This window comes from Oryza sativa, chromosome 7, assembly GCF_034140825.1.
Source record: "Oryza sativa Japonica Group chromosome 7, ASM3414082v1".
In the NCBI taxonomy this organism is placed as follows: domain Eukaryota; kingdom Viridiplantae; phylum Streptophyta; class Magnoliopsida; order Poales; family Poaceae; genus Oryza; species Oryza sativa.
In genome coordinates this window covers 5,823,401-5,949,828 of record NC_089041.1, presented here as the reverse complement: position 1 = coordinate 5,949,828, position 126,428 = coordinate 5,823,401, and the positions used below count along the sequence as shown (strand labels likewise).

Here is a 126,428-nt window from a genome sequence, read left to right as displayed (position 1 = left end):
CATCTAACTGCAGGTGTGCGACATGTACGAGGGACCAGCTGCGCTGTCGGCCCGTCGCTCGCCGCCGTCGTCGAGGAGATGGTCGTGGCCGCTGCTGTTGTGGTGAGCTGGCTGGCCTCACGCTGCGCCTGCACCGACGTGACAGCAGCTGAGAACGGCGCCGGTGTCCTGTCCTCCGCCGCCGCCACGACGCCACAGCTACAGCCATGCAGCACATACTTTGTCCGGCTGCGTCGCCGCCAGCAAGGACGGCATGGCTAATGAAGGATCGAAGTGGATTTAAAGTGGGTTTAAATGGTTTGGAAGGTGGATTGACACCATAAAAAGAGGAATGGGTTGGTTCGGTTTGGACTGACGAGGAAAATGGATTGGTCTGGTTTGGATTTTATGGGATGGATAGTGGATTGGGATGGTTTGGATAGAATTGTTAGCTGTTGTGGATTGGATTCGATATGGGGTGGATCTTGCCCTACATTGGACTCTAGACCCTAGGCCATCACTCTGTTTATTGACCTTATGAACGAAACCTCCCCATGTTGCCAACCAAAAATTGGATCAAGCTACAGCAACATCAGAACAGAGTAAACTGCAAGAGAAGAATTACCACACGAGCTAACAGCAACGGAGCAACCCCATCCCCATGCCAAAATCCTTGTACATGCCCTTTCCCAAGACGAAAAAGAAAAATAAACCGTGCTGATGTGAAAACATCTGCACAACCCGGATTAGGATCCTCTGACGTGAAGTCAGAGGGACGTGGTGACTGACATGTGGGTCCCACCGCTCGTGGACCCACATGTCAGTGACCACGTCATGGGGCAGTTCACGTAAGAGGAACGGCTTCCGCACAACCCATATCCGCAGCACAGCAGAGCCGAGCAAGCCGGATTAGCCGTCCGTTCCAAGGATACACTGGGCATTTGATCGCATGGCTGGTTTACGAGATCCAGTGACATGCCGGCGGCGTCTACAGCAACCCCGCATACACACACGGGGATCAAATCATGGGAAGCGCAAGAGATATTGTGAACTGGGGGGAGGAGCGTCGGGAGAAGGGGGAACCAATCACCACGGAGGTCGGGAGAAGGGGGGAACCAATCACCGCACACACGCACCGTTTAGCAGCTTAATTGAGAAGCGTGCGCACCAGAAACAACAGAGTGGAGCCATGGAGGTTGGGAACCGGCCACCACAGACGAACTTAGCCTATGTGTGGTTAATGCTATTTCTATTTTCTCTCGTTAAGCTATGTCACTTCAATTGTTTCTAGCTCCTAGATGATTGATCTATGGTCCAAATTACTTCCTCCCTCCCTCCTATTCTTCTCTTATGAATTCATATCACTTTGATTTTATCTTTAGATAATTAATCTATGTTACCTTTCTTCTTTTCCTTCTCTCAATGAGTAATATCACATTAGTTTTGCATTCGAATGATCAATCTATATATGATTTAAATGTTATAAGCCACATTATCTTAGTTGTTTATAGATTTTTCTCAATAGTTAACAAATATGAAAATTATATAAAGTATATAAAATTATATCGTCTAGCTATCTTACATATTATTTTTATTATTATGTAACCCATGAGGTTTTAGCTACTTTTAATACTGAAGGAGTGCAAATCATCATAAGTTCATAACCACGCCACATGGACACTTGACAAGTTGGGTGGTTTAATTTAGGGCACGTTCTAATTAGCACATTGGGATTATAGCTAGGATTGTTGTACCACGCTTCCAAAGGTAAAGGCAAATTTTGCTACAGAACACCTAAATTTTGTGTAATTTGCTGATAGATATCGAAAAAACATATCACGGCTGAAAGACATATTAAAAAACTGGTAATTTGCTAGATGATACTTTCGGCTTAATTGGATTGATAAATTCTTAATAAAGACGAGAATGTCCCTAACACCACATGCTTCAAACATGATGTTAGAGTAAAATTTTAGAAAGTATGCAACTCTAAATTTGCCATCTCCCCAAGTATATCACTAGCATACATTATATTTCACCTTCGCTCCAGTCTCAGCCCAAAGGCTTTTGACACTAGGGGCATTCTTGTCTTTTTGAAAAAAAATTCCCTCCAATTGAGCCAAAAGTGTCCTCCAGCAAATTATCAGTTTTTTAGAGTGTCTTTCAGCCATGACACGTTTTTACAATGTCTACCAGTAAATTACACAATTTTTGAGTGTCCCGTAGCAAAATTTGCCGGTAAACCAAGCAAATCTCTCTGCATCAGCATTACCTACGTAACTTTTTCTAAGCTATTTTCAACTTTATAATGTATAAGTCATCTTATAAGTAATTTTGGCTAATCTATCATTTTAGCATGTGTTTGGTTGGGAGCATATCCCGGGATGCGATGGGATCATCCCATTTTTGCATATGTATGGTTGAGAAACTAGGAGGGATAGGATGGTTCCAAAAGAGAATATTCCTTCAATATTCGGGATAGCCTCATCCGAAAAAAAGTGGCGGACGAAGCCATCCCACCTCCGCACCCATGACTCGCGCCTCATGTGCGGTAACCCTTTCACCGCATCTCAATTTTCCCCTTCGTTCTTTTCTCCTCACGAGTCTGTTCCTAGGGTTAGCAGCGGGAGCAGTGCGCGAGGCGGCTGCGCGAGCGGGGGTGAGCCGGCGAGACAAGGCGGCGGGTGTAACGCCCCGATTTTCGTTCGGGAATAAAAATCAATTAATAATACATTTTCTAGAAATTAAATAAAAGTTAAATCAATTTAATCAAGTGAAATAATGGGAGAATTTGAAATTTTCCTTTAAAAATCATTGGCCGGGAATATTTTGTAATATTCTTTGTGCCCTAATGTACTCTCCGGAATTTTCCGTGAATTTTCGGAGCTCGAGAAATAGTTTTAATAGCACAAAGATCATTGCATCAATTAAAATAAAAAGAAAAAAAATAAAATCCTCCCTGCTCTCTTTGGGCCCCTTTCGGCCCAATTCCCCCCCCCCTCTCTCCCTCTCGGGCCGGCCTTCTCCCTCGGCCCGCTCGGCTCTCTCTCTCTCCCTCAAGTCTGTTTTGCCTCCCCAGCCGGCCTCTCCCTCCCTCTCTCTCCGACAGATGGGACCCGTGGACCCCACCTGTCATCCCCAACCTCAGGCCGGCAGCTGCCGTTGCTGCCATGGCCGCCCGAGCCGCCCCACGACGCGGCCGTTTCCGCCCACCTCCTCCACCCCGCGCGCGCGCGCTCGTCCGTGGGACCTCGCCGCCCACGTCCGCGCCGTTTCCCCCCACCTCTCCCCTCCAAAACCGCCACCCACACCCCACGGTGCCGCCCACGCCACCGGCGGTTGCCGCCCCGACTCCGCCTCTCCCGGGCTCGATCCCGCCTCCCCTCCCCTATAAAAACAATCCCCCGGCCATCCTCTCCCTTTTCCCCAACTTTCCCGCACTCCCCGCGCTCTCTCCCGCTCTCCCCACACGAGCCCAAGCGCCGCCGATCGCCGGCGACCCTCCAGCCGGCCGCTGCCGCCACTGTCGACGTCCCCGCGCCGCGCCGCTTGCACCACCGGCTTCGCCGTGCCTTGCCGCACCTCGGCCCCACTCCGTTTTCCCATTTCATCGCCGGAACCACCTCCCCACCGCGCTCCCTCTCTCCACCACTCACCGACGAGCTCCGGCCGCCGCTCCTCGCCGCTCCAGCCACTGCCAAGCCGCGCCCTACCACCGTCGGCTTCGCTGCATCGCGTGGTACCCCGGCCGCTCTTCCACCTTCGTTGGAGACCGCCGAATCACCGCCGTCGTCTTCGCCCCGTGGAGTGCTGCCGCCTCCCTCTGCTCGAGCCCCATCAGCCGCCTCCTTCGCCGCCATGCCCCTCGGTGAGCTCCGCCGCCTCCCTTTTCGCCTCCTCCGCTCGTTTTCGCCGCTCCCCGGCCGCCCCCTCGCTCGTCGGGCCGACGCCGCCATCACCGTTGTCGTCGTCGTCCTTCCCGCGTCGGTGAGCATCTCCCTCCTCCTCCCCTCCCTTTCTTTTTCTCTCTTTGCCCGCCGGCCGCCGCATGCGTGTCGCCGTCGCGCCGCGCCGCGCCGCCGCCGGTGTCGCCGCCGGTGGCCGTCCGGCCGCGCGCCGCCGTCTGGTCGGGTTGGTCGGCGAGCCAACCCACCCCTCCGCCTTGCACCTCTACCGTGGACTCGGTCCACGGTGGGCTAGATCCTTTTGCCCGCTGACGCGTGGGGCCCGCTCATTTGGTGGACCCGGTCCAAGCCCGCACCTCCTTGACCCGCTAACGTGTTGGGCCCACCTGTCGGCGTCGGCGCCCCTTGCTGACGTCAGCGAATGCCATTTCCTTTGAGAAAATATTTAATAATTGCGCAATAAATCGAGTTTAATTCTAGAAATTCATTTAAATGGCCCAAAACTTCTAAAATTCATGTCTAATTCATTCGAACTACGAATTGAGCCATTCAACTTGCAAAATTCATCTAAAATTGAGCTCTACATGTTTGTTAAGTTTTTATGTACTGTTTCCTTGGTTTTTATTAGAGTTTTTCCTCGTTTTGCGTGCCAGCGTGTAGTTTCCGTCGTTTCGGAAGTCTGCGGTCGCAAGGAAAAGAGTTCGGAAGATCAAAGTGAAGAAGCAAGGCAAGTCACACATTCCCCTTGAGCATTTTGATCCTAATTTACAAATATTTTACTGTTTGCAAACAAATATGCATGTTTTGCTAATTACATGGGGTCAGGGTTTTACCTATCTGCTCGCTTGTGCCATGTTTACTTGATATCTGTTCTTTGTCAACCTTGGGTAATAAATCGACTAGCTCATGTTACTTATGTGACCTAGCTAGAACTATATGCTTAGCCATGCTTAATTACTACTAGCTCAGTTGATGGGATAATTACAGTATTAGACCTTTTTAGTATCAGAATGAGCTATGTGCTCAAGACATCTGGCCATGCTTCATGGTCATAATTATCCAACTAAAATGCGACTGAATGGTGGGCTGTGGGTGCATGGTTTTGCTAGTCGCACCCATGGCAGTTAAGGACCGGTTCGCGGGATGCCCTGGAAGAACTTATCGTACTTACCACAAGCCAGCGTGGGCAACGGCTGGACTTGTAGTGTATCTTTCCTCTAGTCGACGCATCCAGGCAAGGGTGGGCGTGATGGAGCGGGGCGGGCCCTGCGACGGCCTCTGTCGCTTCCGGATTCACCTAGGCACGAGAGGGGACTGCCCGTTGCCCGCTGGGAACGGGGGTGAAACCTGAGGTGTGGTGTGCTTGGCTAGAGGGGGTTATGCGAAGGGTCCTGTCACGGCCTCTTTCCGGTATGTCGTGGTGGCATGTCGGCGCACGGAAACGTGTCGTGGGGCTGTGTCTTGTGGGTACAGTTGTACACCTCTGATCAGAGTAAAACTATTCGAATAGCCGTGCCCGCGGTTATGGGCGGTCGACCAGATTCACCGTGATTAGTCCCATCTTAATAAATCGACCCAATGCACTGTAGTTCAGGTGGGTTGGTTGGGCCTGTTCAACGTGGTGTAGCGTTGATCAGTGGAGATTCAATATTACTTTAATTACTCAACCGTTTACGGTTTTCTCAATAAAATGTTTTACAACCGCCTTTATGCAAATAGCCACAAACCCCTCCTTGTATCCCCTTTGCACGTCTGCATCGTTGGTGTGGCTTGCTGAGTACGGTGGTTGTACTCAGTCTTGCTATTATTCCCCCTTTTCAGAAGTGTAGTGCTTCTGAGCTGAAGACGAAGTTAGAGGACCAAGGCTCAGACCCCAGTTGAGTTTTGCCTGTGGAGTGGAGCTGAAGCCCCGCTAGGATCGTCTTTTCCGCTGCCGCCGCTTTTGTTTCGGTGTGAGGACTAAGTGCCTCTCCTGTAAGTATTTTACGCTTTATTTACGTTTGGAACTGTATATTACTTGTCGTTTTGTGTACCCTGGCTGGTCCTGGACAGGGATTTAATACGCAAAATAGTCTGGAAATTTGGGTTAAATTTCTGGGCGTGACAGCGGGCAAGCAGGGGCGAGGTAGCAGCGCGAGCAGGGCGCGAGACGGCGTGCGAGCAGGAAGATGGTGGTGCCTCCTCTCTTGCCGGTCTCTTCTCACTCTTATATCCTTTGTTCGTAGCCAACAACCACAGATCTTGCCGCTGCTATACTAAAGGTCGGTGAGCCGGACAATAAGCCACCAGAAGGTTTACTTGACACATTGAAAATCCTTCTCGGTTTTCAGGAGATCCACAAATCTTTTTACTATGCTCATTTGGTTTCCAATCTTCACATTGCTAGAACTTTCGATGGACTTCCATTTGAAAACAAGCTGCATTGGGTTGCTATGTTCATTAGTGAGAAGTCCCCTAGATCAATGTAGGGTTATTGGAAGAGTTGAATAGTTCTTTTGGTATTATGTGTTGTTGGTTGACCTATGTTGTTATTATGTAAGGCTTAAACTGCCAAAATGAGAACTTACTATTAGGTGCAAGACTTAAATTTGCTATTTATGCGTAAGACCTTAAACTGCTATAATGTGTAAGACTTTAATTTGCTATTATGTTTAAGACTTGAAGTTACTATGTGTGGCTTGAATTTTCTATGTACAGATTGATACAAGAATTGGTGTATGCTAATTATTTATGATTTTTTTGAATGGACTATGTGATATGAATTGCATTTTATTTCCAAATATAGTGATATGAACAGTATTCTATATTCCAATATAAAATATAGTGTGATACTTATGTCTAAATGTTATTTTTGCAATGTGTATACTCTGATGGGTAACATCACCAAACTAATGGAGTAGGTAACTCTATACAGGAATCCCACCTTCATCCCTCCATCCAAACAAGGGTTAGGATCATTCCATTCCAACCCATAATATCCCTCAAACCAAACAAAAAAACATGGTTCGTTCTATCCCTTGAACCAAACGAAAAATAGGATCATCCCATCCCATTCCAAAAACAGAGATGGAACTAATCCATCCCACCTCGTGCCCAAACTAAACAGGATCATTACTTTGAGCTTTGAGGACGGTTTAAATAGATATATGGGATTATTTCCCCTCATTTCTCTTCAACTTGCTTGAAGCATCCATGGTGGCATGGCTACATTGCCATGAGCATAAGCACAGATCAAGAAGCGTATTACTCCTATATATCCAATCAGCCGATATAAAGTGCAAGTGCAACATCAACACCCAAAAAGAGGTTAATTAAACTAATCCCCTATGTCAAAATCGAAACATGTCATAATTGTAATTTGTAAATAGTAATTTGGTTGCATTGTCACATCCAATGCTCACGACCACCCATTTGCCACCACAACCTTGCTCACCCAGTCACTATCTGCTTAATTTGTTATTAGGTAAATGCAAATCATATATAATGTGTCTGCATCAGGATTAGATTGTCACTGCTTGTAAGCCTGTTATTAGTTGGCCTGCAGCTGAGGGCAGATCTCTGACGAAACTGAAATTCCCTTCCACACCGGTCATCACACAGCAATTTTAAACAAAAAGTTCAGTATGAAATGGAGCAGGATATTAAGGTCTGTAATGGCTAACATTTCAGATTTAACTGCACAAACATACAGTAGGACAGTCTAAGTAATTAAGCATTAGCATTATGTTCTATAAGGTCAGTACAAATCACTACTTTGCGAACACTCCTCTGAACTCTGAATGTTTACAATACAAAACTAAGCACACATTTCTACAGAATTAAGTAACACATATATATACAACATATATCATGATTATATAGAAGCAATAGAGCTACTTGATCAACCATATGCAAAGAAGAAGATGATGTGAAATTGATTGATCAATTAAGTAGAAAACAAGTAATAATCATAATTAGCTAGCTAGAGATGATATAATTGAGCAAGGCTAGCTAGCTTTGGTTAGAACTTTAGAAGGAGAAGAAGGAGCGCTTGGATGGCACCCTGCCGGCGGCCTTGCAGAAGTTGGCACGGTCGAGCACCTCTGCCGTCTTCCTCCCGCGCCGCGCCTCCGCCGACGCCCGCCGCTCCTCCGCCTTCCGCCGCGCCGCCGCCGCCTCGTTGCGAGCCTTCTCCGTCGCCTTCGCCCGCTCCTCCTCCAGCTTCCTCTGTCAATGGATTGATCGATGTTATAGCTGATGATTTCTGCATGATCGAGTTCTTGGTCGGATCAATGGCGAATTAGTTGGTTTTTTTTACCTCGATCTTGGCGAGCCAGGCGGTGGCCTTGTCGACTTGCTGGCTCTCCCAGCCATTGATGACGACCTCCTCGCGCTTGAACTTGTTGTTGATCTTGGCCACCTCCTCCGCCTGCCACGCCGCCACCTTCGCCTCCACCTCCTCCTTCTTCACCTGCTCCACCGGCGCCGGCGGGCCGCTGCCCGCCGCCGCCGGCACGATGGCGAGCGCGTTCGCCTCGGCCGCCGGCTCGTTCTCGCCGATGCGCGCCAGCTGCAGCAGGTTCAGGTCGGCGGCGGCGGGGGCGTCGCCGGGAACGTCGGGGCTGGGCGCGGACGACGACCCGGCCGCCACCATGGCGGTGAACTCGCGGCTCATGGTGGCGAACAGCTCGACGTCGCCGCCGCCGCCCGCGCCGGAGGACGACAGCGAGCGGTGGCTCGCGGCGTCCCACGACGGCTGCCTGAGCGGCGGCGGCGGTAGATGCGGAGGCGACGGCTCCGGGTGGATGTCCCGGAACGCCTCCACCTCCACGTCGTCGGCGACATCGTCCGGCTCGGCGCGGGGAGCCGACGGCGCCGGGCGGTGCTCGAGCTGGTCCGAACCCAGCATAGCTACTGGCTGATCAGTATCGATCGGATCAGAGGGCGGTGGTGGCCATGGATGGATGCGGGGTTCTTGGAGGTGGAGGAGAAGAGTGGAAGCAGAGGAGGGGAAGGGGATTGGGTGGGAGGAGGTGGGAAAAGGAGGCGCGTGCACGGCTCGTGATCGGCATGCAGGGGGACACGTCGCTCTCGGATTAACATGAGGTTTTACCGTTTTCCCTCCGTCACCAAATAGGTTAATTTAGTCTCGTAGTACTAAATTAACTTAACTATTAATTTTCATCAGTAGCAATAGTGTACCGATGGTAGATGAGTCATGGCTTCTTCAACAGTGTACTTCGTTTGGCTTATTAGGCTGTTTGAATTTAATGAAGGTAAAGATGTTGTTAGCGTACATAAAACGAGAAAATTATTAACGTGTGATTAATTGAATTTTAATTATTATAAATTTTCCTATTTATTTGATATTTTAAAGCAAATTCTATATAAAAAGTTTTTACACGAAACCCTCCATTTAACAGTTTAAAAAGCGTGGTAACGGAAAACGAGAAAAAAAATATGTATCTTAATGAAAAAAAAACCATTTCCAAAAAAAATACTGACTAGATACATAACTAAAATATCTATATTTTAAAATAGAGGATGCACTAGGGGACTCGATCTAGTTTTAAATGCAAGCCCATGAAATATCTTTTTTTTATATTGAGAATACACTATAAAAGTCACATTGGTTGCCCAAATAATCCAAAATTTAAAATTTCAAACTTAATTTAGAATTTGATTTTCAGATAATTTTAACGTATTTTTTTATAATGGCTTTTAAGTCACTAAGAACACATACATAAAAATTATATCTATAAATTAATTTTATTCCCTAATAAGCCATTTTATCTTATTAGAAAATATGGGCAATCGATGAGGAGCTAAATTTGTATCCTTTAAGTGGCGGGCAATTACTTTACTGATATCAATCGTTGGATATAATTTTAGAAACTAGTTCGCTCTTTTCCTGTAACAAGACAACCATATATATGTAGACGATTCTCACTGTAACAAGACACAAGACAATCATATGGAGACGCTTTATATATGCAATAGAGACATTCTAGCTTGTCTCCACAGGATTGTAAAGATGTACTCCCTCCGTTTCGAAATGTTTGACACCGTTGACTTTTTAGCATATGTTTGACCGTTCGTCTTATTCAAAAACTTTTGTGAAATATGTAAAATTATATGCCTACATAAAAATATATTTAACAATGAATCAAATGATAGAAAAAGAATTAACAATTACTTAAATTTTTTAAATAAGACGAACGGTCAAACATTTGCTAAAAAGTCAACGGTGTCAAATATTTCGAAACGGAGGGAGTATTTGGAAAGTGCCATAGGAACGTCTGTGTTACAAAGAGAAGAGATAGAAATGAGATGAACTCATTGGTCCTCTTCTCTGATAATATGCCAAGTGACTTTACCAGATGATGCCAAGCGACTGGCCTAAAGACTTGGGTAAAAAGGTGTGGTTGTGTGAGGTGGGAAAAGAAAAATAGTTCACCAATGTAGGGGTTTAGATGAAGATCGATCATGGCATCAGATGCCTACCGACAAGAGGACATAATTAATTTGGTTACATGAACAATTGGAGAAACATAAGATAAAGATGAAAGAGTGTAACTTGCTAGATGTAACGACAAATCTAAAGGGCAGCAACAAAGACGGACGACAAAGGATTATGATTTTTTTAAGTTGCTAGAAGATATTGAATTCGAGAGAATGAAAATCTAGAAACATAGGACATGAGAGATGATTCATGCCAATTGCAATGTGTACTTATTGAGTGATATCATTATTGTTTTTCATGATATAATTCAATGATATCCTAAAATAATCGAATGAACCGGCTAGAAATTTAACCCATGATGATGAACCTCTCAACTAGTAGCTATACTCTACTATCTACTGTTCATATTATGTTGATTGCAATCCTCAACAAAGACAAAAAAGCAACCCCCAGAAATATAATACTAATATAATACAATTACCAAAAAGCCATGTCCAATTAATTATTTGCACTGGTTTAATTAGTGGAGAAAATGATAGATCACCGGGGTCCCTTTCATGTGGATGAGTTGGAATGGAACAGGCATGGTTACAAGGTGAGGCATCACCCTCACATTGACATGGACCGTCTACCTCTAAGCTTGTGACAGCCCAGGGCCAATACACACTGATTACCTGTCTCCTTGCTGTGCTTTTCTCCAGGGCCGTCGGATCAGGAAAGTACGTCCTAAATTAATTTGGATTTCTTCTTTAAAATTTCTACACTCTCACATGTGGAATACCTTTCTGAACTCATCGCTACCTTGTACATATACTTTCTCTATTTCACATTATAAAATATTTTAAGTTTTGAATAGATTTATACATAGATCCGTTTACGTGCTTTATATATGTTTAAATTCATATAAATGTTAATGAATCTAGATGAAAGATTGGACAGATATAGACATATTATAATATGAAATGAAGAGAGCATATATCTAGAATTATGATATGCTGATCTTACCCTAGGAGCAATGGAGAAGAATAATATAAAAGAAACAGTATACCTCTGTAATTAAGCATGGTGATCTTGATTAATTAAGTTCCAAAGTAATCACTCCTACTAATGAGTACTGTATATAAGAAGCTGGAGTTCGACCTATGTGTTGTCCAAAAACATTGATGGTTTAATTTTCTCTCAGTTACTCCAGACAATGCCAGGGCATGGAATCTGCTGAAGAACAAGTTCAGTCACATGAGGTGGTTAGCAAACCAACCTTCCTCTGACTAATTTAATAGCATGTTGCATTGTTTGGTTGAGATTTTTTTTCCCTTCTCTTTGATATGAGAACAAAATAACAAGAAGCAAGTCAATTATATGCACATGAGTGATAGATCAGGTGCAGCCGGTGAGCTGTACCCTACTGTTCATATTGCAATATCAATTACTAATTAGTTATTTGCACTTGGAAGTTGCCACACTGTTCAGGCATGGCCATCAATTGGCTAACTAGCTAGGCATGCCATTTCAGAGGCATTAGTCTATTTCTAGGTTGTATTAAGAATGGCTTATTCCATAAAGATTAGGGTTTTTTAATTTATTCAAAAAGTAATGGAGGAGATACTAAAACCGACACATCTTTGACCACTAAATGCAAAACTCACTATCTCAACACTAGTAGGCGACATTATAGTTGAGCCTTGAGATAAAATTTTCTAATTAAGATGTTTTAAGAGAGCACTTGTATTATATTTTTGTATTATATGTTTTAAGCTGGAGTATGTGGTTTGTACTCTTGTATCTGCATCTGTATAGTATTATACGACTACATGTATTTACCTCTTCTAGTAATATTAAAAGCATATTTAAACTTCTTAGGTGCGTTTGATTTAGATTATTGAGCAAACTATCGACTTGATTATATAAATAAATTAAATATTTTAAGAGATAAACTTAATAAATAGATTAAAATAAGTGGTCTTGAGAACACACATTTTTCAAGGTGTGGATGAAATAATTTATCTTAATAATTTAACTGATAATCTCAAAATAAATTGTGTATAAAATCCAGACGATCTTCATAATTTCATTGAAGAGGCAACGTACTTTAGCCCTGTTTAGGTTCCACCTTAAAATTTTTCACCCTGTCACATCGAACGATTAAACACCTGCATGGAGTATTAAATATAAGCTAAAAAATAACTAACTGCACAGATTGCGACTAATTTGCGAAACGAATCTTTTAAGCCTAATTGCTTCATGGTTTAACAATGTGGTGCTACAATAAACATTTGGTAACGACGAATTAATTAGGCTTAATAAATTTATCTCTTGGTTTACTGACGGATTATATAATTAGTTTTTCTATTATTGTCTGAACACCCCATACGATATCCTTTACAATACTCGATGTGACACGCTAAAACTTTACAACCCTAAATCTAAACACCCTTTAAAAATCGGAACGTGAACGTAAAAGAGACCTCAAATGATAAGATGAAATCGTGAAACCTAAGATTAATAACCGGTTTTCCATTTCTCCCAATGTCGCTGCTGTCCGGACAGGCAGTGAGACAGGCACATCCCTTCTACCTCGGCTCTGATTAACTGAAACTGACACAAAGTTTCAGAAGCCCAAGGCAACACGTAACGGTTTCGCCAGAATTACGTAAATGGCCCTGGGTGGAGAGCCCAACAACCGCGCGGCCGGGCTGTCGGTGGCATCGAAGAAAAAAAAAGAAATGAGATCCACACGCGTACACCTAACATGCAAAACGGAAAAAAAATGAAAGAAAAGGAAGCATACGTCACTTACCGGTGGGCCCGGCTCACTGTTGTGTCGGTCGTGGATGTTCTGCTGCTGCTAGCAGGGCTCACAGCTCGCAACAGTTGTTGGGTGTCAGCTCGGTGGCTTCCTCCATTTTCACATGATTTAATTTCTCTCTTGTTTTTTTTCCTGTTGAGAATGAATTTCACGTGGCAAAAGGAATTAAATCATGTATTGTTGAGGATGCATAAGGCGTTGTTTTAACCACTTCGAATAATGAATTGTTAGCGTATACTTCGTCTGTCCCAAAAAAAAATTAATCTAGGAGGGAATGTGACTCCTCCTAAATTGATGTATGTGGACTAGGTTAATTTCTTTGGACGGAGGGAGTATATATGTAATTATTTTCAACTTATTCCATGGTGTGATATTCGTCATAGATAGTTAGAAGACTGAGTTTACATATACATGATATGTTCTATACATTATTTTAATTACCAAACGATATGTACATGTCATGGTGACTACATATATTAGTAACAATTAATGTGATTATAGTTGAACAATATGTGAAGGAGCCATGATGGTAGTACAGTGCATCATATCTCGTTATCTCCCACTAAATATCTGCTAGTGACAACCACTGTACAGGAAACTTGTTTGCTATTCCATTGTTCCACTTTAGTTGGTGTGGCTCAAGCCACAATTAAAGTTGGCATATACACTTAATTAAAAGGCATACGTAATCATTTATAAATTTTATTGGCTTGCCATAACACTTGAACAAGCTTGCTTTGTTACAAATATATCCCTTCTTGAAAAATCTATGGTTATTTTAGCAAGAAAAGAAAGCATATCTATCACTCATTACAACATTGTTTGTACCTAAACAACTAAACATAATGTTTTTATTTTTGTTTTCATAGCATTCCTCTCTCAAATACACACGACATAAGTCCCCTATTACTATTACTATTATCGGTGCCTGGTTCCTTATACAAGTTAATTTCTTAGGGAAAACACGTTCATTCAGAGAACCAATAGATTTATGTTGTCGTGTATCATTTGTTTTTCTTATGTTATTTTCTTTCCCATTGGCATGCGAGCACTTCTAGTGTTTAGCGTACTCATATTCATGAGGGTCAAGCAATAATAGCTTCCTCTCATTTCTCATCGTCGAATTGACCGTGACAGACAGAGTATTCGAGATAATCACAAACGATGAGATGAGAATATTGGGGATTTGCAAATTAATCAGGATACAATTAATAATATACCAGTCACATTTAGCCATACGTGATATAGAGGTGGATTTGTTATCGAAGAGAGGTAAAACCATTACTTATTATTTGAAACGTAATTGCTAAAAAACTGTCACGAGTTTTTTTGGAAAAAAAAACTTTTAGATATAACTATAGTATAGATTGCAATGCAATAGTTATAGTGAAAAAATTATAGTTACATTATAACTGCATTATAACTACAGTGTAAGCACGGTAACTCCAATGTAATTTCTATATAAGTTAGATATAAAGTTACATATACTATTTTAATACTTATATATAAGTTACATTATATTTTATTTATAGTAGAATTATATTACAATTATACTATAAGTTATGGTTACCGTTATACTTGTGACAGTTTTTTTTAAAGATATAGTCCCATTTTGAAATTCTTAGAAGAGACTGTGTGGGCCTAGCAATTTCCCCGCAACAGCCGCGATCCATGCCCGCGCGGTGATTTCCTCTGTCGGTGCCCGACCGCCAACGCCCGCTGACACGTGGGCCCCGCTTGCCCTCCAGCTCACCTTTCGTCTACCTCCCGCCTCACACTCCTCCCCTCACCTCCTCTCCTCGATTAAATTAACCCCCGAAATCCACCACCAAACGCTCGCGAGATTAATCCGATTTTAATCCTCGAGATTTGTTTAATGGCAGGGCTAATCTCGCCCCAGGCCTTGTAGAAAGCGACACCCAAACCAACTCACCTCCATTGGTGAGGTGCCCTGTCCTTTTCTCTCTCCTCCTCCTCCTCCATAGTTAAGCTCCCCACCACCACTACTACTAGTAGTAGTAGCGCTGCCACCTCCCGCTCCACTCCCGCGTCCTCTGCTGGAAGCCTTCTTCTCCTCGCCGGGAGGATTCCAGGTAATGCCCGCTCCGCCGCCGCCGCCGGTGACTCTGCTCTGGTGTGTTTCTTGGGTATCAGTTCTTGATCTGGATGTTGTTCGATTCGTTTCTTGGCAGCGCGGGATGCGGCGGTGCTGATCCCGGTGTGCACGGATCTTGGGTGTGATTCGGTGAGCTGAGAGCTGGTTTGCTGCTGCTGCAGCGTGCGCCATGGACGGCGACGCGGATGCCGTGGTGAGTGCCCCCCGCCCGAAATGCCGATGGGTTTTCGGCCGCATCTCGTGTGGATCTTGTGGAGGAGACTCCAGATTTTGATTTGATTTGGTTTTGATTTGGTTTTGTGGGTGATCTATCTGTTGCGCAGAAGTCGGGGAGGCACGGGAGCGGGCAGGCGTGCCAGATCTGCGGCGACGGCGTGGGCACGACGGCGGAGGGCGACGTGTTCGCCGCCTGCGACGTCTGCGGCTTCCCGGTGTGCCGCCCCTGCTACGAGTACGAGCGCAAGGATGGCACCCAGGCTTGCCCCCAGTGCAAGACCAAGTACAAGCGCCACAAGGGTAAATGCTACCATCTCTCTCTTCTCCTCTCCCTCCTCTCCATTTCCGCCGATCTCGCCGCCATCGACTGTAAATAAGTTCAGAAACATCTCAGAAAAAAAAAGTCTGGATCTCTAGTTCAGAACAGTCAAAACGAGCATTCTTATAGATGGATCCTGTTGCTTTCTTGTTAGGAAGGTCATACAAGATCCAATGTTTGTTGATTTTTTGGAAATTCAGAAAAAAATAATGTCGATTAGTAAACGATGTTACAGTCATGCTAAGGCTTTGCTGAACTGTGTATGGAATTATTCAGGGAGCCCGGCGATCCGTGGGGAGGAAGGCGAGGATACTGATGCTGATGATGTCAGTGACTACAACTACCCTGCATCTGGCAGTGCCGACCAGAAGCAGAAGATTGCTGATAGGATGCGCAGTTGGCGCATGAATGCTGGGGGTGGTGGAGACGTCGGCCGTCCCAAGTATGACAGTGGCGAGATCGGGCTCACCAAGTATGACAGTGGCGAGATCCCTCGGGGATACATCCCTTCAGTCACTAATAGCCAGGTGGGTGCGAGTTTTTAACAGATCGTGGTATCAGTTGTCCGGGTATGCTCAAATGATTAATCTTGAATTGGATTTTGCAGATCTCGGGAGAAATCCCTGGAGCTTCCCCTGATCATCATATGATGTCTCCTACCGGAAACATTGGCAAGCGTGCTCCATTCCCCTATGTGAACCATTCACGTATGTTTATTTCTTGATATGATGTCACTTCTCATTAGGTACATCCGCTTGAGATCTAAGATCGTAATTATCTTTTCTTGCTTCTTTCTAGCAAATCCATCAAGGGAGTTCTCTGGCAGCATTGGAAATGTTGCCTGGAAAGAAAGAGTTGATGGCTGGAAACTGAAGCAGGACAAGGGAGCAATTCCCATGACCAACGGGACAAGCATTGCCCCTTCTGAAGGTCGGGGAGTTGGTGATATCGATGCATCCACTGATTACAATATGGAAGATGCCTTACTGTGAGTTCTGACATCTTCCCCTCAGGGAACATAATCTTATACGGGATCATATGCGCTGACATTTACAAATGTAGTATGTGTGGATTCTATCTAAAACACTGACTAACCGAAAATTATTATATCGATGTTTATTGTTTTTCAACATAGACATCAACATATAGCCAAGCAAGTGGGTGACCTAAATGTATTAAGAGCTGCACTTTTTTCCACTAACACTTCCAGCTATAATTTTTGGTACATCGAATTGGTACTAAACAAAAAGAGGTGTCTGTCCTAAGTTCCTAGTCAACTCATTAGTGCAGTTGCCCTGAGGTGAATGAGGGTTTTCTGTCCCTGATAGAAGGAAGCAAAAATATATCTGAAAGTTACAAATTGAAATAATTTAGAGATTAAATTATGTGAGCATTTTTGATGGTGCATAAACAAGTCTTGTGGCATTAACTTTATGCATTTGAATTGCAGGAATGATGAAACTCGCCAGCCTCTCTCTAGAAAAGTTCCCCTTCCTTCATCCAGAATAAATCCCTACAGAATGGTCATTGTTCTGCGTTTGGTTGTTCTAAGCATTTTCCTTCACTACCGTATTACGAATCCTGTGCGCAATGCGTATCCGCTCTGGCTTTTATCTGTTATATGTGAGATTTGGTTTGCTTTGTCCTGGATATTGGATCAGTTCCCGAAGTGGTTTCCAATCAACCGTGAAACCTACCTTGATAGGCTGGCATTGAGGTGATCTCCTTTTTAGTTCTGTTGTACTTAATCCAAACAAACATCCTTATTCATATTGCTGATGCCGTTACCATCTCATTTCCATTAACAGGTATGACAGAGAAGGTGAGCCATCTCAGTTGGCTGCTGTTGACATTTTTGTCAGTACAGTCGACCCCATGAAGGAACCTCCTCTTGTTACTGCCAATACCGTGCTGTCCATTCTTGCTGTTGATTACCCAGTGGACAAGGTCTCTTGCTATGTATCTGACGATGGTGCTGCAATGCTGACTTTTGATGCATTGGCTGAGACTTCAGAGTTTGCTAGAAAGTGGGTTCCATTCGTTAAGAAGTATAACATTGAGCCAAGAGCTCCTGAGTGGTACTTCTCCCAGAAAATCGATTACTTGAAAGACAAAGTCCACCCTTCATTTGTTAAAGACCGTCGTGCCATGAAGGTTTGTTTGCTTTATAAACACATTAATATTAATTTTGCTATCTTCTGCTCCAATGCTAACAGTCTTCCCAAAAAAAAAACCTGTTACAGAGAGAATATGAAGAATTCAAAGTTAGGATAAATGGCCTTGTTGCTAAGGCACAGAAAGTCCCGGAGGAGGGATGGATCATGCAAGATGGCACACCATGGCCAGGAAACAATACTAGGGACCATCCTGGAATGATTCAGGTTAGTGTATTTCAAATAAAATCTACTATGACTATGGTTGATGTAGCTTCTTTTACTTGATGATTATGATTATTGCTTTGCTGATTGCTCTTTCTGATTTTTCTTAGGTTTTCCTTGGTCACAGTGGTGGCCTTGATACCGAGGGTAATGAGCTTCCCCGCCTGGTCTACGTATCTCGTGAGAAGCGTCCTGGGTTTCAGCACCACAAGAAGGCTGGTGCCATGAATGCTCTTGTGAGTAGTTGAATATTTACAAAACTTACACTATCTAGTTCATTTTCACTTCTCTTCTAAAGTTCTAATGGAGGATTAATCTTTTTCTGCAGGTTCGTGTCTCAGCTGTGCTTACCAATGGACAGTACATGTTGAATCTTGATTGTGATCACTACATCAACAACAGCAAGGCTCTGCGGGAAGCTATGTGCTTCCTTATGGATCCAAACCTAGGAAGGAGTGTCTGTTATGTTCAGTTCCCACAAAGGTTCGATGGTATTGATAGGAATGATCGATATGCGAACAGGAACACTGTGTTTTTCGATGTAAGTTGGCAATTCTCCTTTAAGATTCTCGCTCATCTGCAACTACTAGTGATAGTGTAATCATATTTGATTAACAAATGATGCTAATATTTTTTGATGCACTAATTTTAAATTTCTAACAAATTCAATATTTTTTTTGGGGATATTTCTGTCTTCTACAGATTAACTTGAGGGGTCTTGATGGCATCCAAGGACCAGTTTATGTGGGAACTGGTTGTGTATTCAACAGAACTGCTCTATATGGTTATGAACCCCCAATTAAGCAGAAGAAGAAGGGAAGTTTCTTGTCATCACTATGTGGGGGCAGGAAGAAGGCAAGCAAGTCAAAGAAGAAGAGTTCGGACAAGAAGAAGTCAAACAAGCACGTGGACAGTGCTGTGCCAGTTTTCAATCTTGAAGATATAGAGGAGGGTGTTGAAGGTACCATCCATATGTTCCAGTTATTGCATAATTTAGGATTATAAGTTGTAATCAACATATATGCATCCTGACATATCATCTATATGGCAGGTGCTGGATTCGATGATGAGAAATCACTTCTTATGTCTCAAATGAGCTTGGAGAAGAGATTTGGCCAGTCTGCAGCGTTTGTTGCCTCCACTCTCATGGAATATGGTGGTGTTCCTCAATCTGCAACCCCAGAATCTCTTTTGAAAGAAGCTATCCATGTGATAAGTTGTGGCTATGAGGACAAGACCGAATGGGGAACTGAGGTAACATGGGCTTTCTCACAGCAACATTGGTTACATTCTTTTTTAGTAACTTGTGTAAATTTACACCAGGCTATGCAACTTGCAATGGTATGTTAATGCTGACATATGTTGCAGATTGGGTGGATCTACGGTTCCGTGACAGAAGATATTCTCACTGGATTCAAGATGCATGCGCGAGGCTGGAGATCAATCTACTGCATGCCCAAGCGCCCAGCTTTCAAGGGGTCTGCTCCTATCAATCTTTCAGATCGTCTTAACCAAGTGCTTCGGTGGGCACTTGGTTCTGTTGAAATTCTTTTCAGTCGCCATTGTCCCATATGGTACGGCTATGGAGGACGCCTTAAGTTCTTGGAGAGATTTGCCTACATCAACACCACTATTTATCCATTGACATCGATCCCGCTTCTCATATACTGTGTTTTGCCTGCTATCTGTTTGCTCACTGGGAAGTTCATCATCCCAGAGGTAAGCAATGACTGCTTATACATACCCTTCTATAGAAAATGTTTGAGACAACCAAACTAACTAAATTAATTTTGGAATGCAGATTAGCAACTTTGCTAGTATTTGGTTCATCTCTCTCTTCATTTCAATTTTTGCCACTGGTATCCTTGAGATGAGGTGGAGTGGTGTTGGCATCGATGAGTGGTGGAGGAATGAACAGTTCTGGGTTATTGGAGGTATATCTGCGCATCTTTTTGCCGTCTTCCAGGGTCTCCTCAAGGTGCTTGCTGGTATCGACACCAATTTCACTGTCACCTCAAAGGCTTCTGATGAAGATGGCGACTTTGCTGAGCTCTACATGTTCAAGTGGACAACGCTTCTCATCCCACCGACGACCATCTTGATCATTAACCTGGTCGGTGTTGTTGCTGGTATCTCATACGCGATCAACAGCGGCTACCAATCATGGGGACCGCTCTTTGGCAAGCTCTTCTTTGCCTTCTGGGTGATTGTCCACTTGTACCCCTTCCTCAAGGGTCTTATGGGTCGGCAAAACCGCACTCCGACCATCGTTGTTGTTTGGGCAATCCTTCTGGCTTCGATCTTCTCATTGCTGTGGGTTCGCATCGATCCATTCACCACCCGTGTCACCGGCCCAGATACCCAAACATGTGGCATCAACTGCTAAGAAAGCAGGGGATTGTAGAGACAGAAATACTGCCAGTTGTGTTTTTTCAGAATACAAAGTGCCACTGCCACCAATTGTGTTTTAAGTTATTAGGAGGTGGCTTTATTTACAGCTACGTACAGACCAGAAAATATTGCTCATCAGAAAGTTACTTGTGTCGATATGTATTCTTTTGTTGATAAGTTATATACTATTTTGATGAGAGTGGCTGACACTGTCAACGAGTTTTGTATCTTATGAAGGACACAATAAACTATTAGTTTGCATTCTTTAAATTTCCGTTCAGTTTTCTGTCTTTCAGCCTTATGCATGTTGGCAGCTTAAACTAAATATTCTTTATCTGCATAATACTGTTAATTGGCTGGTTGATTGCTGTAGAAGCATAGCTTAAATAATGTTTGTGCTAATGCATTGTTTCGGGCTGCCGAAAAGAAGATGCCTGACAATAGTAAATGCAATTTAAAGAAAATCTATCCTTTTTCTGGGCTGCCGAAAAGAAGATGCCTCACGATAGTAACTGCAATTTTAAGAAAATCTACCCATTTTTTCTTTGTTCTTTACATCACATCAAACAACTTTAGGTATGTTGGAAACTTTTTGATGAAATATGCTTGAAATTATATCATATTGAGAAGAATAAATTGTGACTTTTGTAACGAGTTGTATATCTATTTCTAATTTTTCATTACTCACAATATAGAATTTTAAAAATATCATTTGTGTATACCGAAGATGATGACAAAATTAGAAGATTGTTTCCCTCGCTTACATGTGAAGGAACAATTCTGATATAGATGAAATCATCATCGGCAAGATGATATGGATCGAACAATTCTGATTTAGATGGGATAACACTACCATTTGCTTGTCTGTCTTCTCACTATTATAAAAGAGATAATGTATGTATTCTCAATGTTATGAAAGGGATGAGTGATGAACTTCAAATATGTCATGAGTGATGAACTTGAAATATGTCATGTAACCTAAGTGAATTTAACACAAGAAGTGTTGATAATTATTTACTCCTTTGCAAGTTTTGATAATATGTACCCTGAAAACTCACTCAATCCCTTTCATTCCCCTGAAATTTACCCGATCCGTTCTATACCCCTGAAATTTCAACGTGTCCACTACCGTTACATTTTCCTTCATTTCACTAAAACATTTGGTTGCAAATGTTGATGCTTAGTTTGAATATAAGCTCAATTGAAAATTTTGTTTGAGTACATAGTATGTGCATTATTTTATGAAACTAATGAAATAATTAGTGCATGAAAATTTGACATAAATTTTGAAAATAAAACAAATATAATAAATTAAAATTTCTATTTGAAATTTTAATATGACAATATATATTTTTTATCGGGAGCATTCATTAAAAAGTTACTGTGAGCATCGGTAGTCCAATCTTTGTATGAATGCTCCTCATTTTTATGACTTTTTTTTTAAAAAAATACATATTTTTTTATTTCATTATCTAAAAACAAATTTTGTGATAAATAATGCATCGCATAACAAACTCATAATGATAGTCTCATGTGACAGACTTTTATATTTTTAATAATGTAGCTCATAAATTTCTATGTTCATCGAAAAGATAAAATGGTCATTTTTATAGAAATTAGACGGTTACTAATGGTCAATTGATGGGAGGAGTATGGAAGGGATCTAAATCAAATTTCGAGGGTATACCAGAAGTAACCAAAATTTAAGGGCATAAAAGTGATTAGCTAAAATAAATTTGAGGGGTATGCAAGAGATTTTCTCTTCTAGTAACTCAACAAAATTGGTTTCCTTCAAAGTCCCAACTATTTGGTCTCTCCACCTCAGTCTAACACCGTAGTTTTATAGCTCTTAATTCTTCCTATAAGGTACAAAGGAACCGATATATGTTGGCTTTATAGCTCTTAATTCTTCCCCATAAGGTAGAACCAATATATGTTGAGACACCAAGCGTGTGAAATGTTTCGGATGTAAGTTGCATCATTTGTTGTCATGCAAGAAGTTCTTTAAACATCAATTTAGGTGGACTCACGCTACAAGTGTTTGGAGATGAGTACTGAAGGGTGGTATGGATATTCACAGTGAACATATTATTGTGCAGTTACTAAGGTGGATAAGTTTATATGATAATAAAATGTATCCTTTTTCTGAATTCCTTTTTTTTTTCCTTTTTGAAATGATACTTTTCTGAATTCTGAATGAAAAATTTCGAACATTTTGCATGATGTATGCACAATTTCCATTCATGTAATCATGCTGTCTCTGTGGACTTTGGCTCAATATGATTTGGCAAACTATGGCTACATAGCAAAAAAAAAAATCATTTTGCTTAATTCGATTCGAATTAGAATTGCCAAAAGATGCTACCAGTGAAGGACTTTGGAAGAAGGTATTCAGATTTCTGATTTACGGATCACACCATTTGATTAATCGATTTATGCTTTTTATTAACTCCACCCACATACCAGATTAAAAGACTAAATTAGTTCTCAGTTTCTCATCTTTTTTTTGGTGTTGGGGGGGGGGGGTGGGGAATTGAAATTTCCATCGAGTATCACCTATACTAGATAACTCCGCCTGATCCACATCTAGATTGTGGTTAAGAAAAAAAAAGTCCAATCTGCATGAACATTTTCAAATTAAATCTCGCAAACAACATTGTTGAATACGCATGATCTACTACCTCATATTCAGCTAGCATTTAGGTGGCTTTTATTGTTAAAAAAAGTCCAATGTTGTTTGGCTGATCAATCAATTGACCAATAATTCTTTTTTTTTTCCTTAGTACTCCCTCATCCGTGAATACAAGAGATTATGATCCTCTAGTTTGTCCAAAAATATAAGGTATTTTTGTTGTCCCAATGCAAGCAAGGACAGAAGTTTTGTTATCCGGAGGCAAGGACAACAAGGACACTATCAACAACAACTTTTCATTTACCCACATTCAAAAAATAGAGAAAAAGTACTACTAGCACTACTCCCTACCATCAGCAGCAGTGTGTACTTTTACAGTTATTTAATGTGCCAATCCATCATTTAGCAACAGATCCTTAATTAGTGCTAAATGGGGAATAATCCCTTATAATCCTAGACGGAGGGAGTAAGAGAGAACCAACTCACTTGTTTTAAAATTTGGATCTGACAAAGCATGGTAGTGGTAATAAGTTGCAACAATCCAATTTCCTTTGAAGAATAAAGTTCAATAATCCTTTGACTTAGCATTAACGAACGCTAAGTACTCACAACAGATCACAAATTCAAGACCCAATACAGGGATCTTTGCATATCGATCCAACAATCATGCATATGCTGCTCAGGTGAAGAACATGGATGTGCTGTGCAAAGCTGCAGCTGTTGTACCAACAATATTACGCTATTTTCAGCGTTATGATTGTGGATATAGAGGGTGTGACTCCATGTCTCGTTCAAATATGAATTGAAAATACTTTTTTTCTTTGCCATGATGACCGAATGTAAAAAAGTTACAAGAAAGTTTTTCGTCCACAATTAGTTATCAATAAAGATGTGCACAAGAGCGCATGTTCTAAAACCACGGACCAACCGCACAAACACAAGCTATAAAAGGAAAGCCGACCAACAAACTGACTATTGCTATGTGAGGCTAGTGGTCACGGAGCCAATAACAACACCATACACCATAGAACGGAGACTCTAAAAACAATGTTTCCATGAAGGTTGCGACGTCAAAAGACACCACTATCATCGTCCATCCAAACAAACTGTACAGACACCTAACTTTATGCGAAGACATAACAACTACTTAGACATGGCCGGTACATCAGAACATGTTGAGTATAACAATTACTCATATGATGATGTGAAGGTTTAGGTGCTACAGATTGTATTTCCAAATCAAATATACTATCTCCGTCCTAAAATATAAAGTTTTAGCTATAAATCTGAACAATTGTCTGTTTAGATTTATACCTAAAAATGTTCTATTTTGGGATGGAGGGAGTGCTTAATAGCTTAAAGCTCACGTATGACTCAAATATATATACAAACTATACACATATTTTTTTAAAAAATAAGTAACATAAATAGGAAGCAAATATTTACGGATTCTTTGAAATGCAAATCAACTAAAAAATTAAATCCCTAGGAAAACAACAACTATATGGGTTGAATATGAAGGTGACAAATTGCTAAGTAAACATTATCTAGGAAGGTAAAACAATGAGTACAGTAACAAAAATAGAGTGAAACTTCTGCTCTCGAAAATTTATGAAACTCTAGATATAATATGCGCACAATACTGTGCAATGCATTGTGCCTGCAACCCACTAACTTCAGTTGCAGAATTGCAGCCTATAATAATAATTCAACTATAGTAATACAATAAATTTGGTTTCTTCCAAAATCTCACTACTATCTCAATCATCCCAAATTAAAGTTTTTCTTATATAGTTGAGATGTCACATATATACATGCAAGACATGCAACATGCAATATTTTCCCATTCAAATAGATTTCTAAATACCATACGAATTTTTGAAAGAGAAAAAGTTCATGTGAGAGAGGATATTTGCATTTTTCACCTCATGCAACCAGCATTGATGAAAATGCCATATGCCTTGCGAGAACACCAACTCTGTGACTCCCAGATAAATTACGCAAGGTTCACCGCAACAGATTGTGGTTCCTAATCTTTTTGTTCCATCTTGTCTTATCTCTGCTTTGCTCTCTTGTGTTTGACTATATCAATTTGCTCTTGATTTCAGCCATCATTAATGGAATAGCATTAATTGTACTAACCAATTTGGAGAAGTGTTTGCCAGCGTTGTTTTGTTATCCAATTTAGTCACTAACTACTTTTATAATTTGAGGTGAATTTTTTAAATTTTGGTAGAGATCTTTAATTTTTAGTAGAAAGTTGAAAAATTTGAGTTGAAAGTTTCAAAACCTGATTGAAGCTTTTTAAATGTTTAGTGCAAATTTTAAAATTTGAATTGAAAGTTTCAATTTCTCATTAGAAAGTTTACTTCAAAGTTCAAACTTGAAACATAACTATTTACTAAAAAAAAATCTGTATTATAAAATTTTACAAGAAATTTTAAAAGTATTCAGAGATGACTACAAATTGATATACAAAATTTAAAGCTGCACGGCCACACGGCCACACGGGCAAAGACTTGCAGTCTGTCTTGGTCTTGTTCGGTAGCGTGGACATGTATTAGCTTGTTTGGCCTATGATTATTTGGAACTAATTGATAAAATTCTAGCAGTGTTCCATTGTGGTTCAATCTAACAATATATTTTCCAATATGTGTTGACATTATTAACATAATCCAAGAAACACATTTAACAATCAATACATTCTTCCCCGCAAAAAAAAACAATCAATACATTCGGGGTGGAGACAGACCTGGAGCAATTAGGGCTTAAGCCCAAGGCCTAGCTCCATAATTCTATTGAGACCACATCAAACCACATCAAATTAACATGGAAAATATTTTAAGAAGTCAAAGAACAGCTAACTCAACCCTAGGCGTCATCTATTCACCGCTAGAATACTAATATTTGCTTAATGTCCAAGCAAAAATCCTACTAATAAATTAATAAAATGCTTGGCTAGTTAACCTGTGGCCAATGGGATATTTATGTAATGATATATACCACTCAGAAATAGTTGTAAATAGCCAACAGGGCACATTTGTAAACAAGTTTTTAAATATACTTCTCAGAAATGCTTATAAGTGATTTGACAGTGTATATTAGTAATCGAGGGTTTTGATATAACACTAAAAAATGATTGCAAATCGTTGATGTGCGTACTTTTTCCGAAGTCTAAGATCGGGACACTCGGTAACATGCAAAAATTACCGAGAGGATACAAAGTCTGATTGGGCTAATTGTTGTGCAGTTTTTGGATGCATTTGCATCTAGTTCAACATCATCGATCACAGCTCTTCATTTCCCATCCTTGCTAGCTGCTATTTAGTTTTGGAAACACATACAAAGCAATCGTACATGTTATCCTTGTCAAGCTTCACTGTGATTTCGAGGATATCATAGTGTTCTTTGATTCAAGGATTACTTTTAGATATGGGCTTTCCCTATTCAAGGGAGAAATGCTTGTAGTAAGGTGTAATTAGCCTGCATTTGCTTCACGGGACATGAGTTTGGAAATTTACTGATAAGTGCATAGTGCAGTATGGGCATTTATCTGCCTTCCTTTTATTGTTCATGATCTTTGTTTGGATGATCAATCCATTGACCTATTATTTTTTTCCTGGTAGGAGAACCATACTGTTCTGATGTGTCTTGCTGTTTGATGCTTGATTTAATATTTTTGGATTTGAAAACAAAAAACATGTCATGGGTCTGATGTGTCTTGCTGTTTGATGCTTGATTTAATATTTTTGGATTTGAAAACAAAAAGCATGTCATGGGTCAGCTACATTCTATTCAGCTTGTTGGCTGAGCTTATGACGTACATGCAAAACGATGCAAATCATTAGTGCGTGATTAATTAAGTAGGAGTATAAATTATTATGAACTTAAAAAATGAATTCATTTGCTTTTTGAAACAAACTTCTAAAAGTTTTTGCACGAAACATACTATTTAAATTTCGGAAAGCACGCTCAAGTAAAACAATGATGTAGCCCAGTCAAAAAGCTCTTACGAACATAGCATTAAATCCAAGATGCATCCATGTGTTTTTACAGAGCTTACGGACACCAAACGATCCGGCACAAGCTGCTTTGTTGTTTCCTCTACGCGACTCTATATCTTTCATTGGAATCTGAAAATATTATATCTAACTCCCTATGAAAAGTAACAAGTCGAGCAAGTTGATACAATCATGATGATTAAGGTTTATGCGGACCATGTTGTGAAATCAAACATAAATTAAAAACTAATAGTCAATGTTCAGCTAATACACTTAGAACTCAAATAGATATAGTGCTGTCAAAGCCAAATCCTTGTGATGCATTGTCTCCATGACTCATCAACTTCAGTTGCAGAATTGCAATCTATCCTAGTAATGTCTTGTTCAAATCAATCCCGTCCACAAGGGTATTGAGCTGGATTTGGCCAATCCCTCCTTTTTAGGGATTAAACGATAATTCAATTACACTATATAAATAAATCTAGTTTCCTCCAGAATCTCAATGCTATACTCTATATGCAAGGTTCCAACATTAAACAATGGTTGGTGATGTGTCCCATTATCCAAAATCATGGTTGGTCTCAATCATACTAAAGTAGAACTGCACTGCTGGTTTACTTATGAGATGGCATATGTATGCATGATCATGCAATATTTTCCTATCGAAATAAATTTCTAAAGACCGTACCACATTTTGAAAAGAGACAAAAAGGCATGTGAGAGGAAATTTACAGTTTTCATCTCTTGCATTGGTGACCGCCTTTCGGTCAGACATTGCAAGAGCACCCACACAATCACACAAACTCGATTCCATATCAAATGAACGGATTATACACCTCCATATGTTCCATATATATAGAGACACCAACAAGATTTGCATGGGGGAAACACATGGATGATCTGCCCATAATCGATATGGGCAGATGGAGCATATATGCATGATATGTAATATTTCCCATTCAAACAAACTTTAAAGACCTATAAATGTCTGAGATAGAAAAGACATGTGTGACAGGAAAAAATCGCATTTCTCAATCTCATGCAACAAGCATTGGTAAATGATATTCAGGTATTGATCAACATTGGAAGAGCATCATTAACTAGATTGAGGGGAAAAAAGTTGCGAACAACAAAATGCAGTTTTTTACCATATGCAATAACTGCTATGTGGTGGTGTATGCTGATGGAAATGATCTCATGCAAAAAGTATTAGAGTACGTGTAGTAATTAACCAAACCTTCTTACTACCTCAATTCTCCGATTTTTTTTCATAAGCCCAAAGCAGAAATAAATCAAATACATAATCCTTCTCTAGCCATATTTAGAACTGTACTCTGTCCCACATCTCACAATAAGTTGTCTCTAGGAATCCCAATAAAATTTAGTGAGGTTTTACAGTGTTTGCGAGGTACTTAGAGGTATTGAGAGGTAATGTGAACCGTTGATCAAGAGAGGGGCAAGTGGGTGAGTAGGTAAGGGGCCTTGAGGGATGAAATTTCTCAATTTGTTAACTGAGGGTAGGGTAAGAGAGTAAAAATTATTTGAACTATAGAAATCAACTTTCTATAGGACGCATAGTAGTTTTGATCGTTGTGTTGATGACATGGTTCTTCACACCACCTTGCCATGTCTTGATATGAGAGCTCCATTGGTGGTGAGTGTGCCCTGCGGATGGTGGCTCTATAAAATTCCAACGACTTAGGGCTTGTTTGATTCACACCAAATTCAGGTTTAAAATTTGTTTGAAAATTTAATTTTGCTTTTTAAATTTAGCATCAATTTTTTCCCATTTGATTATTATAAATTATTTTTTCACATTGATATTTATACTTTTTTAAGTAGGTAACACATAATTATGAGAAAGGGACTTTATAATCTTTTTAGAAAAATCTAAACGGTCAACTAACGGAATAGGTATAGAGATGGTCAAAACGAGAACTAATGGGCATATAGGGGATGAGGAAAATTCAGGGGCACAAAATAGATGGAGAAAAAACTTAGGGGGCGTGTGGAGATTATGGGTACCACATACCCACATGGCTGGTCTATCCAACTGGTTACAGGGGATAGATCATCTATGAATATGTATAAGATTAGAACTCGGGTATTACGTTTGCTTGTGTATCAAGGGATGGCCTGTAGTCCTGGTCTATTAAGATTATAGATTAGATATAGGAAACTTAAACCGTATGGGGATAAGTTTCTATCTTGTAACCCTGCTCCCTAACCTATATAAGGCGGGCAGAGAACCCCCTCTAGGGGCATGAACACAAAGATTCACAACCAGATCATCAGTTCAATACTACACCCAGCAGGTTCAAATCCCCAAATAGGAGTAGGGTATTACCTCTCATTGGGAGGGCCTGAACCTGTCTAAATCCTTTATCTCCGCATCCATCCACTTTTAGGTCTCGTGTGCTACCCCTTTATATTGCCAAAATCTTGTTTAAACAGGGCGCTTTCTGGACCTCATCCCATTCAAATTTCTGTTACTCAAAATTAATGATTTGATTTCAACTTAAAAAATATTACATGAGTACTTGGACAGCCAGTAGGGATGGAGATGAGGTGAAGGAAAAGGTGGCTTAGGAGGAAGTGCTTAGGGAAACCGATGGATGATGGAGATGACAAAGGAAAAGGTGACTGCGAAGGAGTGCTTAAGATGACAAGTGCAACACTCCTGTAGATATGCACATACCAACTTCTCAACAAGTTCAACACGATGAATCAATGATGCAATGACCAATACCTCACAAACATGCACATCAACTTAACAATTAGGTGAATGTGTTTCTAAGCTTACAAATGTAATCGGATACTATCCTTACTCCTTAGGAACAAATCAAGGAGAAAATAATGGAGAACAGCATATAAAGCCAAGTAAAGAATTATTATAGGAGTCATCAAGTACAAATCAATTCATGTTCACAGGTTCGGACCTCCCCACAATATCAACTTCAAATGGACCTAAACGCTAATATAAAAAGTTACTCGAGGCCTATGATACTTGTTGGAAAGTTTATGGTGTCTAATTTCAAATGGTATTGGTCAGATATCAAAATTCAATCTGACATGCTTGTAATAACCAAAACAAGTCATATATATCTTTTAGTCCGAGTAAGTTTTGCTCTTTAATTGGGCCTTGAAATTATGTCGTGATCCAAGGGTAGGAGTGCACCCCTCTTTGGAAACACCCAACCCTAGGATGTCCTGACTGGTAGTCGTACATATTATGTAGCCGATGTTATTTAGAGTTGTGTTTTGCATAGATTATTCTGCCACTTATAGTTTCACTAGCTAGCTCGGTTTGTGGAACCTGACTTATGAGATTCATCTATATTTGTAGTATATTCAGATTTTTTTTTTAAATTCACTTGCTTGTTTTCTCGATTCTCTTGTAGGAGATAGCCATATTGGTGAGATCAACCACGTTTCAGCATGCATGGTTGATAACCAACAAAATTGTAGTGTAGTGATTGCGAGGTGTTCGATCGGTTCTAGTTGAAACCTTCGGATCACGTCGCTATAATTGACCTATTAATACTTTTTGGATGATCAGGGCTGTAGCTCATCACAAGGAAAAGGGAAACCAATGGATGAGGCATAGAATATCTTAAGTCCCTATACACTACACAACCAAAACTAATGATCCACCCGTGGAAAAAACTGAATAATCCATCAATCGAGTTAAGGGTTTCATATATATATTTGTAGGATTGAATCCCATGAATCAAGGCTACCAGGGGAGGGGGGAGGGGTGGTGAATGGTAGGAACACCAAAAAACCAAAACTTTTAGCGGAATTAAAAGTTACCCTCAAAACCTAAGAGAGACGGTCTGTCCAGTGTTGCTTGACCGGTCTGACCGCATTGATGCCAACATTCTAACTCGGCGAGGGCAGGCCTGATCGGACTGTACGCCGCCGTCGCCTGAAGTCACCACTGGTCTAACCACTGGGTAGCTACCAGTTGGACCATTGTGCCCTCGCCGGTTTGACCACCGAACTCGAGGAAAACACAACTCGAATAACTCTTGAAAGTAGACCAACTTTATTGCTTATAATTATGTTTAAAAAGTGAAACAACAACACCCCTCTCTCAACTTTCGACTAAACTCAAAATTTGCGCTAAACCCTAATTTTTCTCACAACTCCTCTCTCACAATCCTGTCTCACAAATTAAATCGATGCCGAGAGACCTCAACCCCTCTTCTATTTATACCCTAAGGTGGCAGCCCAAAAGCCATGAATCCTACATGAATAATTAGTACTAATCCAATATGAAACCTAACCATACAAGTAACAAACCTATCCTACTACAATTCAAATGTCAATCTTCCCAAATTTGGACGCCTTCCAAATTTGACTCAACTTTCCATACGCACACAATCTCTCTTGTGTGCGATATGGAATATTCACCACCACATACATTGTTCTTTAGCCTAAGTCCCACATGATCTCCTAATCATCCGGACATCAACTTCTCCCAAGTCAACTCCCGATCTATCACCGGCAACACTCTCTCAAGACATCACACACCTACACATGAATGAACAAGAAACATATTGAGCACAAGTTAATTTCCAACTTGGCTCAACATTAGCGCACAATAGTACTACACACATAGAAATTGCATGAAGTAATCACAAGTATCCAAAGAAACAACCCGAAACCAACTCTTAATAGGAGCCAGCCGGCCAGACTGCCGGGCTAGCCGGTCAGTCTGCCGTCTGCGTGCACTACACCGGTCTAACCGTCGCACCCTGACCGGTTTGACCACAAGCATCAAACAAACTCCTGTCTTCGTACGATCATTATTAACCATCTCACCACAGACAAATATCTACCAAATATCAAAACCAATATAATTCTCATGCCAAATGTTCATCACAAAAAATATAAATAAAAAACATTGATTTCACAATATTTTGAATTTTGGCATTCATCCATTCATCAGCCATTTTCTTATTCAAATGTTTGCCAAATTAAACTAATACATAAGTTACTGATGTTGTGGCACAATCCTTTATGCATAGTTATTTTAATTAGTTCACTGTTTTAGACAACCTAGCTCTAGATCTCATATATACATATAATCAATTATATTTTCATGTTCAGTTTTGGTTGTTTCCTACTCTTGTGGCGACATAATAATGTTTTTATATCTAAAGATAGTATTGGTTTCCCCCAAAGTTCCATTCCCAACATATTTTTCAAATGATCATTCCATATCTCCTATATATTTGCCAAAATGCACCTTGTCCATAATCAAGACAGAAAACACAACTTGCTTTTTTGGCTCTCTCCCCTCACTAGCAGCTAGCATGCAAGGTGATGTATTTAACATTGGCATCATCTGATGAAGAGAGCTTTATTGAGAAGATGAGATGCAGGACTGCTTGCAGTTGCTTCCTTTCTGATCAGTTCCTAAACAGTAAGCATCGCATGCAGGGAGGGAGGAAATGTGTGTGAGTGGCAAAAATTAAAGTTTTCTTGGGGTATCATGCAACAAGCACTGATCAATATGCGCGTTAATCAAGTTGTACTAATTAATACTCCCTCCGTATTTTAATGTATGACGCCGTTGACTTTTTGACAAACGTTTGACATTTCGTCTTATTCAAAAAGTTTATGTAATTATAATTTATTTTATTGTAACTTGATTTATCATCAAATGTTCTTTAAGCATGACATAAATATTTTTATATTTGAATAAAATTTTTGAATAAGACGAGTGGTCAAACGTTAGTTAAAAAGTCAACGGCGTCATACATTAAAATATAGAGGGAGTATAAATTTATCGTAATTGCATGCCTAACATGCTTCAACGTTTGATCTATATATACACTGTATTGCTATCAATAGAAACAACATGATTCCAATTAAGACAAATCCCATTTGGAAGAACCATGGATGGTAGGCAAATAAGACACTATTCTTCATCATGTACTATATTTTAAACAACTAAGAAATTATTTTTTGGCAATAAAACAAAGAGAAAATACGGGTAGTGTTGCATGCATATGCTGATATACGATTTTAGAAATAAGTGTTGAGTACATGAATCTGGAAATAATTTTTCAGGAAACACGTTTACCTATGAGTGAATGAGAGGAACTGTGGAGAAAAAAAATCAGTGGTTGGCGGTCTAAAAGACAAGACATAGAGATTTGGCACAACTTTTTAATCAGATGTAGATGGTCAAATCTGAGAGTAGATCGATCCCTCGATCCTCTTGATAGTTTGATATGCTGCAAACTAACCAGAAAATTGAAAGTTACCATATTTGTAATTTGTGATACATTGGCATATTAAGATTGGTGATAAATGAATAGAAATCAGATATCAAAATAATCTAAAGCATGATAAAGTACCAAAAGCCAATCACCTTAGGAGACAGATGTCCTTTCTTTTTCGCCAGGCCAGTGGTAGAGATGTCTTTTCAATTGGTGATCTGTGCTAACAATTTTTCAATGTCATCTATGATAGCGGCAAACCAAATTTCATTTCATCACCGGCATTTCCTCAGACGATTAAGGGAGTGCCTTCAAGCACAGATTTCCCAAGAAAACCCATCGGATCAATCTAAATATGGTTGGTATATCCAGTATACAATTTAAAGGGAATGAGGAAGATGTAGATGCAGAGGTGGTGGTGTAGGTTTCGACTGGGAGATGTATTTGTTAGGGCATCTCCAAGAGAATGCTAAACAGGTTACTAAAACATAAATTTTAGGAATTTGGTGAAAATCAGCTCTCCAACAGACTCCTAAACATGGTCCCAAAATTTAGCCACCTCCAAAACCAGGACCAACCTGAACCAAATATTGGGCAACTAGAAGCGCTCCCAATCGAAGCAATCGTTCCTGCCCGCGCCGTTTTTTCTTTTCCTGGCGCCAATTTTTTTCCTCGCCCGCGCTTTCCCTCAACCACCGTCTCTTCGTTCGCCGGGAGGAGCCGCGCCTTTCTTCCCCTCCTCGCGCCAGCTTCCTCTCCTCGCGCCAACTCCGTTCAGGGCGCCGCCAGCCGTCCGTCCGTCCGGGACGCCGCAGGTTCTCCAAGGCGTCGCCGGCCCTCCGTCCAGGGCGCCGCCGGCAGCCCATCTAGGTCGCTGCCACCCCTCCGTCCAGGGCGTCGCCGGCAGCCCATCTAGGTCGCTGCCGCCCCTCCGTCCAGAGCGCTAGCGGCCTCCGTCCAAGTCACCATCGACTGTCAATCCAGGGACCGTCGGCAGTCTGTGCCCCTTCGTCCACCTCGCCTCTCAACGACGTGAGTTGCTACTGGATTTGTTTGAGGTAATTTCAGAGTAACAACTCATTTATTTTCTGCTTCTCTCCATGGATCTAACTCTCTTTGTGTTCAATTGAGGTTGACTCACTGATATTATCCCCATTGATATCCTAGTACTGACAAGGTCCTTATGTGTATTTCTTTGTTTTCGTTGATACAAGTCTTAGATGAATATGTCCAAAATAGTCTTCACAAGTTGCTAACAGACCATATTCTTCTCACCCTAAAGTTCTATTGAAGTCCACTTAATTGTACTAAAACTATTTTATTCAAGAAGACAAATGGGACATGCTAGTTTCATATTCTACTGAAGATTTTATTTCTTTACTGGTATAGTTGAGGTTTTTTCCCCTGAACTAGTATAAGTTTTTTTTTTCCCTAAACTGCTATAGTTAAGTTTTTTTTTCACTGAACTGCTTTGCTTTGAATGTTGTATTCATAAAAGTCAGTATCACACTGCACTGAGGCCTAATCTGAGGTATGTTTCCATTGACCAGTTCCATCTGTTGTGTGTCATATGCTTGTGCCCACTTTTACTTCTATCATGATTAAGGTCAAAATTAAGGTCGAAATTTTTTTGAACAATGTTAGTATATTTTAGATCTTCAGGTGTGGCATGCTATCTGCCATGGTGCATGTGCACTTAAGTCAGCACACCACCTGAAAGGCTGCTGTCTACAAATCTAAAATATTATATCAAACGAAAAATCTGAATAGCATCTATCATCTTGTTTTTTTAGGCAGACAGACAACATTGCATTGCTTAGATAGACATGTAAACAAAATAATCATCTTCCATTTAACATACATGATGGAGATAATTGCTTGTAGGTCCTACTGATAATGGAAGAAGAAGGATTCTATACTAATTTGATGAATGAGGGGAACGATTCCTTAGATTGGGATAGTTTGAGTACGATGCCTGTGGAGGATGATATGAGTAACCAGCTTGATGAGAATGGCATGAGTAGTGAGCCTGTCACGCAGCAGTTCCCCACTATTGAGAGGACTACCGTGGCTAGACCAAATCAAAAAAGATCGAAGAATTTTAGTGAACAAGAAGATAAGATACTTGTGTCGGCGTGGTTGCATGTAAGTTTGGATCCAGTGCTAGGCACAAATCAAACTCGTGCTGCATATTGGACTAGAATATACGAGCACTTATACAAAACGAGTAAATCCACACCAGATCGCAGCCAGAATTCACTTATGCATCGTTGGAAAACTATACAAGAGAATGTCAACAAGTTTTGTGGATATCTGAGCCAGATTGAGGGTAGAAGACAAAGCGGGGTTAGTATACACGACAAGGTACTACATAGTTATGTAGCTTGTGTTTTTATGTTAGTTTATAAATAAAAGATATGATGTTTGCTAACCACATTCACTTGACTTGACATGTGCAGATTGCTCAGGCCATTGCTGTATTTAAGGAGTTGGAAGATAAGCCCTTCCAATTCCTGCACTGTTGGACTCTCTTGAGGTCACAATCCAAGTGGCATGATAAGATGAAGCAAATAACATCCCAAAAACCCTGTGCCACCAAAAAACAGAAGGCAAGCACAGATGGTTTGGGAAAAGCTATACCCACAAATGATGATACTACCAATCATGTTGATGAAGATAATGAACCTACAGAGACCGAAGAGCCGAAGATCAAATACCTTGCTGCATGATCAACTGATCCATGTGAGTGCATATTCAATTTCAGTTTGAATGATAGGTTACTGAATCCATATTTTCGACAGTGATCAGTCAAAAAAATCACTTGCAGTACTAGCTAGCTTCAATTATTGTTTACAGTACAAACATATAGGTAGCTTCAAATATTGTACATTACTAATTAAAATAGACTAGAAAACTTGGCAGCTCTATACTCTGTACATGTATTATGGTTAATTCGAACTCCATCTTATTGCTATCAACAGGGAAGCCACCTCGCTGAGACCTTCGTACATGTGAAGAAGCAACTGAACAAATTGTGACCAGATCAGAGAATGGGAGGGAAAGAGATGGCAATCGTAGCTGCAGTTTAGATCAGTGGTTTGTTAGAAATTTATCTAGGTTTACTAAGTCTGCAATGCAAACTATTTATATTCAGAATTGTGTCTTTTTGTTTTGTCCGAAGTTGGTGTTAGTAGATGGGTACTTCCCTTATCATGCCCTTGGTGTTAGTCTGTGTAATGAATCAGACTTTATGAGAGCCTGATGTTGCTATTGACCTGTGGTAATCTGTATTGTCTCTCACTGAGAGCCTGATGTTTGATTGTTTCCTGGCATGATTGAAAAGCTTCTGGGGCCTCTACCTCATCTGTGGCTTTTCATGATTGACAGGAAGACCACATGACACATTTATCACTGCCAGCCGACATATTCAACAAAATGCATAAAGGAAGTGCACTTTTATTAATTCTCCTGTACTATTCTTAAACCGAACAGTACACCATTTATTCAATACATGAAGAACAAATTAAAATGATTTTGCAAATCCTCACATATGTATACTATTTATTACATGGAATTCAAACATATAAATAAAACCTCAATATTTATCAGGATAATGTTGCCACAAGTGCTCCACTAGGTCTTCACGTAGCTGATAGTGAGTTTCGTCGTCCCTTATTTTTTTGTGCATCTGGATAAAATTATCAAGATCAGGTATTTCATCGTGGGACACTCTGACATTTTCTCCTCCCTCTGGGAACCGTTCTTCCCAATCAACTTCTCCCTCATCTTCAATAATCATGTTATGCATGATAACACAAGCTTTCATGATGTATCCCAGAGTCTTTTCATCCCAATGTCGAGCTGGCCCTCGAACAATGGCAAATCGAGCTTGCAGAACCCCAAAAGCTCGTTCGACATCCTTCATTACTGCTTCCTGTGCTTTGGCAAAATATTTCCTCTTGTTGCCATGTGGTTCTGGTATGGTCTTCACAAATGTGGCCCAAGAAGGATATATGCCATCAGCAAGATAATATCCCATCATATAATCGTGTCCATTTATACTATAGTTCACTTCAGGAGCCTTGCCTTCAGCTAGCTTTGCAAATAGCGGGGATCGATGAAGTACATTGATATCGTTATGAGACCCAGGCATACCAAAAAAAGCGTGCCAAATCCAGAGATCCTTTGAAGCAACGGCTTCTAAAATTATTGTAGGCTCGTGCACGTGCCCTTGGTACATACCGTGCAATTCTGTAGGGCAGTTCTTCCACTTCCAATGCATGCAATCTATGGAGCCTAACATACCGGGGAAACCTCTGTCCTCCCCAAGTTCAAGTAATCGAGTTGTATCGTTCTCATTGGGTGATCTTAAGTATTCATGTTCAAAAACTTGTACAACTGCTTTCACAAACCTTCTCAGGCTCTCTATAGCGGTACTTTCTGCAATACCGAGATATTCATCCAAAGCATCTGCTGCTATACCATAAGCCAACTGACGCATTGCTGCAGTGACCTTTTGGTGACAACTGAACCCAATTAAACCAGCTGCATTTCTCTTCTGCACAAAATAGTCATCGTGATCCTCTACTGCATTCATTATGCGGAGAAACAGAGGCCTGCTCATTCTATTCCTGCGAATCATAACTAATGAGACATGCATATCTATGCATATAACAAAAATAAATTATATAAAATTTACTTATACAAACCTGCGCCTGAATAAAACTGGGCCATAGGTAGGATTATCGGAAAAGTAGTCTTGGTATAATCTCAAGTGCCGTGCTTCTCTGTTGCGATCAATCACTTCATGTCCCATGACTGACCCACCATGTCTTGGTGCATTGACAGAGTGCCAATAGCTATGGACGATTTGTGCCGTGGCAAAAAAAAAATCATCGTCATCGTCAGACGATGATTCATCCACGAGCTGTTGAAACGAGGAGCGAGGTCGACTCATCTTGGATCAAATCAACTACCAAACCATTATTCATCACAATAAATTAAGTTTTTCCCCTTGCGACGTTGTCAGATCAAATTAAAAAAAATGTGATTGGCCTTCCGTTTTTCCAAATATTTATTCATCATATCAAATTAAGTTTTTTTTTCCATCAAGACATTGTCAGATCAGAAACATAAAAAAAGGAAATAGAACAAAGTAAAAAACATGGTTGCTAGCAAAATTTTGCTACTCACGCACTGCACAAGAGCTTGTGCCTGTCACCAATCGTTGCTGCTTGCTGCAGTTGCCTGATTAAGTGAAGTGCTAACGTCGCCGGCCCTGACAGAGGAAGAGCTCTGATTGAGTGAAGTGCTAACGCCGCCGGCGCTGACAGAGGAAGAGCTCTATGTGCGTCTATAGCACTGTGTCCTTCGATCAATTTCGTATATCGCTGCGTCTGATATATAACCTCGCCAACGGTATCAGTTGCGATCTCGCGCGCGACTAGGATGAGCAGCCATCTCCTTCCGTCCGCGTGCGTCGCGTCGACCATGCCCATTCCCCTCCGCATCCGCACGCCGCGATCTCCTCCTCGCCTCTCACGCGCGACGCGATCTCCCCCTCCGCTCTCGCCTGTGATTTTAACGAGCAGGTAGAAAATTAGTTGGGAAGGGCCCACTAATGATGATGTGGAAAAATTTTAAATTTTTGGGAACCAAATTTTAGTCATCTATTGGAGAAGAGGGTGTATTTTAGGCTAAATATGTTTTTGGCTGTCCCCAATACAGGATTTTTGGGAGTTTAATTTTAGTCATCTATTGGAGATGCTCTTAGGGGTTAGTGATAAAGGGATATCTATATGTGCATGGGGTAATTAAGAGGAAGACAAAAGGCATTGGTGGATGCCATCAGCAGTTGCTGAGCTGACCGATAGTAGAAACTAGGTGATATCAAGCGCTTTGCTGCGGAATTGATGGATGGAATATTGTACAAATGAGAATGCAAAAATGTTATGTGGGAGAAGATGATGTGTCATGCTTGTATGAAATTTAAGATGCTAATTACTAGTAGGTGATGAGGCGGTATACTTGCATGTTGTGCTTTAGCTCTTAATAATTGTAAGTCGGTACTAACTACATAGAAAGTATAGATTACGGTTGTTTCTTTTTATTGTGCCAGGACAAAGGAATACAGGCAAAAAAATTTGTGCTTGGGAAACGCGAAGAAGATGAGGTGACGATGAGATGATGGGGAAGAGCCTAGCTGAGTGTGCGCGATGTGAGTTGGGCTGGGCCGGCCATGACTTGCTCAGTTGTTTTAGGCCTGATATATGAACGAGAAGAACTTGATCTAATGGTTGATTTGCATAGATGCATGATGATCCAAAGGTCAAGATGATCTTGATGGTGTGGCCTCAGAGAATTTGAGCTCTACAGAAAAAAAAAAACTTTTAGTGGGTACTAATTATATAGGAAGAAATGATATCTTGTGGGTGCAAGAATAGATATACAACAACTATTATAGAACATTTTCATCGTCCTGTTTCCATCTTGGTCATTTACGCACTTCTCTCTAATACATATGTACGTATATCTAAAAATATTGCATCATGCAAAATGTGGCTCCTTGATGCACATGCGAGTGAAACTATTCCTTATGAAGCAAGTAATGGTTATAAATTAGAAGGTACCAGGAGGTACCATATTCTTAAAATAAACCTGAGAAATGTCATTTCTAGTAATGGTGTTGATATTTGAACTAATATTTATGCTATCTCTGTTTCAGGTTATAAGACTTTTTAGTATTGCCCATATTTATATAGATGTTAATGAATTAGGCACATATATATGTCTGAATTTATTAGCATATATATAAATATGGGCAATCCTAAAAAATCTTATAATATGAAACAAAAGAAGTACTTTATATAGTAACGATATAGCGCCTTGAGAAATTGAAAAATGGCACATATGCAACTCATATCACAGTGGTAACTAAAAGAAAGTCATGCTAGTTGAAGAAGGCAGTGGTGGTGACTCGAGCTCAGCGATACTGCAGCTGCTGCATGAGGTCGGAGGCGGTCTCGGTCATCTTCCTTGGATCCAGCCAGTCTACTCTAACAAGGGAGAAGTAGGTAGTTTAATTTGGTTCACTTGGAGGGCACTGGCTGTGGAAAAGATAGTGGTAAAGAAATCAAAATGGGCTTATTGAAACCCCCAAACAGGAGAAAATGGAACTTAATTTAAAACGTGCAATGTCATGACTATTTAGGATTTGCAAATAAATTGTATTATCTCTTGTACCAGTTGAATTTTGCATGTCGGTTCAATTGGCAGGTCAGCATACTGCTGCCTCATGCTAGCTTCAGTGATTTAACTGTGGGAGGGCCACCCCTTCAGTGGCTTGATGGCACTAGCAAGCTAATGGTAATGGTGTTTTCGCGGGCAGCTGTATTTGAAATAAATTTAAAAATATACTGTTGATTTGGTTTTTTAAAATATTCGGGATATTTTTTGGCAGAAATATATTATCGGTCTTGCACAACCGTTACACGAGAATGGCGCGGGCGTGACGATACGGGAAGCATGCACGAGGAAGGCGTGAGACCGGGCGATATCGCTGAAACAGAGCGCGGTCTCGCGCGAGAAAACAGCGAGACCGACGAGGAATGAGCGAGAGCGAACGGCTTCTCTGGTGAGCTCTCGCTTAATTAGTGACTAATCACCAATTAGCGATTAATTAATAATAATTAGTGAGTAATTACCTTGATTAGAGAGGGTAATTAAGCAATTTGAATCGGCCTGCCACACGGTCTCGCAGTTTCGTCGCCATGTGAGTCTGCCCGTGTCGTCACGTCACGTTATTTTCACATATTGTTTGTGCGAGACCGACGGTATATTTCTGTTTAAAAAAATATATCACATATATTTCTAAGAAAAAACAAATCAACATTATATTTTCAATTTAATTTGCTCTATTTCGCCATGTAGGACAACAAGCTACTCCACTGTGTGTATCCAATACCTATATCCTAGAGCGATTTTTGGCTGATTAATGATGAGTGATTAAAAGGACTAATGTTATTTTCAGTGACTGATTCAACAGGTGGATAGTCCTCAAAATAAATAAAAAATATTTGAAAAGAAAAAGAAAAACAACACAATTTTATTGTTTCTTATTGTGCTTGTTGCTATATTGACAAAATATATACTAAGTTATAATCGCTACAACACAACACATTATGCATTATACATTATACCTTATTTTATTTCTAATGGCTTCATTCCCACCTATTCAGAAACATATCAGTTCCATGTTCACCTTTAAGTTTACAATCTAGTTTTTTGGATGATATTATAGTGGATTTCTAATATTAATTGTGAATACTAACCTCGGATTGGATGATGTGTCGCAGTACCACAAGAATTTCAGGCCTAGGTGCAAAACAGAAATTAAGGCCCTTTATTTAGCAAATGTCAATAAACAAAAGAATAAATTAGCAGCGGCACTCTATCTATATCCTGATATAGTGATTTAGATTTTACCAAATAGAAAAATGGAATATTTAATACTTGGAACGCACGTTCTATCATTATCATGAGCCATAGCTCTTTGAGGTAGCTATAATTACCATAGAACAATTGTTGGAGCCGAATAAAATAATCCCGTTGGAGCCAAATAAAATAATCCCGTTGTAGCTAAAATAAACAAATGAGTAATCGCGTAACAGTGAAACTTTTAAAAAATGGAGCTAAAGGCCTTTAAACTCTGTTATGAATGGGTATGTTTGTTTGGATGGTTGATCTATATGAAGTGATTTGGATCTATATGCAAGATTCAACTAACAACCATGCATAAGTTAGGTCCTTAATTAGATATATGTGACTAATTCTTACCGTTTTTATTGTTTCTCATGCCACATTGACAAAAATATATAAGGTACAACTGTTGCAACAAAATACAATATACATTACACCCATTTTGTAGTTCTAACTCCATCTCCTACCTGTTAGAAATAGTCAACCAACATATTCAAATTTAATTGTTTAACAATCTTGTATTGTATCGGAATAATAATATTTTGTATATTATTGGTTTTCTCCACAATCCCATGCAATATTTATAGCCTATGTATTCACCAAATAGGTAAACTGATCAACCATATTTCAAAAAGCAAATCTTTTGGCACAACTAGCTTTTGCAAACCGATATTTTTAACTGGCATTATCCAACAAGGATCTGAATATATAGCCTTTGTTGGGGAGATGGTATGCCACATGCATGACTGCAGGCATGCATCTTATCATCAGTTCCCAGATAAGCATAACGAGGGAGAAAATGCATGTTGGTGGCAAATTAAAGCACCATTTCTGTGTGTCATGCAACAAGTAATGGGAAGATCAATATATCCAGGTTGTAGTGATGAACAGTCAAGTTCTGTATATGCAATGGGTGCAGGAATAGATATATAGAAAATAATTTCCCCTATTTTAGAACGCTTAGATCATGTTTCCAACTCAGTCTCTTATGTCCTCTTGCCTCACACGTATGCTTGTGTAAAATTATTGCATCATGCTAATGCCTCCTAGACGAACACATGAGTGAAATTGTTCTGTAAAGAAGCAGGTAGTTGTTGCAAAGCAACCTGACAAATACCATATTCTAAGGAGAGCGTTGATATTTGAATTCGTACAAAAGTCATTTGTTTATGATTAGTAATAATTGGCACGTCAAAGGAAGTCATCCTTTGTGGTAACAAAAAAAAGACCGCGGCAGTTCGAGCTTTCACAATACAGCAGTGGCTACGCTACACGAGTTTAGGTGTGTGGTTGGATCTAGCCGTTTTAATTGAACTGGGGATGGGGTAGTTTGGTTCATTTCCTGTGTGCGTAATAGATAGCTATGGAATTTAAAGAGTGGTAGAGAAATAATAGTGGGCTTAAAACCACCTAATGGGGAAAAAATGAGCTAAATATACAAATATGCAAATGCCATTTTGAAGTAAGGTATCTGAAGTGATATTGTATCAAAGCCCACTCTAATTTATTTTTTTCCTTGTGCTAGTAGAATTAGCGTGTTGGCTGGATTGGCTGGTCATACAGTTGTTGTGGAAGCACAAGGCTGTGGAACAACTGTCCCTGATTTCTTCCATTTTGCGTTTCGGCAAGTGCTCTTCGCATCACCACCACCTCCCTTGACAGTGAGCTTGACATCATTCAAGGTTATGCCTTGGCAAGGTACATTTCTGCTGCAGTCCAGCTTGATAGCCTCCTTGGAAGCACTTGTGCCCCTGATGTTCTTGAAGACCACATTGCTAATCTGAACTGCAGATGTCTGAGACAAAAACACTAAATTATAAGCTTCCATATTATTCACACAAATGGACAACTGAATAACACAAAAGCTATCACTAAGAACTGTACCTGTTTCTTGCATGGTGTTGCAGAGTCACAGTAGTTTTGATCGATAATGACGGGGTTCCAAACATTTTCCATGATCATGTTCTGGAAAACAATGTACTTCGCGTACCCCCGACCACCCTGCCATGTCTTGATGCGAGCTCCGTTGGTTGTGCCATATAGCCTGACAGTGCCGATGGTGACATTGTTGACATGAGCTTCAGAGTTGTGATCGCCTAGGCTCCCGATGCTGATGCCGTGTCCTGGTCCGCACACCATGTTCTTGACATGGAGGTTCTCAGTTCCATCCTCGATCGACATGCAATCGTCCCCGGTCTTGATTGTGCAGCCTGTCACTTGTACATTTTTACTTCTGGTGATATGGATGCCATCGGTGTTTGGGCTAGTGCCTGGTGCTGTGATTGTCAGGCCAGAGATCCTAACATTTGTGCAATCCTCCACTGACATGTGGATTTGTTGGCTGTTTAGTAGCTTCAAGTTCTCCACTTTCAGATTTGAACAGGAGTAGAATGTCAAGGCCTGTCAGATAAAATTAATTCAGATTTTGTCAGAACAAAATACCCAAGGTTCCTGCATTGGGATGTGCTAGAAGATTAGAAATCAAACTCACCGTTGGAGATTCAGTGCATGCCTGAAAGAAAACAAAAGAAAAAAAGTTTCACATCAGATAGTTCCAAAAATAAAATGGAAGACTGTAAAGCTACATAAATTCAGAGCACTTACAAGTTTCGCATTCGTTTTGCAAGAATTTTGCCACCAAATCTTGCCATTTCCATCGACCGTCCCACCGCCAGCGACAGTAAGACCAATTACACCATTGAACATAATCCAGTGCCTAATAGTTTCCTTGCTCCAATCTGACCTCTTTGGAGGAGCCACCAAAGTACCCTCTATCTGAAAATTTTCAGGAACATAAGATTTTCGAGTAATTGAATTTCACATGAAAGTAAATGTAAGTGCACGGGTGCATCTTTCTCACCATGAACGTGATGCTGGATTTGCATGGGCCAGATAGTGTAATGTGCTTGGTGAGGTATCTCTTGCCCTTTGGAACAAGAACAATAGAAGGTTGCAAAGAGGAGCAAGCCGCAGCCCATGCCTTTGACAATGCCTGCAACAATGGTAGTAGTTCAGTTTTGCTATTCGTCAGTCGCCTGTTAATAAAACAAAGACATTATACGGTGTCGCATTGTACCTTTGTATCATCATGTTGTCCATCTCCGTAAGAGCCATGTTTGCGCACATCGAACACAGCCTTCTTCGACTCGAGAGACGACTTTCCTCTCAGACTATCATCTCCATTAGTCAAAGAGGATGCATTCATGTTGACCTTGGCATGAACACTACACAAGAAGAAGGACATGACAACGACAAATGCAGAGAAAAGGAGCACATTGCAAGCCATCTTTCCAGGTGTAAAATGTGTACTACAATTCAGACGAAACCACTATGCAGAGATGCTTGCAAAGTTTGCAGTTTCGGTCTTGTGAGATGTGTTGCTGAATGTGGCGATCGATGGAGACCAAGGATTCAATCAGGGGGTCTATTTATACGCGCCGAAAGCGGTTAGAAATCTTTGGATCTTCTCAACTCAGGTTGCTTGTTGTTGATCAGCTAGGTTGGTTCAGATATTTGGAGCCTAGTACCACTAGATTCTGTCAGCATGGGAAGTTGGGAACTGAGACAAATGTGCCTGAATCCTCACTCTTGTTGCTTCACTATGTGGTCTACTTGTATGGCTAATCAGTAATAGCTTCCAACTTAGCTAATCCTCCTATGGACAGTTCAGCACTAAGAAAGCAAAATCAAGGACACTTGGAGCACTCATGGGTACAGATAATCAGCTCAAATATAATCCTACACATTTCGTTAGTGCTGCACTCTTGAGAACCACTAACACTAATTAAGCTTACATGAAAACTGAACCCTGACAGATGTACGATCCACAGGCTTCCATTTGCAGTTTCACAAGTCATTATGTGCCTAATGGCTTTGCTAATGACATGTTATCAGGAAAAAATGGCATGTGTATGGGAATGTCAACGTGGTATAATCTAGATGTAGCAGCATGATCTGTTCCGATCACTCGTCTCTGATGAATCTAGAAGCATAAAATTCAGGTATAAGATGTTTAGCTCTTAGCTGAGAATGGAAACGTATGGGGCTCCAAGGTAGCCTATGGAAGAGAAAACAATGCAGATTTCAGGAGATTTCTCACAGATATCTTAATGAAAGTATGGAGAATTCATGGAGTAATCAGATGGACAACCTGCTTCCAAGAATGGGGAAGAACAGAAATTTTTTTAATGGATTTCTGGAAATAGTATGCAACGACGTTCAGAGGACCATGCATACTGTGTATGGAATGTCTGACAGCTCTGGAACTACCATTCTCAAGCTTAATTGGGGATGTTTTGATCATCCTTAATTGGTTGGTAAATCCTTTCATCTAGCCTACTAATTTCCTTGCAAAAAGAAGTACCTCCTAATTTCATACAGGAATTCTTGTCTTAGTTGGTCTTATTTTATAGGGTAATTTGGAACCATACCATTATAATTTTTCAAAGTTTGAGATATGCCATCGGTATCTCAATGACATGTCATTATATTAGGGCATCAAACAATTGACAACCCCATCTGTAGGTCGTAACTGAGATAATACAAGAATTGCTCTGAAACCATGAAAGAATGTTCTGAATTTTTACATAATGGATTAAAACCTGGTCTCTACACCAACAAGGAATCAAGGATGTACACGGCCAAAAGTCTAAATATGAGCACATAGACCCACTCCCCTTTACAAGAGGGTACACAACCATCTAGATAAAATCATTTAAACAACAAACTCAAGGAGAAAAGAAACTACACATCTATTCTCTTTCTCACATTCCAACCAAACTTAGAAAAGAACTCCAATCTCTAGATTCCAATGGCTTGCAGCATTCTTTCAGCCTATTGCCATGATTCTCTTTAAGCAGCAGCGACCAATGTTGCGCCCAAGATGTCCCCCTTGAAAATCACCTATAAAAATGAGTTCGTTTTCGAGCCATTAAAGACTGCACCATTTTCTGTTTAACCATACCGCCCAACACAATGCCACTATACCAACAAAGATTTAATATTTTAGCCTAGGTTGAACACCATTTAAAAAAACCAACTACCAAAAAGATGAGTAACATTATTAGGTGAATGGAAGAATGTTCTGGATTATATCCTATCATATAGAATCTATAGTTTTTCAATAATATTGGTAGACAGACTTCTGACACATGTCGATGCATTAAACAACACATCTCAACAACTTAACATGTTCCAAACTAAGCCCTATAATATAATTTACTTTTGGTTCATTCTTCTATCATCCTCAATTTGTCCTCCAATCCTCACCCCCCCCTTCTCTCTCTCTCCCACTATTTGCTTTGCGCCGAAGGTCCAGTTAGGGTTTACAGTTTCGATGAGTACAAATCTACTGGGGGGATTAAAATATTTCAGAATGAATAATTTTGAAATTTTGATCGAGTTCGAATAAATTTTGATAAAATCATAAAAATTGATGAAACTTTCAAATGAAATATTTTCATGCCGAGGGGTGGAGCTCGGAAATTTTGAACCAAAACTGCAAACACTACTACAACTTGTCAGCTCCAACTTTTGTTCCTCCTAGTTGCAAAGCATCGGAGAACTTCTCGGTGGATCTATTTGATAGTTTTATGACTGAAAATCACCAAAGTTAGCGCTTGGAGGAGACACGGCGCGCGTTTTTTTGGCGCTAAGAGCGCTTAGTGCTAACTAACAGCGCTTAGCGCTAACTTTTTTTCTTTATTTTTTCTAGATAAAAATTCATCACGTTTCTGTTTCTTCCTTTTTTTAGTTGACTGAAACAAACTTTCAAATACGGATTTGAACTCAGATTTAAAAATTTCAAGTCAAGATTTAAATACTATCCACTTAGATTTTAAAAAAATTCAACTCAGATTTTGAAAGTTTCAAAAATCTTGATTTGAAAACTTTCAAGTCAGATTTAAAAAAATTCAAGTCAAGATTTGAAAAATTTCAACTTAGATTTAAAAACTTTCATCTCAGATTCAAAAACATTCAACTCAAATTTGAAAACTTTCATCTCAAAAATTAAAAACTTTCATAGTACAATATTGCTAGCAGTGTACTCTTTGAGGTGCAATCCCTGTTCGTGGGGGGTCCCATTTGCGTTCTCTACATCTCGTCCTTCACACCATCTCCTCTCCATAGTCCATCCCCATCAAATAAATTACCATTGTCTTCATCTTCCAGCATGTTGAATCATCCCCCATGCGTCGTTTTGCTCGGTCGGACCATCCTGTCCCAGCCCCATTATAGTCCTCTCATCACTTTACATCCTCTGGTTGGCCTTGCAAATTCGTCTGCTGGCAAAGTCCAAGGGAACCAAGCTTGCATGGCCCTTCGGTGGCTAGTCTCTCTGCTTACATGCGTCCATCAGCCACTGCATCAAGCTTTTGTATTGGATACTGCATTCCTATTTCCTCCATTTTGATATTCCTTATAATTTTCATGTGTATTCGAGAACTAATGCTTGGTTCCATTTTATTAATGGCCCCGCTTGATTATTCCAAAAAGAAATATACGTTGTGTTCTTAGGGGGTTCTATAATACAATAATGCACTACTACCTCCGTCCCATAAAAATTGAATTTCTAGGGAATTAAGGACATATTAGAAGGATAGACAAATGACTACAATAACCTATTTAATGAACACAGTACATGTACACATTCCATATATAAACTTGATTAAAAGGAATGTCAAAACAATGGGTTAGAGGAGATGGAAGGAAAGAAGATTACAAGGAAATGTAATCAATTTACTGGGTCCCACATTAGTAGAAATACAATTTTTATGGACAAAAGTTCAAAGCTAGAAATTCAATTTTTATGGGACAGATGTAGTACCAGAAATCACTAGTTTACCTATGCTTTGTTTTACTAGGGAAAGACAAAAAAAATGTAGGGAAGGCTTTCCCTACCATGTTTTGTAGGGAAACAAACGTTGGCAAAGAAAAATATCCCTATGATTTTGCACGAGAAAACGTAGGGGGGAAATTGTTCCCTATGATTTTTTATAGTAGGGAACCGCATGCCTACACGGCACATTCTCTAGTGTGTAGAAGTTGTTCCACTACATTTGTTCTTGAACTTTTACATAGTAGGGAATGTTTAATTCATGTTTTTAGCAAACCCGAAAATCATCTCCCAGTTTAATAACAACCGCATACTGAAATACAACTAACATTCAAAATCAGATAAATTATTCCACTCAATTCACCAAAAGATGACCAAACAATGATACTAAATATATCAGAAAGTGATAATATATCTTACAGAGTACATATTGCCTAGACAATCTTGCAGCCAACAACTAATTACAACGTTCTACATCATTATGTTCTCACAAGATTCAAGCCATCCAAACAAATATCCAATTAAAAAAATAGCTCGCAATGGGCTTTGATCACTTATGTGAGGCTTCGAGAACAAGAACTCAGTACAAGAACTCCGAGTGTTGCTTCACACACGGTTAATTTTTTAGGGCCTCTCTATCTAGTATATACCTGTACACATCATGTATCCCTCAAGAACCCAGAGAGTTGCTTCGCACACTCTGTCAATTTAGGGCCTCTCTATCTAGTATCTATCTGTACACATCATGTATCCCTCCTAAGATTTCAAGTTTACACCAAAGTTGTAGTTTCCGCTACGTATTTATCCTCCTACTCTACATATAATCTTCTCTAAAGATCATCTGACACTCTACATCCTCCACTTAATCTGATGTTCCAACCAGCTCCAGATCAATTTTTGAAACCACAGGGCAATGGACTGACACACCAGATTTCTTCCATTCTGCATTCTGGCAGGTGCTCTTGGCATTACTGCTACCTCCCTTGACAGTGAGATTGACATTCTCCAAGGTTATGCCATGGCAAGGCACACTGTTGCTGCAATGCAGCACGATGGCCTCCTCTGATGCACTTGTGCCCCTGATGTTCTTGAACAGCAAATTGCTCACCTCCACTGCAGATTTCTGCAATCAAAATTATCTCTAGTTAAGCTAAACCGTGCAGACGAATTCAATAATAGGTAAAGAAATTAAATTCAACTTGATCATCATGATTTTATGTCAAAAATTAAGTTTAACTTTGTATACCTGTTGCTTGCAGGGTGTAGAAGAGTCACAGTAGTTTTGGTCGATGATGATGGGGTTCCAGACATTGTCCATGACCATGTTTTGGAACACGATGTTCTTCGCTGAACCCTTTCCTCCCTGCCATGTCTTGATGCGAGCTCCATTCGTTGTGCCATACAGCCTGACATTGTCCACGGTGACATTGTTGACATGAGCTTCAGAATTATGATCCCCCAAGCTGCCGATGCTGATGCCGTGTCCCGGTCCACACACCATGTTCTTGACATGCAGGTTCTTGGTTCCGTCCTCGATCGACATGCAGTCATCCCCGGTCTTGATCGTGCAGTCTGTCACCTGAACATCTCTGCTGCGTGTGATGTGGATGCCATCGGTGTTTGGGGCAGTTTCTGGTGCTGTGATCGACAGGCGAGACATCTTCACGTCGGTGCAATCCTCCACTGAAATCTGGATTTGCTGGCTGTTCACCACCTTCAGGTTCTCCACTTTCAGAATAAAGTGCTTCCCTATGTTCTTAGCAACACAGCCACAGGCATGTCCAGGAAATCATACTAGCAATCACTGCTGCTTTCAAAATTTTCATAATGAATACTACCTACATCCCTCAATGTTTGACGTTGGACGTCAAACAAAAAAGAACGGAGGGAGCACTTTGTAACACTTTAATTTTGTACCATGGTGACTTGTATATAAAACTTTACTGTATCATGATGATTATGGGGGCAGATCATACACAGGACAGTAAAATCACCATCTACATAGCAATCTGGAAAGTTACCTCTTTGTTGGTCATTGGTACCATGCCGCCCCTTCTCCAAACAAATTAAGTTCAATTATTCAAAGAATGAACCTAACAAGGCATAATAAGCAAATTATGAAAAAATGAACATAACAAACACCAGATTAAGCATCAACTGTTCGGAAACCTGAGAAAGGAAATTAGAGTTGATTTTTCCCCCTTCACTCTTAGAGTATGAATGATCAATGCATTAGAATGTATAGTAAAAGATTTGTTCCTGGAAAGAAGACAAGATGATAGTAATAAACAAAAGGGGCAAAAACAAGTGCACCACCTAGTGATATTGCCGCTGCAATCTTGACTCCTCATCCTCCTATTTTTCCTAGGTTTATTCCACACAAAAAAATATAATATATCAAAAATTGGAAGCTGAACCGGCTTGTCTAGCTCTGTTGGTGATAATGGAGGAGAAATTAAGAGAAATGGAAGAACGAGGAGGACAACGCATATGCAATGGTTTTACCACCATGGAGCTCCACCACCTTCTTCTTCTTCAACCGCCGGTTCGGTCAAATCCAGGAGGAGGCAGTCGCTGCTGCTACTATGCAACCTGATTCCCAGTCAATGGAAGTTGCCGCTCGTCGGGGGATGGAGCAACAAACTGCACAGCGAGCTGTCCGCGCCATGGAAGAAGCTAGGGGCAACCCTCATCGCCATCGCCGCCGCCGTCTCCTCGGTCACCGCTGCCGCCGTGGACTCGACGCGGGCGGCCGCTGCTTCCATCGCGCTGGATGCAGTGCCCACCATCACCGGCCGCTCGTCGCCCTGCCCTTGAATGCCCAGCCTAACGCCGTTCCCGCCGGAGATGACGCCGCCGCCGCCGCCGTGGGGACTCGCCGCGGCGGCGGGGGATCGTTTTTTTTTTTTGTTGTTTTTTGTGTGCGTGTTCATTTCTTTTCTCGAAAAAAATGGCCCATGAAAGATTCCAGCCCGGCCCACTAAGAAACTACTCCTCGTAAAGTCGTAAGGCCCAGATGACGCGAGAGCCCGATCGGACGGTCCAGATAGACCTGATCGCGCTATAAGAGGGGCGCACCACGCACTCGTCGCAAAACCCTCAGCCGCCGCCGCCCGAGCAGAGAAGCCGCCTTCGCCGCCGCCGCCGCACTCCACCGCGCGCTCTCCGTCTCCGGCCGCCGCCAGGTGAGGAGGATCTCCCTTACCCTACCCTCTCTCCCCTCTCTTCCTCGTGTGCGTGGCTTTACTTTACCCCCTGTGATCGATCGCGCTCGAGGACGACGTCCCTTTCGCGTGATCTTGGTTCTTGGTGTGGGTCTGATTTGCTGCTGGGTTGAACCCTTGTGATTCCTACCAACTGGGGTAGACGATGAGAGTGAGAGTGCGTGCGCTCTGTGGTATTTGGATGGAACTAGAATTCGGGAAGTGCTTGGTCATATCCTTTTTATTCCGCATGAATTGTTGCTGTGTTAGGCTAGTGAGGCAGATTTGTTAATTTATTTTTGAATCTAGGTATACAACGTCGAGTCCTTTCAGTTTGAAATGTCTCGCAGCTAGAACCTGAGTTTTTTTTGTTGGGTCGATGTGCAGTAGAACGAAGAGAACTTTTTTTAACAAAAAATTTGGTAGGTACTACCATGTTAGATGGAGTAGTTGTAGTTTTAGTGAAGGTTTTTTGTTACTCATATTGTTTAGAAACCAGTAAGGCAGCCATTTCGTTTTTCATCGTCAGATTGGCAGCTTGGTCTGGTTTTTGCTTAGATATGTTCTTTTCTTTGTTGGATTCTTAATGCTCAAGAACCTGCAGCTTGATCAGATCGCTGTTTTCTGAAGAAGCCCATGATAGTAGTTGCAATTACTTGATTTGATAACAGTTATGATGTAAAATGCTTATGATTACCATTAGGCAACTTCTTTCAGGCCATTCCTCAAATGTGATCCTTGATTATTTGTGTGTTGCATGTATATGTTATACACTCATCACAAAACAGACATGCATTTGTGATTGTTATTTGTAGTTAAGGTGTTTTGTCTATAATTATATCTGTCATATTGAGCTTAGTGATCATCTATTTTTAGACCATTTTCTACCTGTGGAAAATACAATGGAAAAACATTTGGTAGTTGCACTGTCTTTAGGTTTGTTGTTAACAAAATATTTAAGTAATACAAATTTCTTCTCATATTTTGCAGACAAGATGGTGAGAGTCAGTGTCCTCAATGACGCTCTGAAAACCATGTACAATGCTGAGAAGCGTGGTAAGCGCCAAGTTCTTATCCGGCCCTCGTCAAAGGTGATCATCAAGTTCCTCATCGTCATGCAGAAGCATGGTATGTCTTCTCTCAGCGTGTACTGTTACTGATCTGTAGACATGAAGCTGTGATTGATTGTTTATACACAATGATGTCAGGACTCATGCCACAACCCATACTGTTACATTTCTGACTGCAGGTTACATTGGTGAGTTTGAGTTTGTTGATGACCACCGGTCTGGCAAGATCGTGGTTGAGCTGAATGGACGCCTTAACAAGTGTGGTGTCATCAGCCCACGCTTTGATGTTGGTGTCAAGGAAATCGAGTCCTGGACTGCTAGGCTGCTTCCCTCCCGTCAGGTTAGTTCACAAAATCGAAACCACCAACTTGTCAAGAGACATCACTTAGCTTAAGTTACATCGCCTGAGAAATACTTCATCACTTAGCTTCAGTTATTTCTGTGAAAATGCCCTCTGACTTTAACTATGATATGTTATGTAGTTTGGGTACATTGTCCTTACCACCTCTGCCGGAATCATGGACCACGAAGAAGCGAGGCGGAAGAACGTCGGAGGCAAGGTGCTCGGCTTTTTCTACTAGAGATATTCATCTCACATGGAAGATTTTCTCAGGTGTTAGCAAGAAGAGCTTTGTTAGTAGTGGGAGTCTGAGAACTTGTTAAGATTATTGTCTCCTATGTCTGAATTACCCCCCAATCTGTTTTTATTTTGCTTGGCGACTGAGTGAGCTGCTGTACTTTTCTCCATCGTATGATGGCTCAGAATCTTGCATGATGCGTGCCTGCCTTTTTGATACTCCTAATCTTTTACAAGTTACTATAAACTTCCTGGGATCTTTTACAAGTTACTGAAAACTTTTCTGCGAGCTATTTGTGTTCTCTCGGTTTGTTGCTTTGCTGCTCTGCCTAATCCGCTCACAAAATTGCACGATTAGTGGGGCACATTGGCGATTAGTCTATCTGGTGAAGACAGTACGCCTGCCCCAGAACAAACGTGTGTAGTCAGTCCTCAAATTTTAAACAAAATATAATGTAATTTTGCAACATGATATTAATTGACTTATCAATAAAAAAAACACATTCATATAATAGCATTTGTAAATAGTTTTCACTTTTTTAGACATGATTCTATGGTAGTATAGCATCGACCGATTTGATGACCAAAACATCAAATAAATATATAAGAATATAAGGAATCAATATACTTATTATGGGCGTATCTCTATAAAATCGATCACTTCTCTCAATGGTTTGATGACCAAAACATCAAATAGATATATAAGAATATAAGGAATCAATATACTTATTATGGGCGTATCTCCTCTATAAAATCCATCACTTCTCTCAATGGATTGAGTCATATAATCAAATCTTATTATGAAAAAGATGGATTGAGCGACGGGACATTAACCTGGATTTAGCCCTCCTCTCTACTATCTACTGGCTAGACCTCAGTTTAGAGCAAAGCGTGAACTCTGCTTCTAACCATCAATAAGATTGACTCGAACAAGACTGGGTTCCTATGAAAGAGAGGCCAGTTCGAGGGTGTGCTTTTAGGTCTTGATCGAGAGTAAACATATGTAGCCGTTGGAAATTGAAGTTCTAATTGTATGTACTACGTCCTCCATTTCATATGTTAATGAATCGACATATATATGTGTGTCTAGATTCATTAACATCTACATGAACGTGGGCAATGGTAGAAAGTTCACGTAAGTACTTAGAGAAGTTTAATAGTATAGCCAACTACTGTCTCTAAATCATCTATAGTCAATTTAATAGCCAATTCATATAATAGTTACCTATAAATATATAATGTACTATTAATATCTAGTCCCACCTATCATACACACATTTCGTCTTGGAATTCATGTTGCAGCAGGTGGCTACAAATCTGTAGCTCTGCCGCTCATCTCTCTTCTTTCATCTCCTCGATATGGTTCATGTTGCAACAGGTGGCTACAAATCTGTAGCCCCACTGCTCATCTCTCTTCTTTCATCTCCTCGATATATGTCTATAGTTGGCTTATAGTCTGCACCTGCTCGTAGTGCACCTCATTATCGGCAGAGAGCTCACTGACTACTACTCCGACACTAGGGACAGCAGGTTCCCCGTGTACACGCCGACGTGGGCGCACCTCGCCGCCGTCGCCACGTCGGTGTGGCCGCCGGTGATCGGATCGTACACCCGCATCACGCCGCCGCCGTGCCGTGTCCCGCCGCTGCCGCCGGCCCACACCCAGAAGACGATCCTCCCGTCGTCGAGCACCACCACTGGCTCCGCCCTCTCTCCGTCGCACCGCCATGGCCGCCGGTGGTACGGCATGGTGACCGTGTACTGCTTCGACCAGTGCTGCTCGCCGTCGCCGGCGGCGAGGAGGAACCACAGGTCCAGGGTGGCAGCTCGGTGGTCGTCGATGGCCACCACCAGCGAGCCTCCCAGCTCGGCGAGCGTGACGCGGGGGCGGTCCGGCCGGGTCGGGCGCCACGCGGCGAGCGGCGGGCCGCCGACGAGGGCCGGCCGCCATTGCTCCGCCTCGAGGTCGAACGCCGCGATCCGGTCCGCGAGGTACGCGCGGCGCAGCAAGAAGTAGGCGACCCCGCCGGCGACGGCCACGTCCCCGCGCCGCGTTCTGACCACGAGCGGTGGGCTCGGCGCCTCCCTCCACCGCGCGTTCTGACCACGGCCGCCGGCGACGGCGAGGGTGAGCACCGCGCAGACTTGCGGCTCGCCGTGCACGACCGTGCCGATGCGGAGCACCTTGTGCTCTCCCGACGACGACGCGGCCCGGCCGAGCGTGAACGAGCAGTTGATGGGGTGGTGCTCGCCGTCGGGAACGAGGGAGACGGCGGCGGACGCCGCCGCGTCGAGCACGCGGAGCCGCCGGTCGTTGCCGACGAGGAGAGCCACGCCGTCGCGCGCCGACGACACCGCGTCCGTGTCGCACCTCCCGGCGGGCACCCTCTTGGCGACGTCGCCGGACGCGCCCACGAGGTAGACGTCCACCAGCTCGATCCCGCCGGCGTCGAGGCGGTCGCAGGCGGCGACGACGAGGTGCGGGTCCGGGTGCCTGGCGGCGTGCGCGGCGGCGAACCGCGGGTCGGACAGCACGGCGCGCCACGGGCGGCACACGGCGCGGAGGCGGCACGCCGGCCTCGCCGGGAGGCGGAGGAGGACGGCGTTGAGCAGGTCCACTGGCAGGACGCCGTCGTTGGGGGTGGCGACGAGAGGATAGTTGCCACCATTTCCGCCGCTGCCGTCAACTCGCCGCCTTTTCCGCGGCGGTGGCGCCATTGCTGACGGCGTGCAGGTTTTGTCAGAAGTGAAACAGTAGCTCACTCACCTTATACACAAGGGCTGACGAGCAGTCCGAATACTAGACCTATTATAAGGCTACTACTTCTACTAGTCTATGGTAGTAGTAACATATTCGGAGACTGAATCTGATCAAGTCCTAAACTCAGAGTTTAATTTTGTTTAGCGGTTAATTTTAAGTCAAGGTGAAATTAGTTTGATGTCTCTAGAATATTATCATGCCTGGCGATACAATTACCCGTGAGTATCATTGGAAAAGATCATGTCAATATACTCTAATAACAATTTTTTTTGTAACTATTTGTATTATATTTGATAGAGATAGATCCACAATGGGACATCCGGGATATATGAAAAAAAAAAAGACGCGACTATACAGAGACCGTATGCTGTATTTAACCAGAGACTTCACTCTCAAGTCCGGTTGCATTGTCTACCACATCTTTTTTTCTTCTTATAGAATTTTTTTTTAAATTACTTATCTGATCTATAATCCAATTATACCATTATGTTCGTTACAATGAATTAAATGTTTACAATAAGATCTTACATGATTATATTTTGATTAAAAAATATCTATGTTGTAAATTACTTTTATTAATATGTAAGTTACTTTTATCATATATATATATAAATTACTTTTAAATTTGATACTTCTTATACATTAATAATGTTATGAGTTGTTTATTTTATTATCATTTTTAGTCAATTTCATAATTTGTGTTGATTAAATTTAAATTTTAGATAGACTTATTTTTTTACCCCCCCCCCCCCACAATGGATTTACTTCTAATGTCGTGATAAGTTATTTTTTTTAAGTTAGTTCTATAATATATATAAATTACTTATAAACTTTATTGAATTTACTTTTATATGTCTAAGAAGTAATTTAATGATATCTAAAAGTAATTTAGATATATTATAAAAGTAATTTGTAATTTTTCATCAAAAATATAATCATGTGAGATCTTGTTAAGAAAATTTATTTGTTACGAACATAATGGTGTAATCGGATTCGTAAATCCCATGAGTAATTTAAGAGAAAATTTTATTTGAAACATAGGTGATAGAAATGTATTTCTCTACTTATTTGATGGACTAGTACTATAGTTAAGTAAAATTTTCCAATCAATGTCCTGTCGCTGGTTAGTACTAAATCGAGATGCTCTTGATTTAGATTTACCAAAAAAAAAAAGTCCCTTTCTTCTAGCATTTGAGGATTCATATCCACAGCCCCTTCTATTTCATTTTCTCATTGTTTGGTGAGGAAAAAGAGAACCAACAAAGGTCTCTCGATATTTCAACTTTCAGAGAAAAACAAATGTCAACTATCAGAGAAAAACAAACTCCTAACCTTTTATGAGACTCATATAATCATATCTTTCTGGCACGATCTTGCCTCGTGCATATATTTCAACTAATCTACATGTCCATACATATTTTCAGAATTTTCGTAAATCGAACAGGTGCAAGATTAAATCCAAATAATGGAATTGGACAAATTACGAGGAATTAAATTCGTTTTCTTTTGTTGCTCCTACTGAACATCTTATGCTTTTGTTGTACAAGCAAAATACCAAATTGGCATTCTCAGAATCTAAGGAACCCAATGGGCAATGGATATGGCAGGGGAACCTCCTTAGCTACTACATTGCCATCCTTTTCTACTCCACCTATTATATAACTCTGCCACCAATCTTTCTACTAAAATATTGTTAGTAAAAAAAATGCATAGCTTGGTTCACTTACAATCCGAAAAAAAAGTCGATTTCGTTTGTTAGTAAAAGATGCTTAGCTTTGTTCACTTACAACTTGAAAATGAAGTCGATTTTAGTTTAATTTTCAACCTGTGAGTGGGAAAAGGGTTGCTTCCAAGTTCCAAATGTATTGTAGGGGCAAGTTTCAATGAAGAATTTGATAATTTAACTTTCAACCAAGATTTGAAGAAAATGTCAACTGTCAAAGAAAAACAATCTCCTATTCTTTTATAATACATGTGTCATCATATATTTTTGGCATGATCTTGTGTGTGCATATCTGTGGCTAATCTACATGTCAATATATCTTCTCAGAATTTTCGTAAATTGAACAGGTGCAAATTCAAAAACTTGGGACACACATATTTTTATTAAAATAAGGCATTCCTCCAAATAAAAATAACCTGGTCTGATTGCTTGCGCGTTTCAAGATTTTTGCTCTGGAAATACTTAGCATAACCATAGAGTGAGAGCTACTATTATAATCAAAATAGATGAACTGAAAGAACAAAATAAACTGAAATATACATACTATCTGTCAGCTGTGAGTCTGTCCTAAAAGGTTTCCAGAAACCAAAAAAGATATACTTGTTCCTTCCCCTATTCAACTAAGGTTGTTCACTTGCTTACTCAATGCATTCCCCCAAACTTTCAATAAGATATACATGATCAATCTTTGGCCATGCGAAAATTCCCAGATAGGAAGTCTGTCCCTTACTAAGCTCTCTTTGAGCCCCAAGTGTTTCCTTTTTGAGCTAAGAGCTCACATCTGAAGTATCTAGACAGTTGATTTTTGAGAGAAACATGATCAAACAAGAGCATAGGTCATCATATTGTGTTTCAATGGAATTTTTGTGTAATTAACTTTCACTTTCAATTAGGCTATGTTAATATTTATTCTTGAGGCCAGGTTGTACATCAGTCAGGGGTTCAGTTTTCATGTAAGCTGAACTCTGAAGTGCAGCAGTACTGAAGAAATTTTATTGTTTCAATTGAGCATCTTTGCTAAGTAAAATTTATCTCCTAATGTCCTTTTTTCTCTCCTAGTGGTGAAATTTGAGAGCATAAATGGCTAATTTGGAAGGAATTATCCTTAAAAGGTAGACCTTTTGCTGAAGCAAAACAGAAACTCAGGATTCAGGCACAGGTGTGTTCGGCACCCAAGTTTCCCAACCACTCTCCCTCGTTTTCCGCGCGCACGCTTTTCAAACTGCTAAACGGTGTGTTTTTTAAAAAAGTTTCTATACGAAAGTTGCTTTAAAAAATTAAATTAATCCATTTTTGAAAAAAAATAGCTAATATTTAATTAATCACGCACTAATGAATCGCTCCGTTTTCCGTGCGGCACCCATCCAGGGAATCCGAACACTGCCATATATTTCGGTTCCCATGCTGACAGAATCTTGTGATACTACACCCCAAAAATCCACACCAAACTAGCTAATCAACCACAAGCAACCTGAGTAGAAAACATCCAAAGATTTCCAACACGTATCGGCGCATATAAATAGCTCCCCTGATCAAACCAATGGTCTCCATCAATCACCACATCAAGAAGCAGCACATCCACTTTACTTCATCTCTGACTTGTCATAACTTGTCAAATTTAGTCTGAGAAATGGCCTCCACTGTGCTCATTGTCTCTGCATCTCTCCTTGCACTCTTCTTCTTCTTGCATAGTGCTGATGCAGATGTTGGCAGTAATGTGTTCAGCATACAGAGCTACGGGGCTCATGGAGACGGACGACATGATGACACCAAAGTGAGTACAATGCAATGACACCAGAATATGTCAAAAGGTTTTTGGTTCAGGAGCAAATCATAGTTTCTGAGATCTAACCGTTGTTTTTTCTTGTGTCACCTTGCATAGGCATTGGGAGATACATGGGCTGCAGCTTGCTCCTCTGCAAAACCTGCAGTTTTGCTCATCCCCAAGGGCAAGAAATACCTGATCAAGCACACAACACTGTCTGGTCCATGCAAATCAAGCATCTCATTGATGGTGAGTTAGAATTGATTATAAATGCATAAGTTTATATACATTTCTTTGTAAGAAAAAGAATCTGAATTCCATTTCTGCGAAATTTTCAGGTGAAGGGTAGTTTGGTGGCTTCTCCAGAGAGGTCAGACTGGAGCAAGGAGACCATAAGGCACTGGATTCTGATCAGTGGTGTCACTGGTCTTACTGTCACTGGTGGTGGGACCATAGATGGAAATGGCAAGATTTGGTGGCAAAATTCATGCAAAACCAACTCAAAGCTTCCATGCACAGAAGCTCCAACGGTACGTGTCCTTACACCTCTGCTTACTACCATGAACATTCCAATGCAGCAACAAAATCTTGATGACATTTTATCTCACAAACTCTGTCTTATTTTTACCTATCGCAGGCACTGACATTCTACTCCTGCAAGAATCTGAAGGTAGAGTATCTGAAGGTGGTGAACAGCCAGCAAATCCAGATTTCAGTGGAGGATTGCACCGATGTGATGGTGTCTCGCCTGTCGATCACAGCACCAGAAACAGCCCCAAACACTGATGGAATCCATATCACACGCAGCAGAGATGTTGAGGTGACAGACTGCATGATCAAGACCGGGGATGACTGCATGTCAATCGAGGACGGAACCGAGAACCTGCATGTCAAGAACATGGTGTGTGGACCGGGACACGGCATCAGCATCGGTAGCTTGGGTGATCATAATTCTGAAGCTCATGTCAACAATGTCACCGTCGACAATGTCAGGTTGTATGGCACAGCCAACGGAGCTCGCATCAAGACATGGCAGGGAGGAAAGGGTTCAGCGAAGAACATCGTGTTCCAGAACATGGTCATGGACAATGTCTGGAACCCCATCATCATCGACCAAAACTACTGCGACTCTTCTACACCCTGCAAGCAACAGGTATACAAAGTTAAAACTGAATTTTGGACAAAATTACGTTTAACACGGTTAATTTCTTGGCATTAATTAATCTGTGCAGTCAAAGCTTAACTTCATATATATAATTTTGGTTGCAGAAATCTGCAGTGGAGGTGAGCAATGTGCTGTTCAAGAACATCAGGGGCACAAGTGCATCAGAGGAGGCCATCATGCTGCATTGCAGCAGCAGTGTACCTTGCCATGGCATAACCTTGGAGAATGTCAATCTCACTGTCAAGGGAGGTAGCAGTAATGCCAAGAGCACCTGCCAGAACGCAGAATGGAAGAAATCCGGGAGTGTCAGTCCACAGCCATGTGGTTTCAGGAACTGACATGAAACATGAACATCCATGTGGTTTCAGGAATTGATCTGAAACATGAACATCCTTGGACCTTGGAAGATGTAGAGAAGTAGGAGTATTTTACATCGTGGAGCTAGAGAGACAGGTGTATATATTCAGAAGAACATGTACAGGAGGAATACATGACATGTACAGAAGTGTATAGGAATTTGCAATTGAGATTATTTCTTGTAACTCGTACCACTCTAAATCATGGCAAAATATAATCATCAATGTTGACCATCAGATGAGGAGCATCAGTAATTTACTGTTTGCAAGATTTTTCTCCTCTTTTCCTCTAGTGTAATTAAATCAAACATTGTAGAGTTGCTGTAATGCTTATATTGACACCAAACTGAGAAATTGGACTACATCTGTTAAAATGAAAAACCACACGAATCGGTCTGCTTCAAAAAGGACTCGTGCAGCATTCGGATATCAAATCAAACAAGCGATGCAAAGTAAGTCTCATCCCATCATATGAAAGAACAACAAAAGCAATACGACATCTCAGATGCTCACAGCATCTTCACAACTGAATAACAGAGGGCACACATGATGGCAACTCAAAGAGTTGCGTGAAATTTATACAATTACAACCAGAGCATTCCTCCACAGTACCATTGCGTTAAGTAAACACATCTTGTTGGGAAATGACTAATGAGACCGTCACCACAACTGGATAGGTAATAATTTCTGGAGACAGGCATGAAAGTAGTATCAGATTTCGCACCCGTTTTTCCATTTTGTTAGGGCAGAAGATACATAAGTTGGCAAAACAACCATGACAGGAAATCATAAATTAAACTAAGGATAGGTCAAAGTAAAAAACGGACTATTTCAGCTACCTGACCAATCGTCCAGATGTTAGGAGCATGCAGTCCACGGCATTTACAATCACAATAGAACACATTTTTTGAACAATTTTATCTGCATTGCTGGAAAGTTCACCACCATGAACCTAGTAACCTTGATTAGCCATACATGGGATCCCCAAATTCTTCCAGTACGAACTTACATCTGGAGAACATTGTACATGGCGGTTCTAAAGACATACAAGATTTGCAGTACAGGGGGGATCCTGATACACTACAGCCTAAACTCTACAGAATCACCATACCAGCCCTTCTGCATTTATCGAAATTACCACCTACACAGAGACATATTCCAAAGCAAAAGTGGATCACATTTGCAGGTCCATTGAAAGAGACGATGCGGTTGCTACCTTCTCACGGAGGTTGAACTTCCTGGCTATATATGGTCGAACATCCTCAACGCCAACCAGGCTTTCCAAGAATGGGAGCAGTTTCAACAGCTCCTGATCATTGGGATCATCAAACCAGCTTTCAATAGGAATGCCATTGTCTAACTGGAATCCAAAAGCCTGTAAGCAGGACATCAGTACATTATTCATGTCCCCATAACCATAACAATAATAGTTGATGGGGATCTACAAATATGGAACTGAATAAAATGCATAATTTCAGAACTAAAAGGTACCTGCTACTGCTAAATATAATTACTTAATTAGAGTTTGAACTACCAGTGAAAGCCAATAGCAAGATTTTGCTTTGTAATTTATATTACTACAAAACTAACTCTAGTTGCAAAAATATAGTACCAATTTCGACCAATTTATTGTCTAAAAAATGTTAGTTTCATTATGAAAATGCCGTGAGCAAAATATATGATATTAAATTGTAGCCAAGGTTAACTCTTGAGGTTGAAAAGTAAACAAGAACATTTTTTTTTTTGCTGGAGGTAGTGAACTTTCGGATAATCTTTAAGAGACCCTGAAAGTAGTAAGGAAACTATATGTCACAACAATTAGCAAGTTACTGGAGACACCTAGCAAAGTTGACAGCTTCAATCACAAGTTCACAACCCCTGGTAACTGATGCACACCTATCTTTGTAGTCGTCCACCACTATAACACAATTTATATCCACCAAGAAACAAATAGGCATTTCAATGTGAATACAAACCACTAAAACCAGGATAAAGTTAGCATAGATTGAAGTATTGAACAGATGTTGTCGCACAAAAATTGAGATAGCTAAGTGCATACCTGTGGAGAGTTGTCAACAATCATTATACGAGTTAAGTCACGTCCAAGAACTGTTAGATCCTTTAAGTAGTTTCCCTCCACATAAACACAGGAATCACGGTAAACACGATGACGGAACAACTTTCTTTTAGGATCAAGAACATTGAGAAGCTGTTCTGCATAAATGCTTTGACTTGCAGTGAAAATGATTGTCTCAAACAAATTGGCAACCCTCTCCAAGAACTCTTTGAGATAGGGACGGCATCGGACATATATTGTGTGTTCTCTGAAGTTAAAATAAACTGGAAATGCGAAGTCAGCATCCTCGCATGGTTCAAGAGTTGAATGCACAAGTGTTTCTGCATTGTTTGGAGTGACACAAAATGAACATCAAAGGAGAAAGGAAAAGACAATTTCGAAAATATGTCTAGCTGGTTATAAAAGAGCACACATAGATCAAACAAAAATGAACAAAAAAGAATAGGATAAAACTAGGATAAAGCTAAATCAAGGTTTGTTTGTGGGGGCGGTACCAACTGCTATGTCCAAGGATTACTGCCACGCAGCAGGCAAAAATCAAACACCAACATCAAATGTATGTTGACTATTAATATTTCATGCCAATGAAGGTATGGTAAATTGGTAATAATAAAATCATGATGCATTTGAAAGTCCATCAGTGGCTCCTGTTTACCAGTTTCCAGCCTTTAGGTAGAGTACTAGAGTTATTTGAATTCAAATTTGTACCATTAACACCAATTCATAGATGCAGGAGACAATGATGAAGTTAAAATAACAGTAAACAGATGTAGCTAACTTCATCCATTCACTAATAACTATTATTACATAAATAGACTCCTGCTTGAAAGTAGTTGGAGTTAATCACAGAAATGGAACAGAAGGCTCCTTAGTGTAGTAGTGAACACAAGTGCTCAGACAGGAAGTATATATTACCATCCAGATCAAGTACCAGGGTAGTTGTAGGACAACTCCGAGTTTGCTTGGGGAGTAGGACAGGGCGAAACTTGGGGACCACTAGTGATAAATCAGGCAAATCCTTGATAAAAGCATATGGATCAAAATCATCATATTCCTCAGTGTCCTCAGGATCAACATAACCTTCTGTTGAGATTGAATCTTGACTATGTTCATCAATGCACTCCAACTTGGACTGCTGCATGGCAAGATATATTGCTGACACTTCTGAAGAAAGGTTTCCGAGTTCACTGAATTCATCCTCTTCAAGCGGTGTGTTACAGAAAGCTGATTGTGCATTTAGTGTATGGTGATCGCTCCCAACACAAGTCTTAACTGCATGGCTAGTGGATTCAGATCTGCTGGTGGTAACTTCTTTTCTACCTTGAGCATGTGTTGTCCTTTCTTCTACTGAGCTAACCGAACCCAATGTATCACCTTTATGTTCTAAGCCTGCATGATTAACGCTTCAAGAATCAACTACTGGAGCAACATGGTATGGAGAGCAAAATGAGCACCACAGCCACAATGAAGTCACATAGAAACAGCATGCACGATGAGACATGTACTATTACTAGGGCACAGGTTCCAACAATAGATGACAACAAACTAATTTTGATAATCAGAAAGGAACCCTTTGTTGACAGATAAACCATCTCGTTAAATTGAAATATCCACCTGTGAGCAAATTAAATTCAAAACTTGCATTGAAATCTGTCAGAGTACAGAATTCCTAGTGCTAATGCTGGAGCTCATAATATTTATATAATAACCCCTAAAAGTCATAATTTCTCATGGACATCACCTAAGACAATGCAGGAGTGAATATTCCATTTCATTCTCAGGCAAACAAGACAACACAATAGTGTAAAAGTTATGATATATTTTCCACTCACAAAACTAGTAAAAGTTTTTCGTTCAAGAATTTGACTGCAGCATGTATCAGGGCAGGATCATTTTGTTGGGTTTTTTTTTTTTGCAAGGATGTATTGCTGAATGTTGATAGCAGTTAGAAAAATCTTTATACCCTGAAACTTATACGATGTTATGGTTCACAGATGTTTAAAGCGTCCTAGTCCAAAACTTAACAATGACGGCATCAAAAGATGAATTCAAAATATGGCAATTATATATACCTTTGGCGAAGTTACTCGCACCACATTCTTTCTGAAGGTGATATGCAGGGGAAAATATGGAATTGCATGGCCTCCCATCAACATTGTCATCTGACTGCTGCCCAAGTAGTAAAAATAAATGCATAAGTAGTTACGTACGCATAGCAATTATACCAATATAAATAATAAAGGAAAAATAAGTTCCAAATTTTGTTGTGAAAACTTTGTAGTGAAGCAACACCGTACATGCCAATGCACGATTATCAGGTGTTACAAAAAGGCTAAACATTATAGATGATCTAAAACAACCAAACCAAAAGAGTACAATATTTTTCAGATGTTAATTTGGTAGCTCAATAATAAAAGTGTAATAATCATGTGCCGGAACAGGCATTAAGTAGTTAATGTACTGTTCCCCCTTTCTCTATTCTTTTTGGACGAAATTTACTCTACAGTGGTCAAAAAGAAAAGTAGCCAAAAAAGTTCACTTCAGTCAAAATATTTTACCTTCTGATCGTGTGGTATACCAGAGACCACCTGAGAAACTTCATTTTCAGAATTAGCTGCATCACATGCGGATATCAACTTCCTTCCACCTTTAGAAGCTCGGTTTTTCTTTGAAGGGGCTCCAACTGCATGGCAAGCAAATGTTTTAAAATGCAAAGAACCAAATACAGCCATTGCTACATCCTAATCAGTATCATAACTTCACCAGATATACAGCATTAAATAGTAAATAAGAAACGGTTATGCACATAAAGAATGTTGTTTGGTTCTTTTCGCGATAAGAGGTGGAAGAATTAAGCTCAAATTGAAAATCTACTCCTTAAAAGAAAGAGTTGGTGACAGTGATCTTGTGCTTTATGCTTATCTTCTGTGGATGGATCCATGTAGACATGTGTGCATTATTTGCAGGATATTTTTTACAGAAAAATATATCATGTTTACATGTATATATGTCAATAGCTGGCTGGTAGATTTTGTTTCGTTTATATTTAAATATTTGTTTTGGAATTTCAAGATTAGAAAATGACATAAATTTATTTCAAAACTGTTCCAGCACATGGGCACTACACCAATATAGTAAATTAAACAAACAATTTACGTGTAGGAATAGATTAATAGTCAACAACTTAAACAAGGACAAAATGTATTTGTTTATTCTAGAAGCATGTATCATTTCACAATATGTTATTGCAAGTTTCGAACCATGAAAATACATCTTAGTAGTTAAAGAAAAGCATCTATAAATTATCCTATACATCATATGAGTAAGTTTTGTCAGTTTATTTGAATAAATGAAAGTCAAACAACCATTAAGCATGCCTGTACCAATAATTTGGTTTAGAAGAAATTGATTTTGCATTAACATACACATCATGTACACTTGAAAAATAGAACTTTACCAGACTTCTTCTTCTTGGCAGAAGAAGTAATAAGATCATTCACTTTCTTTTCAGAAGCTGCCGCCTGAGCTGCTCTTCTGGGTTGCCTACTAGTTTTAGTACTGGCAGGATCCCCAAGTGCATTTTTCGTAGCACCCTTTTTCCGTGTCTGCATTGTTGATTACACTGAATATCTCCAAACCATCTGGATCATATGTAGAATGCAGACAACCACTGACCAATCTATTCAGATTAACCGTGCAATTTCCTTCAGAATGAAAATAGCACTGCAAAGCTAAAATAAGTGAATGTGAGGAATAAGTTCACAGGGAATGCAAAGAATGCAGTTCAAACTTAACTCTAGACTGCCCTAACATTGGAAATTTCAAATTTCAGATGATAACAGTTGACAACAATTGCATAAGAAAGCACATAATCAGATGCCGAGCCATATCTAGTCATGTGAAGACAAAACCTTGATATCACCAAATTACAGAAGAGTTTAGTACATCAATGTACCTCAAATAGATCCCCAAAAACACAGATTAAATGAACGCAACAAAGCTTCATAATATGTTGCATCATATGGTGAAGGCACGGAGCTTATTTGGACACAATAGTTATGTGTATGGAGCTCATACGCACACTTCAGATTTAGTACTAGCACTCTTATCCTGTTTTTTTCGATTTACCCACAGAACCAAAACCCCCAAATTTTTACCGGGAACATGACTTCAAAAACCCCCCCAATTTTTTACCAGGAACATGATTTCGAAAAACCCCTTCGCTCTTCCTGTTTGCATTTCAAAAACTTCAAGCAGTGGCGCTCGACTTTGGGATTCACTCCCCCCATGCGACACAGAACAAATCACGGATCCACGCGAAGGAGAAATCAGTCAGAAAGACCGCGCCCAATCATCCAGGAGGACACGGCAAGCAAACCCCCCCCCCCCCAACGAAGCAACCAGTGGCACGCACGCACGCACGCGCGCCCAAGCAAGCAAGCCAGAAAATCCACACTCCACAGTGAGAAGATGGAGGAAGGAGAAACCCCCTACCTCGTGCGCCTTCCCCGCGCGCGCGGCGCAGCCTCCTCCGCGCCCGGGAGCTCCGCCCGCGGAGATCTAGAAGAGAAAACCCTAGCCGAGTGAGAGAGAGCAGTGTGAGGGAGGGGAGAGGAGGAATTAGGAGGAATCAGGAGAAGGAGCGCAGGTAGGGGGGAGGGCACCGCATACCGGAGATGGAGCGGGGACGCGCGGTGCGGCGGCGAAGGAAGGAGGCGGCGGTGGAGGGAGCGAGGCCGTGCGCCGCCGAGGTCGCCGTCGCCGTCGCCGCCGACAAGTCGCGAGGAGGAGAGAGAGAGAGAGAGAGAGAGAGGAGGCGGAATCCCAAGCCCGAGGAGTAATCTCCCCCGTGGGAATGGGATCCGACGGGAATGGGAATGGGAGTAGGGGGGGTGGGGCCGGGACTGGGAATCCCGTGTTCCCAAACGGAGAGGAGACTGGTGGGTGGGCCCGGATGTCGTTGGGTTGCCGGGTGGGAGCGCGTTTTACGAGGGGAGCCAAATGGACGGCCGGATCTGACGCATCCGACGGCTGGGGTGCTCAGGGACGTTGGAGGTTGGATTCGTTCCGTTGGTCTTCGCATTGTGTGCTACTGTGCTTTGCCGTCTTACCAGCGAGTCAAAATTTGAGGCCCTCTGGGTTGTCCATATTCTCTACTAATAAGTTAAAATGGTATATTAGAAAATAAATAGGAGTATTAGTTTATAAGTAAAATTTTATATATGTCTTAGTGATTTAAAAGTTAATACTGAAAAAGAATCATGTTGAAAAAATTTTAAAATCAACCTCAAAATTTAGTTTGAAAATTCAAATTTTAGTTTTGGCTTTTGCTTATTAGGGCAACCAAGGGGATCTGAATGTCCCTTCCGAAAATATGAATGCAGAACTCAATTAATTAATTTTATGATTTGTTATTTTAATTTGTTTTTAGTCTTGGCTGTTGAACAGCTAATAATGCATATATAAAACTATTTCCTATAAATTGTTTTTTCTTCATTCGTGTGGCATGGGTATACCAATTGTAGCTCAGTTGATCGAGGTAACTTTTCAAATAATTTTATCGGGAACTATTCATATTCAAATTCAAGCTTTGATTATTTTTATTAGCATTAAATTTATTAATATCTGAAAAATATATCATATTGTCCAAGTTAGTTGCAAATTTTGTTTGCGATTACGTGAAATACCCATATGCACAAACACCATGCTAGGTAAATAGGAACCCTCTATTTTCAGAGTTTAGCAAATACTTCAAGTTCAGCCACGGTTTTATGCTCTCTTTTTCTCAACGATATTTTAGAAAATTAAAAAAAAACAGATGAAGAATCTTACAGAAAATGTTTGACATTAGCTCGTCTCGGCTGTTGAGTGCCAAAAGAAAAAAAAAAGGTGGTGCGCAAAAAAAAATAAATTGCTTACAGCTGGTTCAAGACTTTACTTTCTGAAATTGGTTGGCATAATAAGCATACAATTTTGAGACCAAAACAGTTTCAGAATCATCCCTCATTCTTCCTTTTTTTTTTGGATATTTTCAGAGTTGTCAGGCAAATTTGCGTATTAATTGACAGTACAAACTGGGCTAAGCAACATTGCATACTTTCAAAACCACAAATGTTTTGACTGATAAAATCATGTAGCACCTGTTAATTTTTTAAAGCACTGAAATATGTGCTTGGAAGCCACAAGCCCACAACAGAGGCTGCTCTCTAGAATTTTCTGCACCTCTTCACCATGCTTGTAAGCCACAAACAGCAGAGGTTGTTCATCTGCTTACTCCATGAATTGTCCATACTTTCATTGAGATATCTATGAGAAATCACCTGAAATCTGCATTGGTTTCCTCTTCATAGGCTTCCTTGGAGCCCGTACTTTTCCTTTCTCAGCTAAGAGCTAGCTTTACACCTGAATTTTTAACTTCACAAGATTCAGAAACCTATGTGAAACATTATAATGCTGCGAATGTTGCACCGATACTTCACTTTCTTGCCGTACCGGTATCTGATACGTATCCGATACGGCGATACGTCCGATACTATGTCGATACAGTATCAGAGGAGTATCGGTCATTAAACAACGAAAAAAAAAGAAAAAATAAATACCGATACTCACACGATACTTATCAGATACTTCTCCGATACCTAGCAGTGTAATAGCCCATTAAAGACCCAATGCTATACTTCTGATATATTTATAACTTTAATATACTTGCTCTATTTGTAATACAAGGCTATATTTACTATATTTTTTGTAACAGGCAACAATACATAAAATATTTTTTAAGATAATCTTATTGCTTTACCCTTTTGTAGTTTCCTATATTTTATTTTTAAAAATATTTTTATATATACTCGCCGTATCGACGTATTGATGTTTTTTTTTAAAATCCCGTATCGCCGTATCAACGTATCTGTATCGCCGTACCAGTATCGCGTATCCGTGCATCATAGGCTGCATCTGTAGAGAATACCACATTGGAATTCACACACACATGCCTTCTTTCTCGTTGATGACTGATGAGTTGTCATTAGAATTGATTAAGCTTACAATAATACATACACTTTAATGACACAAGGAGACCTGTGGCTCGTAAATCTGTCAAAGTTAATTCAGAGTGGGTCTCAAGAGTGCAGCACTGATGAAATGCATAGGATTTTAGATGATTGTCTGTACTCAACTGTGATCCAGGTCTCCTTGATTTTTCTTTTAGTGCTGAACTTCTTTCAATAGCAGGATTAGTTTCTCTGGAAGTAATTTAGCCATACAAGTAGACTAGGTAGTGAAGCAACAAAGAGTCAGGGACTCAGGCACATTTATCTCAGTTCCCATGCCGACAGAATCTTGTGATACTAGGATCCAAATATCTGAACCCAACCTATCTAGCTGATCAACAACAAGCAACCTTGAGTTGAGAACATCCAAAGATTTCCAACCGGTTTCGGCGCGAATAAATAGACCCCCTGATCGAATCCTTGGTCTCCATCAATCGCCACATCCATCAACACATTCTACAAAGTCCAGAACTCACAACAACACTAGAATTTCTGCACTGTTCATCGTCCGAAACTGTGTTGACATATGTTAACAGTTGGAAAGATGGCTTGCAATGTGCTCATTTTCTCTGCATATGTCGTCGTCATGTCGTTCTTCTTGTGTAGTGTTCATGCCAAGGTCAACATGAATGCATCATTCCATTTAACTAGTGGAGATGATAGTCTCAGAGGCAGGTCTCTTGAGTCAAAGAAGGTGGTGTTCGATGTGCGCAAACATGGCGCTTACGGAGATGGACAACATGATGACACGAAGGTAAAATGTGACACCGTATAATGTCTTTGTTTTATTTTCAGGCGACTGACAAATAGCAAAACTTAACTAATACCGTTGTTGCAGGCATTGGCAAAGGCATGGGCTGCAGCTTGCTCCTCTTCGCAACCTTCCATTGTTCTCATCCCAAAGGGCAAGAGATACCTCACCAAGCACATTACACTATCTGGTCCATGCAAATCAAGCATCACGTTCATGGTAAGAAATATGCACTCGTGCACTTGCATTTACTTTCATATGAAATTCAATTACTCAAAAATGTTAAGTTCCTGAACATTTTCAGATAGAGGGTACGTTGGTGGCTCCTCCAAAGAGGTCAGATTGGAGCAAGGAAACTATTAGGCACTGGATTATGTTCAATGGTGTGAGTGGCCTTACTGTCGCTGGTGGTGGGACTGTCGATGAAAACGGCAAGATTTGGTGGCAAAATTCCTGCAAAACGAATGCAAAACTTGTAAGTGCTCTGAAGTTATTTAGTTATGAATCATTACACTCTTTTTCATTTTTATTTTGGAAATATCTCTAATGTGGATATTATTCTTCTCTTCTTTTCAGCCATGCACTGAAGCTCCAACGGTGAGTTTTCTTCCCAAATCCTAATCTTCTAGCACATCACAATTCATAAAACTTTGGCTATTTTGCTCAAACAAAGTCTGACTTCTTTTTCATCTGACAGGCCTTGACATTCTACTCCTGTTCAAATCTGAAAGTGGAGAACTTGAAGCTACTAAACAGCCAACAAATCCACATGTCAGTTGAGGATTGCACTGATGTTAGGATCTCTAGCCTGACAATCACAGCACCAGGCACTAGCCCAAACACCGACGGCATCCATATCACAAGAAGTAAAAATGTACAAGTGACAGGCTGCATAATCAAGACCGGGGATGACTGCATGTCGATTGAGGATGGAACTGAGAACTTACATGTCAAGAACATGGTGTGTGGACCGGGACACGGCATCAGCATCGGGAGCTTAGGCGATCACAACTCTGAAGCTCATGTCAACAATGTCACCGTCGACACCGTCAGGCTATATGGCACAACCAACGGAGCTCGCATCAAGACATGGCAGGGCGGTTGGGGCTACGCGAAGAACATCGTGTTCCAGAACATGATCATGGAAAATGTTTGGAACCCAATCATTATCGACCAGAACTACTGTGATTCTGCTACACCCTGCAAGGAACAGGTACAAATCTCAGTGATAGCTTTTCTGTTATTCAGTTATCCATGTGTGTAAATAATGTGCATGCTTATAATTTAGTGGTTTTGTATCAGACATCTGCGGTGCAAGTTAGCAATGTGGTCTTCAAGAACATCAGGGGCACAAGTGCTTCCAAGGAGGCTATCAAACTGGACTGTAGCAGAAATGTACCTTGTCAAGGAATAACCTTGAAGGACGTCAAGCTCACTATCAAGGGAGGTGGTAGTGATGCCAAGAGCACTTGCGGAAACGCAAAATGGAAGAAATCAGGGATAGCCCTGTGCTTTCAGTAATCTATCTATCTATCTATTATATACTAAAAGTCCATTAAACTTCCTACAAACGCTCTCAAGCCGCCACGTGAGACTCCTACAAACGCTTCTAAGCCGCCACATGGCGTTCTAATAAACCGGTGGACCCAATATTTCTATAATAATAATAAATCGCTAGACCTACTATTTTCAACTATTATATTTATCTTTAGAAAAAAATCCCACAACCCACCTCTTCTCCCATAGGCCCACCCTCTCATACGTGCGTACGTACGTATACATACATACTCTAAATAGATTGTCGTCACGAGGCGGTGGCGGCAGCGCAGCACGGCGCGGGGCAGAGGGCAGGGACGAGCGCGGACCCGACGAGGCCGAGCATGCCGAGCTGGGAAAAAACGCCAGCGGCGGCGATGGTCCAGAGACGGCCGGCGAAGGAATCTACCGTGCACCAGCGGCAGGTGCAGCTGCTGCATCAGGTACGTGATCATGTTCGTGTTGAAGCCAGCCGTGGCGAACCTGTCGCACACATCGTTCGCTACATTGGCAGAGTAGTGTGTATTTTTTATTATACTTAAAATTTTATATATGTAAATCATGTCCAACATCCATAACTGAGGTAAGACGAATAATTTAGTTAGTTGGACTGTACACAATATGTTAGGTCATCTAAATATCCAATGGTTAGAAATGATGGACTACCGAATTAAGTAAAAATTGAGAGTCATATATTTTGTTTTTTTTCTCATAACTTCTACTATTTTTTTTCTAATTTGTATCCCTATACTGTACACATATTCATAATTTTCTATGAGGAATTATCCATAGCTATGACCAATCGATGTCTGCCATCAAATAATAAAGTTATTATATATTTTTTCTATATAAATCAGTAGAACCATTAATTATATATGGTAGTATATGTAATGTCTTTTATAACTTAGGCCATATTTGGTTAATGGGGCTAATGCATTAGTCCCTCCATTTTAGTTCCTAAGAATCCAAACAAGGTGACTAAAAGTGCATATTGGATTATATAGGGGCTAAAGTGACAGCCTCTTTCTTCTTTCTCCCTCAGTCCACATGCCTTTAGTCTTTTTTAGTCCCTGATCCAAACAGTATGGGACAAACTTTTTAATCTGAGGACTAAATGATCCAAACAGGCCTAAGTTTTTTCTCTTTCCATATGAAACTTCAAGAGTCATGTCTTAGGTACCATAAGTTACCAACCCCAATCTTCAATAGGTAATTTTATAAATAACAATTAAATTCATTTTGTAATGCTAATGAAGAGACTCATGAAAAACAATCACAATTTTGAAACATTGCAGATATTATTTCGCTGGTATACTGTCCCTATAAGTTTCTCAAATTCATCCTACATACGGTACATGCTCGCGCGAATGCGCGGGCTACCTTCCTAGTTAATAAAACAGGAGGATGATCTGAACTCGAATAGATTATGTACAGGTGTATGTATAGAATGAAAGGAGAACCACATTATGTACAGGTCTATTATTATCTTAAAAAAAAGTGATGTAGAGGTGCACATGAGTAAAATAGTTGTAATTACGAATAGTTGTGAATTGTTTATTCTTCGATTCATATCATTATGATTAGAAATAGAGCTTCAAAAAATATTATGATTCATCCTTCAGGATTGATTAGATCGAGTCCTTACTTTACTTCGGGTTCAAATTATACTACCTATGTAAGGCGATGAACACAACGGCATAGAAGATCTGCTTAGCTCCAGTGCAGGTCCAAAATATTGATGAGATGCGGGTGTGACAGTCAGTTTGATCCTGCAACTGACATACCGATATAATTATACTAGCCGATGCCAATACTGACCAATGTCAATAGGGTTTTGAGCAATCGGCTATATGTTCAATGTAGATTTCTACACTTGAGTAAATAATGATATAAAACAATCGGCTGATGATAATGTAATAAAACAATAATATAATTAAGTAGAAACCAATTGATCAATACGTATAGAATAATTGCTTGTTCCAAAGGTTAAGCATACATCGGTTTGTGATCCGATGTCATTAAATCCACAAGATTAGATAATTAGTGAAACCTTTAATGCAATCGGCTAAAACCAATTTGTATGTAATCCTTGTTAGCCGATGCAACGTCCAGATAACTCATCAGCTGAAACCCCGATGAAACCTTTATCGGCAATCAAATCCAATTGATGCGGCACTAAATCTATACCTATACCTAATTAAAAAATAAGTAAGGCTTCCAGTTGATTTTTTTCGTCCATCATTAAAGGGTGGGCCCACGTGATTATTTCGCCGCTAATCCATGAATCTGGATGCATTACGGCGATCTCAGACGCTAGGGGCGGCCATTCGGTCTAACCGAAAATTTCGGTCTCGGTCTTCGGTCTTTCGGTCTTTTCGGTCTTTGAAAAGTGAAGACCGAATTTCAGTGCAAAAATGTCAGGACTGACAAATTCGGTCTCGGTCTTTTTGGTCTCGGTCTCGGTCCTGACCGAAATTCAACAATATTTTCATATATGCAAAGAAATAATGGAAATTTTCAACATAAAAATCACAAAAAAAAAATTTGTAAGCACTTATAAGTAAAGACTCTTATTAGGTTGCATGCCTAGAAGAAGTAGGGATGTGAAAATTAGAGTTTAATTCTATTAAACATAGTGGATTGTAGGTTGCATTTAGATATTTTTTGGTAAGTCGATCTTTTTGGTCTATTCGGTTACCCGAGGAGACTAACCGAATTGACCGAATAAAATTCGGTATTTCACTACCTAGGACCGAATTGATGACTAAATTTCTCGGTCTCAGTTTTGTTGTTCGGTCTTTTTCCACCCACCCCTATCTGACGCTTCTCAAATAAAAGAGAAACGAAAAAAAAAAGAGAAACCTAGCGAGCAGCCCAGCCAAGACGGCAGCAGGCTGGCCCAACAAAAAGCAAACGCAACCCAGCAACCAGCCCACATAGCAGAGAAGCAGCAGCCCAGCACAGCACAGTTCAGCCCACGTAGCAGAGAAGCAGCAGCCCAACACAGCACAGTTCTGCGTGATACTATAGCAACTGAGCACTGTAGCACGAGTAATACCACCTAAATAGGATTCTTGCCTAAGACTATTAACACTAAATAAATTTTGGGCCCATGTCTACCAGGAATTAGATAAAAAAGGGAACAATTTCATTATTTTGGAAAAGTAAAAAAACAATCACATGTCTTTCTTTTTTAAAAAAAATGTAACCACCAACAAAATGAATTATTTACCGACAAAATAAATTAATTTTAGAAAATAGAAAACAATCACGCGTCTTTCTTTTTTAAAAAAATATATAGTCACCAACAAAATGAATCGTATTTACATCCAGATTTTTTCCCTCGTCCTCATCAATTTTTTTTCCATTCATGGTATGTTTTTGTTCTGTTTTTTTAGAGTGAGAGCTATTATGTGATACACCACCTTTTTTTTCTTTCCATTCATCACGATTTCTTTTGATTTTTTGAGTGAAAGCAATTATGCAATTAGAGTGCAGTGAGGTTGATCTGATAGCTAGCGAGAAACATTTCTTTTACTATTGCTACTCTTTGCAGTATGTAAAAAAAAGTGTTTTATCAATATCAAGTATAAAAATATAACCATGCATTGCAACCGACTCATAATAATACATGAAAAAAATAAATACTTTTTGGGTTTCAAACTTTAGTATGTATAATACATAATTTCATTTTAAAGTGGTATTAATAGCTTTCTTATAATCCATGTAAATGGATTTAGAACAACAAATAATTATGTCATGTTAGCGTCTTACTTGCACCGAAAAGATTCAATTTAACTATAAGGATCTCAATTAACCTAGTGGCATTATGCTCCCACACACCCATTACTATTTATTTTTGTCTTCACCCAGTGCAACGCATGGGCATTTTGCTAGTATGAAAAAGAAGCATAAAGTCTAAACAATCAAGCCTTTTACTGATTTTCAGGGTGGTGGATACCTTAGCTAATCTAGATCTAAGAAACAATTTAACTGATAAAAAAAACCCTAGAAAAGATCTAGCCGATATAGGTAAATTGAGACATCGACTTAGATTAACTAAGATATATGATAAATATATGTTTACATCGACAAGATTAGGGTGTCGAAGCCCTAGCCTCACCGATACAAACAGCCACAATAAGCCTTACCCCTCATCAGAGATCGAAGCCGATGTAGCCTAACTCAAAACAGGAACTTGTTGAGAAAGACGAAAATAAAAAGGGTATCGATGTGCCAAAGTTGTATTGATCGAGAGATAGATTACAATGACTCCGGGTGTATATATTTATACGCATGGGTAAATACAAGCCCTTATTGGACACAACTCAAACTTTTCTAAAGATAAAAGGAAAAGCACAAGTCCTGATCGGATACTAAACACACTTTCCAAAAACAAAAGGGAACTAACTAACTCTGCTTAATTAATAGATAAATTGTTATGTCGTATCCTCCTTAAACTCAATCTCTTCTAAATAAACTTCCTTTAATTGATTAATTTCCTTAACCAAAACCAAGAATCCGACTGCTAGTGAGTGACAATTCCCATCGGTCAATTCCAGGACTCTGAAGCTGATATGGTTTCTAAGCAAATGATGACCTCGGGGCTTACCAAATTTTGGCGCTAACATATGCCACCCAATTTTGGACTATGAGAACTCATGCTTCAAAATTATCTTCTTTCTAATCTTGATAATTCCAAAATTGATCCTCTTATGTATCTCGCAATCAGATTTTATGAGCTGATACTGTCTGCATTAGAGCTAGGCTGTCAAACTCGTGGTAAAAGAATTTGTCTTTGATAGGTGCTGACAATACTTGAAATGCAAGATCTGATCGCAATGGCCGCCGACGCTCCGATGCCTCTTGGAATGACCGTGACGGTTGAGGAGACCCCGTATGATCTGGATGACCCTACTACTAGCAAATTAGATGCAGATCATCAAGGCTTCACGACTACTCGCCCTTGTAGAACCCTAAAAGATGTGAGTACATACGAACTAATTCCACTCTCCTTTTCCTTTTACCGTGTCTAAGAAAGACAATCAATGTGATCGATCCCGCATAGCAACAGTCGGCTCGGTGTTAGTCTAGCCTCTTTTCTCAAGGTGGTGTCTAGGAGTCGTCAGACAGCCTGTCCAGATTCGTAGTACTAGTAAATCTCTTATCTGATCCTAGGTTCTTATATTTTGGGACGAAGGGGGTAACTAACACCACATGCTCATGCTAAACGATTGGTTTTTTTGCAGGTCTTGTTTAGCATATTTACTGTTGCCATGGTGATCACCTATGTTTGCCTGGTAATCCACGACGACCTCTCCTTGATCCAGACATTGTTCTTTCTAGTGGTGTGGGTTATCCAATGGCTAGTTATTTTTGTGATGACATACAGCGCATTTGATGATGCGAATCAAGAGTATCGCAAAAGATACAACTTGGTCGTAGTCAACGCTTGGTTTTGCTAGTTCACATTCAATAGGGTGAGTACTATGTTATCAATATGTATATATAGGCAATAATATTATATTTGTACCAGAGCATAGAGTGACCATTGAGCATGGAGTTACCTGAAAACTGTCGACGGGGGAGACCCGTAGACTATATTCTAAGGATATTTGGGTACGTTGGTATGAGGATCTACGCGATACGACATCAAGCACACAAAAAGACAAGGATTAACTAGTTCAAGCCCCTCGTAAGGTAATAGCTCTAATCCAGTTTATATGGGATTATAGAGGAAACCACAGAGTACAAAAGAGAATAACTAAACTCCGAGATTACTGACGAGATCCTTGTCGAGAGGGACTCGACAAGATCTATTGGCGAATAGACTTCAAGTCCTCCGGATTACTTATGTGGTTGCGGGTGTCTTGCGCTCAGGATTCAATGCCCTATACCCCTTAGGGGGTATGTATTTATACCTAGATCACCTTGATTTCCAGGTAGAACTCGGAGACATCGGACCCCGCACGATACATTATAGTCTTCTCTCCCTCTGAGTAGGATAGTAGGATATTGATATGGCCCTACTTGTGAAGGATATTTCCCATACGAATTGACTGATTTCCTTAACTCACACGAATCCTTTCCGTATATCATAAGATAAGACATATTGTATTCATATATCTCAAGACTCATAGGATAGAGGGTATGCATTATCTTTTAACCCTGACAAAAACAATACCATCAGCGAACACAGCAAACCAATAGTCATCTCTTGCCAAAAAAGATCATAATAAAAAATTATCAAAATTTTCTCAGTTGACATTCAGATTAGTTAAAAGCAAGCATTCACTTAACTACAATCCACACACATCCAGCACTAAAAATGAAAACACTCTACCAAGCGTTCAGCAACAAGATGTTCACAGCGTCACAGAAATAGTAGAACAACATGTATTTGAGGTAAGCAAAAAATTATATACACTTTCTCTTGTTCTCCATACTCACATAAACAGTAGCATATGACAATATGTATTTGAGGTAAACATAAAATTATATACACTTTCTCTTAGTCTCCATACATTTTTGTTCTGATTTGTATATTGACTTTGTAATACTGTAACAGCTTCAGATGGGCAAAATAGAAACATTCCACCTGTTCCACATACAGATCAGAGAACAGCCACGGCCCCTATTCCCGTGACATATCCATACTTTCCAGCAAACCAGGAGATTGATGATACTCCATCTATTTAATATTATAAGTCGTTTGACTTTTTTCCAAGTTAAACTTCTTTAAACTTGACAACATATTAGTATTTTTAACACAAAACAAATATATTGTCAAAATATAAAATGTTAGATTTAATGAAACGAATTAGTTCATATGTCTAGTCATGAAACCTTACCAATTATTATTGGTGGTGACTTTAATCTATTACATAGACCTACGGAAAAAAATAATGATAATTTTGATAATATATGGCCTTTTCTTTTTAATACTATTATTGATGGTTTTAGTCAAAATTATATCTGGACAAATAATTTACCAGTGTTAACTTATGAAAAAGTAGATAGAGTGCTAATGTCAACGGAGTGGGAACAAAAATTTTCACTGTCCTCGATATTTGCTCTTAATAGAGACATCTCATAGAGACATCTCGGATCATGCTCCTTTACTCCTAAATACAAAATCATCTTCTGTTTGTAACAGTCATCAAAACTTTAAATTTGAGTTGCGTTGGCTATTAAGAGATGGTTTTGTAGATATGGTTAAGGAAATCTGGTCAAATATTATTGATGGAAATACTCCTATAGAGTGTTAGCAGGCAAAAATTCGTAGATTACGACAATTATTAAGAGGATTGGCCAAACAAAATAGTGGCACTTACAAAAAAGAAAAGAAGGTCTTGCCGGAAATATTAGATTTGTTAGATTTAAAAAAAAAGCTGAATTAACTCGGTTGAGTTAGGATGAGATTCATACTAGACTTTTTTTAGAATAGATTAGCTTGTTTGCTTAGAAGAGAGGAAATTAAATGGTATCAGCGAGCTAAGACTAAAGATATTTTGGAAGGTGACTCAAATACCAAATATTTTCATTTGGTTGCAAATGGGAAGCATAGGAAAACAAAAAAAATTCAATAACAGGATGGTGACCGGGTTATAAGTGGTGATGCGAATTTAAAGGTGCATATTACCACTTATTATAAAGTCCTTTTTATTTCTCTAGAAGCTTCTCTTTAACTTTGGATGAAAGCCAGATAAGTGATATCCCCCAAGTGTCTCAATTAGAAAATAATGCTTTAGTAGATGAATTTATGGAAAATGAAATTAAAGATGCAATTTTTCAAATGGAACATAATAAAGCTCCGAGTCTAGATGGATTTTCTTATGAGTTTTATCAAGTGTTTTGGAATGTTATCAAATCTGATTTGGTAGATTTATTTAAGGATTTTCATAGCAGAAGTCTAAATCTTTATTCGCTCAACTTTGGTACTATTATTTTATTGCCTAAGTGCAAGGAGGCTATTAAGATTCAAAAATATAGGCATATTTGCTTACTTAAGGTCAGTTTTAAAATTTTTACTAAAGTTGCTACAAATAGAATTTCTGGAGTAGCTCAGAAAGTTATTAGTCCTACACAAACAACATTTATACCTGGGAGAAACATTATGGAAGGGGTTGTTATCCTCCATGAAACAATTCATGAATTAAATCGAAAATAAAAATGAATGGTGTAATTTTTAAGATTGATTTTGAGGAACCCTATGATAAAGTGAAGTGGTCTTTTGTTAAAAAAAACTTTGAGAATAAAGGGTTTTTTTTTGCAAAAATGGTGTAATTGGATTGCTTCTTTCATTCAAGTGGGGGCAAATTTTCAAACTTATAAGGTTTTAAGGCAAGGGGACCTGTTATCTCCAATTCTTTTTAATATAGTTGTTGATATGCTAGCTATATTAATTAAGAGAGCAAAAGCTGATGGTTAGATTTCAGGAGTTGTCCCACATTTGGTGGACGATGGTTTATCTATTTTACAATATGCTGATGATACTACTATTTTTCTTGACCATGATTTAGAGAAAGTGAAGCATATGAAGTTGTTATTAACTGCTTTTGAAAAAATTATCTGGCCTAAAGATAAATTTTCACAAGAGTGAATTATTTTGCTTTGGTCAAGCAAAACAATGTTATGAGCAATATTCAAATATTTTTTGATCTAAAATATAATAGTTTCCTGTTAGATATCTTGGTATCCCTATGTATTATAGAAAGCTTAGTAATAATGATTGGTTAACAATTGAGCAAAGAATTAAGAAAAAAAACTCATTAGTTGGAAAGGTAAACATATGTCTGTTGGAGGGAGTTTGGTTTTGATTAATTATGTGTTATCAAGTTTAGTTCTGTTTATGATATCTTTTTTTGAGATTCCTAAAGGGGTTCTTCAAAAAAATGATTTTATAGATCCCGCTTCTTTTGGCAAGGTGATAAACACAAAAGGAAATTTAGACTAACAAGATAGGACATTATATGTCAGCCAAAATATTAGGGTGGAGTTGGTGTTCATAATTTAGAAATCCAAAACCGGTGTTTATTGAGCAAATGGTTGTTTAAATAAATAAATGAACAATGTGTGTGGTAAGACTTATTGAAGTGGAAATATCTTAGGAGTAAATCAATAACCCAGGTCGAAAGAAAAACAAGGGGATTCCCATTATTGTCTGGCCTGATGAAGGTTAAGAGTTCCTTAATAAGTATGGGTTCTTGGATAATTAATAATGGTGAGCAAATCAGATTCTAAGAGGATAAGTGGTTAGGAAATTTTTCTTTAAATGACAAATAGTCGTCGTTGTCTTCTATAGTTAGAAGGAAAAGTTCTTCAATTGCAAGTGTTATGGGTTTTGTTCCGCTTAATGTTTCCTTCTAGAGAGCTTTAGTTGGTCATAATTTGGTCAACTGTCACAATTTGTGTGCTTCAATTGTGCATATTAATTTAACAGAGGATGATGATATATTTAGATGGAAGTTTCATCAAAATGGTCATTTTTCTGTTAGATCAATGTATTTAGCCTTAATTAATAATGGATATAGAGAGTGGAATAAGATCATTTGGAAGCTTAAGATGCCCCTTAGGTTAATATTTTTATGTGGTATCTCTTTAAAGGAATTGTGCTAACAAAAGATAATTTGGCTAAGAGCATCTGTAGCGTTGGGTTGAATCAACGCGTGAGGGAAAAACATCGAACCTAACACACTGTGAGATGCAGCTGTTATTTGTCAGAGAGGAAATCAACCTCAGCCAAGCAGTCGATTTAGCCGTTTAGAAAAATATTTCTTCATTTGTTTGTGTGAGGGAGGAAAGGTTGTTTGTGTGAGGGAGGAAAGGTTATGGCTGATTCTAGGGGGACCTGGTAAATCGATGCTGCGTTGTAGCACCCGAACCAAAATAAACTTCGCTTACATGGATGGTTCTCGCCGAACTTAGGACTAGAGATGCCCTAAGAAGAATTGCAATGGTAGTTTGAGATGTTGTTTTTTATGAAAAATGAAACAATTTACCATCTTTTCCTGGATTGTCATTTTTTCTAGATTTCTTTGGAGATCAATTCAATTCTCATTTGGACTATACCCACCACATAGTGTTTCTCATATGTTTGGGAATTGGCTGGTGCATGTTAATAAAAAAGTTAAGAAACTTATTCTTGGAAGAGCTTCCACGGTATGTTAGGCTCTTTGGCTTAGTAGAAATGATATGGTTTTTGATAAAACACAATCAAAATTTTATTTGTAAGTACTTTTCAGGGTAAAATATTTGCTTCGGGGTTGGGCTCAACTACAAAGGCTTGATGATGATATCAAGCTAATAAATAAGGGATAAGTCCATTTTACACCCTCCAACTCTTTGTCTTGTCTAAAATACACCCAAAACTCTAAAACCAGATATTTCACCCCCTCCAACTTTCAATACCGTTCACTTTACACCCTTAAGTGGTTTTTCAGCTGGTTTTCATCTACGTGTCAATGATGTGGAAGTCTAGTCAGCAAATAAAACTAAAAATAAAAATTAGAGCCACACGTCAGTAGCCACTTCTTCTTCCCCCATCTCCTCTTCCCTTTCTCTCTAAATAATGCATGCCGTAAACTTGAGTGGATGATTATGCACCGTTTTGCCAACTTTGGATGGAGATTCTCGAATATAATTCAATAATTCAGGGCTCTTTTATCTTGTGTTGGTGTCTTTAGTTTTTGTTTTATTTATATCATATTAGTGTGTGCTGAATTTATTTATGTGTGGACTTTGTAATAATTGGCTGTAGCTCATTGAGCAAAGGCCAAAATGTTATTCCATTATCTTTTTTTTAATATTATAGATATTACTAATTTTTCTAGAAACTTAGTCAAACTTAATAAGGTTTGGCTAGGAAAAAAAGTCAAACGACTTATATTATATAAAACGGAGAGAGTATCTCAAAGAGACCGTACCCTATCCTCGCAGATAACCTAGCAGGAACAGAGGAGAAACTGTTGTTCCTTGTGATTGTTGATGTGTTATCCATAATTCCTGAGCCCATGAGCTAAACTCCTGAAAGAACGCTGAAAATGAATACCATAGCATTCCATTGCTCAACAATCTCCTTTAGGATACTGAAGAATCTCCTTTAGGATACTGAAGATGGCGCACAAAGCAGCGAAAGCAAGCGTATACAGCATGTTATCCCTGGTGAATATAGCCTGTGCAGTTTCAATGTGTTAGTACAATATAAAAGATGGAATGATATTGTGCTATATTATTAATGCAGTATCAGTAACAAAACCATGGCAGAGAAAGTTAATGGTTCCCTGAAAGAGGGAGATAATTGTATAGCAAAGATGATGTGTTCATCCCATTGGCAGTAGCCAGCAGGTTTTCAATTTCGATCTCGGCCATTTCAATACATTTTTGGATTTTTAAAAAAAATTAACTAAATTTGATTAATTTTTTTATCAAAATCATAAAAAATTGAGAAAACCCCAAAAAAAACGGCTGAGATAATCATTTGCCCGGGAGGGGGGGGGCGAAATTTCATCTTACTGCAGCGAGGGACCTTATTGTCATACTGTTTGATATATAAACCAACACCAAGTTTTGGGAAAGCAAAAAATAACATTGTGTTCTTGTTAGTCAGCACATTTACCACATATTATAATACAAGTTACAACGATGCAGATTAATACTTTATAAATATTCCCGTATAGGCTGCTCAACATTTTCAGATTGTAATGATATACAACCAGAATAATAATTTGTTCTAACGGCCTTCAATGAGGATTGGTAACACAATTCAGCATAACAGAGAGTAAAACTCGCAAAATGCACCAATGCTGTACGCGTTCATATGGATATGAGAATTGTAAACACGGTGAAGAGAAACCTAAACATTCCAGAGCACATAAATTAAGGTTCGCTAATTCAAAATTTGGATTTTTTAAGACATAAGTTGAGGTTGAGGATAAGACAGCAGTTCTTGCTGCCATAATGCAAAATTCTTTCTCAGCTCTTTGCTGCAAAATTTCTAAGCTTCTATCTTCTCAGCAGGTGCCTCGATCACGAGCCCCTTTGGCCTAGCCAAGAGGTCCGTGTACTCCTGGAACGGCGTCTTGATAAACCTGGTCTCTCTCCAGAAGTCAGGAGTCAGGAACCCATAGGTCTTCATGAGACAATCGAAGGTGGCCTGTCAAGAACAAAAAGTTCAGGTTATATCAATTGAGGCACTATTCTTGACATGTAAACCGAAACATTTGAAATGTAATGGTGTACATGAAATTAGAATGCTATCTAAGAGTCTCATGGGTTCACCAATTGAAATGCTTGAAATGTAAATGGAAACATATCATGTTTGATTGCTGCAAGTATGATAGCTATTTTCAGCAAGCTACAGCATGTACACATGAATAGAAACAGCGACAACATTTAAAGCCGCAGAACAATTCATGACTACTAACAATCATCCAAATGATCCTCAGTAAACAAAGCAGTTTACTGTTTGCACACTATGCAATGATAAACCATATTTCTCTACTGATACAGAACAATACAGAACATCCGAAAGGGAAGCGATGCTATGACAAAACCCTAGATTCCTAAAATCCTAGTCAACAGAACTTAACAAAGGATGTATACTAGTACTTAAACAGGACAATGTAGTCAATATTATTACAATCGAAATGCATAGCAACACTAAGCACAACAGCACGGATGTCAAACAACAATACTAAGCACAACTGAATTGTGTGATAAGGTCGGACATGTCAAAATACTACTACGATAATACAGGCATAACAAAATGGTGGAAATGAGACTATCTAGCTACACATGTCCTCAATCACAATCAGTCAAGTCATTCTACACAGATGTCCTCCATCACAATCAGTCAAGCCATTTCTGTTACATTCAAATCTAGCACTATCAGCAAACATTTTTCATTTACAGAGAAAGAATTCTAAGATAAGCGAGCATTTCTAGGGAGGAATTCAAGATACCTTGACGAAGTTGCCGAGGGTCTTGGTGGAGCCGCGCGACGAGGTGAAGACGTCCTCGATGCCGGCGAACTGGAGCACCTTCTTGGGCACGTGCGCCGCCACGATCCCGGACCCCCTGGGCGCCGGCACCATGCGCACGGTGACGGAGCCGCACTTGCCGGTGACCTTGCACGGCACGGTGTGCGGCTTCCCGATCTTGTTCCCCCAGTACCCCCTCCTCACGGGCACGACGGAGAGCTTGGCGAGGATGATGGCGCCGCGGATCGCCGTTGCGACCTCCTTGGCGCACTTGACGCCGAGCCCGACGTGGCCGTCGCCGTCGCCGACGACGACGAACGCCTTGAACCGCGTGCGCTGCCCGGCGCGCGTCTGCTTCTGCACCGGCGTGATCTTCATCACCTCGTCCTTGAGGCCCGGCACGAGCTGCTCCACGATCTGGTGCTCCTTGACGGGGAGGGAGTGGAGGTAGATCTCCTCGATCTTGTGGATCTTGTTCTCCTTCACGAGGCGCCCCAGCTTGGTCACGGGCACCCACTTCTCCTCCTCCTGGCGGGGGCCGCGCCGCCCGCCGCGCCCGCCCCTGCCGCGGTCGCCGCGCCCGCCGCGGCCGAACCCGCGCCCGAACCCGCCGCGCTCGCCGCCCCTCTCGCCGCCGCCGCCGCGCTCGGCCATGCTTGCTTGTGCTCGGATCGCCGGGGCGTGGAGATGCGGCGGCGTGAAGGGTGGGAGAGCGGAGGGGAGGAGGGAGGATGGCGGCGGCGGCGGATTTTTATATAAGGTGGCCGTGGAGACGACGGGGTTAGGGTTTTCGCTGAGAAGTTGGGCCAAGCCGTGGGCCTAATTGGGCCGTAGTTTTTGGGCTCATAGGTAGATGGTTATGGGCCTAAGGAGCCTAAAGTGTGGTGTGTTGGGCTTGTGGTGGGTAAGACTTGGGCTGTGATGTCTAGTGTTCTGCAAGTGGAAAAGGTTCACTTGAGGTCACTCATCCTGTCATCGAGTTTCAAAACCGTCCCTGGACCGGAATGCTTGCATACCTAATCTTGTAAAACCGAGTCACATTAGATCCCAAGGTAGTACTGAGAACAGTTTTGGCTAACGTGCGGTTAAGTCAGCGTGGGACCTACATGTCAGTGGCCCAATCTTCTTATTATACCTCCCCCCCTCCTCTCTTCCCATCTCTAGTGCCCTCCATATGGAAGCTTCTACGTGCGGTGTCGGTGGCATGCGGCGTGCAGTTTGAGTGGCGCTGCAACTCTCCCTACCGACCCCCTATGTCTAGGACCTTGGCATCCCGTACACATTCGCCAGCCTCGGTCGTCAGCACCCCTTCATTATCGCCGCCATTGTTCTCATCGTCAGATTCTCCACTGACCTCGTTCGAATCTTCGGCGACTCCATCACCCTGTGCTCTACCCGCCTCGATGCCATCATTGTCTACCTCATCAGCTTCTGGCTCCTTGACATCGGCAACAATGCTACATAAGGACCCTGCATGGCCTTCCTCGCCAACCTCATCACCATCTTCATCTGCCTTTGACCCCTCCACGTTGGTCATCACCTAGTGGTCGATGCCGCCTAGGTTCATCGGTGGCAGGGAGGAAGCCTAATAGTCGGCGGAGGGTAGGGCTGTCAAAAAAGCTCGAGGCTCGCAAGCTGCTCGAGCTTGGCTCGTCCTAGGCTCGAGCTCCAGATGAGCCGAGCCTGATCCTTTCCCTAAGCTCGCGAGCTTTGTCGAGCCGAGCTCGAGCTTCCAACGAGCATAGTAATACATAATTTTTGTTGTTATTTATAAATTAGAAGATCTAATAAGTTATTTGTATGCCTTATATTGACATTATATATTTATTTTTTTTTTCCTCTTCTACTAATATGATGAACTAGAAATTAATTATTTTTTAAAGATTATCTTTGAAATATATATTGTTTTACTTAAAAATCAAGCTCGGTAGTTAAGCTCGAGCTTGGTCGAGCTCGAGCCGAGCCTGTCAGAAAGCTCGAACATTTTATAGGCTCAGCTCGAGTTTGTATCGAGCTCGAGCCTAGACAGACGAGCTCGCTCGAGCTCGGCTCGTCGACAGCCCTAGCGGAGGGGCGCTCGCGCCTCCAAGGTGTCCGTCAGGAACGAGAAACCAACGAAGCAATACGCTGTGGTGTTTAACACCGACAATGACATCGGCATCAAGCAAGTTCCTGGCTTCATCTTCGAGTGCGATGACCAGAACTCCGGACCATTCGGCCAGACCGACATGCTCTTAGGACTCGGGCGCGAGAAGTTGTCGTTGCGCCTTTCATGTTCGACTATTGCCCATCACCGGCCACATGGAGGCCAGGAGAGAGATGGGAAGAGAAGGGAGATAGATGTGGAAGAAGATTGGGCCACTGGTACGTGGGTCTCACGCTGACTCAGCCGCCACATCAGCCAAAACTGTTCTTAATACTGTCTTGGGACCCACTGTGATCCGGTTTTACAAGACTATGCATTTTGGGTCAGGGACGAATTTGAAACTAGAGGACAAGATGAGGGATCTCAAGTAAACTTTTTCCTTCTGCAAGTTGTCCATGCAGCGCAACTGGGAATGATGCTACTCGGCTGCATTGGGGCCCACATCACAAGCCCTATGCAAGATGAACTTCAAATGGAATGAAGCTAATGGTTATCTTTCACCGCTCTTCTAAAGGCTTTTTGAACACATGAATTTTATTTTATAGGAACCAAATCATCTCCATAGGAATAAGAAAAGAATATGCATTAAATACAAACGAAATATAATAAGATAATGTAAGTATATTATTCGTTGCCATAATAGACTGGTGTTAAGTTGTAGGAAACAGAAGATGAGAGTTAAAAGAGAAGCGTGTGCTACATATATATAATCCGCCACAACATGGGTTTTAACAAGATGCTAATAGTGTTAGTATATATTTATTGCTAACTATAATACGGGATCTGTAAAAGTGGTTCTACATATATATTTATATATTTATTGGTAATTATTATACGGGTAAACTGTAAAAGTGGTTGTGCATGATGTGTTAATTGTTATAGTTAGCCCTTGCTGTAAAGGAGCCCAAGAGGCAAAACGTATCATCCAAAGTCCGTTGTATTCATACAAAAGGATTGTCTCACTTTGACCATATGTTGGTGGGATCCTTTAGAACACATGAGAATTTCACATTGGTCAGTTAACTTTCCTCAAAATTCTCGTGATATTCCTTTATACCACTAAAAAAACATCTCCTTTGTTCAGGCAGACTAAAAATAATTCCTAAGAAGCCCGCATGTAAAAGGAATTGAGAGTTGTTCAATAAATATCCGTGTGTGAAAATGAATTTTCGCAGACGGGCCTAGGTCCCGTATGCAATTTTTTTCACCCATCTTAATTTTCCCTTCTCTCTCTGTCTCCATATTAACATTTTCTCTCAGTTTATTCTCCTCACCTTTCCTCCCACTCTCACACCTCCCCCTTACTTTCACACCCAACGGGAGAGGCCATCCAGTGAGCAACGACGACGATTGGCCGGCGGACGACGACAATGATGAGGAGAGGCGTGGTAGGCGGACGACGACGGGGGTGGCTGTCACGCCCAGAAATTCCCGAATAGAATTCCAAGCAGAATGTGCATTAAAATCCCCGTCCAGGACCGACCGGGGTACACAAACGACAATGTTGACATTCAGACCCACGTCTTACAAACATCATAAAAGTCTTACATAAATGCAGCGGAAAAGCGAAAGACAACAGGAGCTAAGCCTTGACTAGAACTGCAGCGGGAACACCACTCCACAGGCATCCTCGACGGTACGGACGAAGCCTACTCCTCGGAGAAACCTCCATCTGACACATACTCGTACTCTGGGGTTGGGAAAAAAAATAGAGCAAGACTGAGTACTACCCACTGTACTCAGCAAGTCATACCGGAATAGGGGTATGATGCAGGGAATTATCAAAGGAGAGCTAGAGTGGTTCATTTGCATAAAGCGAGCATTTATAAACAGAAGTTGAAAGATTTAAACAGTTGTAATAATTAATTAATATTAACTATCCACTATCCAACGCTATCCCACGTTGCAACAGGCCCAACCATCCACCTAAACTATCCAAATTCAAAAGATTACACTAGGATGAGACTAATCACGGTGAATCTGGTTGACCGCCCATAACCGCGGGCTTGGCTATTCGAATAGTTTTACTCTGATCAGAGGTGTACAACTGTACCCACAAGACACAGCCCCACGACATGTTTCCGTGCGCCGACATGCCACCACGACATACCGGAAAGAGACCGTGACAGGACCCTTCGCATAACCCCCTCTAGCCAAGCACACCACACCTCAGGTTTCACCCCCGTCCCCAGCGGGCAACGGGCAGTCCCCTCTCGTGCCTAGGTGAATCCGGAAGCGACAGAGGCCGTCGCAGGGCCCGCCCCGCTCCATCACGCCCACCCTTGCCTGGATGCGTCAGCTAGAGGAAAGCTACACTACAAGCCCAGCCGTTGCCCACGCTGGCTTGTGGTAAGTACGATAAGTTCTTCCAGGGCATCCCGCGAACCGGTCCTTAACTGCCATGGGTGCGACTAGCAAAACCATGCACCCACAGCCCACCATGTGATTTATTTTAATTAACTAACACCCAAGCGGTGGCACTAATCCAACAATACCATTAGAACCAACAGTCTAAACATTAATAGGATTTTCCCCATTGTGCACTAGTTGAACTAAGCATGGCTAAGCAATCCCTAGTCCAATCTCTAGTCATGTTATAACCCCAAGCTGACAAAGGGACATGGTACAACAATAGCATGGCTATGACAATAGGTAAACATCCCATAATAACATTATAAAACGATGCAGTATTTGAAGAAAAACAATAGAGCATTTGCAATATAGGATCAACATGTTCAAGTGGCAAGCATGACTTGCCTTGCTCTGCTGCTGGAGGAAACTCGGCGACTATTTCGAAGTACACCGGAGCGTCGGAAGAACCGGAATCTAGCGACATACAAGGCAAACATTGCAAACAGGCTATAAGACTACTGAAACAGAGAACAAAACCATTTTTAATGGATTTTACACGTTTTTCTTGATTTACTGAGACTTGAATGGGCTTAAACGGAGCACGGATAAATTAGTTATGAATTTTAGAAGATTCACTGTGTTTATTACTATAACAAAAAGTACTTAAATCATTTATTGCGCAATAATTCCCAGGGCTGACGTCACCAAAGGGGGCGCGGCGCCGACATGAGGGGCCCACCGGTCAGCGGCTCGGGAGAGAGGGAAAAGGGGCGCCGGCAAGCGGGCCCCACTTGGCAGCGGCTCAAAGGGGGGGTAGTCCACCGTGGACCGGGGCCAAGCGGGTGGTCCACCGCCGGTCCACGGGACCGACGGCCCAGATCGCCCCCGGGGTTGATCGGACGGGCGGCGGTGACCCGGCTCGGCTCGGCTCAAGGCCGGCCGACCGGCCATGGCGATGGCGACGGCGCGCGCGCGAACGCGTTGCCGGCGACGGCAACCGGCGGCGGAGGCGACGGCGCAAAGGCGACGCGAAGGCGGCGGCGCTAAGCGGCGGCTAGGAAGGAGAGGGAGGGGAATAGAGGGGAGAGGAAGCCTCACCGAGGGTGGCCGGCGCGGAGGAAGACGACGGCGAACGGCGACGGCAAGCCACGGGAGGACGACGGCAACCGGCGGACGGGCTTCGGGGTGCCCTAAGGAAGGAGGAGAGAGAGATTAGAGAGAGGGAGATGAACCACGGCGGCCGGCATCCATGGCCAAAGGCGGCGGTAGAGGTAGAACTCACCGGAGCGCGAGGGGATGCGAATTCCGGCGACGAATCCCGGCGGAGGAAGGGCAGACGGGGTGGAGTTCGTCCTTGCGAACCCGACGGCGGCGACGGCGCGGTGCGGCGGCGAGCCTAGCGGCGGCTAGCGGTGGCCGGAGCGGCGGGAAAGGTGGCGGCGGGTGGGTGCACGGCGCGGGAGCGATGGGGAGCACGAGGGAGTTCGGCGAAATGGGGAAAAAGAGAGAGGGGACGACGGCGCAGCTTAAATAGGGAGAGAGGGGGCCGGACGTGGCCGAGGGAGGCGGGAATCGCCGGCCAACGTGGGGGAGTGGGGGAGGAGAGAGAGGCGGGATTCGAAAATCGAATCCCGGCCATCTCGGGCGCGGGCGCGGGCGGGAGAGAGAGGGGAGTGGGCGCGGGAGGTGCGGCGCATGCGCGGGTGTGGCCGACGTGGCCCGGAGGAGGCGGAGGCGTGCGCGCGGTGACTGTTGCGGGCGCGGCGGCGCGGGCGCGAGGTAGGAGACGGGCCCGACAGGTGGGACCCACCTGTCGGCGACCCAGGTGAGAGGAGGCGGGCGGCCGGCCCGCGCGGCCTAGCTGGGCCTTGGCCTTCAGCCGGCCCAGCGGGAGGAGAGGAGGAAGGAGAATGGGCCGGCGGCCCACTCGAAAAGAAAAGGGGGAAAAAAAAAGAAAAAGGAAGAAAAGGATTTTCCCTGGAATTAAAATATTGCTTGCTCAATTTTAATTGGTTAAAATTATTTCTAGGGCTCTGAAAATTCCACTAAAAATCCTGTTAGTGACTTTCGACATGTAGAACTCAAGAAAAATTCCGCATGCCAGATTTGATTATTATTTGTATTACTTTCTTAGGGTTTTCTCTTGATTTGCACCGGCATTTTCTTAGGGTCATTTATAAATTAAATTTTAGGCTTGAGAGGAGAACTGCAGGGTGTGACAGTGGCCATCGGCCTCGAGCTAATATGGCGAAGGCAGCAAGGAGGGGCGTGAACCCACCATCGTCGGCCTCCCCCTCCCTCACAAATCCGGCAATAGCTGCAAGGGGAGGCGCGGATCCACTGTCGCTGGCCTGCCCCTCCCTCACGGATCCGGCGACGGCGGCAGGGGGAGGGGCGGATCGATGGTCGCCGACCTTCCCCTCCCTCATGCATCTGGCAGTGGGGGTACGAGGAGGCGTGGATCCGCCGTCACCGAATTCTTTCCCCCTCATGAATCTGGCAAGGGCTACAAGGGCAGGTGGCTGCCGTCGCTAGACTCCCCCTCCCTCACGGGTCCGGCGGCGGCGGCGGCATGGGGAGGTGCGGTTGTGCCGTCGCCAGACTCTCCCTCCCTCACAGATCCAGCAGCGATGGCAGCGGGAGGCGCGGATCCACCGTCGCAGGCCTCCCCCTTCTCATGAATCCGACGATGAAAATGATGGTGGCAAGCTGCCTGGTGGCGGATCCAAAGACCCTGATCTTGGGAGTGGCATGTCCGCCGCCAGTAACGTTGGGTGCGGTGGGGTCTCGACAACGACTGTGGCTAGGGTGGATTTGAGCTAGGGTTTCAGCTTTTAGATTTTCTTTTTTTTTCGATCCTTTTTGTAGGCGGACGACATAACTCACCACTTGCGAAAATCATTTTTCGTGTTGCTTGCATGGCAAAATGTTATTTTGTACATATACGGGGTAAGTGGTTGCGTTGTCCGCCTGCAAAAATCTATTATAGCTATATGTAAAAAAAAATGCTTTCTGTATAGTATAGAAGTGTACCAAACGAGACGTAATATGTAAGGTGATAGGTTGCATGAACACCTCATATTTTAAACGAATGGACTATCGAGCTGTCAACCCAATAGTTTACATAACACTCACTCCAATTCTTTTAAGCTTGTGGAGACAATGTTTTGATATAGACAAGTGGTCAACATAAGGGTATATATACCTTGACAAAATACCATAAAAACAATCCAATGCAAAAGGAAGCCTTTTGTTCTTTGGCCTAACTTCTCATAATATTTTGTATTAACTTTTAGAATTGCTTGGTCTCCACAGGACAAAAATTCCCTGTTTCAAGGGGTGACAAACTTGGGCAGCTCCAGCTAGCTACCACTCCATGGAACTAAAAACAATTATAATGGGAGCAAACTAAAAGCAATTAAAGGGAGCAGGGCATGTAATTAATAACCTATCTGTATTCAATGCACCTTAACAAACCTAGCATCAAGTAGTATTCAAGTGCTTCCCTGCCTCTAAGGTTGTGCAACAGAAGGGACACAGTACAAAGTATGTGCAACATTAACACACTACATGGAACAATCTACAAGACTACAGTGGCATGTAGATAATCAGTCATTAGCTAATTAAAGAAGTAGGTTTTCCATATTTCTCATGCCATGTATATTATCTTAAACATGTGTTAAAAAGAGTTAGAGACATTTGTTAAAATTTCTCTTGAAAAAGAGTTAGAGACATGCAAAAGACAATACGTTTGGGTTGTGTTGAAAAGGCATATATATACTAAAAGAAATAAAGAAAGAAGAGGCGACGTGAAAAAAATTAGTCCCTAATCAATGTTAAAAAAATGTAGGGATTTTTGTAAGTTGGCCTTCCAGAATTTTTTTTTTCAAAATGTAGCCTCAAATTATGAACAGATTACGACCAAATGATGCATGCCAGAGCACATACACCATCAATGACTTGTGAATTGAGTACTAGAGTCTTCATATGCATTGACATCACTATTATCTAAAAAAAATGCATTGACATCACTAATAATTTCCATGCACAAAAGGAACCTTTTTATTGTTAGGCCTAACCTCTAGAAAGGGAGAATGATTTCTTCTCCTTGTATTGAGAGCTAGCATGCAAAAGATGCCATCATGTTTTCAGCCAACCAGTTTGCTCAATTGGTCTTGCCAAAAAATAATTGTAATCATGATGGTTAGTGGCTGTCATTAGAAGCACAAGGGATAATTAGTCACCCAGGGAATCGATTCATCTGCAAAGCTGATGAAATGGTCCAGAAAGGTTGATAAAAAAAAAGAGGAATCAAATTATGGCTTATGAGGACGTAGTTACTACCAATCACTTAATCACAGAGAGCAATGGAAAGAGAATTGGTTAATTAAGAGAGTAACCAGCATGATTACATCAGCATCATGCTAACCAGGGGAAGCCTTTCATCAGTGCCGAGGACAAAGGCACCCTTAATGTCAGTAGACTTAAGACAATCCGTACGCCTTAATCGGAGTAATTAATTGTCTGGCTGTGACTGTTTTGGATCAAATCAAGGTAGGGAAAGGAACAGAGCACAAAGATTCACCGGCTCAACAGCCGAGAAATTCACTATGTCCGTCCACAAAATGCTATGTGCACCGGACTACCGCAGATATTTGAGTTTTTGACCATTCAGACTCAGCATAATCTATCCTACTGATTGTTGAAAAAAAGATTCAAGCTTAAGTGTTTCCTCAATAAAAAGCCAGCCTACAGCTAAATTTATTATATTAGATTATATATTATCTAATATTAGGTTGGTCTTTTTTTTTTACGGAGTAGTATTTTAAACTCATAGGTTTTTTTCGCTACTTGAAATGTGGTGCAGCTGTAGCTAGCAAGAACAGTTTCTAAAGCATGAAAATAGCAGCGGACTGCAGCTGCACTATTGTAGCTAACAAGTTTCATAGTGATAAAATGAGGTTATTTTTTTCTTTTCCATGAATAATATTAATACCATAAGGTAAATTAATAAATTGTTCTTTCAAAAAAATACTCTCTTAAATAATATTATTATAACATTGAGACTTGATGTGACCTTTCAAGGAGGCATTTATTTAAGGATATTTCGACACGAGAATTTTATACAAGATTTTCTTAGAATGTAGTCACTTCTTTTAAATTTCATGTAGAATCCCCTTTTCAATGGAGACATAAGGAATGAAAAGTGATAGCCTCCTAACTTGAATCAATTTGTTATGATGGTCATTGATGTGATTTATCGACTAAGCCAACAAAGCTTAGCATGTTTGTCGCTATCACTTTAGTATGTGTAAAGGGAATCTCATTCCACAACAGATAAGTTGAATAAAAATCCCTCCACGACTTAGATTCCAAATTTCACAACAAGCATATAACTTTCACGAGACAAACGTGAAATATCCGTATCATGAATTACCCTCTTTTAAAAAGTACTAGTCTCTTCTCAATAGATTGATCGGACTAACCACCCCATTTTACACCATTTGCATTCACTCAGCCGTATTATACCTAGTACGTAAATCAGAATATACATAAAAAAAGCTCTAAACCACCGTTAACCTATCGTCACCGTCCGCATGAACAAACCATAAAACCCGACCTCAAACCACGCCCCATGAACCAATATATAGACACAATCCTACCCGTAACACACTGTTGGGGCTTCAATAGTTTCAGTGTACAATCCCATGTGTTGACATAGCCTCAATCCCACAAAACAGTGCCCCTCCCCCCTGTTTGAGGACCCACAGTGGAATTCAACCCCCCCCCCCCCCCTCCCTCTTTTCCTCCTTCCAACCACCTTTCCCTCCCATCCCCTCCCCTACTTTCTCTCTCTAAAAACTCCCATGAAAGAGAGAGAGAGAGTGTGTGTGTGTGTGTGTGTGAGCTGAGTGAGTGACAGTGTGAGGCTGTGTGTGAGCTAGCTAGGAGGCAGCTGCTGTGCTGCAGCCACAGCTCCTGTCTCCTCCTCACGAGAGAAGGGGAGACGCGAGGAGCTCGGCGGCGGCGGCGGCGGATTGGTCGGTCGCCGGAGCGAGCACGTCGACGGCGGCTGCAGCGCCAAGAAAGCCAAGAAACCACCGGTGATGCCGCCGCCTGCCGCGTTCTTGTTCTTGGCCTGCGTTCTTGGCGCCTCCGTGGCCGTGGCCGCCGCCGTGGCGGCGGATGGGGACGGGGACGCAATGCGGGAGCTGCGGCGCGCGCTGGCGCCGCCGGACTGGGGCGCGGCTGGGGAGGACGGCAAGGGAAGCTACTACTGCGCGTGGCGGGGCGTCACGTGCGCGGGCGGCGGCGGCGGCGCGGTGGTGGCGATCGACCTGCCGCGGCGCGGGCTGAGGGGGGACTTCTCGGCGGTGGCGGGGCTCCGGGCGCTGGCGCGGCTGGACCTGTCGTTCAACGCGCTCCGGGGCGGCGTCCCCGGCGAGGCGCTGGGCGGGCTCCCCGGCCTCGAGTTCCTCGACCTGTCGATGAACCACCTCTCCGGCGGCGTCCCGCCCTCCCTCGCCGGCGCCGTCGGGCTCAGGTTCCTCAACCTCTCCAACAACGCGCTCTCCGGCGGCATCCCCGACGAGCTCAGGTCGCTCAGGGCTCTCACGGAGCTCCAGATTTCCGGCAACAACCTCACCGGCGCCATCCCGCCCTGGCTCGCCGCGCTCCCCGCCCTCCGCATCCTCTCCGCCTACGAGAACTCCCTCTCCGGCCCGATCCCCTCCGGCCTCGGCCTCTCCTCCAAGCTCCAGGTGCTCAACCTCCACTCCAATGCCCTCGAGGGCGCCATCCCGAGCAGCCTCTTCGACCTCGGCAACCTCCAGGTGCTCATCCTCACCGTGAACCGCCTCAATGGCACCATCCCGGACACCATCGGCCGCTGCTCCGCCCTCTCCAACGTGCGCATCGGCAACAACCGCCTCGCCGGCGCCATCCCGGCGTCCATCGGCGACGCCACCAGCCTCACCTACTTCGAGGCCGACAGCAACGAGCTCACCGGCGGGATCCCCGCGCAGCTCGCGCGATGCGCCAACCTCACGCTGCTCAACCTGGCCTACAACCGCCTCGCCGGCGAGGTCCCCGACGTGCTCGGCGAGCTCAGGAGCCTCCAGGAGCTCATCGTCTCCAGCAACGGCCTCTCCGGGGAGTTCCCGAGGTCGATCCTGAGGTGCCGGAACCTCAGCAAGCTCGACCTGAGCTACAACGCGTTCCGCGGCGGCTTGCCGGAGAGCGTCTGCAACGGGTCGAGGTTGCAATTCCTTTTGCTCGATCACAACGAGTTCTCCGGTGGCATCCCGGTCGGCATCGGCGGCTGTGGCCGGCTTCTTGAGCTGCAACTTGGAAACAACAATCTTACTGGTGAGATACCGGCTGAAATTGGCAGGGTCAAGAGCTTGCAGATTGCCCTGAATCTTAGCTTCAACCACCTTGTCGGGCCGCTGCCCCGTGAGCTTGGGCGGCTTGATAAGCTCGTCGCGCTGGACTTGTCGAGCAATGAGATATCCGGGGAGATACCAGGTGATATGAGAGGGATGCTGAGCTTGATTGAGGTCAATTTGTCGAACAACCGGCTAAGTGGCGCCATCCCCGTGTTTGCTCCATTCCAGAAGAGCGCGGCGTCCAGCTTTTCCGGCAACACCAAGCTGTGTGGCAACCCGCTGGTTGTAGACTGCGGGCCAATTTATGGATCCAGCTATGGAATGGACCACAGGAAGATATCTTACAGGGTGGCATTGGCAGTTGTGGGGTCCTGCGTGCTCATCTTCTCTGTGGTGTCGTTGGTGGTGGCGTTGTTCATGTGGCGTGAGAGGCAGGAGAAGGAGGCTGAAGCGAAGATGGCTGAGGCGGGGGAGGTTGTAGTGGCAGCGCCGCAGGTCATGGCCTCAAACATGTTCATCGACAGCTTGCAGCAGGCTATCGACTTCCAGAGTTGTGTCAAGGCAACATTCAAGGATGCCAATGTTGTGAGCAATGGGACATTCAGCATAACCTACAAGGCCGTCATGCCATCCGGTATGGTAGTCTGTGTCAAGAAGCTGAAGTCAGTTGATCGTGCGGTTATCCATCACCAGACAAAGATGATATGGGAGCTCGAGTGTCTTTCGCACATCAACCACCCAAACCTTGTTCGTCCCATTGGGTATGTCATCTACGAGGACGTCGCGTTGCTGCTGCACCATCACATGCCGAATGGAACCTTGCTTCAGCTGCTGCACAATGTCGACAACCCTGACGGTGACAACCAGAAGCCTGACTGGCCAAGGCTGTTGTCGATTGCCATCGATGTCGCCGAAGGGTTGGCATTCCTCCATCATGTCGCCACCATTCACCTGGACATCTCTTCGGGGAACGTCTTCCTTGACTCGCACTACAATGCGCTTCTTGGTGAAGTGGAAATCTCCAAGCTTCTGGACCCTTTGAAGGGCACTGCTAGCATCAGTGCAGTTGCCGGTTCGTTCGGTTACATACCTCCAGGTCTGAAATCTGAATTTTGCTCCACAACTGACCACTAAACAAGTTCCTTTTTGTTCACAAACATAACAATATGTTGCTGTTGCAATTCCTCCATTTCAGAGTATGCCTACACAATGCAAGTGACTGTGCCGGGCAACGTGTACAGCTTCGGGGTGGTGCTGCTGGAGATCCTAACGTCAAAGCTGCCAGTGGATGAGGAGTTCGGGGAGGGTATGGACCTTGTCAAGTGGGTGCACTCTGCCCCCGCGAGGGGTGAGACACCGGAGCAGATCATGGATCCGAAGCTGAGCACCGTGTCGTTCGCGTGGCGCAAGCAGATGCTTGCTGTGCTCAAGGTCGCGATGCTGTGCACCGAGCGCGCCCCAGCGAAGCGGCCCAAGATGAAGAAGGTGGTGGAAATGCTGCAAGAGGCCAAGAACAGCTGAGGACCCAGGGCAGGGACAGCATATCCTCTAGCTGTGAAGATTGCTCATGAAACGAGAAGCGTAAACAACAACCCCGTGCGGTAATTTTTTGGCGATCGGTTGACCGATCGATCCTGGTATATAAATCCAACGATGCCGTCTTCTTCGGTGTACATAACCTTCATTAGGGGGGGGGGGGGGGTATCCCAAGTCCCAGCCAAACAGTATGTATCATAGATTTGAGCACAGTGGCTGCTGTACTGCTAGCAACATGCAGAGTGGAGAATGTTTGGTACATTACAAATCTGGTCGGAAACCTTGAAAAATTCAGGCATCCTGTTGCTCCCATTACATGCTGAGCTTTTGGTTGAGGTGGTTGTGCTTGTGCTTGTGCACCTATGACCTATTCTCTTTTCTCTCTATCATTCCACAGATAGTGTAGAGTGGTCTCCTCTTCTGTAAAGTTTTTTCTTCACTATCAATGCCTGAGGGGATCCCTGGCCCATTTGGCTGTGGACCTGTTGATGAGTGATCTGGTCTCATCTCTATGTGTTTGTATGTACGGCTTCTGAATCCAATGGTCCCTTTCGTGGCAGCTTGGGCTTGAACCTTTTGGACGAAACAATGACGGACAAGTTGCTGCCTGATTGGAGAAAATCTGACGACAATGCACTTGTGAGATTCAGCCATGTTTCGCAGACATTCTGGCATGATAGTTGGTGACTTGGTGAGATAGCTTACAAAGGCAATGATCGGACGCTATCGCTCAGGAGTTGGTCCGGGAGGCTGATGAGCCACGAAATTAGGTCAACTAGTATGTTGATCCCGCGTAACTACGTGGCTAGCACTCATTTAAAACTATTTTATATATGGTTTTCTTTTAAAATAAATACTCATCTCATTGTCCTAAGTTTTTTGAAAAACAAACATATCATCATCGAATTTCTAAATTTATAGTAAAAGTGACGCCAGTCACCACCTCTTATTCCTTTGCCGTCCATTTACTTGATTTATCGGCATGTCATGGCTATCGTTCAAACCTTTCAAAAATCAAACCTTATTTATTAGTTTTTAGAGTTCATTGTCTCACCGATTCCGTTTTTATATTTTTAGAAGTTCTATAAAACGCCGTCACACTACTCCTTTGCAACATGCCTGCTACCCCTCCTTTTTATTGTCATTGAAATTTTAAAATTTAAACCTGATCATCGTTAGGTTTCTTTTGTTTGTTTTTAAAGTCCTGTCAACCGACACCGCTCAACCCTTTTACGGCTTGCCCGCCATCTCTCCTTTTTATAGTCATTACAATTTTAAAAATCAGCCATAATCGTTATTGGTGTTCTGCTTTATAGTTTAAGATGTCATTGGACTCCTTTTATGGTTTTAATGGATGATAATTTAGATAATTTTAATGATAATTTAAGTTTATTTGAAACTCATATTGAAATCCAATTTTAGAATTTATTTTTTTAATTTGAATCTCAATTAATCTCGTGTTGGGTTTTATATGGATTCTATTCTCAATATTCTTTATTTTATATTCCGAATTTTAGTTGTTTCTAAATTATATTACTGTCTTTTTTTCTTCAATTAATATGAAAATTTTTAGCCTCAAAATGAACATGGTGTCTTTTTTTAAAGCCATCTAATAATATACTAGACAGATATATGTTTCTTAATGCATAGATTGATAACTGTAATATTAGTACTAACAATTACTAGCAACTAGTAATAAACTCTAGTTTTATTTTTAACCAAGTGAAGTCCTAATTGCCTAATTGGTACTCCACTCTACTCCTCCTAAATTGCCTAGTGTACGATGAGGGGCCATGAAAGCAACGACAGATTCTGCGTGTCAAAATCGCGTCGGTCAATGATTCGTGCTGGGTTCCTATCTTTGATCAATCCTTCTCCCATTGGGTGCGACAAAAGCGATTGCGACTTTCCGCGGCAACGATGATTGAGGGCGTCTCCTCGATTTGAAATGTGGGGATTTCATCTGGATTTGGTTGGAAATGAATGTCTAGTAGGCATGCAGCATGATGATTTGGCCACAATCGTTTTTAAACTTTTAGAATTAAAATTAGGGATTTTTCGTTGGTCTTTAGTCTTTTCATTCATCATTACCTTTCGACCTTAAGAGTACAAACATAAAAGGTCTTATTATAAAATTATTTTCCATAGCTTCGGTTAGATTTTTTAGATAATGGAATATAATATCCCGGTATTTGTTAAAAAGAGCTACAACCAATTATTACAAAGTATCACTCTAGAAAAGAGTGTAGTTCAAAACAAGTAGAACACACCAAATAAAAAAAAAGAAGATATAAGCTGGAGTCAATAACTTCAAATTCAGACTATAAACCATAGCACAGATAATTGTATTCAAGATTGCTTAAATCCTTCCAAAATTCGTGCTCCTTTGGAACAGAGGAGCTTTGCAGGAACTGAACTGATAAGTAAATTTCATAGAACTATATATATTTTGAACAAATTATGATAAAACTATGTATAAGTCGTTATATCATCCAACAACAAATTCATTGTTGTGTTTATCGCAGCTACATATTTAAGGTATCGAATTAGAAAATACATGTTTGATGCTAGTTTTACCATAATATTACAAGATTTATAACTCCAGCGGGACAACAATGCTAAGGAAACTCAACTCTAAAATCTATATATTTTATAACTTCATTGCTAAATTTGTAGTTTCAAGATACTCCATAAATATATAGTATGGTGATAAATTTGATAAAATTTATAGTTTTGTGCCTCCTTAAACCGTTCGCAGTTGGCAGTTGCCAGTTGGCACTCATATGGTACTGAAAGATTGGATTTTTCTCATGAACCGTTTGTTTGTTAAACCTTCTACTATGGCCAATTTTTTTCTTTAATTTCCTTCACAAGTTCAGATCCATGTGGCCCCAACAAAAAAAAGGCCCAAAACTAGCCCAGTATAATCTATGGAGTACGTGAAATAGATTTACCAGCAAACGTATATATTTTTTGAACGAATTACAGAACTATTTCATACTGAAATATGAAAACAGCTTCCAAATTTCATGAAACGTGAAAACAGCTTTCAAATGTCACGCGAGATCGCTAATCACGTACCAGTAGCCACATCCTGCTACGTTGCACATTTGCACTCATTTTAATTCATGACAACATCAATAAAAAACCGCAAATTTTACCTAAAAAATAATAAAAACAAAAAAAAACCACAGATTAACATTAGCCAACACAAGGCATGCAAGATTACGACGAGCTGAGCTGAGCTGACGACAGCTTAAGCTAAGCTTTCGTCATCAATGGCTGCACCTTCACCTGGTCCAGCACCGGCCCGCACGGCGACACGCCGTCGCCGGCGCTGGTGTGGTAGTAGGAGCTGTAGAACGTCACCCTGGCGCGCCGCCCGCTCGCCACGAACCTCAGGCTGGCCTGCCTGGCGCCGCCGCCGCCGCGCGACGCGTAGGGCACGGCCGCCGCCGCCGCCTTCGCCGTCGCGTTGCCGCCGCCGCCGGCGACGACGACGGCGTGCACCAGCATGGCGCCCTCGCAGCCGTCCCTGGCGTCGCCGACGGCGAAGGAGAGGTTGTACGAGCGGCCCGGTGCGGTGCGGATCACCTGCGCGACCGCGCCCTCCCGCCCGGCGACGAGCTCCACGGCGCGCTGCCCCTGCGGCACCGCGAAGTGCGGCGCGTCGACGAGGCGGACGGGGCGGAGCGACTCGACGATCCACCCCGGCAGCGGCGACGTCGCGTCCTTCCGCTTCGGCGGCAGCAGCACGCCGGCGGTGGAGTTCGGGATCGCCGCCGGCCCGGCCTCGAAGTCGCCGTTCCGGATCAGGTTGTCTGCAGCCAGCAATGGCGTCGTCAAATCCAAGAAGAGGAAGGTCACCTTCCATGGATGCCATGGCGTTGGGTTAGTTTACCTTTGGATGGCATTGGCGCCGGGAGCTCCTTGAAGGCGACGGCGGCGAGGAGCGGGCCGCAGTTGAGGCCGTCGTCGCCGTCGTGGTCGTCGGCGGCGGCGGGGTTACTGAACTCGACCTGGGCGTTCCTCTCGGCGGCGCGGAACCCCCACGCCCAGGCGTCGGCGGCGCCGGCGCCGTAGAGCGTGCGCACGGGGACGTCGCCGGGAGCGGAGAACGACGGCGACACGGCGACGCGCAGCGCCTCCTCGCGCTCGCCGTCGCGCGCGCAGGCGCGCGTGGCCGCGAACGTGAGCGCGTACGCCGCGCCGGGGCGCACCGCCACCGCCTGCGCCGCCGACGCGCGCGCTCCCAGGCGGAGCGCGTGGGCGCCCGGCGCGGCGGCGAAGTACATCCCGCCGGGCTGCGGCCCGCCGGAGACGTACTCGACGCGGCCGCGCAGCGCCCACCCCGGCAGCGAGTCCCTCCCGACGATCACCGTGGCGTTCATCTTCCGGGGGCTCATCGCGAAGTTGCCGTTCACCAGCACGCCTGAAAATGCCATTGTCCTTACATTCTCAAACATCACAGCCATGAGATTTACAGCCGCATCGTTTGGCTTATTCGGCATATTTATAAATGAAAAATAATTTGTAAATAAAACTTTTATATATATATATATATATATATATATATATATATATATATATATATATATATATATATATGTATTTAACAATTTACAAACAAAGGCTGAAAAATAAACTATGATAAAAAGACATCAAAATCAATTCCAAATTTATATTAAAAATTTAAATTTTCACTTGTAAGTATAAGTATAAGCGAAAAGTTGAGACTGTTAATTATTTATTGCAAGAAGAGAGATTCGACAACACACCATTACCATCGGCGGTTTGAGCTTGAGATCGAGGAGGCGGAGGGGCGGCAACGGCGGTGGCCGCGGAGGAGGAGAGAGGCAGGAGAAGAAGCAGGAACACTCTAGCCATGAGCTCCATTATTTTTGAGGTTTAAGGTTTAGAGTTTATAATGAAAAATGCAGTTCGATAATTTGATTAGAGTGATGCTGATGCTGCCATGTATATATACAGGATGGCAGAGAAGACAACAGTGAGGAACTGAGGACACGTGTACTTGGACCGGCTAAAGCTGCTTTAGAGCAAGTAACTTGCTGTAATTAATTACTCATCCACTCAAAATTACTGACCACTAACAAAAAGAAAGCAGTGCACGGTAACTCGAGAGATATATATGGGTTAGATACGTACTGAAGGCCACTTTGGAGCCAGTAGCTTGCTCCAACAAACCAGCTTAAATACCTTGCTAAAGCAGGATAATTATAATTAACAGTACATTTCCTCTAAAAAATTAACAGTACATTAATCTCTCGCCGTATCCATCGCCGGAGCGCAGAACGACGACGAGGCATGTCGCCGGCGGCGAGCCAGAATTTTTGCCTGATGGGCCGTCAACGTCTGCCCGGCCCGGCCCATCTAAGGTTTCGTCTTCAATTTTGCTATATATTTGTCGACAAATTTTCCTCCAAAAATTTAACAGAATCGTACTGTAATTACATTGTAAGTTACATGTAATTACACTGTGACTATAATGTAACTTGTATGTAACTTTTAAAAATCTCTTCGTAACATGTTATTTCGGTAAAATTAATAGAGATCGTGGGAACAAATCCTTTTACATATGTGTGTGCTATGATTTTTTTTCTTCTTCACCAGAACAAATCTTGTAATAGATCTAACAATTCAAAATTACGGAAACTTACATATAAGTTACACTGTAGTTACATGCAAATTACAGTGTAATTACATACAAGTTACAGTATAATTACACAACGATTGTATTATAATTATATTTGTCAAATTTTTAGGAGAAAATTTGTCGACAAATGTGTAGCCGGTGGTCCCTTCGTCTCCCCCACTCTAAGTCACCCACGTGGCGCCCTCCCATTGGACGACAGGAGCATCAACCCTCCTCGTCTCTCTCTTCCTGATCTCACCACTTTGTGACTCGTCACCGTCTCGCAACCGCAACTCCGGCGATGGCGTCGTACGGATCGGCGGCGTACGGCGACGGCGACGGGGAGAAGCCCTCGGCGCAACTCGGCCAGCCCCTCCTCCCGCCGCCCAATCAGCCCTACTACGCCTTCCCCGCGGCGGCATACGCGCCTCCGCCGCCGCCGCCGCCGCCGCCGCCGCCGCCGACGCTGGTGTTCGTCCCGGTCACCTCCCCGGTCCTCGTCCGCCTCCGCCGCCTCCGCCCGCGCCGCGTCCCCTGCCTCCGCGCGTTCTCCGCCCGCACGCTCCCGCTCCTCCTCTTCCTCGCGCTCCTCGCCGGCCTCGCCTTCCTCCTCTACCCGTCCGCGCCCGTCGCCCGCGTCGAGGGGCTCCGCCTCGACCGCTTCCGCGTCAACCCGCCCCCGCTCCCGTCCGTCGATCTCCACCTCGCGCTCCGCCTCCGCGTCCGCAACCCCGGCCTCGTCCTCCCGCTCCGATACCGCGCCGTGTCCGCCGCCGTCTCCTACCGCGGCCACCTCCTCGGCTCCGCCGCCGCGCGCCCCGGATCCGGCGAGCTCGGTGCCAGAGGGACGACGTACGCCGACGCCGAGGTGTGGGTGGACGCCGGGAGGGTCGTGGATGACGTCATCGACCTCATCGGGGACCTCGCCGCGGGGTCCCTGCCGCTGGAGATCGTGACCGAGGTGGTCGGCGCTGTCAGGGTCTTCCGTTTCGACATCCCTGTGAAGGTAATTTTCATTTTCTTGTCATAAATTTTACGAATTACATTGATTTGCCAACGATCGATTGATATCATGGTGATGGATATTGTTTGGAGAAGTTTGGGGCTTTTGAATATAGCTAGGGAGAGTGTTAGGCTAAATCGTATTATTAGGTTTATCACGGCAGAGTTAAACTGTTCTTCTCTTATTAAACAAATTGCAGTTCATATGAGGGGCTGGGGCTGCTGAATGGTAGTTGATATAGTTAAGTAACTATAGGGCATTTGTCAAACTGATTCTTCTTGAACCTGTAATTCCACATTGGTTTAGAAAGTTTATAAAAATTATTAAAATTTGCTACCATTAATATGATAACTTGTCTCCTTAATCTACATGCTCCCGATGTTCTTAGGGTTAATTAAGGAATAGTTCCATTATTTGTTAGGATATGCTATAGCACTTGTATGGACAGAATTCTTGTGCTTGGTGTATCAGTGATAGGATAGGATTTTGCTTGCAGCTACTATGTTACGAGGCTCTCTGTTTTCATTCGAGTTTTTTTTGGGTCAACATTTCCATTTTGAAGTTGGTGAAGTTAAAGGGCCATGGTTTTCCTCCTTTTCTTTCATGGTGGCAATGCAAAGCATCTTAGTAGAAAAGACAAGGATATATAAGAGGTGGTCATTTGTCAAACAGCGCATTGTAAAATATCTGTCTTATATTAGTGGTACAATAACCGAGCTAACAAATTTCATAGGCTGTCTCTAAGATAATGATATATAAGTTGCATATGCTGATGACATGCCCATCTGCATTATATGAGTAGCATTTGTTGGAACCAAGAAGTTTAGATTTAGATGAAAAGGCCTAGAAAATTATGGCTTTCTACTTGAATCTGGCCTTGAACCATGTTGTCCCAAATTGCAAATTAACGACATTTAGGAAAAAAGTGAATTTCGTTTTCTTTCAATCATGGATACATTTTCTTAAGCACAAAAGATAAATTGAACAGAAAAAACTACTAAGCATGCAAAATATTACTGCTATTATGTTATGGTGCACTGCTGGGGCAAGAGCTCTCCATGAACTCATGACCCGGTCACTTCCCACTTAGGAACCTAGCTCCTCTGGGAGTTGTTGCACATCGCTTCGGCGAGACCTTTTCTTCCTTTTTTTTTCTCTTCCCTCCAGAGTGTTCCTTGTGAATCACCCTATTGTACATACTCTTTCTTATTCTTAATGAAATGAAACGCATGGCTCTTGCGTTTTCGAGAAAAAAAATGTAAGAAATAATAATATCATAAAGCTAACTATAGAAGAATTAGACAGAGTGACAAAATTGTGAGGACAATGGCCAAATGTTTGAGTTTCTGGATGACTTGTTGCCACAAGGTTGAGTGAGAATTTTTTATAGTTTCAGAGCCTCAGTTAGTGGCCCCTGGAGGGGTAATAGCAAGGGGGCAGGAGGAGTTGTAGAATGGACGATACAGAGTGGAGGTTAACTGAAGCACATGAGACCAAATTGTTATCAGACTAACCCTACAATGGAAGAGTGGGAGTGGTATAATAAGCAATGGAGGAGTGGGAGTGACATAATAGATGAGGGCAGTGCTGAAGAGATACTTAAGGGGAACAGGTTTGAAGCATTGAAGGAACATAATTAGAAATTTCTTCTCAGGATTTTATGCATAACTTAGCATAGGCAGATACTGACCCTAGTTTCAATCTGCTTGGAAAATGCAATACTGCAAATTAGTTCCACATTTCACAATAGGTTTTTCCCCTCCAGGTGCAGAACATAAGCATTTACTAAGTTGTCGGTTATTGTTCAACCCGGGGCATTTAACTTTTTGCCACTTTTAAGATGTGGCAATTAAGGATTTGCCACTCACAGTTTATGACATGTGGGCCCTCATGTCCTATGACATGTTGGTCCAGCGGCAAATCCTTAATCGCCACTTGTAAGAGTGGCAAATAGTTAAATATCTCGCTAACCCTTGGTTGAATACTTAAGCCAGAAATGATGTTAGTTTTATTTTTTTTAGAAAATAAACGACAGAGAGCTGCATATTTTGAATTAAGTGGATAAAATGTTTGGTATAGACAGCATAGACTGAACTCGACCAAAGGGCCAAGAACTTGTCAGAATGTTAGCACTGAAACAAAAGTAACTTAAGTTTTAAAAATGTGCTTCATAAAAGAATGCTTTCACTATACTTTATTTATCTTGTTTTCTGATTGATCTACTTAAATATTTTGTTAAACAATGTGAGAATTACCCACTTGTACACATTTTCAATTCCTAAAATAGATTTTTGGGCCAAGTTTTATTGTTGTCACATAGGTACTATCGATACCTCCATCTTCCAAGAAACCATACTATTAATACCTCCATTTTCCAAGAAACCAATCAATTTAGTTCTTTCTTATTGTAAGTGTAATTTTCAATGCATAGTCAAGTCTTGATAAGTTTAGGGAATCTAATTTTGCATGAACAAATATGTATCCCTTCATGTTCAACATCACATGAAGTGGTTAATCTGCTAACTTAAAAGTATTGTTGAAGCAGCTATACTCAAAATTAGGATTAGATGTTGATCTCAAAACAAGAATAAAGAATACACTAGTTTGTTAATTAAGGTAAACTTAAGAACTTTGTCTAATGTAGATGAACAGCTTTTCCTATTTTTTCTGAAATTGTTAACTAAGGCAGTGCCACACAGTGAGAGTGAGTGCTGTGGCAGGCTGATGCTAGCCTACCATGCCAACATGCACTAGATGAGGTGGGCAAACATGAATCATATGGGATGGATGGCTCTAGGATGCCAAAGGGCCAAGGAGCGACCGGATCCTCTGGCTGATGCCGTGTGCCATCTAATTTGTGCTTGTTAGGTTTGGTGAACAGTATTGTGTTCGACACGAAGGGAGATGGAGCTGTGATCTGTCAGTTGGATATACAATTAGTGCATCATACCCCTTCACAATTTGTTCCTTCGTGTATCAGTTGATGATAGATCATACAGTACTAGTAGGTGCTGAGATGTCTTCGCTTTTGAATCTTCATGGTTGGATGGGTCGGGATTTTGTTTTTGTTTTGCAAGAGTGTAGATATAACAAGTCAAATAATGGGCAATAACCTCTTAGCATTGCCCATATTTCAATTCTCAATTGGTTAGATAAGTCAGAATACCAACCTAAATGCTGAATCCTCTACACTCTACAGCACTACAGCAGGACTGAGCTAGCTCTTTTCTTAATGGAAAAATATGTCATCCCATCATTTTCTCAAAGAGTGTTTTACCATGAACTTCTTAGTAGTGGTGGTGTACAACTGTAGCATTATACATTTGCATATATTTTGTGTTAAACCGCTAACATTTTTACTAATCCAGGGGCTCATAACATGCTCAGTGAATGTCAGCCCAGATACTCAGAAAATCATAAGTCAGGATTGCTATTGAGGTAATGCCTTGATCTTCTCTCTTATAGTTTGTACTGCATTAGTTTTTAATGCAGGTTATGAGTAACATATCAGGATTGTCTTATACTGTTGTATCTTTTGTCCAGTGACAATGCATTTGGGCCTCTGATGTAAGATGGGCGTGCAATTCATACCTATGGTTTGCAGCTATTATCAAGTTGCACGGCCTGCTCTATGAAACTGCTTGAGTATGTGTATGTAAATAGTTTGTAGCATGTTATTCTATAGACATGAATAATAATTATACGATCCCATCGAATTTGACCACTCTCTGTTTTAACCTATTCCACCACTAAAGAATTTTTATAGCATTTTATAAAATGCTATATCTGTATTGGTAAATACTACCTTACCGAATATGTAACATAGCCAATATAGCAGCCAGTCATGGTGTACGATTTGACCTAAACATGTATGGTGTGATTGTAACTCAGTAATTTAAGATTTGCAAAATTTGAACTCAGTAATTTAAGACATTCATAATTTGAATATAAGTTTGACAACCATGGATGTTTGCTCCAAAATGCTTAAGGTTTCAACATCTGGTCCAGTCTGTCTAACAGTCTGTATACATATTCTTTTTCTGCACTCAATAAAAGTTTGGAAGTCCTGTAGCTGCCACTTTTTTTTTTTTTTGGTATTGTGTGCTGTGCTAAGCACGTCAGTATCAAATGGAGAAGGCAAGAAGGGTTGGGGTGATGAACCTTTCCTTGCAGCTGGAGGTTTAGACCCACCATACTAATAATTTCGACCCATGAGTATTCATCACATTCTGATTGTGCAATAGTCCTGTCCTTCTGGTCAAATGGAAGAAGCAGAACAATATGGGCACAGGTACGTGCATCTGACTGGACCTTATCTTGTTCTGTACCCATTGTTGTGTCGATCACGCAAATGTTTGTGATCATGCACAACAAAAACCTGAATATACACAGTCTGCTTTTCCCCCCCATCTGCTCGTATTTCAGGAAAGAGAAAAAAAAAACATCAGTGTGATGGTCCATGCACGTGGTTCCTGCACTACACCTCACCGGATCACCCAGTGACACTGTGACAGCCAGGCATCACCTACTCTTGCATGTGAGTTGTTTCTCTCACCCTTCTGACTGTCCCAAATGGGTCACTTGTATAGTATACTCACTTCGTCCTATGAAAAACTAACCTCTGTAGATGAATCTGTACAAGCATTTATTCAGATTCATCGTTAGAAGTTATTTTTTTTTTCACGGAGGGTGTATAGAGTAACATTCACGTGCAAGCACACACATGGGGTGACCTTTTCTGTCTGTGAAAGACCCTTTGTTTGTTTACACTGTATCCACATCAAGACAAAGACTATGCTTTTGTAGCCAAGTTTTGCAACCAATCTACCGGTGGATTTTTTATTAAAAAACCTTTTTAACTATTTAATTTTTAGTTTTAAAAATAAACCCTCTCAAAACTTATTTCTGAATCTGAAACTTTTTTACCACGCCAACCAAATTGTTGTGACAAGACAATACTATCATCCACCGGTGCAAATCTGCTACCAGCAATACTGTCAACACTCAACATAGATTATCTAAACCATTGATTCATATGCTCTTCTGTCAGTAGAAACAATATTATTAACCCACGAATTCTAATGGTAATTATGGTGATGGCATAAATAGGTTTGTTTCGTTAGATAAGAAAATGTGGAAGGTCCAAATCATTTCTACTATGAGTATCAGCAAATTAATAGTTGTCACGTGTTTGAGTTAGTGAAGTTACGGTTGCCTCTCAAACAATCCAATTCCGGCAGCGTAATCAAACAATTTGCCAGTACTTGCCCGTTGATATCAAGCACTGTAGCATAGACCCAAACTATTTCAAATCCGTCAAATTTATAATGCAATATATCCAAATAACCCAAATCAAAACTTTGGCTATCTGCCTTTGATGATAGAGAGGATCCCGGTCCCAGTGGTAGAGGTACTGTTGTCATTTTCTAATTGAACTGATATGCCATACCACGTGTAACGCACAGTGCCAGAACCAAAACATTATGGACATAGAAAATGGGATAGTTGCAGCCAGATCTCCAACAAAATATATAAAAAGGGAAGCTAAAAGACAATTATATCAACAGGTCTGATGTCTGTGCTAGTTGCATATTTGATCATTTGGGTAGCTAGATAGATTTCTTTTTTGGTATGTTATCAAGCAAATAATAATTCCAATGAAAAAGCAAATGACATGAAACAAAGAAAAAAAATCTAATTAAATATTTTGTTGGTTGCTAGGAATTGCATTTTCACTGCCCATCCCTGAGGACACTTAGCCATCGAACAGTAAATACTGGAATAAGACCCATAAGGACACCCATGCTACCTTCTGGAAAGAAAACATTGCTATTAGCTAGCATCGTTTGCTTGTCTGAACACTCCTTTCCCACGCACGAAAAAAATGGTCCATTAGCATATCTAACGGCAGACTCCGTGGAACCAATTCGCTGAGTCCGGTGACGTCTACACCAAGATCTACGGCTCAGCACCAAACCTCCGATTTGTGTCGTTTCCGTGGTGACAGCTGTAGGAGCCTTCCAGTCTGTCAAGCGGTGAGCATGTCAATGGAGACCCAAGGATTCAGTCGTCGCGGCTTTGCCGCAGAACTCTGTCGATCTGATTCTCTACTGTTGTTTAGTCTCATCTGGAAGTTAGCTTCCTTAGATTGGTTAGCTTCTACCTTGTTAGAGATGGCTTCTTGCTTTGCTTTAAGTTGTATCCTTCTGCGATGTATTGGGGTGTATCCCCTGCTTTCTGTCTTGGTTAATAAAGTTGTTTAAGTTATCTAAAAAACATATAATTAATTAAATTAGTTATAAAATTCTTAGATAATGGATTAATATGATTTTGTAAAGGAGCTTTCCTATAGATTTCTTTTAAAAAAGAACATATCGTTGTTTAACCGTTTGGAAATATACTTGTGTGGAAAATGAGAGAGTAGTAGTTGGAAAAAACTAGTTCCAGGAAAAGAGAGAGTAAATGTTAATTAGCACCTTATATATTGGATTTGGTACCACACTAGCGCTTTTTAAACCCTATCTGCCACAACTTTTATTTGTACAAAGGTTCATCAGAGGTAGCTTTCAAAGAAGTTCTAAGACGGCAACACCGAAGAATTCAGTCTGATTTTCTGGCATATGGTACTGTTGCCATCCTGAGGACAAAGGTTGTGCTACATGCAGCATACGTACGTTGTGTATCTGGATAGCTGTAGCAGCTAGCACAGCATTGCATTGTATTTGTGATGTATTTCTGAAATATGCTGGATATTAGAGAAATATCTCTCATATCCAAATTTATTAAAAGAGAAGCGAGACTCGTTAGCACACATACCTTATGGTGCTAACCGAAATACCCGAACCTTTCTTATATATTTCTAAAATAGATATACAGATGCAGAATCTTTTGTTGGTTTCCTTGTCGCACCCTAGCTTTGCTCTGCACTCACGATCTGATCTGATCTGCCGATACATTTGTCCTCAGCCGTAGTACTACTTACTCTCTCCATTTTAAAATATAGTAATTTAATATTAAATTAGACACATTCCAATATTATAAATTTAGATAGATCATATCTATCCCGAACTTTAGATTCGTAATATTATAATATGTCTAATTTAATATTATATTAGTATATTTTAAATTATAACGAATGTAGTAGGAAATTATCATCTCTGGTGACAGCTGCGGTAAGTATATACCATACCATGATGCCAACATCCATGACCCACTCATAGCACATGTGGCTCGTAGTCGTGTCACCATTGTTTCTGCTATATCTATTGTCCTCGTTTTGAACAGGAACATACGGCTGCTTCTTTATATACATACTACTTTCGTCTCGTAAAAAAGCCAAACTAGTACTATAAATTTAGATATATGTATATCTAAATTCACAGTATTATGATATGTCACATCCGATACTATATACTAGATTAGTTTTTTATACGAAGGGAGTATGCAGCTATAATAATCTAGGAAGATCTTGAAGATCCAAGTTTATTGGGAGAATATTGTTAGTATCACATTCGGCCAAAGAGCAATGAGAAGATGGGCGGTATAATTTTAGAGAAGGCGTGAAGGTAAGTAAAGGAAGAAGAGGGACGACGGTAGTGGCGCAAGAGACACATGATCCTCTAAGGTTGATGTCATGTGACTTTTTTTATGGCAAAAAAAACTCGGATTTACATGTCAGAAATAAAGAAGTTGTGACTTCAAAATCAGAGGATCCTAATTTGACGTGAGAGACGAAGATGAGATCAGAGAAAGATGAAGGCTAATGAAGGACAAACCACATACCACCATCATTATAATTAGGAAAATGTACGATTTACCCTTGGAACTATTGCGGTCGATCGAATTACACCCTTATAAACTCGAAAGCCAGACATTGTATACCCTTAACTATTAAAATCGGACAAATAATTTACTAGAGCTGCTGTACGAATACGAACTACGCTATCTGCCATCCGACTGCGTTATGGTACGTATATCATCTTCGTAATTTTCACAAAATCGCCCAACTACCTGCATGATGATTTCATACACACCAAAACATGAATTCACCGCTTCAACTAAAAGCAATCAATGCAAGTTGGATTGATACGATAGAAATGAAAAATATGTGTGAATCTGATTAGTGCAGTCAGCTCTCTCCGATTTCATGTCGTTTTTGCTTCAATTCCTTGTCAGCAAACGGTCGAATTAAGTAGTACTAGTACTGTACTGATGGTATACGCCATTTGTCGTTAACAAAGTACTCCCTCGATTTCAAACTATAATATTATGATAAATTTGTAGTGTTGGTATATGTTCAATCCAATACTAATTATTATATTTTGATATTATATTATATTACACCAAATTAACTTCAGCTATTTACGTTTTTCCTTCTTTGATAAATGAATACGCAGCTGCACATCTTTGTTGCCACGGTCTCCTTAATTATTCACGCAAATTTTACGATATTTTCAGATGAATTAGTTAGTTAAATTCCGTTAGGCATAAAAACAATTCTCGTGTTTCAAAGGTGGCAGGCCTTACTGCAGTTTAATTGTGAATTTTATTTATAGGTTTGATTAATTTTTCCAACTCAATTTACCAATTTCTGATAAGTAAAAATTTCATCTGATTGATGCGTGCTCATGAGTCACGAGTAGTGAATAGGGTGGTGCCCCGTTACCATCTCTAGATAAAATAGTGATCGATCGCTGGCTCACCAGTTCGACTACACGTACGGTTAAAAAATAACTCTATTATATAGTGTATTAAAGTGCTTTTAAAAGTATATATAAATGTAGATGTTCATAATGTGTACATAAGCACACTCTATCTCTATAATCATCTTCAGAAGACAGGTACGTTACCTACCATAAAAAAAAGTTAGTTATAAATATAAGTATCCGTATTAAATCTAGAACCAAGGGATTAATGAGTTGGTAGGGAAGCTATATTTTTGAACGCCTAATATATCGCTATGGCGCTATGTTGTTGGTTTGTGACTATTTTATTTCGCCAACATTGCTATATTTTTGGACGCACGACAGCCTAGCTATGATGTCTTCAAAATGCTGGCTTGGCAGGATCCACCTCATTCCAGGCTCTTGCCGCAGCAGCAGCTGGACACTGTTTCTCCCTGCTAGTACTAGCTGGTTACCTTTTTTAAGCTAAGTACTTGACCGTGCACATTATTTTCGAATTAACATATAAATTTTAACTTAATTTTTATTAACATGTTTTTTAAATTGCTAAATAATGTCTATGTGTAAGTTGCTTTGAAATATCGAACAAATCTATTTTTTAAATTTATAATATTTAAACTTAATTAGTTATGCGCTAATAATTTTCTAGTTTTTTCAGCTCTACTTTATCTTCATCTTAATCTATCGCAAACACTATCTTGCACCTTATTAGAATTAGATGAAGCTATATAATGCTCTACTAGGCTCTACGGTGACAGTTCATCGTCGATGTGCATGTTTTTCTTTTCTTTCTTTTTTTTTCCTTCGCTGAGATTTTTAGTGTGGCTATATAAGCTATGATGCGGGACCCAAACAATGAAAATAATTGTATAGGGCTCTAGGATTTTATACTTTTACTTTTAACGACTTGAGTTGATATGATGCTGAAAAATAGAAAACAACGGAAGAAAGTTGAAATAACTTTAAACCAACCTTTATATTTTAAATATAGCTGAAGCTTGTAAGCTAAAGAGCTGCCAAGAACATATATGAACTATTTGGTTTGCTCTAGCTCCATTTTTCCTGAAGCTAGAGTCCAACCAAATAATTTTAGCTTTATTCAAAAAGAAGTGAAGCTGACAAAAATGCTCTATAAATGAACTAAAAAGGTGGAGCTAGGTTTAGACAGCTCCACTCTAAACCCCAACTCATAGAGTTAAATTTGAGAGTTGGAGCCCTACCAAACACGCATTCTATTTGGTAGGCCTCTAACTTATAAATTTAACTTCTCATTTGATAGGGCTCAATATCTTAAATTTAACTTTAGGAGTTAGGGTTTGAAATGGAGTTGTGGAGGTGGAGCTGCCTAAACCCAGTTTCACATCTCTAGTTCATTTTGTAAAAGTATTTCAACCAACTCCGCTCGCATTTTGGGTGAAACTGAAACCGTTTGATTGGACTATAATTTCAGGAGAGATAGAGCTAGAGCTATGCCTAACAAACCCTTAATTTATCAAATCTCAATGTAACCATTTCCGATTTTATCTACTTCAAATGGAGTACAATTGTTCGCTACTTTCACAAACTCCGATGCAATGGTTACTCTAAAATTAAATTTATTTTAAAACAAATAAAATGAGCTAAAAATAAACTTATTATGAGATAGAGGAAGTATTTCGTAGTTGAAGAAGAATGATGATGCACAAATTTGCATGCTTGGACTTATTTTCTCAAAAACTTTATTTATTACCATCTCCTCTACGATAAAAGCACGCTTTTAAAAGTTTTCAGTGATGTTAGAGCATTTTATTAGCCTTTGTCTTTTTTAACATGTGTTAAAAGACATATTTGAAGTAGGATGTGCCATATATCTTTCATATAATAGAAGAAAATAAAATTAGAAACCATAAATTAGGGCCCTCTTCGACATAGGCACGTAGCTCTAGATCCAAAATTTTTTGAAACTGATATTCGTAACTTCATAAATCGTTAGATCTGGATTCACGATTATATTAATAACATTTAAATAAATCATTATTTTCCTATTATTTAGATGAAATCCAAAATTTTAGAACAAATATAATTTAACACACAAACTTCATACTCCTATCAATACGTGAAACCGGGCTTAAGTAGCCACTCCATAATAATTCGTTCAAATCCAGGTATTTTAGCGTGCAAGTCTAGTTAGTTTAGATACTGAAAGTTTTATCATTATCTTAAAAAACTTAACTAGGGATTATCCCATCCAGTATCAGGTTCTTTTATTTATTTATATATATATATATATATATATAAAATAATACTCCATCTGTCCCCCATATATATATATATATATATATATATATATATATATATATATATGGGGGACAGATGGAGTATTATTTTATATAATAAAAATAGAAAAAAATAATCAATATTGAGCCGAGATGCAACCCCACGATAAAACCCACGCGAGGGAGAGAAGCCACCCCATCCTCCCCACCTCCCTCCTCGCCGGCCGGAGTTCTCGTCTCCGGCGACCGCCGCCGCCGCCGCCCTCACCGTCCGGTAAGCACCTCCCCTCCTCGTCCTCCTCCTCCCGCGTCCGCTCGCCGGCGCACATGCATTGCTCCTATCGCACGCATCGTCTCGGCTCGGCTCTGTCGCGATCTCGAGTTCCAGACCCATCCCCGGGAGAGAGAGGAGGGGGGGGGGGGGAGCGCCCTACCGTCACGGGATCGTGGCCCTGCTCGCCGTGCGGCCTCCTCCATCCATGGCCTGATCGGCGGCTGATTGGTACACCGCATTTGCGGCCTGGGTGATTGGCTAGTATTTTTGTTCTTTGTTTGGGGGTGAAAAGATGAGGAGGAGAGGTTGGGGGGAAAGGGACGGGCAAAAAAGGGTGAAGAAAATAAATCATATCCATCCCTTTCGCACTACCGTTTGAATTTTTTTTGGAATATATATGTGTGTGGTTTGTTCGGATTTGGGAGGAAAGTGAGGAGGTGGATGCTCCTGATTTCCGTGAGGAACTTTGCTGCTGTTGGTTGCAGGTGGAGCTCCGGTGATCGACGCCGCGATGTCGAGGTCTGGGGCCATGGATCTTGCATCTGGACTCGGGGGGAAGATCACCAAGGATGAGGTCAAGTCGGCTGTCGATGAGTAAAGCATCTTCTGCTCTTTGTTTCTCTGCGTTGGTTGATTATTATTTTCTCTCTCTCTTTTATTTTTGTTGGCATTTAGATTTAGATTTAGATATGCAGGTTTGATTCTGGTGATGTACTGTACTTGCATGTCTGCTGTGCTGTACTTGAATGCATCTCTTCAGAGTTCAGGGTTCAGAATTCAGTTTGTATGACTGAGATTAAACAAGGAAAGCACAGATTCACTGATTTCGTAATTTCTCACTGTTGTTTGCTCGACTTTTCGTTCTGCACCCAGAAATTTTCTTCTTCTTTTTTGGTGGTAGCAGTTCTGGACATCTGAAAACTCCTGATGCATTGCACCTATTTCATCTTATTAGAATAGTACTAGGTTTTTATCATGTGTATTGAATGTGATGCTTTGTGGTCGCCCATCAGGCCATCACTATATAGGCTACTTCAAGCCATGCCAACTTGTCCATACGTATTGTACTCCCCTCCCATTAATATTCCAAAGACCCAGCAATAAATATAAGATATGAGCTTTTTCTACCATTCCCATGTCTTTTACTCCTTCTCATTTGCTTTTATTTGTTACTGCCACAAAGTATGCTCGCTCATCTTTCTGAATCAATAATGAGAGTGCACCCACGTCATCTTCTCTAATGTTTCATCACCTTTGTCACCTCTTTAATCCTTGATTTCTCGTGCAAGGTCAAACTATGCTCTATGGTTAATCAAGGAAAGGAGTACATACTGTGGCACCATTACAGAATTATTAAAACAAGCTTATCCTCTTTTAAACTATCTCTATCTATGCCAGTTTTAGCACATTCTATTAAGAATTTGTCAATACATTCAATATTTACCCTGTATAAAAAACATATCAACTGCTTAGCAAGAATTTTATTGACACTCAGAAAAAGGATTTTTGTGCTCAGAACTTGGCCTGTATTTTACTGTTATTTATTTTAAATAAATTGGTTTTGCAAGGTATGAGAAATACCATGGATACTATGGAGGAAAAGAAGAAGCAAGAAAGTCCAACTACACAGACATGGTAAATCATCTTAGTCTCTCAGAAGACAGAATTATTACATTTTTGTGAATATCTTATTTTGTAAATTTGTTGCTTTCCTACTCAAGTCATTTTCTAGATGCTCAGTTAAAAGGATTATATCTGCATAATTTGCTTCAACTGTTTGTCTGTAATTTGCTTCAACTTTTGCACGATAAAAAGCTGTTAATCTTCAGTTCTTCTTGACTAGATTATAAATTTAACTAAGCACGACTGATTCAAAGAGATATCTAAGACAACTCAAATATTGTGCTTTTTAAATTGTCATGTTGAGTGTTGAAGCAAGACAGTACACATATTCTAGGTTCTGCTGTTTATGCTATATGTCAATTGTATTTTAGTCACATATTTCTAATTGAACCCCTCTTTATTCTGTTTGAAAGAAGGAAACCTTCAAATTTAGAGTTTGTGACAATTTTTTGTTTGCTGCATCACCCATTTACCCCATGCTAATTGGAGATAATTTTGGGTTTTTCAGTTTTTATATTAGCAACTAATGCATTAATGCCTTATCAGGTTAATAAATACTATGATCTTGCCACCAGCTTCTATGAGTATGGTTGGGGTGAATCCTTCCACTTTGCTCACAGGTGAGGGTTTTAGAGAGATCATCTGTGCTCATTGTAATGAAATACGAGAACGTAGTTGAAGTTTTGCATATTACCTGACATCTAGTGACAGAAACTTGTCATGTTCCTGAATGTTTTAGATGGAATGGAGAATCCCTACGTGAAAGCATTAAGCGACATGAGCACTTTCTTGCCCTTCAGCTTGGAGTGAAACCAGGAATGAAGGTTAATTTTCCTATTTAAACCTATCATAAAGATTTCCTGCTGGTTCTACACTACAACATTAGAATGAAAGTGTTAACTTCACTTCCCTACTGTAGGTTTTGGACGTCGGTTGTGGAATAGGCGGACCACTAAGAGAAATTGCCAAATTTAGGTTTGATTCATGGGCCTTCTGTCCACTTGCTTGTAATGTGTTTGGGCCAGAAATTTTAATATGCATAATAAATATTTGACATTTAAAAATTAAACGTGTGGTAAATTGATCTTGGATAATGGTGCCAGGACAACGTCGTTAAGTATCAACCCTGTACTTCCTCATTATATGTTATTTTTTTGGGTGAAGATGGCATTGAGCTCATTGTTTACTTAGGGCATTTCTTTTTCCCAAATATCAGTGTTGATGATCCATTTTCTGCTAAAATACTGTCCTCAAAAGTGTGGAAACTTCTCTTTTTTTCCCCTCACTATGGATTATGAACTAGAGATGACTAATGTGGCCATGATCTGCTGTTTCCTGCAGCTTGGCTTCAGTCACTGGATTGAACAACAATGAGTACCAGATAACTAGGGGAAAGGTTAATTGATGTTCCCTTACTTAATTTGATTTACTCTACTTCTGCATATGGTTAAGAACTTCAGATTAGTAAACAGTTTTCAGCGTTTGCTGTTCATCACATTACTCCTGTGTTGACATAAGATTTTTGTTTTAATATCCAGGAGCTTAATCGGGTAGCAGGAGTTAGTGGAACTTGCGACTTTGTGAAGGTATAGTTAGCTAAAATAGACATTCTTTTTGGCTCTTTGCCTCTTTCCCCCATCTTTTAGTAGTCAATCATCTATTTGCAGCTGCATCTCTGTGCAAATGTTATTTATCCCTTTCCAGCAACCATCACATATTGCAAATTACCTTGCGTAGACTCTCTGCACTTGCTTAGCTGTACAGAGAAGACTTATTTGACAATATATATAAGCTGAAGGACAAACAGTTACATTCTACATATTGGTCTCTATACAGGCAGACTTCATGAAGATGCCGTTTTCTGATAACACTTTTGATGCTGTCTATGCCATTGAGGCAACATGCCACGCACCTGATCCGGTATGATTGCAAATTATTGCTTGTATATTAAAACTCATCATCAACTTTAATCCCTCCTTGCGACACAAAGTCAATTGGTTTTTTCATGTCAAAGGTTGGCTGCTATAAGGAGATCTATCGTGTATTGAAGCCTGGCCAGTGTTTTGCTGTGTATGAGTGGTGTATTACTGATCACTATGAACCGAACAATGCAACACACAAGAGGATCAAGGATGAAATCGAGCTTGGCAATGGCCTGCCAGATATCCGAAGCACTCAACAATGTCTTCAAGCTGCAAAAGATGCTGGGTTTGAGGTAATGTAGACGCTGTGCTTTACCTCTCTTTTGTTTGATTGTGTGTTTGGGTTTACCTGAGGAAAACCCATGGCTGGAAGAGTAGCCCACCTCTATTGTTAGTTTAGAAACTCTGGCCAGTTACAGCAGTTTTCTTTCAAAGCAGCACAGTTTCATGAACACTTCTGTTATTTGTTATTCCTTTCCCATGGGCATAATTTTTTTTTCTGTGAAGGTTATTTGGGATAAAGACCTTGCTGAAGATTCCCCGGTTCCTTGGTACCTGCCCTTGGATCCAAGCCGGTTTTCCTTGAGTAGCTTCCGTCTGACTACTGTGGGGCGTGCAATTACTCGCACAATGGTAAGGCCAACAGATACATCTGTAGTCATTCTTTATTGTTGCTACACCTTATGTTCTGAGTTGATTGTTCAAGATGCACAGTGAAATCAAGTTTGATTTGTCCCTTGGAGTAAAGCGTACTATAGACATTCTTTCTTATCAAATTCCTCCCTCTGAACAGAAAAAAGCTTAAAATTGAGGAGTTGGCATCCCAAAGAGGGTGCATTTTAGTGCCACTCCATTGTTTCAGTGACATGTGGCCTAATACCAATGAACATTCGGGGGCACACCAATCTTGTGGTGGAAAATAATTAATGAAGTTTTAGGTTCCCTGCTGCCTTTAAAAGTGGTTTTGAGAACAATGGTTCATGTAATAGTTTATGTAACATGAAAACCTATAGAAGTTCTACCAGGGCTAGCTAGAAAAGTCATTCTTTGGACATTTACAATAAATAAAACAAACAATTATACTAATAGCTAGCAAAGTTTAAAAGTACTATACTATTTTTTTTCTAGAAGTATCAAATTTCGGGTAGACTTGACATAATCTGCTCAGCAGATGTGCTAAATTGCTTGTATGGTAAATTCGATCAAAACTTTGTTACACTGAATATTCAAAGATCAGGCTGCTTTGTCCACTGTAACTGGCCATAACAGCCTGATTTAATCATGGTATATATTCACTCTTGATTCGCATGGAAATGGAATTGAGATCCTCTTCTGTTATTTTTTAGGTGAAGGCATTGGAATACGTCGGCCTTGCCCCACAAGGAAGTGAAAGGGTATCTAACTTTTTAGAGAAGGCAGCTGAAGGTCTCGTCGAAGGTGGCAAGTAAGTCTGTCTCTGATTCATATTTCAGCACCAGGAATCAGAAAAGCAACATAATTGTCACGAATTCTGGAATTCCAGTTCAGCTGTCTGTTTTTCCATTTCCTCTCCTGTTTAATACTTCATGCAAAGTTCTAATGCAAATATATTAACTACAGGAAGGAAATCTTCACGCCGATGTACTTCTTTTTGGTTCGCAAGCCTATCTCAGAATGAGCTCCCAGAACCACATTTCAGGTAGCATACGATTTTCGCCAGCCAATTAAAACATGGCCAATATCTTCTGCAATGTTTCCCTAAGCTCATATTATGTGTGAATTCGCAGAGATAAGGCGAGGAGTTTGAAAGAAACATTATGGCGGTCAAAGAAACACCTGATGAAGCTCAGAAGCTTGAAGAGTTCTTATGCGTACGAAGAGATGCTGAAATGTGTTTAACTGGTGAATTTTCGTCTGTTGGTTTGCCGTGTAAAAACCGTTTGATCAAGGCACTTGTCTGCAGGGTGCCTGTTTTAGTCTAAGACGATGAACTGACTGGTTTTTGTTTGCTCGTTTCTAAGTTGTTAGTGACACATAAGTTAAGTTTGCAGTTCATTCGCCAGTGTGTATTGTAACTTTGCAATAAGGCACCTGCTTGATAGCTTTCTTTTCATATTGTTCTTCGACAAATATAAGTGATGATTATTACCTGTACTTTCTCAGTTTCACAATGTAAGTCATTCTAGCATTTCCCACATTTATATTTATGCTAATGAATCTAGATAGATATATATGTCTAGATTTATTGGTATCAAAATAAATATGGGAAATGCTAGAATGACTTACATTATGAAACGGAGGGAGTACTATTTTTTTAGCATTCGAGGGTATAATTTTGAAGCATGCTATAGCATCAAGATTACGGGTTAACTTTCTTTAGTTAACTCATGCTCTTTATTTTGGGTTCTGTTTTAATCAGTTTCGAGGCAAAAGGCATACTACAACAGAGAATTACTGTGCACAAGCTGCTCTTGATCAATTCAATTTTGCACAACGTCCATCTTTGGCATAAGCAGAACAGAGCGACAGATAAAAATCATGTAAAGGTTTTTTCAAAAATCAATAGAGATAAATTAATGGCCAAAATCCATTTTTGTGCATACTTTTTTTTTTCAAAAAAATAATAAAATACACGGTAGAGATAATATATTTACGAGTTTAGGACGGCCTGTAGAGACAAAAATAGTCATCACAGGAACAGTCCATCTTGTGAGAAACGCGTTTTTTTTTCTTTCAATTTTTGCATTTGGATTGGGTTGGAGATTAAATTACCATTAATAGATTGAGAGCGAATGAATTGGTGCCACGTGTCAAGAGAACGAACGGGCTTGTCGCAGGAGAACTGGTCACTGTTGAGATCGGCTGATCCGATTAATCCTAATTACTCCTAACCATTAATCCAACTATAAATTCCTTAAAAAAGGACTAATCCAACTCCCCTAAACTGCATGCATGTCACCGTCACCGTGTGAAAAAAACCCCCAAAAAAACCCCCCGGAAAACTCTATCCTGATTAGTTCTAGCTAGTAACTAATCCGATCTGCTTAATTAAACCCCTTCAGTTAATCTGTTCGTTGACCAAGTTTAATTCAAATTCAATTCAATTTTAATTTATTTTATCTGCATGCGAATGCATGAGATCACTCCAATTTATCCACATCTTATCTCCATTAATAAAATCCTCTATATATACTCGACCACCTCTTGGTCATCTTCTTCCTCATCATCTCCATTTGATTGATCTCGTCGTCGTCGTTGACGTCATCAATGGCGGGTGGTTTCGCCGTCGAGGCCAAGGTCGCCGGCGGCGGCGAGCGGCGGGAGTTCAAGGGGAAGATCACGTGGTACGTGTGGCTGTGCGGCATCATCGCGGCGACGAGCGGGCTCATGTTCGGCTACGACGTCGGCATCTCCGGCGGCGTGACCGCCATGGACGGCTTCCTGATCAAGTTCTTCCCGTCGGTGTACGCGCGGAAGCACCGCGCGAGGGAGAACAACTACTGCAAGTTCGACGACCAGCGGCTGCAGCTGTTCACCTCGTCGCTGTACCTCGCCGCGCTGGCCGCCAGCTTCGCGGCGTCGAGGCTGTGCACGCGGCTGGGGCGGCGGCGCACGATGCAGCTCGCGTCGGTGTTCTTCCTCGGCGGGACGGCGCTGTGCGCCGGCGCGGCGAACCTGGCGATGCTGATCGTGGGGAGGATCTGCCTCGGCGTCGGCGTCGGGTTCGGCAACCAGGCGGCGCCGCTGTTCCTGTCGGAGATCGCGCCGGCGCACATCCGCGGCGCGCTCAACATCCTCTTCCAGCTCGACGTCACCATCGGCATCCTCATCGCCAACGTCGTCAACTACTTCACCTCGAGCGCCCACCCGAGCACCGGGTGGAGGTACTCCCTCGGCGGCGCCGGAGTGCCCGCGGCGGTGCTGTTCCTGGGCTCGCTGGTGATCACCGAGACGCCGACGAGCCTCGTGGAGCGCGGGCGGCGCGACGCCGGGCGCGCCACGCTGGAGAGGATCCGCGGCACGCGCGACGTCGGCGACGAGCTGGACGAGATCGCGCGCGCATGCGAGGCGGCGGCGGCGCTGAGCGCGGAGGAGTCGGCGTACCGGAGGCTGCGGCGGCGGGAGTCGAGGCCGCCGCTGGTGATCGCGGTGGCGATGCAGGTGTTCCAGCAGTTCACGGGGATCAACGCCATCATGTTCTACGCGCCCGTGCTATTCCAGACCATGGGGTTCAAGAGCAACGGGTCGCTGCTCTCCGCCGTCGTCACCGGCGGCGTCAACGTCGTCTCCACGCTCGTCTCCATCGTCGCCGTCGACAAGATCGGCCGCCGCAGGCTCCTCCTCCAGGCCTGCGGCCAAATGCTCATCGCACAGGTAATATATTACATATATTACACACGAAGCAATTTAGCCTTTAAACATATTACATATTTGTATATATATCTCTATTTCTAAATATATAACACAGTTGGCTTTTAAAATATAGTTTTTTCTACTACCTCCGTTTTTTAATAGATGACGCCATTAATTTTTTCTTACATGTTTGACCATTCGTCTTATTCAAAAATTTTATGCAAATGTATAAAATATAAATCACACTTAAAGTACTGTGAGTGATAAAACAACCCAAAACAAAATAAATTATAATTACGTAAATTTTTTAAATAAGACGAATGGTCAAACATGTGAGAAAAAGTCAACGGCGTCATCTATTAAAAAAACGGAGGGAGTACATGTTTATGTTACCTTTTCTTTTTAAATATATGATGCACTTAAATATATCTTTTTATTATATAATTTTACTATAACTTCCTTTTAAATACACTACACATTTAAATTTTGAAACATATATTAATTTTTAATATAAACTTTTACATAAGTCCTCTCCCAGTTCGAGAAACCCAAAAAACGGCAAGAGGTTTTCCGGCTAGCTCCGCAAGATGGTGGGGACGACCTGTATTCGAAGCCTCACCCCTTCTAATTATCTGATATTAGGTCATTTCTTAGCATTCGCGTTCCTTTAGTTCTACAAACTAACATGAAAGATCCATGGCAGACAGCGGTGGGGGCGATCATGTGGGAACACGTGAAGGCGAACGGCAATCCGGGCGAGAAGTGGGCGGTGGCGATCGTGGTGCTCATCTGCGTCTACGTCTCGAGCTTCGCGTGGTCGTGGGGGCCCCTGGGGTGGCTAATCCCGTCGGAGACATTCCCCCTGGCGACGAGGACGACGGGGTTCTCCTTCGCCGTGAGCTCCAACATGCTCTTCACCTTCCTCATCGCGCAGGCCTTCCTCTCCATGATGTGCAGTATGAAGGCCTTCATCTTCTTCTTCTTCGCTATCTGGATCGTTATCATGGCCGCCTTCGTCTTCTGGCTGCTGCCGGAGACGAAGGGGGTGCCCATCGACGAGATGGTCGACACGGTGTGGCGCCGCCATTGGTTCTGGAAGAGGTTCTTCACCGATGCCGGGGATGGCAGGATTGGTAACTGCTGATGGATGGGTTTGAAATTTGATTTGATTTGAAGATCCATTGATGAAATCAAGTCAAATTGAAATTAGTTTTACCTATTATTTATGAGTAATCGGAATGTAGTAATTTATTTGGGTGTGGATGATTATGATGAGATGAACTACGTACTCTCAAATTCACATTCAAATTATTGAGAGGCATGCGTACATGTACCGATTTATTCCTCGAGCGAGTATTCAGTATAATTGCAAATGAAGGCAATAATATATATAGCAAATGTACATGAACAGAATTGAACATACTAATTCAAACTTTTCCTGTATCAAGATCGTGGTCACACAGTTTCTTTTTTCTAAAAAAGTTTTCTTTAACTCGTTTTGTCTTTCATATACATG

At 41.5% G+C, this 126,428-nt stretch overlaps 17 protein-coding genes across 36 annotated transcripts; 9 read left to right on the top strand and 8 right to left on the bottom strand.

Moving 5' to 3' along the window:
• Positions 1–7,585: 7,585 nt before the first annotated feature.
• Positions 7,586–8,865, bottom strand: LOC4342700 (remorin 4.1-like). Its single transcript, XM_015790020.3, has 2 exons — positions 8,182–8,865; positions 7,586–8,090 (listed from the first exon to the last, which is right to left on the bottom strand). The coding sequence occupies exons 1-2, from the start codon at positions 8,770–8,772 to the stop codon at positions 7,893–7,895; spliced, it is 789 nt and encodes a 262-aa protein (XP_015645506.1). The 5' UTR covers positions 8,773–8,865; the 3' UTR covers positions 7,586–7,892.
• Positions 8,866–14,883: 6,018 nt separating this feature from the next.
• On the top strand, positions 14,884–20,891 carry LOC4342699 (probable cellulose synthase A catalytic subunit 8 [UDP-forming]). The gene is made up of 15 exons (NM_001422059.1): positions 14,884–15,225; positions 15,325–15,441; positions 15,572–15,764; positions 16,060–16,310; positions 16,391–16,490; positions 16,582–16,771; positions 17,234–17,500; positions 17,592–17,937; positions 18,027–18,164; positions 18,272–18,397; positions 18,490–18,702; positions 18,864–19,122; positions 19,213–19,415; positions 19,530–19,880; positions 19,963–20,891. The coding sequence occupies exons 2-15, from the start codon at positions 15,418–15,420 to the stop codon at positions 20,545–20,547; spliced, it is 3,246 nt and encodes a 1,081-aa protein (NP_001408988.1). The 5' UTR covers positions 14,884–15,225; positions 15,325–15,417; the 3' UTR covers positions 20,548–20,891.
• A 14,265-nt stretch (positions 20,892–35,156) lies between these two features.
• On the top strand, positions 35,157–36,147 carry LOC107281576 (glutathione S-transferase T3). The gene is made up of 2 exons (XM_026026735.2): positions 35,157–35,782; positions 35,878–36,147. Exons 1-2 carry the CDS (start codon positions 35,315–35,317, stop codon positions 36,145–36,147), a joined length of 738 nt encoding a protein of 245 aa, XP_025882520.1. The 5' UTR covers positions 35,157–35,314.
• A 711-nt stretch (positions 36,148–36,858) lies between these two features.
• LOC107281575 (protein ALP1-like) lies at positions 36,859–38,983 on the bottom strand. The gene is made up of 3 exons (XM_066312311.1): positions 38,612–38,983; positions 38,128–38,390; positions 36,859–38,049 (listed from the first exon to the last, which is right to left on the bottom strand). Exons 2-3 carry the CDS (start codon positions 38,373–38,375, stop codon positions 37,014–37,016), a joined length of 1,284 nt encoding a protein of 427 aa, XP_066168408.1. The 5' UTR covers positions 38,376–38,390; positions 38,612–38,983; the 3' UTR covers positions 36,859–37,013.
• A 4,105-nt stretch (positions 38,984–43,088) lies between these two features.
• LOC107275419 (polygalacturonase) lies at positions 43,089–45,182 on the bottom strand. The gene is made up of 6 exons (XM_026027274.2): positions 44,973–45,182; positions 44,757–44,888; positions 44,501–44,671; positions 44,388–44,408; positions 43,781–44,296; positions 43,089–43,691 (listed from the first exon to the last, which is right to left on the bottom strand). Exons 1-6 carry the CDS (start codon positions 45,180–45,182, stop codon positions 43,452–43,454), a joined length of 1,290 nt encoding a protein of 429 aa, XP_025883059.2. The 3' UTR covers positions 43,089–43,451.
• Positions 45,183–49,102: 3,920 nt separating this feature from the next.
• LOC4342698 (polygalacturonase) lies at positions 49,103–51,661 on the bottom strand. 3 transcript variants are annotated; one of them, XM_026026681.2, is made up of 5 exons: positions 51,237–51,661; positions 51,048–51,095; positions 50,753–50,824; positions 49,978–50,445; positions 49,103–49,854 (listed from the first exon to the last, which is right to left on the bottom strand). In XM_026026681.2, the coding sequence occupies exons 3-5, from the start codon at positions 50,774–50,776 to the stop codon at positions 49,594–49,596; spliced, it is 753 nt and encodes a 250-aa protein (XP_025882466.1). In that variant the 5' UTR covers positions 50,777–50,824; positions 51,048–51,095; positions 51,237–51,661; the 3' UTR covers positions 49,103–49,593. The 3 variants fall into 3 exon arrangements, with proteins under 3 accessions (XP_025882466.1, XP_025882469.1, XP_025882464.1); XM_026026684.2 differs by having other exon boundaries at positions 49,978–50,824; XM_026026679.2 differs by having other exon boundaries at positions 50,753–51,661.
• A 130-nt stretch (positions 51,662–51,791) lies between these two features.
• LOC4342697 (small ribosomal subunit protein uS8z/uS8w) lies at positions 51,792–53,800 on the top strand. The gene is made up of 4 exons (XM_015789122.3): positions 51,792–51,916; positions 52,925–53,062; positions 53,184–53,344; positions 53,487–53,800. The coding sequence occupies exons 2-4, from the start codon at positions 52,930–52,932 to the stop codon at positions 53,583–53,585; spliced, it is 393 nt and encodes a 130-aa protein (XP_015644608.1). The 5' UTR covers positions 51,792–51,916; positions 52,925–52,929; the 3' UTR covers positions 53,586–53,800.
• Positions 53,801–54,843: 1,043 nt separating this feature from the next.
• On the bottom strand, positions 54,844–56,299 carry LOC112939642 (F-box/LRR-repeat protein At2g43260). The gene has a single exon (XM_066312310.1). The coding sequence runs from the start codon at positions 56,297–56,299 to the stop codon at positions 55,088–55,090; it is 1,212 nt and encodes a 403-aa protein (XP_066168407.1). The 3' UTR covers positions 54,844–55,087.
• A 3,333-nt stretch (positions 56,300–59,632) lies between these two features.
• Positions 59,633–61,588, top strand: LOC107278493 (polygalacturonase). The gene is made up of 5 exons (XM_066312309.1): positions 59,633–59,839; positions 59,948–60,079; positions 60,169–60,360; positions 60,468–60,983; positions 61,100–61,588. The coding sequence occupies exons 1-5, from the start codon at positions 59,696–59,698 to the stop codon at positions 61,331–61,333; spliced, it is 1,218 nt and encodes a 405-aa protein (XP_066168406.1). The 5' UTR covers positions 59,633–59,695; the 3' UTR covers positions 61,334–61,588.
• A 207-nt stretch (positions 61,589–61,795) lies between these two features.
• Positions 61,796–68,267, bottom strand: LOC4342696 (uncharacterized). 17 transcript variants are annotated; one of them, XR_010742507.1, is made up of 10 exons: positions 68,100–68,267; positions 67,923–67,988; positions 66,886–67,151; positions 65,987–66,111; positions 65,501–65,597; positions 64,344–64,817; positions 63,411–63,748; positions 62,568–62,726; positions 62,191–62,492; positions 61,796–62,038 (listed from the first exon to the last, which is right to left on the bottom strand). XR_010742507.1 is itself a non-coding variant. In XM_026027087.2 (9 exons), exons 3-9 carry the CDS (start codon positions 67,037–67,039, stop codon positions 62,454–62,456), a joined length of 1,386 nt encoding a protein of 461 aa, XP_025882872.1. In that variant the 5' UTR covers positions 67,040–67,159; positions 67,923–68,003; positions 68,100–68,267; the 3' UTR covers positions 62,048–62,453. The 17 variants fall into 17 exon arrangements, 16 of the variants coding, with proteins under 16 accessions (XP_025882872.1, XP_066168401.1, XP_066168400.1 ...); XM_026027087.2 differs by lacking the exon at positions 61,796–62,038 and having other exon boundaries at positions 62,048–62,492; positions 66,886–67,159; positions 67,923–68,003; XM_066312304.1 differs by lacking the exon at positions 61,796–62,038 and having other exon boundaries at positions 62,048–62,492; positions 67,923–68,003.
• Positions 68,268–70,241: 1,974 nt separating this feature from the next.
• On the top strand, positions 70,242–72,832 carry LOC107276148 (polygalacturonase). Its single transcript, XM_015790405.3, has 6 exons — positions 70,242–71,231; positions 71,316–71,447; positions 71,533–71,703; positions 71,805–71,825; positions 71,926–72,441; positions 72,531–72,832. Exons 1-6 carry the CDS (start codon positions 71,004–71,006, stop codon positions 72,747–72,749), a joined length of 1,287 nt encoding a protein of 428 aa, XP_015645891.1. The 5' UTR covers positions 70,242–71,003; the 3' UTR covers positions 72,750–72,832.
• An 11,726-nt stretch (positions 72,833–84,558) lies between these two features.
• Positions 84,559–86,458, bottom strand: LOC4342695 (small ribosomal subunit protein uS5x). Its single transcript, XM_015789226.3, has 2 exons — positions 85,727–86,458; positions 84,559–84,918 (listed from the first exon to the last, which is right to left on the bottom strand). Exons 1-2 carry the CDS (start codon positions 86,396–86,398, stop codon positions 84,760–84,762), a joined length of 831 nt encoding a protein of 276 aa, XP_015644712.1. The 5' UTR covers positions 86,399–86,458; the 3' UTR covers positions 84,559–84,759.
• A 9,619-nt stretch (positions 86,459–96,077) lies between these two features.
• LOC4342694 (leucine-rich repeat receptor-like tyrosine-protein kinase PXC3) lies at positions 96,078–99,660 on the top strand. Its single transcript, XM_015791393.3, has 2 exons — positions 96,078–98,726; positions 98,826–99,660. Exons 1-2 carry the CDS (start codon positions 96,350–96,352, stop codon positions 99,149–99,151), a joined length of 2,703 nt encoding a protein of 900 aa, XP_015646879.1. The 5' UTR covers positions 96,078–96,349; the 3' UTR covers positions 99,152–99,660.
• Positions 99,661–102,111: 2,451 nt separating this feature from the next.
• LOC4342692 (BIIDXI-like protein At5g11420) lies at positions 102,112–104,111 on the bottom strand. 2 transcript variants are annotated; one of them, XM_015791392.3, is made up of 3 exons: positions 103,945–104,111; positions 103,068–103,598; positions 102,112–102,987 (listed from the first exon to the last, which is right to left on the bottom strand). In XM_015791392.3, exons 1-3 carry the CDS (start codon positions 104,060–104,062, stop codon positions 102,428–102,430), a joined length of 1,209 nt encoding a protein of 402 aa, XP_015646878.2. In that variant the 5' UTR covers positions 104,063–104,111; the 3' UTR covers positions 102,112–102,427. The 2 variants fall into 2 exon arrangements, with proteins under 2 accessions (XP_015646878.2, XP_025882433.1); XM_026026648.2 differs by having other exon boundaries at positions 103,951–104,111.
• Positions 104,112–105,076: 965 nt separating this feature from the next.
• On the top strand, positions 105,077–109,803 carry LOC4342691 (uncharacterized). Its single transcript, XM_015791391.3, has 3 exons — positions 105,077–105,825; positions 109,191–109,260; positions 109,366–109,803. Exons 1-2 carry the CDS (start codon positions 105,121–105,123, stop codon positions 109,257–109,259), a joined length of 774 nt encoding a protein of 257 aa, XP_015646877.1. The 5' UTR covers positions 105,077–105,120; the 3' UTR covers position 109,260; positions 109,366–109,803.
• A 7,100-nt stretch (positions 109,804–116,903) lies between these two features.
• Positions 116,904–122,727, top strand: LOC4342690 (cycloartenol-C-24-methyltransferase 1-like). The gene is made up of 14 exons (NM_001403032.1): positions 116,904–117,035; positions 117,521–117,629; positions 118,604–118,670; positions 119,205–119,278; positions 119,398–119,482; positions 119,578–119,633; positions 120,000–120,054; positions 120,197–120,244; positions 120,495–120,578; positions 120,673–120,873; positions 121,088–121,213; positions 121,927–122,024; positions 122,180–122,258; positions 122,347–122,727. Exons 1-13 carry the CDS (start codon positions 116,915–116,917, stop codon positions 122,235–122,237), a joined length of 1,182 nt encoding a protein of 393 aa, NP_001389961.1. The 5' UTR covers positions 116,904–116,914; the 3' UTR covers positions 122,238–122,258; positions 122,347–122,727.
• Positions 122,728–123,650: 923 nt separating this feature from the next.
• LOC4342689 (sugar transport protein 8) lies at positions 123,651–126,297 on the top strand. Its single transcript, XM_015790691.3, has 2 exons — positions 123,651–124,933; positions 125,616–126,297. The coding sequence occupies exons 1-2, from the start codon at positions 123,827–123,829 to the stop codon at positions 126,054–126,056; spliced, it is 1,548 nt and encodes a 515-aa protein (XP_015646177.1). The 5' UTR covers positions 123,651–123,826; the 3' UTR covers positions 126,057–126,297.
• The last annotated feature ends 131 nt before the right edge of the window (positions 126,298–126,428 follow it).

Bases quoted from the DNA above. Each gene is read 5' to 3' on its own strand.
- LOC4342699 (NM_001422059.1), top strand. From the start codon at position 15,418: ATGGACGGCGACGCGGATGCCGTG. The intron at 17,501-17,591 runs GTGATCTCCTTT...TTCCATTAACAG, and splicing joins CTTGATAGGCTGGCATTGAG to GTATGACAGAGAAGGTGAGC. The intron at 19,416-19,529 runs GTAACATGGGCT...CATATGTTGCAG, and splicing joins AGACCGAATGGGGAACTGAG to ATTGGGTGGATCTACGGTTC.
- LOC4342700 (XM_015790020.3), bottom strand. From the start codon at position 8,772: ATGCTGGGTTCGGACCAGCTCGAGCACCGCCCGGCGCCGTCGGCTCCC. The intron at 8,091-8,181 runs GTAAAAAAAACC...ATCCATTGACAG, and splicing joins CCTGGCTCGCCAAGATCGAG to AGGAAGCTGGAGGAGGAGCG.
- LOC4342690 (NM_001403032.1), top strand. From the start codon at position 116,915: ATGCAACCCCACGATAAAACCCACGCGAGGGAGAGAAGCCACCCCATC. The intron at 120,579-120,672 runs GTATGATTGCAA...TTCATGTCAAAG, and splicing joins CATGCCACGCACCTGATCCG to GTTGGCTGCTATAAGGAGAT. The intron at 121,214-121,926 runs GTAAGGCCAACA...GTTATTTTTTAG, and splicing joins GTGCAATTACTCGCACAATG to GTGAAGGCATTGGAATACGT.
- LOC4342692 (XM_015791392.3), bottom strand. From the start codon at position 104,062: ATGGAGCTCATGGCTAGAGTGTTCCTGCTTCTTCTCCTGCCTCTCTCC. The intron at 103,599-103,944 runs GTGTGTTGTCGA...TGGCATTTTCAG, and splicing joins TCAAACCGCCGATGGTAATG to GCGTGCTGGTGAACGGCAAC. The intron at 102,988-103,067 runs GTAAACTAACCC...TGCTGGCTGCAG, and splicing joins GGCGCCAATGCCATCCAAAG to ACAACCTGATCCGGAACGGC.
- LOC4342698 (XM_026026679.2), bottom strand. From the start codon at position 50,776: ATGGTACCAATGACCAACAAAGAG. The intron at 50,446-50,752 runs GTAACTTTCCAG...GAGAACCTGAAG, and splicing joins TACCAATGACCAACAAAGAG to GTGGTGAACAGCCAGCAAAT. The intron at 49,855-49,977 runs GTATACAAAGTT...TTTTGATTGCAG, and splicing joins CTACACCCTGCAAGCAACAG to AAATCTGCAGTGGAGGTGAG.
- LOC112939642 (XM_066312310.1), bottom strand. From the start codon at position 56,299: ATGGCGCCACCGCCGCGGAAAAGGCGGCGAGTTGACGGCAGCGGCGGA.
- LOC107281576 (XM_026026735.2), top strand. From the start codon at position 35,315: ATGGAAGAAGAAGGATTCTATACTAATTTGATGAATGAGGGGAACGAT. The intron at 35,783-35,877 runs GTACTACATAGT...TGACATGTGCAG, and splicing joins GGGTTAGTATACACGACAAG to ATTGCTCAGGCCATTGCTGT.
- LOC4342696 (XM_015792440.3), bottom strand. From the start codon at position 67,039: ATGCAGACACGGAAAAAGGGTGCTACGAAAAATGCACTTGGGGATCCT. The intron at 63,749-64,343 runs GTAATATATACT...CAAACAATGCAG, and splicing joins CCTGGTACTTGATCTGGATG to AAACACTTGTGCATTCAACT. The intron at 62,727-63,410 runs GTATGCACTTAG...TCCTGCTTACAG, and splicing joins TTGTTGACAACTCTCCACAG to GCTTTTGGATTCCAGTTAGA.
- LOC107281575 (XM_066312311.1), bottom strand. From the start codon at position 38,375: ATGAGTCGACCTCGCTCCTCGTTTCAACAGCTCGTGGATGAATCATCG. The intron at 38,050-38,127 runs GTTTGTATAAGT...TATGATTCGCAG, and splicing joins CCAGTTTTATTCAGGCGCAG to GAATAGAATGAGCAGGCCTC.
- LOC4342695 (XM_015789226.3), bottom strand. From the start codon at position 86,398: ATGGCCGAGCGCGGCGGCGGCGGCGAGAGGGGCGGCGAGCGCGGCGGG. The intron at 84,919-85,726 runs GTATCTTGAATT...TGTTCTTGACAG, and splicing joins CCCTCGGCAACTTCGTCAAG to GCCACCTTCGATTGTCTCAT.
- LOC4342691 (XM_015791391.3), top strand. From the start codon at position 105,121: ATGGCGTCGTACGGATCGGCGGCGTACGGCGACGGCGACGGGGAGAAG. The intron at 105,826-109,190 runs GTAATTTTCATT...TTACTAATCCAG, and splicing joins GTTTCGACATCCCTGTGAAG to GGGCTCATAACATGCTCAGT.
- LOC107276148 (XM_015790405.3), top strand. From the start codon at position 71,004: ATGTTAACAGTTGGAAAGATGGCTTGCAATGTGCTCATTTTCTCTGCA. The intron at 71,232-71,315 runs GTAAAATGTGAC...CCGTTGTTGCAG, and splicing joins GACAACATGATGACACGAAG to GCATTGGCAAAGGCATGGGC. The intron at 72,442-72,530 runs GTACAAATCTCA...GTTTTGTATCAG, and splicing joins CTACACCCTGCAAGGAACAG to ACATCTGCGGTGCAAGTTAG.
- LOC4342689 (XM_015790691.3), top strand. From the start codon at position 123,827: ATGGCGGGTGGTTTCGCCGTCGAGGCCAAGGTCGCCGGCGGCGGCGAG. The intron at 124,934-125,615 runs GTAATATATTAC...GATCCATGGCAG, and splicing joins GCCAAATGCTCATCGCACAG to ACAGCGGTGGGGGCGATCAT.
- LOC4342694 (XM_015791393.3), top strand. From the start codon at position 96,350: ATGCCGCCGCCTGCCGCGTTCTTGTTCTTGGCCTGCGTTCTTGGCGCC. The intron at 98,727-98,825 runs GTCTGAAATCTG...CCTCCATTTCAG, and splicing joins GTTCGGTTACATACCTCCAG to AGTATGCCTACACAATGCAA.
- LOC4342697 (XM_015789122.3), top strand. From the start codon at position 52,930: ATGGTGAGAGTCAGTGTCCTCAATGACGCTCTGAAAACCATGTACAAT. The intron at 53,063-53,183 runs GTATGTCTTCTC...TTCTGACTGCAG, and splicing joins CATCGTCATGCAGAAGCATG to GTTACATTGGTGAGTTTGAG. The intron at 53,345-53,486 runs GTTAGTTCACAA...TATGTTATGTAG, and splicing joins GGCTGCTTCCCTCCCGTCAG to TTTGGGTACATTGTCCTTAC.
- LOC107275419 (XM_026027274.2), bottom strand. From the start codon at position 45,182: ATGGCTTGCAATGTGCTCCTTTTCTCTGCATTTGTCGTTGTCATGTCC. The intron at 44,672-44,756 runs GTGAGAAAGATG...GAAAATTTTCAG, and splicing joins AATCCAGCATCACGTTCATG to ATAGAGGGTACTTTGGTGGC. The intron at 44,297-44,387 runs GTGAGTTTGATT...TTTATCTGACAG, and splicing joins CATGCACTGAATCTCCAACG to GCCTTGACATTCTACTCCTG.
- LOC107278493 (XM_066312309.1), top strand. From the start codon at position 59,696: ATGGCCTCCACTGTGCTCATTGTCTCTGCATCTCTCCTTGCACTCTTC. The intron at 59,840-59,947 runs GTGAGTACAATG...CACCTTGCATAG, and splicing joins GACGACATGATGACACCAAA to GCATTGGGAGATACATGGGC. The intron at 60,984-61,099 runs GTATACAAAGTT...TTTTGGTTGCAG, and splicing joins CTACACCCTGCAAGCAACAG to AAATCTGCAGTGGAGGTGAG.